This window comes from Equus przewalskii, chromosome 12, assembly GCF_037783145.1.
Source record: "Equus przewalskii isolate Varuska chromosome 12, EquPr2, whole genome shotgun sequence".
NCBI lineage: Eukaryota > Metazoa > Chordata > Mammalia > Perissodactyla > Equidae > Equus > Equus przewalskii.
This window is the reverse complement of record NC_091842.1, coordinates 33,751,262-33,892,387: the sequence shown is the minus strand read 5'-3', so window position 1 is coordinate 33,892,387 and position 141,126 is coordinate 33,751,262. Positions and strand designations below refer to the sequence as shown.

The 141,126-nt window shown below is 51.6% G+C and overlaps 3 protein-coding genes and 3 long non-coding RNA genes across 20 annotated transcripts; 3 read left to right on the top strand and 3 right to left on the bottom strand.

Moving 5' to 3' along the window:
* Positions 1–14,061: 14,061 nt before the first annotated feature.
* LOC139074774 (uncharacterized) lies at positions 14,062–19,079 on the bottom strand. The gene is made up of 2 exons (XR_011524519.1): positions 18,818–19,079; positions 14,062–16,339 (listed from the first exon to the last, which is right to left on the bottom strand). It is a non-coding gene; the product is annotated as an uncharacterized lncRNA (long non-coding RNA).
* A 610-nt stretch (positions 19,080–19,689) lies between these two features.
* Positions 19,690–23,790, top strand: LOC139074773 (uncharacterized). Its single transcript, XR_011524518.1, has 4 exons — positions 19,690–19,978; positions 20,906–21,000; positions 23,261–23,324; positions 23,558–23,790. It is a non-coding gene; the product is annotated as an uncharacterized lncRNA (long non-coding RNA).
* Positions 23,791–32,571: 8,781 nt separating this feature from the next.
* LOC139074771 (uncharacterized) lies at positions 32,572–42,779 on the top strand. Its single transcript, XR_011524517.1, has 4 exons — positions 32,572–32,687; positions 33,624–33,740; positions 34,214–38,388; positions 41,518–42,779. It is a non-coding gene; the product is annotated as an uncharacterized lncRNA (long non-coding RNA).
* On the bottom strand, positions 35,913–89,735 carry TEKT5 (tektin 5). Of its 6 annotated transcripts, XM_070566771.1 has the most exons (10): positions 89,419–89,713; positions 77,474–77,586; positions 77,251–77,319; positions 71,290–74,648; positions 68,478–68,561; positions 67,794–67,864; positions 65,749–65,892; positions 61,677–61,899; positions 40,361–40,515; positions 35,913–36,297 (listed from the first exon to the last, which is right to left on the bottom strand). In XM_070566771.1, the coding sequence occupies exons 4-10, from the start codon at positions 71,863–71,865 to the stop codon at positions 36,081–36,083; spliced, it is 1,470 nt and encodes a 489-aa protein (XP_070422872.1). In that variant the 5' UTR covers positions 71,866–74,648; positions 77,251–77,319; positions 77,474–77,586; positions 89,419–89,713; the 3' UTR covers positions 35,913–36,080. The 6 variants fall into 6 exon arrangements, with proteins under 6 accessions (XP_070422872.1, XP_070422871.1, XP_070422873.1 ...); XM_070566770.1 differs by lacking the exon at positions 77,251–77,319 and having other exon boundaries at positions 89,419–89,716; XM_070566772.1 differs by lacking the exons at positions 77,251–77,319; positions 77,474–77,586 and having other exon boundaries at positions 89,419–89,735.
* On the top strand, positions 88,778–108,104 carry NUBP1 (NUBP iron-sulfur cluster assembly factor 1, cytosolic). 2 transcript variants are annotated; one of them, XM_070566776.1, is made up of 12 exons: positions 88,778–88,922; positions 89,288–89,528; positions 89,607–89,711; positions 91,180–91,313; positions 97,351–97,419; positions 99,515–99,547; positions 100,160–100,250; positions 100,889–101,043; positions 104,016–104,126; positions 104,393–104,495; positions 106,974–107,057; positions 107,804–108,104. In XM_070566776.1, exons 2-12 carry the CDS (start codon positions 89,510–89,512, stop codon positions 107,860–107,862), a joined length of 963 nt encoding a protein of 320 aa, XP_070422877.1. In that variant the 5' UTR covers positions 88,778–88,922; positions 89,288–89,509; the 3' UTR covers positions 107,863–108,104. The 2 variants fall into 2 exon arrangements, with proteins under 2 accessions (XP_070422877.1, XP_008505979.1); XM_008507757.2 differs by having other exon boundaries at positions 88,785–89,114.
* TVP23A (trans-golgi network vesicle protein 23 homolog A) lies at positions 99,648–138,712 on the bottom strand. 9 transcript variants are annotated; one of them, XR_011524513.1, is made up of 10 exons: positions 138,167–138,570; positions 137,835–137,914; positions 137,162–137,245; positions 111,801–111,945; positions 111,180–111,269; positions 110,814–110,942; positions 109,667–109,795; positions 108,936–108,992; positions 106,702–108,203; positions 99,648–102,139 (listed from the first exon to the last, which is right to left on the bottom strand). XR_011524513.1 is itself a non-coding variant. In XM_070566778.1 (9 exons), the coding sequence occupies exons 1-8, from the start codon at positions 138,173–138,175 to the stop codon at positions 108,936–108,938; spliced, it is 723 nt and encodes a 240-aa protein (XP_070422879.1). In that variant the 5' UTR covers positions 138,176–138,570; the 3' UTR covers positions 99,648–102,139. The 9 variants fall into 9 exon arrangements, 6 of the variants coding, with proteins under 6 accessions (XP_070422879.1, XP_070422880.1, XP_070422882.1 ...); XR_011524514.1 differs by lacking the exon at positions 137,162–137,245 and having other exon boundaries at positions 106,702–108,693; positions 138,167–138,712; XR_011524516.1 differs by lacking the exon at positions 137,162–137,245 and having other exon boundaries at positions 138,167–138,712.
* Positions 138,713–141,126: the final 2,414 nt, after the last annotated feature.

Sequence of the window (141,126 nt, the reverse complement as noted above, 5' to 3'; positions counted from 1 at the left end):
TTCAGTTGGGTCACGTACCCACCCCGGGGCCAGGGGAAGGCAGAGCACCCTGTTGGACAGCACCCCCCACCCCAGTTCTGCATGAGATGGCGGGGGATAGGACCCAAAGGAGAGTGGCCTGCTGCTGGCTGGGGGTGGGGGAGCCTGGACGCTGTGCCAGCAAAACCGCGGGTGGCACTCCACCCCATGCCGCCTCCAGTGCTGACCTACGTCCTCAGGCCTGTCCCTGCTGTCTGAGCCCCACGCGCTGTCATCTCCCTGGCCCCCTTCCCCAGGGTTTGAGTGACATCGGTTGCTGGCACTCACTTGTCACCTAGGGAGAAATGCCCAGACCGTCCCATGCCCTGTGAACTTTGGAAATGGGGAAACTGAGTCTGGGGGGGCAGGAGGCAGTGTGGTTTCCAATTTACCTCACTGTGGGATTCGGCTGCTGCCTTTTAGGGTTCGTGAGGGAATCCCCGGTTCCCGGGCCCCTGCCCTCTGCAGCCCTGTTACAGGTTACCTGTGGGGTCGGCCAGCACGGAATGAAATGACTTCTCTCTGCCTTGTGCAACCCAGCTAGCTGAGCGGTTTGCATCACCCCTCATGTTTCCCAACAGACGGTGCAGCATGGGGAGCTGGCTATGCCTGGGCTTGACCAGCTGTGTGACATTGACCAGGTCACTTAACCTCTCTGTGCCTTCGTTTTCTCCTCTGTAAAATGTGAATACTACTACTGCCACCTTCCTCACAGGGTTGTTGGAAGATTAAGTGAGTTCGTATATTTAAAATACTTAGAACAATCCTTGGCGTGTGTTCCGTTTGGGATGGCGACGTATGCGTTTCTGAACCCCTACAGTTCCTTGCACACTACGTACTCTGTAACTCTTTGTCGACATTTTTTTTTTCATTCATTCAGCCAACGCTTCCTGAGCATTTGCCAGGCCCAGGAACTCACAGCCAACAGGCCAGCAACGTCCCCACCCTCGAGGAGTTTACTGTCCAGGCCTAGAGATAGACCATAGAGAAAAAACCCAAATCAATAAACGAGACACTTTTAATAGTGATGTGTTGGGAAGAAACAAACCGGAGTGGCAGAGACAGTGCTGGGAGCGCTGTTTTAGGCAGGGGGATCTGGGAAGGTCTCTCGGGAGGGTGACAGGTGAAACAGAAGATGGCCAGCCACGGGGAGAGTATTTCATGTAGTGGGAATAAACAGCCAGTGCCAAGGCCCTGGGGTAGGAAGGAGCTGAGTGTGTTTGAGGACAAGGAGGACCACAGTGAGCAAGAGGGAGAGGAGAAATCAGAGAGGCAGGCGGGGACTACGTTAAGCAGCTCTCAGAGGCCGTGGTGGGAGTTTGAATTTCATCTTCAGGGCGATAGGAAGCCCGTGAACAGATTAAGCAGCGGAGTGATGGAACCAACTCATGTTTTCCAAAGGTCACTCTGGCTGCTGTGAGGAAACTAAATTGAAGGGGACAAGACTGGACGGCGAGGGACCAGCTGGGAAGCTCTTGAGAAATGGTGAGAATGGAGACACCCGTCCTTGTCCCTGCAGAGCATTCAGGCAGGCAGCTGGGCGACCTCAGTGGAAGCGCGCGGCTCACTGGCCAGCAGGCTGCTCCTTGTCTGCAAAGCTACGTTATTCCAAGCGGGAAAGAGGGGAACTCGCTCCGTGCCGGGTGCCGCGTGCCGGGGCGGACAGCGAGAGTCGAAGCAGCCCTGCCTGGTGCTCTCGGCCAGGATCAGCCCGTGGTCAGCCAGGCCCCCATCCTCCGGCCCTTCCCACCCCCTGGGAGGGCCGGGGGCAGAAATCAGGCCCACCTACCCTGGGCTGCGCTCTGATACCCTCTCCGCAGGGAAAGCCCTTTGTTTGGAAGGAAATGGTGCTGAGTGAGGCAGTGGCCATGCTGAATATCGGGCTGGGGCCCGTTTCCAGAGCCGAGAAATCGGAGGCCTTCCGGGGCTGCGGAGGTCTCATTCAGTCCGGCACCGGCTCCCCCTTGCCCCAGGAGGCTTCTGGGAGTTTTGGTTTAATGTCATTTTGGGGACGTTGTGCTGAGCAATCAGGGACCTGATGGCTTTTAACCCTGCGTCCTGTGAAGTGGGCTCTGGAGGATGACAGACTCCCACGGAGGGGTCTCCAGGGCGGACCCAGAAGGCAGGCTTCCCTCCCTGGCCCTGCCTCCTCCTTCCATCTGGAATTTTCTTGCCCCCACCCCACCCCACCCCGTGTAAGAGAGGCGAGAACAGGATGTTGGGAATTACGATCGCCTGACTGCACGTTGGCAACCCCCGGGGAGATTTTAAAAGATGCTGCTGCCATGACCTCGCCGCCGACCGACTCGGTGAGGCTCAGGGGTGGGGCCGGGGCACCGGTCATTAAAACAGTCTCCCGGGAGATCCTTCTGTGCAGCCAGGGTTGAGAACCTCGGCTCTAGGAAGTTTCCAGTTCTGTGCTTCTCAGCCCTGAATACTCGTCTCAATCTCCTGGGCAGGTTTTTAAATAAACCCATGTCTGGGCCGGGGCCAGGACCGCTGAGGACGGGGTGCAGGCGCTGTATTTTTTAAAAGCTGCCTCAGGTGACTCCAAAGGGCAGTCAGGGTGGAGAGCCTCTGAGAGTCCAATCTCCCGGATGTACAGATAGGGACACTGAGGCCCAGAGAGAGGCAACTGGCCCAAGGTCATGCAGCCAGCTGGTGGCAAAGGCAGAGCTGAAAGCTGAGACCCCAGATTCCCAGGCTGGCACAGCGTCCCCCAACCGGAGAGGTCTCAGCTGAGGTCCGTGGGGCACTTCAGGGCCAGCTTGCCGAGGTGGGCAGATGGTCCCCGGTGACGCTTGCCCTTGTCTAATCCCCCCATCTAGGTGTGGGGGAACCTGTGACTATGATGAGCTGTCACTCCCATGGTTCCGTTACCTTCCACGGCAAAAAGGATTTATCAACTGACTGAGTTCTTCAAAAGGGAGATTGTCCAGGTGGGCCTGGTCTCATCACATGAGCCCTTCAAAAGCAGGGAGTTTTGGGGGCCGGCCGGTGGCGTAGTGAAGTTCGCTTGTTCTGCTTCCGTGGCCCGGGGTTCTCGGGTTCAGATCCTGGGTGTGGACCTACATGCCGCTCATCAAGCTGTGCTGTGGCAACATCCCACATACAAAATTGAGGAAGATTGGTGCAGATGTTAGCTCAGGGCCAATCTTCCTCACCAAAAAAGAAAAAAAAAAAAGCAGAGTTCTCTCTGGCTGGTGGCAGAAGAACAAATCAGAGACACGAGTGAGCACTGAGAAGGACTCACTGTGTGGTTGCGAGCTTTGAAAATGGGGCCTGTGAGAAGGAATGTTGTGGTCTCTAGGAACAGAGGGTGGCCCCACTGACAGCCACAAGAGCATGGGGACCTTGGACCACAACCACAAGGAACCGAGTTCTTTGTGAGGCTGGAAACAGATTCTCCTCCAGAACTTCCAGATAAAAGCTGACACCCCGATTCCAGCCTCATGAGCCCCAGTGTGGAGAATCCAGCCCCGCCGGGCCTGGACTTCAGGCCTATAGAACCAGGAGCCGATAAACGCATGCTGTTTTCTGCTTCAGAGCTTGGGGGGCTTGTTACGCAGCCGTAGGAAACCAGTACACTTGCTGTAGCTCAAGACGCAGCTGCGAAGCCCTGACCCTCAGCCCTCGAATCCAGGCTCCCCCAGAGCACCGGGAAAGGAGGGGGATGCCAGGAAGAGAGCGTGAGCACGAGGTTGGAGGCCAGTTGGCAAAGAGGCCAGGCAGGCAGAGCAGCCGAGGGGACGGGCGAGAACAGCTGGGCAGGGCGCACCGCTGGGGCCCCCTCCCCGTTTCAGAGCATCTCAGAATGCACGTGGCACGTGGCACGGAGAAGGAGTCCATGAATGCCACGATCTGCATACAGGAGGGGATGGTGAGGGCAGGAGTTTGGGACACCCAAGACAGACCAGTACCACTCCACGGACCCCCCTGCACGCCAGGGGCGAGATCTGGGGGCCCGGGAACGTGAGCCCTGCGGGCAGGCCGTCGCCCCCTCCTGCACCTGGGTGTGGGAGCGGGTCGGAGGGGACGCCCTCTTCCTGCCCGCTGCTCTCCTCACAGAGGCGCTGGCCCTCCAAGTGTGAGCATGCAGAGAGGCCGGGCCGACCTTGACCTTGACCTTGGGTGGGGCAGAGCCCCCTGCACCGTGGTTTCTTCACCGTTCTCTTCTCCTCTTCATCCTCCTCCTTTCTGTCCTGGAGGGTTTCTAGGATGACTCCCTGTGCCCTGTTGCCTACAATCCCACCACCCTTTCCCATGGGTGGCATGTTGCCCCCATGGAAGCTACTGCACCCGCCAAGCCCACCCCATCGCTCCCCATCACACCGTCCTGTTTTATTTCCACGTGAACCCTTCTGGTTCATCTACGGTAGGTTCACCATCTGCGATGCCAACGCCTCCCCAGCTGTGAGAATGTCTGTGCCACATCTGCTCCACGAGGGCACGAGCCTTATCAATGTGGTGCCTAACGCAGTGAATGACAGAGCCACAGGGAGAGCCCCATGCTCCAGAGGGAGGGGAGGGGCAGCTGGTAAAGAGGGCCCCCTCGGCATCCCGCCCCGGGGCTCAGATGATGGATGCCCGGGTCCCCCAGACTTCAGCCGAGCCGTGCCCACTCTCTGACCCTCGGGGATGCTCTGGCAGGTCCCTGATGCTCCCCAGGATCTGAGCTGAGAGGGACAAAGGGAAGGAGAGCGAGGCTGGTGGCCCTGACAGATGCCGGGGAAACTTACCTGCCCTGCATTTCCGTGGCTGAGCCCCCAGCTTGTCAAACCACCTGCGGGGAAGGACCAGTTTGTTGGCTGGCTCTTGATTGCCAGTTCATCCTGAACCAACACTTTCATAACCTACAATAAGACCGTCGGGTGCCTGCACTTCGCAGCGATGGCTGACTGCTACCGAGCTTTCCAGACCCTTACTCTCCAGCTTGTGCTCAGCTCTTCGTGGACGGGCAGCAGTTTGCAGACCACACTGAGTGGACCACACTTTGTCTGGAGACACCGACGATGGGATGGGTGGGTGGGTGGGTGTCAGCTGCTACAGGGCCCCACATACCCCCCCAGAGGCTGGGTATCAGATTGATGGGGGACCTGCGAGGGGTGCCCTGGTGCCCACAATGTGTGTCCCCAAAAGACAAGAGCCAGGGGTGGGAATTAGGAGAAGCTGCAGACACGGGCCTGCGGGGGTGGGGTGGGGTGGGGGTGACTCCCCTACCTGAGAATCTATCTCCTGGGCCCTCCCACGCTTCAGGGGGCCTTCTTCAGGGGAGGGAGCTGTTATGCCTTACTCTGCGCTTGTCACCACCATGCCACTTTGGCCTGAAGTCCTTAAACTTCTCTCAAGAGGTTTGTCTTATCCTTCTGGCTCAGATTCCAGTCCAAGAGGAATTTGTACTAATGGTATGAAAGCAGGCTTGGAGGACCTTGCCGCTCGGGGCCCAGCCTGGGGACAGCTGGCCTCAGTCCCCAGGCATCAGGCCTGCTGACAGGGGTGGGGTGGCAATACCGTCCTGGCCCATGTTCACGGAGATGGCAGCTCAGATTGCTCCACCCTGCCCCTCCCCAAGCACTCAAGGAGCCAGAGAGGCGAGGACGAAACTCTCCTCACTCCTTCAAGAGGGGGCTGAGCCTGCACCCTGATGGCTGGCTGCCGGGGTTTCTGGGCAGGGAGCTTAGGAATGCCTCCCCGCCACGTCTTGCACACAGTAGGCACTTGGAGTATTTGCCGAGGCCACACGCAAGCTGCCCCTGGGGCTGGATGGAACTCCGCCCAGCCCAGTGTCCCCTCCCCAGCCCTCAGCCCATGGTAGCACATTGTTCCCATTCCTCCAGGTTTGGAATGTCTGTTTGCCGTCAATGTCAACCTGACTCGGAGAACATCCAGCTCGGAGAGGCCTGCTGGGTCTGGCAGGGGACACGGGGCTGAGCGATGGGAGCAGGCCACACATGGAGCCCCCAGCCCCTTTCACAGTCCTCTGTGTTGGAGACCCCAACCCAGGCACGTGGCCACACTGGGCCCTGGCATCAAGTACTAGATGGGTGTCAGGCCGCTGAGGTCCGTGGGTCCTCTGGAGCTCTCGGCCCAGGCTCCCTGCCCCTCCCTCCTGCCCTTTCCTTTGGCAGGATATGAGGAACCCTGGGCCCTCCTCCAAGGAGCCGCCCCTTCTTTCTGGGCCTTTGATCACATAGGTCTCTCCACCTGACATGACCTCTCCCACCTCCCATCTCCACCCGTCCAAACCCTTCCCATCCATGGGAGATCTCAGCTCTGCAGCCAGATGGCTTAGATTTGCATCTAACCTCCGCCGTTTCTAGCTGTGTTGCCTCGGGAAAGTCACTCAATCTCCCTGTGCCTCTGTTTTCTCATCTGTAAAGTGGAATATTGGGGGGCGTTTCTCGTATTCGTGCTTGCCCATCGTCTTCGAATAGCCTTTCCGTCTCTAGGGAAATGCCCACGGTAGGGAGCCATACACACTGATGGAGAAGTCAGGACTCAATTTCACAGCCCCCTTGCATCCAGGATCCGAACTCAGATCCTAAATCAGAGGCAGCCACGTAAGAACTCCGTGAGAATGGGGGGCAGTCAACTGGGGCACCGTCTTTGCTTTTGGTGAACATGGCGGCAGAGGCAATCAGATCTTTGAGATGCAATTAGTTAGTAATCAAGATGAGGTCACACTGGACTAAGGTGGGTCCTAATCCAATGATTGGCATCCTTGTAAGAAAAGGGAAATGTGCACACAGACACACGGGGAAGGTCGTGCGATGACGAAAGCAGACTGGAGAGATGCGGCCGCGAGTCAAGGAGCACCGAGGACTACCGTCCACTACCAGCTACCAGAAACAGAACGTCCCCTGAGCCTCAGGAAAGACCAGGCCTCCAATACCCTGATTTTGGACTCCTGGCCTCCAGAACATGAGAGAACCAACTGTTGTTGTTTTCAGCCACCTAGATTGTGGTGACCCTGTTACAGCAGCCTGGGGCAGTGAGTACGGTCCCTTTGTTTATTAATATGGTTATGAACAGCAAAGAGAGGAAGCGAGGTAAAGGGAGAGTACTGGATATTTTTCTGACCTGGGCTCTGTCGGCAAATGAAGAAAGAGTCACCCATTTCTTTGAAAGGTGGCTGGAACAAGGCAGCTCAGGGGCCTTCCCGGAAGGAAGTGACAGACGCTGTCCAATAGAAATAAAATGAGTCATAGAGTATATTTTACATTTTCTAGTAGCCACGTTAAAAAATGGAGAAACAGGTGATATTAATTTTAATATATTTTCTTTAACCTAATATATGCCAAATATTATCATTACAGCATATCAATAAGATATTTTACATCCTGTTTTTGGCACGAAGTCTTCAAAGTCTGGTGTGTATTTAACAATCAGAGCACATCTCAGTTCACACCAGTCCCATATCAGCGGCTCAGTGCCACCTGGGGCTTGTGGCGCCCATATTGGGCAGCCCAGCTACCATCTTGGACAGTTAAGTCTTAATCTTTAAGGTTCGAAGCTACCCAAACCTGCTGGGACACGTTGGTTTGACCAGTGCTGGGCGTCAGGGGAGGAGAATAAGTCTCAGAAAACCTCACTGAGACATAAAAGAGTCTTCATTCCCCCAGTTCAAAAGCCGGCAGCCACCCTGTGTAGGGCCTCTGATGAGCTGAGCGCGCCTTTCCTCATCTGCAGTCCTGCATCACGTAATGATGGGGACGCCTTGTGAGTCAGTTTTGTCATCGTGTGAACATCACAGAGTGTACTGAAGGGGAACAAAATTTGCCACCACAGGTGTGCGCCTTTAACATGAGGATTATTTTAGGCTGATTATTTTTAAGGAACAACGTTTTCCTTGTTACTTCCCCCTTGGCTGCCTGAAAGAATTCAGATAAAGAAACCTGTCTCAGGAAGCGGCATGAACCTTAGCATGGCATGAACTGGGTGGCAGACGGGGAGGAACCTGGAGAAGCCTGTTTGTTGGGCTCCCCTCTGTGTTCTTCTGTTTCTGTGAAGCCAAACACTTGTTTTCCAAACGTTTGCTCCTCTTCCCTTCCCTGTGAGTTGCCTTCCTTCCCTTTGAGTCCCTGACTCTCCCCACCCCCGACATCTTCTTTTGTTTTTAGCTGAGGATGGTGTTTAAGGTAGGGCTTCAGCCATTTTGGCGAGTTACTTGGGTTTCTCCCATGTGTACATCTTATTAAACTTTTGTTTGTTTTTCTCCTGTTAATCTGTCTCATGTCAATTTAATTCTTAGATCAGCCAGAAGAACCTAGAAGGATAGAGGACAATTTCTTCCTCCCCTACAGGACTTACGCAAACCTCGATGGTTTAACCTACTGCACACCTGGGCTGTATGGTACTAACCTTAGGGGACCACCATTACATACGCAGTCCTACATGGGGTCCATCATTGACAAACACATCATTATGCCGAGCATGCCTGTATCAGAGGGGGTTCATTGTAGTCTCTCTCTCCGGATGTTTTTGCAAGGATGAGGATTAGGCATGACATGGGTGTGCGAGCATTGAAGAGCAGAACCAAGGTAATTTATTTGTGGTGGGGTTTATGCCTGAGCATAAAGACCAGCCAGAACAAGAGAAGGGTTGAGGAGGCTGTCCCTGTGACATCTTCAGTTCTCCTCCCCAGCTGGTGCCCAAGTCCTGTCCCCAGGCAAGCAGTCCTCACCAACAGAGGCTTTTCTCCTGGTGACAGATGGTGATCACACGTGGGAACCTTGATGCCAATGGCTAATTTGGCTCCAGGGAGCAGAGTGTGTGCAAGAGGCCTGCCTCACCCCTCAGGGAGCTGACAATCGGGGATCCCTCCACTCGCACACCCGATTTGATTCCTTATTGTAAACATAGTGTGTGCTGTCCCAGGGTGAGTGGGACAACTCTCTTTCCACACTTGTCTACGCGATCACCCCAGCCGCCAGCGGGACAGGCTGGTAAGTCTGACCGCTTATCTGCAAGCTTTGGTACATGATGACACACAAGCCCTTTGTGTCCTAAGAGGTTGGAGTGGGCTGTACCCAGGTTCCCTCCTCTAAAACCCATCCCCCTCTCAAATCTGTTTCATCCAAACCTGCATGACAAGTAGGGGAACAGGTTCCACACAGACCTGGCACCTTCGGCTGTAGGTGGGAGGTGGGGCAGGGAGAGAGGGTGTGGAAGGGGAGGGGCTGAGGAATCCTTAAAGCTTCAAGGCCCTGACGTGCAGGTATGTGAGCCTGGACCAGATGCTCTAGGAAGAGGAGCCCCAGGGGTGGCCTTGGTGTTAGAAGATATTTACATAGAGTAAGCTGCAGCCAGATCTGTCCATGGTCACTCAGGACCAAGGATAAAACCTGAGCCTTTGGACTTCTGGTCCGGGGCTGTTTGCTAGGGTGCCATCCAGTGATCCTGAGTGCCCAGGGACTAAAGCAACGTTCCTCCAAGTATGGTCCAAGGATCACCAGTGAGGGGATGCCCTGTGTGGTGGAGGACAGAGGAGGAAATGCTTCTTAGAACATAGATTCTGGACCTCAGGGAAGACTTACTGAATCAGAATCTCCGGGGATGGGGCCAAGGAATCTGCATTTAACTGCTTCCCCAAGTGGTTTTTAGAGACAATGACATTTCACATACGAAAATGCATAGATTTTGTGTAATTTGCTAAGTGACCATGGATGGTTGTCTCCCTGGGACTTAGTTTCCACGTATATAAAATAAAGGTGTCGAAGTCAATTTCTAAAGGACTTTGTAATACTACTTTCTATGTGTGTGTATCCAGCAGGGGGGCAAACTCGATGCCCCCCTCTCACCCCGGGGCAGGCAGCCACCACCAGTGTGGGACAGAGGTGGTGTGTAGCCAGTAGGGGTAAATGTACCCCCCACCCCAGCAGCCGTTCTGTCTGGACAGCTGCTGCCTTGTGAGAACGTGGGCCCAGGGTACCAACACTTCCAATTTTCCAAGAGGGAGCCAGTTTTTAAAATAAATCTCTCAATTTAAACATTGCATCTAATTTCTAAATTTTAAAGCTTTGTCTGGAACAACTGGAGATGCCAGTTTGCACCCTCTAATTTTTATGAAGCAGTTGGCCAAAAACTGATGGTATAACCATTTCGAAGCCATAGGTAGCTTTCCTCGTCTATACTCAGCAAAAGGCTCTCCTTCTCCTTTATTGGAGCAGTTCAACCAGTGATCCTGGGTAAGTGACTTCTCTCTTGTGCCTCAGTTTCCCCACCTGTAAAACAGAGATAATAGTAGTTCCTACCTCACAGGCTTGCTGTGAAGATTCAATGAATTAATTTTGTAAAGTGTGCTTGGAGTAAGTGCGTGGTAAACATTCGCTCTGTTGTTGTTGTGATTATGATTATTACCACAGTATCTTGAAGGGGGGATGTTCTGTGTCACAGGATGCACGTCACTTAGCCCACTCTGAGTCTCTGGACTCTCCGCCTCCCTCTGGAGGCTCAGCCAGAGGAGACCCTTCCTCCTGACCCACCCCACCAGTGTGGGGAGCTCAGCAAGGCCAGTGCAGGCCTTGTAAAGACGGACATGACATGGGCCAGCTCCAGTGGCCTAGTGGTTAAGTTTGGCACACTCCACCTCGGCGAGCCCGGTTTGGTTCCCAGGTGCGGACCTACAGCACCTGTCTGTCAGTAGCCATGCTGTGGCAGCGGCTCAAAAAGGATGGAGATGACATCCTGCTTTCTGTGTGGTCAGGACACAGCCTTCCCAGGCTCTGTGCGCACAGGCTGTGTTTGCAAAGCGATTGCTCAGGACTAGTGGTGGGGAGGCTGAACAGTTCAGGGTGGTCCTGGTTCAACAGTAGATAAAAGGGGCCCCTGGCTGCCAGAGGAAGGGGAAGAAAGAGCGGTGAGTGAGTTAAAGGTGTGGCCAGGACTGGAGAGTGGGCAGAGATGGTGGGGGTGGGGAGAGTGACAGCTCAGCGGGCGGCCAGCCCACCCGCCACGTCGGTGGACACGGTGACAGCCTTGTTCCACCCCCTCGCTTGACATCATTCAACAGCTCCTGGATTTCTCAGGTGAAGTCCATGTTCCTTAGCATTCAGGACCTTCCTGGACTGCCTCCCCCTTTCTCTTGCCACTTCCGTCCCCCCGGCTTTGAACTTGATGCTGGAGCCCCCTTCACAAGATGCCCTCTCCCAAGGCCACCAGCTCGCACCTGCTGTTCCCTCAGCTTGGAAAGCTCTTCCTCAGCCTCTCACCTGGCTGAGATTCTTGTCCTCCTTCTGGTGCCCCCTCCAGGAAGCCTTCCTGGACCTCTCCAACAGGGCCAGCACCCTTCTGTGACGATGGGGAAATTCCTGTTCACTTGGCCATTTCACCCAACTGGGCTGTCAGCCCCACACAGACTGTCAGGGTGGACCTGGAGGATGCTGAGGGCGCACTTGCCAGCCCCTACCCTCCAGTCATCTCCCTTCCCCATCCCCTCCAACCTTGATTTTCAACAGATCCTCTGAGGATCTCTGTTGTGGGTTCAGCCCATGAGGAATACAGGGGAAAGAGGCTCTCCTGGCCTTTGAGGGTCATTAGGAGCTGAATGGTGGCCCCCAAAATTCATGTGTTGAAGTCCTAACCCCCAGGACCTCAGAACGTGACTGTACTTGTCTTACCAATTGAACTCTTCCCCAAATGGGGAGAGACCTGAGGAAGGGTCTCCAGCCCTTCCTCTTGGTGTTCTTCCTCTTTTTGGTGTCACAACTTTCAAAGGAGATGAAGGCTGAGCGTTCAACAGCACAAGCTTTATTCAATGGCCAAAGAATGGAGAAGCAGGAACAAAGTCCACAGATCAACATCTCAGCTCCTGGGGCGATGGAGCAGCTGTTATAAGGGGCCTACGTAATGGAAGGGAGGAATGTTCATAGTTATTTGGGGGAAATGGGCAGGTTTTTCTGGGGAGCAAGGGGGCCACGTCTTTTCTTTCCTTATTTGGTTATATCCCACTGTTGCCATGGCAATTGTAAACTATCATGGCACCAGTGGGTGTGTTCTGTAATATGGTAATGCATTACAATGATCATATGATGAGCTGTGGGGTCTATGTCAGGTCAAGTCAGACTGCCACGTTGCCTTCAACTGTTTTGACTGGTTTTGTTCAGTATCTTCTCCTTCCTTTCTTTGTGGTTTCCTGCAAGCTAAAGATAACGTGTTAGGCTTGTCCTGAGCGGGGTTGTGGTTAATGTCTTATGGGGTCAGTGGGCCAGATAACAAATCCCACCTCTCCTGTGTACCACTCCTCATTCTTTTTTTTTTTTTTTTTTGCTGGGAAAGATTTGCCCAGAGCCAACATCTGTTGCCAATCTTCCTCTTTTTTTCCTTCCCCAAAACCCCAGCACACACTTGTGTATTCTAGTTGTAGGTCCTTTCAGTTCTTCTATGTGAGCCGCTGCCACAGCATGGCTACTGACAGACGCGTGGTGTGGTTCCGTGCCCGGCAACCAAACCCCCAGCCGCCAAAGCGAAGTGTGCCAAACTTTAACCACTAGGCCATCAGGGCTGGCTCTGCTCCTCATTCTTGAGGGATGCGGAGGACGGAAATCAGACTTCTCTTTGAAGAGGTGACGGAGTTAAAACGAGGTCGTGAGAGTGGTCCAACAGGACTGGAGTCCTTATGGGAAGAGGAAGGCTGGACATGGACTCAGAGGGGGACCATGTGAGGACATGGAGAAGGCGGCCGTCCACAAGCCCAGGAGAGAGGCCTCGGAAGAGACCCACCCTGCCCACACCTGGATCTTGGCCTTGATCTTGGCCTTCCAGCCTCCAGGACTGTGAGAAAATCAATTTCTGTTGTATAAGTCACCCCGTCTGTGGGATTTTATCACGGCAGCCAGGGCAGACTCGCACGAGGGGCTCACAGACCTCCGTTTCTGCCTTCGTAAAACGGAGAGAATAACAGACCCTATCTCACGAGGGGGTGGGGAGGACTGAATAAGGTGGATGCACGTAAAACGGAAATCAACAAATGCCAGCTGCTGTTTATCATTACTACGATCGTCATCGTCCTCCAGTTGGGATGGACAAGACGTACCAATGAGAAATAGGATGCGACAGACAGGTGCTATGAGGAGCAGATGTTGCTGAGTGATCTCTGAATTTCTGAACTGGAAAGGCCCCTGGTGTCCCCGTCCCTTGTTTGAGGAATAAGGACACTGAGGCCTGGGGACGGGGTGGGGAGACTCGCCCAATGTCTTGTGGTCATGGGAGAACTCCAGGGGTGGAACAGAGTTTCCAGGCTCAGGGCCCCGGCCACACTATCCTGCTGGTTGTGGGTTTCAGCTATTAAGCAAAATCCACGCGAGTTCTTAGTTTCCCGGCTTGCATCAGGCAAGCCCACTCTCGGGGTACGGGCTTTCTTGATGAGACACAGGCTGCCAGGAGGAAGCTGTCTGGCGACCGGGGTGGCGGAAACGGCAGCTCCCGGCTTCGAATCTAAGATACTTACTCCACACGTCCTGGCACCAAGTGCTTCCTCCTGTGGGAGCTTTGCCCAGCATCTGGGGCTGAGCAGAGAACGATGGGGGGCCCGCCTTCTAGACACCATCTTGGGAGCAGGAGGGAATGGAGACCTCACGGAGCTGACCCTGCAGCTGTCTAAGCCACAGGGACACAGAAGGCAGGCATGGCCCCGTCCTCCTCTGGCCAGTAGCTGCCGCCTGAGCCAACAGTCCAGTCATGCTGGACTCCTGTTTGGAAGAGCTGAGTGCTGCTGTCGGGGAGTGAGCACCGCTTTTTAGGCCACTTCCAGGCAGACGGTCAGCTGCCTTCCAGCCACGCGCTGAGCTGTGGCCCCAGAAGCCCGTGCATGGCTAGGAGACCCGGACTGAAGAAACCCACAAATCCCCAACTCTGAAGTCATCGTGCACCATCCCTACTTCCCAGTCATCCATCCTCAGCTTGAATCACTCCCAGAATGGGGAACTCACTACTCCACAAAGCAGTCTATCCCATTCCTGCAGAGTTCTACATCAGTGCTCTCCAACAGAAATATAAGGCAAATACATTCATGTTTTTTTAAAAAGTAGAAAGAAAGAAGTGAAATGAATTTTAATAGTATATTTTCTTTAACCTGATGTATCCAAAATGTGATCATTTCAGCATGCAATCAACATGAAAACACTTAGCGAGATGTTTTATATTCTATCTTTTGCACGAAGCTTGGAAATCTGATGTGGATTTTACACTTCAGCATTTCTCTGTCCGACTATTGACACTGGCGCTTCACAGCCACGTGGGGCCGGCAGCCACAGCATTGGAAAGTGAGATTTTTCTTATGCTGAATTAAAATCTAACGCCCCGCCGTTTTTATATGTTGGTCTTTGTCTTGTCCACTGTGCTTACGGACTTACCAGCTATTTGGGTAATAATTAGTAACTGCAAATAAACAGCTGGTCTGCTCTTAACTCTGTGGCAGCTGGTGAGCTGAATGCTGTATGTGGATTCCATTTAAAACCCACACGGCCCTCTGGTGCCGTTTTTCAAATGAAGACATGGAAAATCCAAAAGGTCACATGGCTAGCAAATGAGAAAGCCAGGACACGGCCCCAGGTCTGTGGTCCATTCTCTCATCTTCTAACACTGTTCTGCCCCATATGGGAGCCAGCAACCATTTACGACTGTCGAGCACTCGAAACATGGCTGGCCCGAATTGAGGTGTGTCGAAAAATACACACCAGATTTCCAAGACGTAGCCCCAAAAGCCAATAAATAATTTTACATTGATTAATGTTGAAATGACACTATATCGGTTAAATAAAAAATATTATGAAGGGGCCGGCCCGGTGGCGCAGCGGTTAAGTTTGCCACGTTCCACTTTGGCAGTCCAGGGTTCGCTGGTTCCGATCTCGGGTGCGGACATGGCATCACTTGGCAAGCCATGCTGTGGCAGGTGTCCCACATATAAAGTGGAGGAAGATGGGCATGGATATTAGCTCAGGGCCAGTCTTCCTCAGCAAAAAGAGGGGGATTGGCAGCGGATGTTAGCTCAGGGCTAATCTTCCTCAAAAAAAAATTAGGAAAATCAATTTCATCCGTTTCTTTTTGCTTTGTTTTTTAAGTGGCTATTAGAAAATGTAAAATTGCGTATGTGGCTGGCATGATGTTTCACTGGGCAGTGCTGCTCTGATCTGTTTCCTTCTAGGCTTGATGTTCTCCACTCCTTCAACAGTCTGTGCCTGACATCATTTCCAATCCCGTCCCTGAGGTGGCCTTTTGAGCAGTGCTTCAAAGGGTGAACAATGGTCTGGCTGACCATTCTTCCTTTCATGTCCTTTGCACAATTTGGGTTTAAGTGGCTTTTCTTTTTGTCCTATTGATTGTCAGACCTCTTTGTAACTAGGGGTATTTACATCTGTCCGTTGCAATGTTGCAAACACCTTCTCCCAGTTGTCGTCAGCCTTTCTACAGTATCTTTGGTTATGCAGGTTTTTCCTATGGTATCTTTGGCTACATGATTTTCTCTTTTTTTTCTTTCCTTCTTTCTTTTTTTTTTTTCTTTTTTTGGTGAGGAAGATTGGCCCTGAGTTAACATCTGTTGCCAATCTTCCACTTTTTGCTTGAGGAAGATTGTCACCGAGCTAACATCTATGCCAATCTTCCCCTATTTTGTATGTTAGATGCCACCAGAGCGTGGCTAGATGACCGGTGCATAGGTCTGTGCCCGGGATCTGAACCCACAAACCCCGAGCCACCGAAGCGGAGCATGTGAACTTAACCACAACATGCCACAGGGCCGGCCCCTGGTTTTCTATTTTTACGCAGGCAATCTGCAAATAGTTTTTTTGTGGCTTCTGGATTTCATGTCATGCTAAGGAAGATTTTGCCCATTCCCAAATTTATGAATAAGTAGTAACCTGCATTTTCTTCCACTATCTTCACATTTTAATCCTTTTTTCTTTCATCCGACTGGAATCTATTTCTGTTTGTGATATGAGGAAGAGATCTGACTTAATTTTCCCCTAAACGTGTAGCCAATTGTCCCTTTTAGTGAATAACTCATTCTGTCCTCACTAATTTGAAATGCCACTTTGAAAATCATCTTTAGGCTCTGTTTTCCCTCTGTTGGCAGGCAAGTTGGCCGCCAGCAGCTCCGAGTTGACACCTGACCAGCTCAACAAGCACGGCAAATAGAGGAATTCTCTTCTCAGCAGTCCCTGCCCAAGCCCCAGGGCTGGCTCTCATGGACAGCTTGGACCACCATGGCGGCTGGGATGGAGTACGCTGGCTGGCCAGGTCTGACTGACCGGTCTCCCTCTGGAGCGGAAGGGCGAGGTCGCTTGAGAAAGGGGAGAGAGTGGCTCCTCAAAGGGAAATTGGGATGCTGGAGAGAGAAGGAAGAACAGATGCTGGTCAGATAAAAAGATGCCTACCAGAGTGCATACCCTCCTGGCCTGTCACTGGATGTTCCACAACCCCAGCTCTGTAGGCATTTGGTGGGGGGGTCCTCAGGTTCCCTCTGTCCTAGCCTGGCTCCTCCCTCAAAGGTCAGCTAGGGTTGTGTCTGGCCCACGAATTCGGGATCCCCACTGGCCTGGAAAATCAGCCCAGTGAGCTTGGGAAGGACTGTCCTGCCCACTCTTGCCCCAGGACCCTTGGCCAGGTTCCTCGTCCTGCTGAAGGAGGCAGAGCTCGGGGCAAGGGGAGGAAGGAAGGATGCCAGGAGGGCATGGCCGCTGTTTACAAACAGAGAGTGGCTCCTTCCTGCCGCCCCTGAGAATGGTGCTGCCCCAGCTGGCTCAGGAAGTCTGGCTCCTGCAGGGAGGGGCCCCAGACGTCGTCTTCTGGCGTCCCTCCAAGGCCCACGTGCAACCCCTGGGCCACCAGCGAACAGCCTGAGAATCCAGAGACCAGGCTCTTCTGCAGAAAGGCTTGTCGACGCAGGCCCGAGTGTTGATCTCGGGGAGCAATCGCCTGTGTTTCTACGTAGGATGCTCCAGCCCTTGGCACCTCACGCCACAAGGCCGTCCCTGCAAGTCCCTCCCGCTCACTCTTAAGCTTTCAGAGGAGCAGAGTGTGATTTGGGGAGGAGTCAACTGATGAGGCCAGAACCCAGATTCTCTCTTGATGCCTGCCTCTCTCCATCGGCCCCTACGAAGCCCCCCATCATGATAATACATGGACCGAAACAACAGTCAATGAAAATACCGTAGGAAACAAGAATAAAAGTCTCTTTAGAAACTTTGCTCCGTTGGATGACAAGGAACGTTTCAACTAAACAAAAGCAGGTGGCTTGCCACACGGAGGGAGGACGGGTGGGTTCAGAGCTCAGCTCTGCCGCTCGCTGCCTGTGACCTGGGCAACGTGTTAAACATTTGTGGCTTTGCAGATGCCCCAGTAAAACGAGGTGAGGCCAGCCCCCACCCCATCTCATAAGGTCGTTGCGAGAATTCAAGAAACGAGTAACTGCAATAAATGACTGATAACTGCAACGGCATGTTGGATGATGGTGACACACGGAGGAGTGAAACGGATGAAAGCCATGTGGTGGTCGGGGGGAAGATTGCGAAAACTCTGTGAAGCAGTCTGGTGTTATTTAAAAGTGGACTTAGATTAGTTGTAAATGTATATTGTGAAACCTTGAGGGCAATCGCCAACAAATTTTTTAAAGCAAGCATAATTGTTAGGCTAAGAGAAGAGAAAAATGGAATCCTATGAAACACTCAATTAAAAACATAGAAGGCAGAAAAAGAGGGAAGGATTAAAAAAAAAAGGAAGAAAAAGTCCACTGAATACAGTTACATACATGGTAGACATTAATCCAATTATATCATTACATTAAATGTGAATGGTCTAAATACAGCAATTAAAAAAGAACGACTGTCGGGGCTGGCCCCGTGGCCGAGTGGTTAAGTTTGCGCGCTTCGCTGCAGGCGGCCCAGTGTTTCGTTGGTTCGAATCCTGGGCGCGGACATGGCACTGCTCATCAAACCACGCTGAGGCAGCGTCCCACATACCACAACTAGAGGAACCCACAACGAGAAATATACAACTATGTACTGGGGGGCTTTGGGGAGAAAAAGGAAAAAATAAAATCTTTAAAAAAAAAAAAAAAAACGACTGTCAGAGTGAATTAATAAAATAAGTCCTAACTACGTGTTGTCTGCAAGAAACTCACTTTAAATATAAACGAATGGGAGCTCTAGCAGGTGAAGTTCTGTGGAGCGAAACTGCCCAAGAATCGACTGGGCCACTTTTTTTAAACCAAGCTGAGCTTCAGTTTCCTCTTCTGTAAAATGGGGATAGTAACAGTTCTGACTATATAGAGGCATCATGAGGATTAAATTAATTCATGTAAAGCATTTAAAATAGTGACTGGCGCATAGTAAACGCTGTAAAAATACGTTGTTTTCATTATTGTTGTTGTCCAAGTACAGCTTCGGGACAAGCTGCCCCACTCTCACTTCCAATTAGCTTTCACTTCAAGCTTCACCTAACAGAGTCCCCTAAATTCAATCTCTAAATAGAATCTCTAAAGCCACCACTTTTTCTCTGAGTTTTAAGATCAGGATAAGCTACACAATTTTCAGGATCTAGGGCAAACCGGAAATGCAGGGCCCCTTGTTCAAAGTTATTAAGAATTTCGTTAAGCCAAGTGCAGGGCCCTTCTGAACTCGGGGGCCCCATGACTGCACACACAGGTTGCATGCCCAGGGAGCAGGCTCTGCTTAAGATCCACAGACCAGGAGCAAAGTCAGAATCCAGGATGCCAATCACCCCACCCTTCTCCCTCCCCCATCCAGCTTCTCCACCCCACCTGGGTCAGGGACACGGTGACCTCCTGGCTGTGAACACAGCTCACCTCTCTGGACCCACGGAACACCAGCCCAGATGTGCTCCTTGCCAAAGTAATGCTTTGCTGCCAACTTCTGGACCCAGGACTTCCAGGGCACTTCCGTTCGGCGCTCACTGAAGCTGGGGGCCAGGATTGGAAAGGGGCCAGGCTGATCTGGGAGCCTGGCTCAAGGGTGGGCTGAGAATTCCTGGTTTCAGGGGGATGTCTGCTCCAGGGAGCCCCAGGCAGCAACGAGTCCCGGCCTGTCCACCACTCTCCACCCTCGAGTGACCCGGTTGGCTGTGCACAACCCCCTCCCCCCCCCGCAAACACACACACTCTCTGGGAGGGGAGGAGGGTGCTGGCGCAGACGTCAGAGTTTTTACCTCTCGGCAGCTGTTTACCAGGCCTAGCAAAGTCCAGGGGCTCCGGTCCCTCTGGCCTCTCATGCCCTGCCCTGCCCCAAAGGTCACCACCCGGAGGCCCTTGCCCTTTGGGGTGCTGTCAGAGCTGCCCCCAGGGACGCAGGCAGGGAAGGGGGGCTGGGAGCCCAGAGCCACAGGCACTGGCGTAAGTGGCAGCCCCGGGGCGCCCAGCCACGCCGGCGATTCCCAGCGAGCGTGGGCGCCAGGCAGACAAGCCCTTAGTGTCAGCGCAGCCCACCCAGCTCTGAAACACGTCCCTCTGTCCCCTGGCGGGTGGGGACTGAGAGTAACCCCTCGCGGCCCGGTAACTGCAGGGCGACCCGCCCCTGTTTTGCATACCTATCCCTTCCCTCCCCATCAAGGGGCTGGGACTCCCCGCAGGCCTGGGCGTGGGCCAGCCGGATTTTGATCTCAAAGATACTGTCCCTCCCAGCCTGGGCAGGGCCCTGGGAAAGCCTGTCGCTCCTCCGCCCTCTCTTTCCACTCCCTGCCCCCTCGGAAACGCACGTCGCGGGCGGCGTCCTGCCAGGCGCAAAATCCTGAAATGCAAGCGGCGGCCTCGTGGGGGCCGGCGGCAGGGTGGGAAGCCAGCAGCGGGGAGAGCTGGGGGGGGGACCCTCTTCTGCTGCGCCCCAATCCCTCCTCCCCTCACCCCTACACCCTTGCATCAGACAGAGGGGCCGCTCCACCACCCCACGCCCCCACTCCAAGGCAGTGGCGATGTTTTCCGGACCCCAAATCAAGAGTCCGGTGTGAGAGGCAGGTGTGCGTGCATCCAAAGGCCGGGGCGGGGAGAGGGGCGCTGTTGGAAATCCGGGACCCCGCCGGGAGGAAGAGGGCTGGAGCTGTTCCGATTCAGAGCTGAACACCTGGCGGGAATTGAGGGGGAGGGAAGCGGCAGGAAGGGGGTGCGGGTCAGGAAATCGGGGTGCCATCGCTGCCCAAGCAGCTGGTAGGTTGCACCAGCTGACTGATGCCGTCTCAGGATGGGGCCTAGCATTATAAGGATGCCCAAAATGGGTGTCTTCACTACTGTTACTATTATTCTTGTTGTTGTTGTTACCCTGTCCTCTGTTTTCTCAGTTCCCCGTGGGTGTCAACATTTCTTCTGCCTCCACCTGTGTTGGGGGGAAGGTGCCTCCCCAGAGGAGGGGTGGGTTTATCTACCTCAGGATGGTCCCCGGGACACTTCTGTCCCCTCCTCGGGGGTTAACAGCACAGGCAGGGGCCCCTTCCCAAACCATCTCAGACCCCGGTTTGCGTTTTATTAATGTCCTGTGCACTCTCTCTGCTCCAATTTCTGGGGACACCTGAATCCACTTCGGGATTCTTCTGTGCTAGCCTTGTGTAGCCCGGGTGACAAACACTTGGAATTGAATTCAAGTTAGTCTATAGCACTAATCCCTCTCATTTGATAGTTATCCATGCTTGGAGCCCCCTCCTGTGCCAGCCGCTGTGCTGGAGGTGGGGTCGCGAGGATAAAGAAGAAGATGGTGTCCACCTTGTGGCACGCAGAGCCCAGCTGGGGCACAGACATCCATGAGACAGCCTCCCACAGGGATGGAGCGGCTCACCTGGGGCTCTTAACCAGAGCCCGGCCCCCTCTCCGGGAGGTTTTGACTCTGGGGCAAGGAAAGGGCCCAGGAATCTGCATTTTTAAAAAGTACTTCACATGATTCTTATTATCCAGGGTGTTTGGAAACATTACCAGAAGGAACAGGAATTATAAACAGAGCTCTGCACTGGGAAGGAAAGGAAGCCAAGAGGACCCATCTGAGAGATCAGGTACAGCTTTCCTGGGGAACGGACTGCGAGCTGAAGCACAAGGTGTTAACTGGGTGAAGAGGGAGGGATGCATGGTCCTGGAGCAGGAACAGCACGTGCAAGGGCCCTGGGGTGGGAAAGGGGGAAGAGCAGTGTGGCTGGAGCTCAGACGAAAGGAGGAGCTGGAGAGGCGCATCAGCATCAAAGTCGGGGTGGGGGGGACCCCAGGAGCCCTGGGGAGCCCTGGGAGGGTTTTGTGTGAGAGGGCTGATGTGACTGGGGCTTTGATTTTTCATTCAGTGGATATACACACTGAGCCTTACAGGCCCTGGGAGAGACTCTGGTAGAATCAGGCTTCTCTCCCAACTCTCCTTCTCGGGGGCCCTGGCATGGGGAGGAGGGGAGTGGGGGGGAGGCTGCAGGCCGAGGCCCAGCCCCTCTCGCGGCCTTGGCAGACAGGCGTTTCTGGACCGGGTCTCTGCTCCCACCAGCTGTGTCCGCTTTGCACCCCCTCAGGCCCAGCAGGCAGTGGGCGGGTCCAGAGGGAGTCCGTTTTCCAGTGCCACTGCCAAGATGCACCGCAGAAGGCAGTCCTAGGACCCCCGCTCCAACGTCCCGCCCACCTCCTCTGCCCTCTGGGGTCAGCTGTCAAGATGCTGACAGACAGGCACGGGGAATGCAGAAGAGCAGTCAGCCCCTGGGGGGACTCTCCTCCCCATCCCTGCCCACCTAGCCAGCTCTGCCAACACCACCCACGCCTGCAGTCTGGGATCCGCAGCCCCTCCGCAGGCCCGCAGAGGCTGGTGGGTAGGAGGAGGCAGTGGGGGAAGGTGGGCAGTGCGCTAGGAGGTTTGGGCTGCCAAGTGGGGTTGGCAGGGAAATGGCCTGGTGCCCCAGGTCCACTCAGGGGCCGGGGGCGGGGCTACAGAGGGCCTCATTTGCATACAACCAGGAGGGGCGGGGCCTGAGGGGTGGGGCCAGATCTCCAGCAAAATTCTTTCTTTTGTTGTTGAAGTCTCACTGGTTTATAACATTATATAAATTTCAGGTGTAGATCATTACATTTTGACTTCTGTACAGACTGCATCATGTTTACCAGCAAAAGTCTAGCTTCCATCCGTCACCACACACATGTGCCCTTTAACCCCTTTTGCCCTCCCCCCCCCTTCACCTCTGGTCACCACCAAGCTGTTCTCCTTAACCATGTGTTTGTTAGTTTATCTTCCACACATGAGTGAAATCATATAGTGTTTGTCTTTCTCTGTCTGACTTATTTCACTTGGCATAATACCCTCAAGGTCCATCCACGTTGTTGCAAATGGCACGATTTCATCTTTTTTATGGCTGAGTAGTATTCCATTATGTATGTATGTATATGTGTGTGTGTGTATGCCACATCTTCTTTATCCTTTCATCTGTTGATGGGCACTTAGGTTGTTTCCAGTTCTTGGCTATTGTGAATAATGCTTCAATGAACATAGGGGTGCATATATCTTTTTGAATTAGTGTTTTCATGTTCTTTGGATAAATACCCAGTAGTGGGATAGCTGGGTCATATGGTAGTTCTATTTCTAATTTTTTGAGAAATCTCCATATTGTTTCCGTAGTGGCTGCACCAGTTTGCACTCCCACCAGCAGTGGATGAGAGCAGTGTATCCTCTCCAACACTTGTTGTTTCTCATCTTTTTAATAACAGCCATTCTGACGGGTGTGAGGTGATAACTCATGGTGGTTTTGATTTGCATTTCCCTAATAGTTAGTGATGTTAAAGATCTTTTCATGTGCCCGTTGGCCATCTGTATATCTTCTTTCGAGAAATGTCTGTTCGTGTCCTCTGGCCATTTTGTGATCAGGTTGTTCTTTCGTTGTTGTTGAATTGTACGAATACTTTATATCTCCCCACCTCAACAGTAGCCAGGCCCACCGCCCCCATAACCTGGGGGACGCCTCTGCCCACCCACCCAGCATCTCTACCTCCTCTTCAACTAGATTTAAAGCTCCCGGAGCAGTTCCTAGAATCTGAGATACGTGGGGGGGAGGGGGAGAGCGGGGGGTGGAGAATGAGCCCCCAGCCTGCAAACTGATGAAAATGCTCCTGGGACCATTTCTGGGAAAAGCCAAGTCCTCTGGGGTTTATGAGAAACAGGATGGGGAGGTGGGATGGGCAGAGGGCCATAGCCCACCAGCGTTTTCCACATCCTTCCATTCCAGGGGTGGCTCACCCCCTTCATTACCCTCCTGGGGGCATCGAACTCTCGCCCCCTCCTCTTTCTTGTTCCAGGGGCAGTGGTGAGGACCCCGTCAGCAAGCTCTCTCCGCCACGTGCCGAACCCGTGTGTGGATCAGTGAGTTCTGGGCTGGCAAGGCCTCTGAAGAGTCTCCTGGGCTCGGAGCTCCCCTTGAGACAGCAGGGGTTGCTGACAGATACTGGGCCAGCAGGACTAGCCTAACAGTCACCTCCAGCTGGCGGGCCCCATGCTGTGTGTCGGCCTCTGTGGCCCACACTTCCCAGATGTCATCCCAAATGACTGGCTAAGCCCCGTGAGTAGAAACTATTATCCTTGTACCCCTTTTACAGGTGAGGAAACCGAGGCACAGAGAGGTTAAGTGAGTTGCCCACGGTCACCCAGAGAACGAGCCCCACGCAGTGCCTGCATTTAAACCCTCATGCTGACTCCAAGAGAAGGCGAAAGTCGTCCACCTCACCCGTACCGGAAGAGGAAAGGGGTGACAGGGGGCAGCAGCCCAGAGCACCTCGGGAAGTGACTGGGGGCAGGGCCGGGACCAGGTCAGGCAAGCAAGGAGCAGAAGGTAAGGAGGCTCTCAGGGTCCTGCGCGTGTGGCCCGAGCCCCAGGGTTTTCGTTTGTGTGTGTGCATCAATTTATTGTATAAATCTTCAAGATCTCTTCCAATTTTCCATCAATACATTTCCTGTATCTCGTGGAAATGGTCCGGGATCCACACAGGCGTTCACTGGGCAGGAGAACAAGGTTGGAAGAAGGGGGGAATGGACTGGGCTGCTCCAGCCATAGCTGATTTTCTCTTTTTTTAATTGAGGTGAAATTCACATAACATAAAATTAACCATTTTAAGTGTACATTTCAGCGGTGTTTAGTCTATTCACACTGTTGTAACCATTGCCTTTATCTAGTTCCGAAACGTTTCCATCACCCCCAAGGAGACCTGTGCCCATTCAGCAGTCACTCCCCGCTCCTCCCTGCCCCCCCCCCCCCGCAGCTGCTGGGGCCTCAGGGTTCGCTGGCCTGCTCCTCAGTTCCTGCCCTGGGTGACCCCCCATTGGGACAGGAGGCCACACGTCCCTCGGGAGGGCCAGTCCTCTGAGTCGCATCCTCAGCTGGTGGCTTTCCCTCGCCTTCTGAGACGGCCTGGGGCTGAGCTGTGGGCAGCTGTGGACACTGTCTCCCAGGACACACACACACACACACTGCCAGGCCCACACCCGCTGGGCATGTGGCAGGGGACGGCTCGGGCCCCAGCTCCCCGCCCCAGAGGCCCTGGCTCTGCTCCCCATGGGTGCCCACACCCGCGCCTGCCCCCAGAGGAGCGCCAGGAATCCCAAGCAGCAGAGATGGGTGGGGAGGAGGGAGGGACCAGCTGTCTCGGGGACACAGAGAATTCCTCCGGGAGACAGTCTGCGGTCACATGAGCCTGGAGAAGGTGCAGCAAGGGGCTTACGGCCCAGCCCCAGTCCATATAGAGACCAAGAATGTTCTGAGTGTTTCTGGGGAGGAAGAGAACGACTCCACATAGTTCCTTAGGAATTTTAATTGTGTGCTTTGAATCTGCCTCCCATTCCTGCCTCCCCCTACCCCAGCCTGCTCGAGGGGACACTTGTCAGAGCGCCCCGGGACCCACGGAGCAAACAGCCAGGACTTTGTGTGATGGTGACGCACTGACATTTCTGGGCAAAGAAAAAATGCAGCCACCTCCTTCCCAGCGCCTTGTCGCCTGCCGCTGGCTGGGGGGTGGGGGTGGGGGGGTGCCCGGGGAGCCACCTGGGGGCCCGTGCCAGCTCATCCTCACTGCGTTACCGTGGGCAAGAGACCTAGCCTCTCTGTGCCTCAGCTTCCTCACCTGTAAAATGGGGCTGGTAACTTCAAAGGACGGGTGCGGGATGACCTGAGATGCAGGGTCAAGCAGTGGGCACGCCACAAGCATTCAGGATGTCATCTCCGATTAGTAGTATTATCGTCGCTTTTTGTTAGCAGAGAACGGAGAAATGCTGCTCCCCCAGCTCAGCCGCTTACTGAGTAAGGCTGTGGGGGCCTCTGTTCCTTTAGACCACCCTGCAGGGCTGCCCTTGCCAAGGGCCTTGCCAGACCCCTCTTGGACTCCAGGTCCACCCTAAATGATTGCTTTTCCTTTATTCGGGAGGCTGTTCAGACCCCGACATCACACAGCTGGGCTTAAAAGTCTTGCCTCAGTCATTTATTCGCTGTGTGACTACGGGCAATTTCCTTAACCTCTCTGGGCCTCCATTTCCACTCCCACAAAATGACATGACAAACAGAACCCATGTTGCAGGGCCGAGTGATGATTCAATGAGATAGTACTTTTTAAAATGGCCTGGGACAGAGTAAGCACTCAATAAATGTGAGGTATTTAATACGTACTAACGAATCCCCTTTATATGCAGAGTCATGCTTAGTCTTAACAACTACCCTTCAACAGGGTGTTTGGGTACCAAGAGTGGGAGAGCATCGTTGGCCCCGTTTTCTGGATGAGCAAACCGCGGCTCAGGATGGTTAAGCAGCTCTCCCCACAGCAGCACAGCTAGCAGGGAGCGGGGTCCAGGTTAGACCCCACGTCTAACTGGGAAGCCCCGCTTTTAACCACATCAGCCCTCTTAAACATTAACTAGGAGACCCCTTCCCCACATGAAAGAGTCCTTGTTTTCAGGATTTGTCAAGAAAAATCTGTAACGACAGAAGGCCAGTGTCAGTTCAATAATCTATCGGTTGACACAGTGGCGTCCACGGTCATTTAAATAGTCATGTAAATACTGCTTGAGATACGTCACGTATTTTGTCTCCCTGGGCTCAAGGCTCCCCTCCTGACGGTGCCAGGCTTCCCCGGGGATTCTCATGAGGGGGCACCATGAGACAGACACGGAGACGGACCCTCGCTGATGTTCCAGAACCTTCCCAGCTAGGTCTGTGTGACTCCAAAGTTACTCTTTTCTGAAACACCATGGGCTCCATCTGCCTGAGTGTCCGTCGTGTCTGGTGTTCAGGCCTTTCTCTTCTTGTGGCACCTGTCAGCACCCTGGGGCCATGGTCTGGGGGACTCCTGTTCACCCCCAGCGTACCTGTCCCCCAGGTGAGAGAAGATGGCCGCTGGTCCAGGATGGTAATGGAGAAGGTGGCAGCGGTCACGTTCAGGAGCGACTGCGAAGGCAGAGCTCCCAGGGCCCGCTGATGGATTGATGGCGGGTGTGAGAGAAGGAGGGGCAGCAAAGGACTCCCGGGCGGGGCGGGGTGGGGGGCGGGTGTGTACTGAGGGAGGGGCGGGTGGCGGCACTGGTCCGGGCAGGTGGAGCTGGAGATGTTGTCGGGAGGCGGTACAGGAGGCTGGGGGTAGGAGCCAGGAATCTGGGAGGCAGAGCGGGGTGAACAGGATCAAGAGGGACAGGGCGAGGTCGCCCACAGAAGAGCCCAGAGGAGCCAGGAGGCTGCAGCACTGGGCCCGCTCACGGTGGAGGCTGTGGGGGGCGGCCAGACAGACTCGAACTGTCTGGGGTCCCTGTTTCGGAGGCTTTTCATGTTGACTGAGGCCCGTGTGGGCCCCGAGGTGGGCGTCATCAAACCTAGGATGGAGGGAGAGTGTGGAGGAGGAGACGGGGCGAGGGTCCAGAGAAGGGGATGCTGGGGGCTCAAGGGCTCATTTCCAGGATCATCTGGATGGAGCGAAGCCGGGCCCTCTGAGTATAAAACGGCCAGCCGTGGGCGTGACTAAGCCCTGGGGCTGGGTGCCGGCCTGCACAGGGTTCTCGCCTTCAGTCACTGCTTCTCGAAGTGGGAATTCAAATGCACTAGTTGGCTCATGTCTGGACATCTTTCTAGATGTCCTGAGGTTTCCTCCAGCTCTGTCATTGATGGATGATTCCGTCGTCGTCTTATTAAGAGTGTGTGCCAGAGTTTTTAAGCTGCACCTAAGCATCATGACGGAAATGGGTTGTCATGGGTTGTTCATAGTGGCATTCATTCATTCATCCTGCTCTTACGAAGCTCACGCACTGGTGGAAAGATGCACAATAAATGCATGACGTGAAGTCAGGGGGTTGTAAGTGCTGTGAAGTATGTAAAACAAAGTAATGGGGCAGTCACAGAGGTAGGAGGTGAGGTAGAGTGGGCAGGGAAGGCTTCACTGAGGAGGTGATATTTGAGCTGAGACCTGACAAGCTGGAGCCATACATGTGAAGAGCATTCCAGGAAGCAGAGATGGCAAGTGCAAAGGCCCTGGGGCAGGCATAAGGTGGGCGTGTTGAGGGATGGAGAAAAAGAGAGTGTGGCTGGCGTGAAGTGAGTGGGGAGATGAGTAGGAGCAGAGTGGGGAGGGCAGGGCGCAGATCATGCAGGCTCACGGAACGCAGAGGCCTGGGTTTACTCAAATCACAATGGGAAAGACAGTGGACTACTCAACAATAAAAAGAAGTAACTCCTGCATGCAACGACAAGGAGGAGTCGCAAAACAGTTATGCTGAGTGCAAGAAGACAAAAAAGAGTACATAGTGTATGACCCCATTTATACAGAATTCTAGAAACCACAAACTCATCTGTAGCGAGAGAGCAAATCATCGATCACTGGGTTGAGGGACAGATTACAAAGGGTAAGGACAAAACTTTTGGAGGTGATGGATTCATTTGCTATCTTGATGGTGTCTATGGTTTCTGGGGCGAATATGTATGTTAACACTGACCCTGTTGTACTCCTTACACGTGTGCAGCCTGCACTACGTCACTGACACTTCAGTGAAGATGGAAGAGACGGCAGGGGGAAGCGTCTGGGGGATTTCAGTGGTGAAGGCACATGGTGTGGGTTCAATGAACAGATCCGGGGCAGAGCCTGGGTTCAGGCAGGGCCTGGAGATGTTCCCAGGCAGCGGGCAGGGAGGACGGGTCTGTGTGGAGCTGGCGGAGCTCAGCTTCCGCAAATTTGAGACCCAGCTGCCTCTTCTGACCCGGCTGTTGAGTAAGAGGAGGCCCTGCAAATTCACCTTTCAGGGAAACGGAGTTGTTTCCCCTGGGACCTCGGACAGACAGCTGTGGCCGTGAACGCCACGGAGGCGGGACTTGGCCTGGCGTACGCCCCACTGGGGCTGCAGTGCCCAGCACAGGGGCTGGCACGTGCCAGGTGCTGGGTGAGGATTTCAAATGAAGACAGGAATGAATGAATGAATGAAATGAACGGAAACCACCTCATCTGGAGCAACGCCGTTGCCAAGGGCAGCCCTCCTGTGCATCCTGATCTACAGCCACCTTCATTCCCAGACCAGAGGGTGCAACTCTGGGGCCTTTGAGGTCACGCTCAGCACACGCAGACTCAGTCTGACCCCTCAGCTCTCCTAACCCGGGGTGAAAAAGTGGACTGACACTCTCGCAAGGATCTCCTGCAGCAGCCCTGGGAGCCCTGAAGGGGACGGAGACTCCTGGCTCCACCTCTGACTTGCTGTGTGACCATGAGCAAGTCACTATGCCTCTCTGGGTGGGCCTTTCTTTTCTGAAAGATGAGGGCTTGAAAGTGTCACCTCTTGAGACCCTCACTGGCTCCGTCTACTCATTCATCCATTCACTCAAGAAACAGCCTGTGGTTCTAAAGGTTAAAACCAAAAAAAAAGGGGCCTTCTGGATCAATTTTCTTAACCAGAAAATGAAAAATCCCCAGGACTTTTGCATTCCTAGAGCATTGCTATTGAGGTTTTCCTACACTTTTCCTGGACTCGGTTCTGCTGAATTAGTGAAATGGAATTGGGAAAGAGAAGTGTTCAAGTTGTTAAGTGTCCTGGCCCCCAAGAACTCCAGCCTTTATGTCTCAGACCCCATGCCCCTTCTTTTCATGCACCCCAACTGGGAAGCGGACTGCAAGGATAGAAAGTCACTTTTGGTGTCTGGCACAATAATAAATTCTGAACAGTTCACACAGGAAGAAGCATGGTGTCACAGGAAGTCAACTGGACAGGAGCAAAGTGACCTCGTCCTTACCCCAAATCTGCCACCTCTGTAGTTGGATGACCCCATTTGAAGTACCTTCTGCTCTCTACCCCCTGGGCCTCAATTTTCTAGGCTGAATCAAATGGTCTTTCAAGGAGCCCAAACAGGGGGACTGATGAAATCAGTTGCCGAAAGGGTCAGCAGGCAACATATGTGGGTAAAGCAGGACTGGTGCATGGCAATAGGGAGTGGTGGGGGCTGTGGCCAAATGACTGTGGCAAGCTCAGCATATCAGCTACACAGGGGAATGTGGGCGCAAGGGGAGCCAGATGATCCCATCTTTGATGCAGGATTTATTTAAATGTTGGTAATTAATTCAATATAGTCATGCGCCACATAATGACGTTTTGGTCAATGACGGACCGCATATACCATGGTGGTCCCATAAGATTAGTACCATAAAGCCTAGGCATGTAGTAGGCTATGCCATCTAGGTTTGTGTAAGTACACTCTGTGACGTTTGCACAACGACAAAGTCACCTGACGACATATTTCTCAGAACGTGTCCCTGTTGTTAAGCGATGTCTGACTACATTTTTGAAGTCTTTCTACAACTTGAGACTCAGGTCCATGCCTGTCAACCTGTCAGTCCCGACATCTTCAACTCCATCTCCTTTCTTGTGGTTTCTCATTTTTTCTCTGAAGCCTGCTGGATTTCTAGCACACGTCTGGTCTTCTGAAAAACGCTAAAATGTTGCATTAGGCCATGGAGGCAGGAAAAGGCTGGGAGCATGAGCACGTGCTTGTGCATGCACGCACACACACACACACACACTGCTCGGGGAGTGCTGCGTTCCCCGAAGCCAGCTGGACGGCCTCCCTCCTGAGCCAACAGGGCGAACGAGTGGACCGGACGTGCCCCAAGGTCTTCAGATTGGGTCTCAGGCCTGGCAGGGAGCCACACTCGGGTCATTTCTAGGATTTCCTGCCCGGCTGCAGCGGGGGAGCCACCCCGCGAGGCTACGGTCAGCGTGCCAGCTCCTGAGAGCCCCAGGGGGATCCCACAGCACTGGTCCCTCAGTCGTAAACAGCACATGGGTTGGGAGGCCTACCGCCTCACATCCAAAGGCAACCCGCTCTTTTCCTCCTAGTGCTCAGAAATAACCCACTGGTCCAAGATGGATACACGTGCATTGGTATATACTTGTTTGGCCATTTACTATTCGCTCAATAAAGTATTTATGGGACACCCACTGTGTGCAGGCTGAGCGTACACAGGTGACTAAAACCTCAGGGCGTCCCCATTCCTCCACTTCACCTCCTATGCTGTTACCCGCAAAACCACCTCCTACAGCTCATCCAGAGCCTCCTGGGCACCTCAACTTTTTTCTTACTAAAAAGTGTTCTTAAAAATGAGCAAACCCAACATCACTAATTATCAGGAGAATGCAAATCAAAACTACAAGGAGGTATCTCCTCACTCCCGTTGGAAAGGCTGCTGTCGAAAAACCAGGAAATAAGTGTTGACAAGGATGCGGAGAAACCAGTACCCTTGTTGGTGGGAATTCCTCAAAATTAAAAATAGAATTACCAGGCCGGTCCAGTGGCACAGTGGTTAAGTGCGCACGTTCCAATTTTGCGGCTGGGGTTCACCGGTTCGGATCCCGGGTGCGGACATGGCACCGCTTGGCAAGCCATGCTGTGGTAGGCGTCCCACATATAAAGTAGAGGAAGATGGGCACGGATGTTAGCTCAGGGCCAGTCTTCCTCAGCAAAAAGAGGAGGATTGGCAGCAGTTAGCTCAGGGCTAATCTTCCTCAAAAAAAAAAAAAATGATTAAGACGGTAAATGTTGCTATGTGCCTCTTACTAAAATAAGAAAAATTGAAAAAAAAACTTAACAATGAGCACACCTAGCACCCAGACCTTGGTTTCTAAATACTATTCTCCAAGAAAAGGAACCAGGGCTTCTTAGAGAAATGGCTGATCCTAGGGCTGGAGCAGAAAAAAAATTCAAGATGAGCCTGGAGCATCTTGTAGGGCCAGAAAGTAAAGACGTGCTCAAAAAACGAAAGGATGGGTGCGTATCAAAGGAACAGAGGAACCAACCTAAATGAGCCCCCAATGCCCAAAGCTGGCAGGATTTGAGCAGTGTAATAAGTAACATAGTGTCAGACCATAACCCTAAGTATAAAACAAACGGCCATGCATGCATATTGATACAAATAGAGGACAGAACAAATAAGGGTGAGGGGATACACTTCTTAGAGAAGAATTACAAATAATCTATGTAAATACTCCCCTTCCAGGAGATGGAGCTTAACCCTCCCTGCCCTTGCGTGTGGGCTGGACTCAGTGACTTGGGTCTAAAGAATAGAATATGGAGGGGCTGGCCCCGTGGCCGAGTGGTTAAGTTCGCGCCCTCCGCTGCTGGCGGCCCAGTGTTTCGTTGGTTCGAATCCTGGGCGCGGACATGGCACTGCTCATCAAACCACGCTGAGGCAGCGTCCCACATGCCACAACTAGAAGGACCCACAACGAAGAATATACAACTATGTGCTGGGGGGCTTTGGGGAGAAAAAGGAAAAATAAAATCTTTAAAAAAAAAAAAAAAAAGAATAGAATATGGAAACAGCAAAGCAGTAGCTGCACAGTGGAGAAGGCTGCCAGACACCTCCGTAACCAAGTGATCCGGTTCACATCCGTCACCAGGACATCATGCTGATGTCGGGAACACCCCCACGGACGTCATGTAGATCTCATGAACGTCCTCAGGGGGGGTCACGTGGACGTCATGAACATCCCCAGGGACGTCATGGGGATGTCGTGAACTCCCTGATCAGAAGGGATGAGAGGGCACTTCATCTCCCATCCCATTCCCCCAAGACCTGTAACCCCAGACTAATCATGAGAAAAACACCAGACAAACCCACATCCAGGGACGTTTGACAAATACCTTCGGGGACCTACAAATACAAGGACTCTTCAACACTGTCAAGGTCATGAAAAATAAGGAAAGACTGAGAAATGGCCATAGACAGAGGAGACTCATAACTGAATGCAATGTGGCCCCCTGAACTGGATCTTAGAACGGAAAAAGGATAAACAGTGGAAAAAACAAATTCTGGAGTTTAGTTAATAGTCATGCTCCCCTGTTAATTTCGTAGTTTTGACAAAGGTACCACAGCAAACAGTTGTATAAGATATTAACATCGGGGAAGGTGGGGGAAAGGCACACAGGAACTCTCCGTGTCGTCTTTGCAACTTTTCTATAAATCTAAAACTACGGCAAAATGAAAAGTCTATTTAGAAAAGCATTTCCTCCTAATTAATAAAGGAACACATGTTCACCATAGATAATTCATAATATAAACAAATAAGAAACCGGCAGTTGCTTACGTCGACTCTGTTAACATTCCAGGGCATTTCAATGCAGTCTTTTTTCCTGTGCACGTTTGGAACAATTGAGAACAGGTTCTAATCACCATTTTGTACTCTGCTGGGTACGAGCACACTCCTTCAGCATGCAAGGATTTGGTGAGTGTCATTTTCGCAGCTACTCCAAATTCCATGACTTGGTGGTGCTACATTTTACTTAGCTGCTCTCTGCTGTTGGACATAACTTCCAGAGGTTTCCTATGATAAATAATTCTTGAACGCATACATCTGAGTCTGCGTTTGGGATAGTTTTCTAACAAGAGAGTCTTAAGACAGACCTTCACACATGGAAGGCTGTGGATATTTCTAAGGCTCTTGACACACAGTGCCAATTTGCTCTCCCCAAGCGTACGCCAGTGGGTCCCCAGGTCAATGGTGAAGGGGTTCAGAACAGGCCTCCCCAAGACGTGCCACTTTGGCATGTGGGATATTTTGAGCTAAAGGTAATCGAGACCTTGCAAGCTCAAAAGAAACTTTTACCTCTCCCTTAAAGAATTTAAATTGGGGGCCTTGCCCATAATAAGAGTTATGACCAGAAATAAATTTTTATGACCGATCTGAATGGCAGGGCAAACCTCTTATTACTGAACATCTGCTCTTCTTATCGTCCTCTGAATTACCCTCCTCCCCTCTGAAGCGCCGGGCCCCTCTCCCTTTCCTTGGCTCAAGATGGCATAAATACCTCCCTTTACCTTCCTGTCTCTGACCCCCTCCTGTATGTGAGGTTCCCGTATGTATGGAATTAAATTAGATTTTCTCCTGTTAATCTGTCTCATGTCAATTTAATTTTTAGACCAGCCAGAAGCACCTAGAGGGTAGAGAAAAATTTCTTCCTCCCCTACAATGGTATTATTTAGGATGCCTGCTTCCAAGAGACTTTCTTTCTTCTTCATCTGAACATCCTCACTCTTGCAACTTTCTGCGGTCCCCTTGACGTTGCTTCTTCCAGCGTCTGTCTGCTTCTCTGTTCCCCTCTTGGTCCTCTGCCCTCCCCAGCATCACATCCCACCAGTGGACCTCTCTTTCACTCTTCAGGATCTCCGTGCACCAGCCCATCTGTTCCTGAGCCTTCGGTCATCTCCTGGATCCCCAGGCATAGCTTCTCCAGCCTCTCTCGTGAGCTCCATGACCACATTTCCACTTGCCTTTCAGGTATGTACGCCAGGACATCCCTGAGATGAGGATTCAAACACCACGTGTGAAAGAGAAGTTGTGGACTTCTCTTGGTCTCCATCTACTGCCCCCCTCACTCTCCTCCTCAAGGGCACAGCATCCCCAAGCACGAGCTGCCCAAGCCTGGCATCTCTGCCCCATCCACGTCTCCCATTTGCCCCTTACAATCCACACTCTTAGGATCTGGGCATCAGCCTCACAAATGTTCCCCACGCACCTGTCCTAATCCTGGCCCCCTGCATCTCGTGCCTCAAATTCTAACACCTTGGTCTCCCCAACTTCCTTCTCCTCTGCATAGAAGAATTATTTCTAAAACATTAATCTAGTCGCCTCAAATCCCCATCTTAAAAATCCTATGGGCTTCCTAGTGCCTGCAAGTGTGATGTGTTCAAGGCTTTAAATAGCATTGAAACTCATTTGTAGGAAAATGGACTTTTCTATCCTCTTTCAAGCAAACTCCCCTCAAGGACGGAGTCTCCAGTGGATGCTAAGAAGTCTTTAACGTCTCTTTAAGACTTGCGATCTCCCTTTCGAACAAAAGCAGAGAAGGCTTCAGACAATATGACCCAAGCAGACATCACTAGCAATATTTGTTGTTTGACACCGGGCACAGCAGGTTTCCTGTTTACAGTCACGCTATAAATTTGCCTTGAAAATAAGTTTTTGGTTTTTTTTAAGTGCAACAATCTAAAAGGTTGAGTGAATAATAGGAAAGGCAGTCCTTGGTTAAAGCAAAAGTTGTGGGAGTGATATTGGAATTCTTGCTACTCCAAGTGTGGCCCCTGGACTGTGAGCCTCACCCGGGAGCTCGGCAGGAACTCAACCTCAGGCTCCACCTCGGACCTGCTGGCTCAGAATCTGCACGTCACAAGGTCCCCGGGCGATGTGCGCAGGCACGTTAAACTTGGGGAGCGCTGACGTGAATGACGAAGTTTGGGAAACACCGACCTCAGGAAAAAAGTCTTAACTATTTGTCCTTCGTGATCTGGCCTCAGCCAACCCTTCCAGATGATTCACAAGCCTCTCCAAGGGCTTCTCCCTCCAGGACTGTGGCTCCCTGCCTTTATCCACGCTGTTCCTCTCACCGGAAACCCCACCCAACTGCCTCAACATCCTCGGCGTTCGAGACTCAGCTCAACAGCCCTTCTTTTTTCTCTTGAATAATTGAGGTGAATTTCACATAACATAAAATTAACCACTTACAGTGAACAATTCTATGGCATTTAGCACATTGACAATGTTGTGTAATCACCTCTGTCTAGTCCCAAAACATCTTCATTACTCCAAAAACCCCGCACCCACTAGGCAGTCACTTCCCATTCCCCTTTCCTGGAAACCATCAATCTGCTATTTCGATGGACTTGCCTAATCTGGACATTTCATATGAATGGATTCATACGTGGCCTTTTGTTCAATGCTTCATTCCTTTTTCATGGCTGAGTAATATTCCATTGCATGGGTGGACCACATCTTGTGTCTCATTCACTCTCTAATGGACATTTGGGTTGTTTCCACTTTTTGACTCTTGTGATCAGTGCTGCTATGAACAATTGTGTACAAGTATGTGTTTGAGAATCTGTTTCCAATGTTCTTGGTTATACACCCAGGAGCAGCATTGCTGGGTCGTATGGCAGCTCCATGCTTAACTTTGTGAAGCAATGTCACTTCTTCGCAGAACTTTCCCTCAACCCTTACCTGCTTCCTCCCGCCCCATCTACAGAATTGATTTTGCCTCCTTCTTCTCCCAGAGCAATTTCTAAGACACCTCATTTAGCAAAGCTGGATTCAAACCCAGGATTGCTGACTCCAAATCCTATTTTTGGACACTGCCCCACACGGCTGACAGTCACCTCCAGCTTGGACTGTCCTTATCTTATAGATGAGGATGCTCAGGTTGGGAGCTTGTTCAAGGCCACACAGCGCCTCAGTGACAGGTGGTCTCTGGACTCTCAGCTCCGGTGTCCTGTCTTTGGACGCCATGATCTATACTGTGCTCCTAAACGGACACACAGGTAAAAAAATAATGCTGCCTCTTCCATTCCTGGGGAAGCTGAGAACCTCGCAATGCTCCATCCCCAGGGAACCACAGTCTGTCTCCTCCTGGGATCTCTCACGAGGCTGGTTCTGCAGCAAGGAATGAGCCCCAGGATCTGTGGTTTGGGCACATTTATTTTGGCTCTTTATATATATATATTTTTTTCATGATAGGAGGAAAGGGAGAAAATGACACTTTCTTTTATTTAGTTTCTCTGCCTTTTCAAGTTTATGCTGCATCAGGGACCAGTGCAGAGCAGGATGCTGGGGGCCGGGGGCGGCGGCTCAGGTGTGGCCCACCAGGCGTGGGGTGCAGGGGAAAGTCTTGCGCATGCCCATGCACTTCTCCTTGTCGATGCAGAGCGTGTTGGCCTTGATGGCCAGCTCGTGCTCCAGCCGGCACTTGGTCATCACCAGCAGCTGCAGCGTGTCCTGGGTCTCCCGCAGCCTCAGCTTGAGGGTCTGCAGGGTGTCGTCGATGGTGAACACCTCGTTCACGAGCCTGGGGCGAGAGCAGAGGAGAAGGCACAGTTCATTCAGCTGTTCAACACAGGTGCACCTACTATGTGCCAGGAACTGTGCCAGGCGCCGGGAGACAGCGATGAGCCAGAGAGGCAAGGCTCAGCTGTCAGGGCAGACTGGGCAGAACAGGCAGATAGGTATGTACACAACAGAGCTACCCAGGGCGAGAAGTACAAAGGGAGAAACAGACAGGATGTTTAGGAAAACTCAGCAAGTTAAATATAGACCTACTATGTGACCCAGCAATTCTGCTCCTGAGTATAGACCCGTGAGAACTGAAAACAGATACTCAAACAAGACTCGTACAAATACTTGGGCAGCACTAACCTCAAGGGTCAAAGGTGGAAATACCTTTTTGGATGGACTCCAAAGGGCCATCGATGGAGGAATGGATAAACAAGAGGTGGTTTATCCATGCAACAGGATATTATTCAGCCAAAATAAAAAGGAATGAAGCCCTGACACCTGCAATGAGATGGATTAACCTTGAAGACGTGATGCTCAGTGAAAGAAGCCAGACACAAAAGGTTATACATATGATTCCATTTATATGAAATGTCCAGAATAGGCCAATCCACAGAGACAGAAAGTAGATGAGTGGGTGCCAGGGCTGGAGGGAGGGGTAGGGAGTCACTGCCCAATAGAGGATTTCCTTCTGGGTGAAATGAACGAAAATGTTCTGGTGGTGGTTACACAACACGGTGAATGTGCTAAATGTCTCTAATGGTACATTATGTATTTTATTACAATTTTTTTAAAACCCAGATAACAGGGCCAGCGTCATATAGATAAAATGGTCAGGTGTGGTGTCTGCTCTAGGGGCCCTGCTCAGGTCCCCCTTACTGGCTGGGGCACTTGTGTCCCAGATGCTGTGAGTGTTGGCTGCTGATGGCTCATAGGTCCACACTTCTCCAGAGAAGCCAACGGCTCACCAACATGGGGGCACGGAAGGCCGTCCCCTCCGTCAAGATGGGAGCAGCTCCATGTGTGGTGCAATTCATGCTCCGGAGCCCCTTGTGGGATCAGGCTGAGGCTGGGCTCCCCTCTCCTGCCTCTCTACTCCCTTTCTCTGAAGCTCTGCTTCTGTGGAAACTTCCAAAGGCACCAGGAAAGGTCCTTCTGAGGACGGAACTTTTGAGCTGAGAAAAAAGATGAGAACGAGCTGGCCATGGGAAGACCAAGAGAGAAGTATCCTATTTCTGTTCGCTGCCCAAGCGAACTCCATGTGACGCTGGAGATGGGCTCCATCTGTGCCGCCCGATACGGCGCCACTAGCCACACGGGGCTCAGCAACACGTGATGCGGCGAGATCAACAGAGGAACTGAATCTTTATTCGTATTTAGTTTTAAGTCATTTAAATGTAAATGGAAGGGCCACATGCAGCGGGTGGCTACTGACCTGGACAGCACAGTTCTAGAGAGCAGAGCATGTGCGAATCAAATGGTTTAGATTTTGTCCTGGATGCAGTGGGGGGCCATTGCGGGAGGGGGTTGGAATGGGGGGGATGACGTGCTGATTCATATTTTGGGATAACCTCCAGGCTGCTGTGGAAAGATGAGACCGGAAGAGGGCAGGAGTGGAGAGATCCAGATTGAGAGGGTTGAAGAGTGTCCCCCAAAAGATATGTCCAAGTCAGAAGCCCCCAGTGCCCGTCAAGGTGATGCTCTCCGGAGAGAGAGTCTCTGCAGATGTAATTATGCTACGGATCTGGAGATGAGATCATCCCGATTCAGGAGGGGCCCTAAGTCCCATGACTGGTCTCCTTATACGAGAGAGGAGGAGATCTGACACCCAGGGAGAGACACACAGGGCGGGAGGCCATGTGGAGACGGAGGCAGACACAGGGATGCGGCTACAAGCCAAGCAAGGCCAAGCATGCGCTGCAGCCCCTAGCAGCCAGGAGAGGCGGGCACTGATTCCCTCTCAGAGCCTCTGGAAGGAACCAACCCTGCTGGCACCTTGATTTCAGACATCTGGCCTCCAAAAGTGTGAGCGACTATATTTCCGCTGCCTGAAGTCAGCCCGTTTGCGGTGATTTGTTAGCGCAGCCCCAGGAAATGAACCCGCCAGGTGAGCGGCAAGGGGGGCCCGGTTGTGGGGCTGTGCCGTGGGTCCCACCTCTCAGGGGAAGCAACAGTGAAACTGTGCTCAGGGCTGGAGGATACGCTGCCAGAAGGCCTTGAGTCAGACATGAGGGTGGCGAGCCTGGGCTGGGGACAGGCGACAGAAGCAGCCTGGGACCCCTTCCCTCCTTGGGGACCGCTGGACCAGCGCTGTCCAACAGAACGTGGAAACGTTCTGTTCTGTGCTGTCCAATACGGTAGCCCCAGCCCCACGTGGCTACTGACCACTTGGAATGTGGTTTGTGCGAGTAAGGAACTGAGTTTTATATTTTATTTCACTTTAATTAATTTAAATTCAAATTTAAATGGGTGCTCATTCTGGGGAATGCGCATGGATGGGACCTGAGCGATTAGAGGGGGTCAGGAGAAGTGGGGCCACCTGTAGAAGGAAGAGGAAAAAGAAGGCCCAGAGGTGGTCACAGAGGGGTCGGAGGGTGGGGGGTAAGGATGGTAATGCATAGACCCGGGGCAATTCAGCTGCAGGAGAGACAGACGGCTTGAGTCTTGTTATCTGCTCAGTTCCCAACACAGTCATGCACACATCCATATACTCACATATATATACATACACACATGTACACAGAGCACAGAGAGAGAGAGCACACACACACACACACACACACACACTGCCTGGGGCTCCTGAGCCAAATGTGGCCCCATCCATGCTCCCTGTCTACCCCTCTCGATGGCACAGCTGGGGGACAAGGAGGCAGGGAGCTTGTCCCAGAGTGTTAGGTCCTCCAGGACGACATCTGGCCACTCCCGCAGAAGCCCTGTTCTGTGCAGGCCCCCTGGGGTGGACAAAGGGGTTTCAGAGCCCTCTGTCTCAGGGCGTGCTGCAGCCCAACCTGAGCGGCTAGGAAGCAGGGGTGAGTGGAGGAGGAATCAGGAGGGCCTGCCCCAGCCCTCGCCCAGGACCTGGACCCCTTCCAGCCCAGCTGGGCGGAACCCTGGCCACGCTGCGCCCACTTCTAGGGGTGAGGACCTCGCAGGCCAGCAGCAGGCTGAGGAGCAGGTGGTCAGGCCTCAAGTTCAAAGCCTGAGGTCGCTCTACCTGCCCACTCCCCCAGCACACACACCCAGCTTTTCCGTTTCCTAGGTGGTGACCTCAGGCAGAAGCCGAGGCTGTGCAATCATCCTCCCACGGAACCACCCGGCATTTCTCTCAGAATATTTTTCCTCCCTCTCTTCACTTCTCCAGCTTTGTTCTCCACCTCTCTCCCCATCCAGGCTTAGAAGGAGGACAAGCCCCAACTCAGTAGAATTTGTTACATAGCAATAGAGAACAGAGCAGCCAAGTGGCCTGCCCCAAGGCACACAGCACATTCACAGGAAAACAATCCCCGACGTCTGACGACCTGACTCTTCTATGCCTGCCCATCACCCCCTTTCAAACTCCCACCCAACGCTCACAGACCCTGACTCTGGGCCCATGGGAGCTTTGCGCCCCTCTGTGAGGGGCACTGTGTCAACAGGAGCAGCCCTTCCTTAGCTAAAGGGTCGGGCGGGATTAAGCTATTCCATGGCTCACAGGTGAGAACTTTACAAAGAGGGCGCCAGAGAATGAGTGTGTGTGAGCTGGAGCCAGGACAGAGAAAGGGTGGAGCCGCCAAGGGCACAGGCCCCGTCTCTGGCCTGGGAGGCTGCCGCTTGGGCTTTTAGGAGAAAGCTGGAGGGTTCCCAGAACATAGCTGAGCCACAAAACTATCCCTCGTCAGACAGGCGAGGAGGCTGCAGTGCGCAGGGCGGGCCTCCAGGGTGGCGAGGCTACCCAGGGCCCCCCCAGAACTCCACACCCCACCCAGGGCCCTGCTGAGATGTGGGAGTAGATGTCCTGATGGGTGGGTGTCCGTTTCTCAGGCCCGGGCTCCCCGGGGTCTCCCCAGACCCACCCTCCCCTTGGGGCCTCCAGCACTCACTTGAAATGCGGGATGTCTCTGCACAGCTCCACGTTGGGGCGTCGGGTCCGGCACTCCAGCCTCGTCTGCGCCACCTTCAGCGGGCACTCCTTGGCCGCGATGGCCCTTTCCAGCAGCATGATGGTGTTCTCTGCCTGGAAAATCTCCTGCAGAGTCTGCAGGGGACACGTGGGAGTCATGGAGGGAGCGTGGGGTCAGCTGGCGCAGCTTCCGGTCAGGTGCCTAAATGACTCCTTCCCCAACCCTGAACACCGGTGGGGGCAGGGACCTCGTTCTTCCCAGGACAACCTTGGGAAAGCAGCTTCGGGACACTGTGAATGCCGGGGAGGGGCAGGCGCCACGGCTGGTTTTGCTTCCAATCTCCAATATCCACTGGAGTTAGCTGCTCAGTGCTCAGGCCTTTGAGATGAACACAGAAAGGGGCCGGCCCGTGGTCGAGTGGTTAAGTTCGCATACTCCAGTTTAGCGGCCTCGGGTTCGCCGGTTCAGATCCTGGGCACAGACCTACACACCGCTCGTCAAGCCAGGCTATGGCGTCATCCCACAGAGAAGAACTAGAAGGACTTACAACTAGGATGTACAACTATGTACTGGGGCTTTGGGGAGAGAAAAAAAGAGGAAGATTGGCAACAGATGTTAGCTCAGGGCCAGTCTTCCTCACACATACACAAAAAAGATGAACACAGATAATCCCAAACAACAGCTAATCTCTAAATCCACTTTGATTTGAATTAATCTAGGTTGTTCTATATCTTTTTTTTTTTTTTTAAAGATTTTATTTTTTTCCTTTTTCTCCCTAAAGCACCCCCGGTACACAGTTGTATATTCTTCGTTGTGGGTCCTTCTAGTTGTGGCATGTGGGACACTGCCTCAGCGTGGCTTGATGAGCAATGCCATGTCCGTGCCCAGGATTCGAACCAACGAAACACTGGGCCGCCTGCAGCGGAGCGCGTGAACTTAAGCACTCAGCCATGGGGCCCCCCCTGTATCTTTTTTCTTTTTTAGGTTGTTCTATATCTTTTTACAATCCAGAGTTTACCTTCCTGATAACTAGGTCAGTAAATAAACTAGAAAGAAAGAAAGGAAGGAGAAAGAAAAGGGAGAGAGAGAGAGAGTCAAAATTTTCTATTTATCTGTAGAAATATTTCCCCCGACAGAATGCCACCACTGTGCCCTGCAACTGATGAAAGCACAGAGCCCAGGAAGGGCCAGGAGGGAGCCTGCTGGGGACCCTGAATGTTCCACATCTCGATCCAGGCAGAGGTTTCACAGGTGTAAACACAGGCAAAAAGTCATCCTCGAAATTCACCAAGCTGTGCATTTTACTGTAAGGCTGTCGTACCTCAATAGAGGATAAAGCAAAAATCAGAAAAAGGTCAACCACAAGAAAAGATCGGCAAAATGTTGATACTCATGTTGGGAACATGGGGGAGGGGAGTCTTTTATATGATTCTCTCCATTTCCGTGTGTTTGAAATTTTCCATAATAAAAAATAAAAGAAGAAGAGGACGGATAAAGAACGGGCACTCCGGCGCAGTCTATCCCAGGAGGAACCTGACCTTGCACTTAGCCAACCATAAAGACCCTGTCACCACACTGTGGCGGAAACATCCTTTCTGCTCCCTCCCACCCCAGGCAGCCTTTGATGTGTGAGCAGTTCTAGGTGTCATGGCGGCCCACTCCTACGAGAAGGCTCTTTTTTGGGTTAGGGAGACTGTGCTAACACCCCTCCCAGACTTGGCAGGGCTCAATGGCGAGGTGATGTGTGCTGTGTTCCTGACAAGCCTGGAAGTGGTACCCTGCCATGATGCCCTCCAACATGCTTCCTGCAGCATCTGTCCTGACAAGCCTGGAAGTGGTACCCTGCCATGATGCCCTCCAACATGCCTCCTGTAGCATCTGTCCTGATGAGCCTGGAAGTGGTACCCTGCCATGATGCCCTCCAACATGCCTCCTGTAGCATCTGTCCTGATGAGCCTGGAAGTGGTACCCTGCCATGACGCCCTCCAACATGCCTCCTGTAGCATCTGTCCTGACAAGCCTGGAAGTGGTACCCTGCCACGATGCCCTCCAACATCCTTCCTGCAGCATCTATTTGCGTGCCTGTCTTCCTCACTAGCATGTAAGCTCCTAGAAGTCAGGGGCTTGTTTTGTCCACGCTGTAGCTCCATCACCAGGAACAGTGTTCGGTGCAGACTGACAGCCGCCAGATGAAATATAGGACGGCCAGTTAAATGTAAATTTCAGGTCACAAGAAAGCATTTTTTAGCATACATTTCAACTATAGCATGAGACATACACTAAAACGTGATTCGTTGTTGATCTGAAATTCGAGTATATGGACAGCCTGCATTTTTATTTGTTAAATCTGGGAACTCAAAAAACATTTGTTGAATGAATAAAGGAGTAAATGAATGAATCACAGTGGGATCTGGAAATCTTGATTGTTAGCCAGCTCCCCGAGGGTCCTTATGCAAACTAAGGTTTGGGAACAGCATGCCCTAAGATTTGTACGGTCCCATCCATCTCAGATTTCGATATTGGGACAAGTGTTTGCACGTGAACACGCCCGTGCCCCTGAATGGGGTGGGGATTGCGAGTACAAGGCCCAGCGCCCGCCTTCGAGGACTTCACAATCATGCTGTTTCCCTCTTTTTTGTGAGCTAGGAAACAGTCACAAATCATAACCAGTCCTGAGATGACTATTTTAGCTAGGTTGGGCCCATATTCTATGGGCACCGAGAATTTGCTTACAAGACAAGTGTTTTCCAAACAATTGAAGTCCTGGTTTCCCTATGAGCTTAAGAAAAAAGCCTAGAGAGCATTTCGCTACTTCAAGACGATACGAGGATGCCAGTTTGCTGCTGGGGTTGAGATGGGCAGGAGTTACAGGAGGGCACGGGGCTGCTCTGCTCTTGAAAGGCTGCCGAGGAGGAAGGCCCGCCCCCTCGCCTGGTCCTCAGGGAGCCACCCAGAATCGGAGTGACGGGGACCACACGCTGGTTAAACATTATCCCAGTAAGAATGTTCTGGGCCGGCATGTAAACACTCCAGTCGGGGAGCACCTGTCTTAGAAGTCCTGGGGATTTTCCTGAGAAAGCTGCCACAGATCCGCACAGCTCAGACAGCCCCACCCGAGCCTGGTACAGAAGAAAATCGAGCCTTCTATAGACGAGCAACGCTTCTTGGCACCACACTGCCCAGCACGGGTGACAGCCCCTCACTCTACCATCCAGATGTCCCTGCTCGGGGGGGGAGCCTATTGGTGGGATGGGATGAGGGGGATGTTACAGAGGGTTTGGCTGCTGGTGGTACCCACCCGCCCCACCCCAGCTGTGAAAGCAGCTCCCAGGATGCTCCTCTGCCCTCAGTGAGGGCTTCGGCCCGGGGAACCCAGGCTGTACTTCTCCTGGCTTCTTTTGTGTGCTCGCTCCACCCTCTGGTCCCCAGCTCAGGGCTCGGCCAGCCACACTGGGGGCCTGAAAGTTTACAGAAGGCCTATCTCTTAAGTCCAGGGCAAGGGCCGACACTCATTCATGGGCTCAATCATTTCTTCATTCGCTCACTCATTAATTCACGGATTCACTGATTCACTCGTTGACTCAAGAAAGTTCACTGAGCAGCTACTAAGGGCCAAGCACTGTTCTGGGCAGTGGACGCAGCAGTGAACAGCACAGAGGGAAAACCTGCCTTTGTGGAGTTTATATTCTAACGGATTGTTCACTCGTTCATTTGCTCCTTCGTGCAACCAACGTCTATTAGGCACCGACAAGCACTCACTCCAATTTCGACGGCGTTTTCTACAGCCTCACAGAAGTTCAAGTTCCTTCCACCTCCTCTCTGCTAAAAACATGACTGGAAGCCTGTAGCGCACAGGGCATCGGTGGGGGAACATGGCCACAAAAGAGGCACCTGACACATGCTTATTTCAGTCCTGCGGGAACCCCTGCGTGAGCACAGCGGAGGGACAGGGACACAGCAAGACGATGAACAACGAATGGGAAATGCTGGAGAACCGAAACTTAGCAATGCTTTTTCAAGCCTGCTGACCACCTCCAGGATCCAGTCCCGGCGTGGTGCCAGCCTGCCTTGAGCACGGCCTCGCACACCTGCTCCCCTCCCTCGAGCGACAAACAGCAGCTGCCGAATCAAGAGGCTTCCGCAGGCAAGAGGCTCTGGCTACGTTTTATCAGGTCTGCTCCGCTTTCGTTATATACACCTTCCTAGCTACGCCCCATCTTTGCCAGGGCTGTTGGTTTTCCGCTTATAGAAGTGACATAAATATATTTTAAATGACTGTATTTTTAAGCATTTTTCAGTGACTCCATTTAAATAGTAATATAAAGTAAATAACAGCCCAGGTGGCACACGGATATGATAAAATTGGGAAGGTGGCCAGGACTGACTGAATTTGGGAAGCCCTGTGTCACACTGTGTGTCTCCCAGGTACACAGATACAGCAGGTGGGAGAATCCAGAGGGAGCTGGGGAGCTAAGCGGGCAGTGCCAGCTGGAACAAGGATGCTACAGGGATCCTTGGGCCACTGTGAAAAGTCCCCTCCCTCCCATCTCCTTGTTGGGGCTGGCGTCCACTGGTGTCAGGGGCAGCTGGAACCGACGGCTGCTTGGTTCTCCATGCCACCAGCCCCTGTCCCCACTGGCACTTCTTGCTTGGTCCTGCCCGTGGATTTTCCAGAACAGTAGGGGTTTTCCAGAAGTGGCCACTCTAGAGCCGATCAATGACTCACACGCAAAGCAGATCTGCCCAGGAGGGTGTGTTCCCTGCTAAAAATGTCCCCTGTAACCTAACTTCTCATCCAGCCTGTCACTCACAGCCAGGGTCATCTTCAAGAGAAGGGAGAAAAAAGACACACACACACAACTCTGTCTTGGGGTCAGCCCCTGCCGCCCACCCCAGTCCTGCCAGCCTGTGTACCTCCAGAAGCCCCGGGTGCAGTGACTCAGCCTCCCGAAGTTTGAGGAATGTGACCCCCAAGGCCAGGAGGCAGAGACCCCGTGGGCTGACCTGGGGCTGGAGCCGGACACAGAGCAGCCTTCACCCCCACGCTAAGGAGGAAACAGGATTTGCTCGGCGCCCGTGCAGGCTCCCCGTGCCAGCCTGGCCCAGCCTGGCTTTGACCTTGGCATCTGAGCTTTGAGCTCTAGGTCGGCCTGGTCCCTGGACCCCAAATTCCATGACGTCCCCTGGGAGAAGAGCCCCAAGTCTAAGAGGGTGACCCACATACCCCAGCACATCCACTCCTGGGTATAAACTGTAGGACATCTTCACCCAGGACCACAAGGAACTAATTTTTCATTAGCCAATTTGCAGGTGCTCAATGAGCATGCGCTCCCTGGATGGAGAAATACACACCATGGGTATGTGCTTAAGACAAGAGTACAGACCTTGGCATTAGACTGCTGGGTCTACCCAGACCCCAGACCCAGCCCGTCTAGGTTGGGTGAACTTAGGCAAGTGTCCTAAGCTCTCTGAGCCTTTCCAGTGACATGGTTGAACGGGCATCAGAATCATTCCCACTCACAGAGAAGAGGTGACAATCAGCACCGGGCCTGGGAGAAGGAACTCTCGGCAAGTGTGTAAACCCCTTCCCGCACTGCCCAGCACATGGCTGGCGAGACGCACCAGCTCTCCTGTGCGGTCCCACAGAGCAATGGTGCCGCCTCCCACTCTTGCCAAGGCAAGCATGTGCGTGTAGGTGTGCATGCACGTGCGTGTTTCTCCCACAAACACACCCTGGAAAGTGCCACAAGAAAAGTCATCATGCTCCGTCCCCCATTTTCCCTTGGCCAAGTAGAGTGATCTCTGTGTGTCTCTCTCTCCCCAGTGCCTGAGCCCTGAAGGGCTGCCCTGAGCCTCAGGAACCCCCACCCCGTTGGTCCCCAGGGATGTTAACCTTTCTGCTCCCACAAAGCGGAAGAAGTACGGAGAAAGAGGCTCCTTGGGGCACAGCCTGGCTCACCCGCAGCTGGGCGGGGTCGCTGGGGATTGGCCCAGGGGGTCACCCCATGGGAGGAGTCTCGTCCAGAGCTGGAACTCAGCTGAGAAGGGATGGCTGGGCTGCCTGCCAGTCAAGGCTTTAGACGGGGTTGGGGGTGGGGAGTCCTAAGCCCTGACACGCCCTGCCTGGAGGCCGGGGAGGGCCAGGTCACTTCAGCTCACTGAGCCCCTGTGCAAATCACACAGATCTAAGTTCAAATTCTAGCTCCTGCTCTTCCCCGCTGTGTGACCTTGAACGGCTCACTTAACCTCTCTGGGCTTCATGCAATCACGCATCCCACCCCACCCCCAGCCCCCATCCTGCAACGTTCAGTCTGTGATGAGATTTTCCTTTTGGGATCATGGGTCTTTTTTTTTTTTTTTTTAACGTAAGACAACAGAAAATTCAGATTCACTTGACAGAATTTGTCTTCGCAGGGAACATAAACTCCCTCAGACCCCCAGTCCAGGCCTTGGGCTTAACCTCCATCTACCCACTTATTTGGGTGTAAGGGGTCAAGGCAGGGGTCGCCTGTGCAATGGAGGAGGACGTCCTCGTTCTCAGCTTCTGGAATGTGGCTCAGAGAGGGAACCAGCTGAAGGCAGTTGGGGGCCCACATCCCCCCGCCGGGGAACCAGAGTTCTCTTTGTTAGCCAACCCCCCTCCTGGCAGACTCCCAGCCACAGGGGCCTCCACGCAGGGTGCCTCGGAGGTAGGAGCCCTGGGCAGGAAGTCAGGAGATCTGGGTTCCCATCCAAGTGCTAAAACAAACCAGCTGGGGAACTCACACCCCACTCAGAGCTGGAGCCGTGTGGGGCCCAGATCCCCTTAGCCAGCAAAGGGGAACTCGACGCCGTGCTGCCTCACTGGCTTGGGCGCTGCAGGCACTCCTGAACCAGGCAACATGCTCCACACAGGCCCCAGTCCACCATCAATCTCCCACATGTGCCCGGAGCCACCTCCTCCGACACCCAGCCTGGAATGGTTAGCTGCAGGTACGAGGTACAGCTCTGCGTGCGTGTGCGTGTGCGTGTGTTTGATCTTGTTTTTAACTCTTCAAGTCAGCTCCCTTCAGAGGGTTGGAAGTCCCAATACACAGCCTTCCGGAGCATCTTCAAGATGCTCTAGACAGTGGACACATTTTTCTGTAAATGTGCGGGTGGTAGATATTTCAGGATTTCTGGGCCATGGGGTTCTCTGTCACAACTACTCAACTCGGCCATTGTAGCGTCAAAGCGGCCACCATCAATATATATGTATGGGGGTGCCTGTGTTCCAATAAAACTTTATTTACAAAACCAGGTGAGGGGGCAAACTTGGCCCCAGGGCCAGGAGTCTGAGAGCCCTGCTCTAGCCCACCACGGAGGAAGTCCTGATCCGTCTAGGCAGCCCGCCTCCTACGCGGGTGCTGCTCCTCCGAGCCTGCCAGCGTTCAGAGAAGAGAATAATTTCTCCAGTGCCTTGCTGCTCAAAGTGTAGTCCATGGACCAGCATCGCTGGACTCTGAGCGCGTGGGAGACATGCAGAATCTCAGGCCCCACCCCAGACCTACTAAGAGAATCTGCACTTTAACAAAACCCTCCGGGGGCTCCCAGGCACACAAAGCTTTAAGGCTGGAGAAGGACACGGTCGGATTTGTAGTCCGAGGCAGGTCTCTCTGGCTGCTGTCTGGAGGGTGGACAGAGGGCACAGAGGCAGAGGGCAGGAGGCCAGTGGGGAACTGAGAGGCAGGAGGGCCACATCGAGGTGGGGTGGAGAGACGCAGAAGGAACGAGGCCACAGGAGTATACAAAAGGCAAAATGGGGAGCACCGGTAACTGATGGAGGGTGCCCAGTGAGGAGAGGCCTGATTTCACAGATTTCAGCCTGCCTGTTCCCTAAGATCAGGTGGAGCCTTCTAGAAGAGAGGCTTCGGAGCTGCCAGCCTGAGTCTAAGTGCCAGCACCACACTATCAAGCATATAGCCTTGGCAAATTGCCAAACTTCTCTGAGCCTGTTTCCCCATCCATGTAATGGAGGTAATAATAGTACCCCATGGGTCCCCAATAGGGCCCCCATGTTTAGCACTGTGGCTGGCACATAGCAAGCACTCTATAGACCTGGGTTTCTACCCATCCATCCATCCATGTGTCCATCTACCCATCCATTCAGCCAGCCACCCATGTATCCATCTACTCATCCATCCATCCAACCAGCCATCACATCCATCCATCCATCCATCCATCCATGTATCCATCCAGCCACCCATCCATCCATCCATCCATGTATCCATCTACTCATCCATCCATCCATCCATCCACCCATGTATCCATCTACCCTTCCAGCCAGCCAGCCACCCATCCATCCATCCATCCATCCATCGATCCATGTATCCATCCAGCCACCCATCCATCCATCCATCCATCCATCCATCCATGTATCCATCCAGCCACCCATCCATCCATCCATCCATCCATCCATCCATCCATGTATCCATCCAGCCACCCATCCATCCATCCATCCATGTATCCATCTACTCATCCATCCATCCATCCATCCACCCATGTATCCATCTACCCTTCCAGCCAGCCAGCCACCCATCCATCCATCCATCCATCCATCCATCCATCCATGTATCCATCCAGCCACCCATCCATCCATCCATCCATCCATCCATCCATGTATCCATCCAGCCACCCATCCATCCATCCATCCATCCATCCATCCATCCATGTATCCATCCAGCCACCCATCCATCCATCCATCCATGTATCCATCTACTCATCCATCCATCCATCCATCCATCCACCCATGTATCCATCTACCCTTCCAGCCAGCCAGCCACCCATCCATCCATCCATTTATCCATCCATCCATCCATCCATCTATTCATCCATGTATCCATCTACCCATCCAGCCAGGCAGCCACTCATCTGTTCACCCACCCACCCATCCATCTATCCATGTATCAATCTACCCATCCATCCATCCATGTATCCATCTACCCATCCCATCCATCCATCCATCCATCCATCCATCCATCCATCCATGTATCCACCCACCCATCCATCCATCCACATATCCATCTATCTACCTTTTTTCCTCTCTTCTTCTTTTTTTAAATCAAACCTTAATGCCAGGAGACCAGGGCTTCTCAGCCTCAGCATTATTGACAATGGGGGCTGGGTTTTGTTGTGGGGGACTGTTCTGTGAGCTGTAGGATGTTTGGCAGCATCCGTGGTTTCCACCACTACATGCCAGTAGCACCCCTCTGCCAAGCTGTACCAACGAAAATGTCTCCAGGCATTGTCAAATGTCCCCTGGGGTGCAAAACTGCCCCATTCGAGAGCCACCGATCTAGATGTTACCTGTTACTATTGTTCTTATAGGCTGTGCTGGGGGGAGTGAGGGGATGTTCACATTAACTTAAAGAATGAACTCTGGAGCAAGACACCTAGATTCAAATCCTGGCTCTGCCACTTACTAGCTGCAGGGACGGGCGTGGGGGTCACCCTTTTTTTCTCCTTCCTTCTGCGGCAGGATGGCAAACTAGATGGTGATCATCTATCCTCAGGCCTTTAGCGGACCAGCTGAGGGCAAACCCCTCGACCCCCTCCTGCCCCTGCCACCAGCATGAGGAAAGGGCGAGATCTGTGCTTTCTGGAAATGGTCTCTGGCCTTGTAGGGGGTGAAAGGCAATTGCCAGGTCTGCCTCAGATGAAACTGACCTCGGCTCAGCGGAAAAGCGGGCTGATATTCCTGGCTGCAACCAAAACCCACCCAAAGGCTTTGAAAGGCAGGATGGGTTTGGCAGGCCTGTCTGCCATGTAAGACTATCTGCCTGCGTCTTGTCTTGTGACAGCAGAGAAAGCCTCGAAGTCCAGGAAATTATTTTTGATGTGGAGGGAAAAAACGGATTTAGCAGTTCCAGCCGGCTGTAGGCTTCTGGGTGCTTTGTGCAACCTTTGCAAATTTATTGTTTTCCAAATTGCCTGAAGCCAAGGGGTTTCCAAGGAGATGCCTGGCTCAGCGCAGTTTTCTCAGCTCGGGAAGAGAGAAGCAGCTTGGAATCCTTTTTCTGGTCAAATGGTGGGAGATTTTTAAGCGTGGCAGCCCAGGAGCAAGGAGAGCGAGGTGGGGAACACTCTGGAGGGACCTCGCTGGAAATTCAGGACCTGGACGCTCCAGAGTCTCAAACTTGGCACTCTTGACTTTTGGGGACAGATGCTTCTCTGTCGCGGGGCTGTCCTGCGCCTCGGAGAGTGTCTAGCAGCATCCCCGGGTCCTACTCATTACCGTTAGTAGCCCCCCTTCTGAGTTGTGACAACCAAAATGTCTCCAGACATTGGTAAATGCCACTGGGGAGTGACTTCACCCCGGGGCGAGACCTCCTCCATGGGACAGATGTTGCATAAGTCCTGTTCACAGTTGCTTCTGTCCAGAGGTGGCCAGCTGCCTCAGACAAAGCCAGACCGACACAAATACCAGCCGCTGCGAGGCCGTCTGGGGTCAGGGGTCCTGCAAGTTCCAGAGGGGTTTACAAACCGGTGGGGGGGGGGCGGGGGGCGGGGCCCTGCTAGAGCAGATGCTTTTGTGATTCTGTGAAAATTTAGGGTGTCCACTCTCTCAGCCCTTTGAGCATCTCCTTCTTAACATCTACCACCATTTTTAATTAATTATGTGTTTACTTCTTTTTTCAATCAGTCTCCCCACTAGAACATAAGCCCCCTGAGGGCAGGGATCTTGTCCCAGTCCTGTTGTATCCTCAGCACCGAACTCAGAGTCTAGTACATGGGGTGGGGGGGGGGTAGTAAATAGTGGCTTGAGGGAGGGAGGGAGGGAGGGAGGGAATTGGCAAACATTTGTTGCACACTTGGAGGACTTGTTAAAACTCAGATGGCTGAGCCCCACGTTTTCTGATTCATTAAATCTGGGATGCAGCCCGGACATGTGCATTTCCACCAAGTTCCCAGGTGATGCTGATGCTGCGGGTCCAAGGACCACGTCTTGAGAACCAGTGGTCTGAACTCTGAACCTCTGGTTTTCAGTCTTGGCTGGGGAGGGTTTCAAAGGTGGGATGCTCACGCCACACCCCAAATAAATCAGAATCCCTGGAGAGGGGATTCTGGCATCTGGGTGATTCCAATGTGTAGCCGACGCTGAGAACTGCTCAGCTGTACCTTCTCACTTCATCCTCACAGCTAGCGGCATTAGTCCTTTCTTAGCGATCAGGAAACTGAGATTCCGCAGAACTGGTTACTTTCCCAAGATCCCTTAGCCCTACCAAAATCCAACCCTGGGCTTTTGATTCCAGATGCCATGTTCTTTCGCTTTGCCTGTCCCGCCGCTTCAGCAGGTCATAAATCAGACCATGGCTTTTTACCATTTTTACAGCTGACCTGACCTTGGTCACGTAGCCGGGAAGGGCCAGAGCCAGAACTGAACCCGGCCGTCTGCACCGCACTGCAGGGCTCACATGTGGGGATGACGGATGCCGAGATGGAAGGGGAATCTTTGTCCTTCCAGACAAAGGACGAGGCAAGTAGATGCGAAAGCTGGGAGTGTAGGCGAGGCTGGGCAGCAGGTCCCAAGCAGGCGAGCAGCCGAGGACCCAAAGGTGCACAAGCACAAGGTGGAAGAAATTAGGACACTGCTGGGACATATAAACACAGGGAGATGACAAGGCAACCCTGCGCGTCGGCCACGTTGCATCTTATATTCTGGTCTCAGCAGCAATCGATCCCAGCGACCGTCCTGCCCAGGGCTTCCAGTCAAAGCGTGTGATTGGCTGACACCCACTGAAGAGCGCAGGGGGAGGGGGGAAGTAATAGCTTCCATGAGCATCAGTGATGTTCACAAAATGAGCTCAAAACAGCCTCATTGGTACTGCCCCCCGCACCCCACCCCAGCCCGTGCCATCCTGACCCTTGCTCATTCTCTCCCCGCCTCGTCTGGTCCCTCCAACTTCCTGCATTTGCTGGCTACCTTCCCAGCTTGGAACTTTGGCTGTTTTCCTGATTCCAGCAGCTCCTCTCCCATTTGGCACAGTGTCACTGCGGGCAGATAACTGGTGACACAGCCCCCACCCTACCCCTGCCACCCCACCATTTGACACAGCCCTCAGAACCACCCATATCCGAGCTCTGAGGGACCCCTCATGCTGGGTGTCCGCAAGCACACACCACCTAGCTACCAGGATGAGACCTGAGCCCAGTGACTCTGGAGAGACTCTGGCTCCTCTCTGCTCAGGTGAGCATCCAGCAGAGACCTACCACATGTGGCCCCGAGAGTCAACATGCCATCGCCACATATCACCTGTACAAGTATGCAATATTTTCCTTCAAATCAACTCCCTTTTCAGCCTTTGACAAACGTATCTGAAATGGAATCTTTGTATTATTGCCACAGCAGAAAACTAGTGTCCCTTGCCATTAATAGAGAGTATAACAAAGAGAAAATAGAAAAAAAGAAATTAATTCTAAGTTCTGTTGCCTTTCAAAGGTTCAAAGTTGGCCTGAGGCTTGACACCTTGTTATAAAGGGAGATGGCCGGGCTGGCCTGGTTGCATAGTGGTTAAGTTCGCACACTTTACTTCAGCAGCCTGGGGTTTGCTGGTTCAGATCCCAGGCACGGACCTACACACTGATCATCAAGCCATGCTGTGGTGGCATCCCACATATAAAATAGAGGAGGATTGGCACAGATATTAGTTCAGCAACAACCTTCCTCAAGCAAAAAGAGGAAGATTGGCAATAGATGTTAGCTCAGGGCCAATCTTCCTCAGCAAAAAAAAAAAAAAGAAGAAGAAGAAGAAGAAAAAGAAAGGGAGAAGGCAAATGAAAGAGATGTTAAAGACAAATGAGCATCGCATGAGCCTTGCTCCTTGACACCAGCAGAAGGAGGGATGGAGAGAACTTGAAAAGAGAACTTTCTCTCCAAGACGCAGTGTCCTTCACAGCCTGGCCCCTGCCTCTCCTCACCAGACTGTCCACGGCTCCACTTCCCCTGGGCTGGGCCAGTTTTAGAAACGAGAGCGTCAGTATTTGGCTGCGGGCACCGGGGCTGGAAGGGATCCGGCTGCTTGCAAAGCACAAAAGCATTTCCCACTCCACAATGGGTTCCAGACCTCCTTGGACAAACACAGGGGCAGGCAGCAGGCGCTGGGGCTTCAGATCGCCGGCTGTGGGCCCTCGCCCCTCAGACGCTGTGCCTTCCTGTCCTGCACCACCTCCCACTACCTCCAGGTGTCAGTGACCACCGGGAGGTCAAAACCCCAAAGAAGCTTCAGAGCGAAAGCAAGGCTTCCAAGGTGAAAACTCAGAGCCCCTCTGTGTTCTGTGAAGCCTTCCCACACCTCAGGGCTGCTTTCTCCATCTGCCTTTCCTGCCCTTCCTCTGAGGAGGCGCAGAGCACAGCGTCCCCGTGGATACGCCTCCTGGGACCAGGCCAGCAGCGCCATGAGGGGAGTGGGCCCTGACGGAGGGCGGCGGGGACTGAGGCACCTGGAGAGCCCGGCCCGGTCCCAAGAGATGCACTCTGCCCACTGCTCCCCTGGAGAAATGTGGGCGCAGAGTTGCTAGAGCTACCAATTTTGCAGGAGATTCTGGAAATCTGAACTTTGATGTGAAATCTCCATTTTTAACCAAAATATTAAAAAACTCTAGGAAAGTGCATACAAACGTCTTGGTAAGAGCAAAAATTGGAAACAGCCCTAATGTCCAACAACAGGTGGCTGGATAAACAAATTGTGGTATATGGATACAATGTACACGAGGGGTACAGCCACGCGACGCGATGTCAGTGATAGGAAGGGATAAACTAGGAATCGTGATTATGCTGACAGCAAGAAGCCAAAGAAAAAAAAGAGTGCACAGGATATGTCCCTGTTTATATATTCCAGAAAATGCAAGGTAATCTGTAGACAGAAAGCAGGGCAGTGGTTGTGCTGGGAATGGGGAGGGAGGGACACGGCAGAGCGATGACAAAGGGGCACAAGGAAACTTTCCATGTGTTGACTACTGGATTGAGGTGGTGGCTTCCTGACACACAGACATCAAACCTTCTCAGATTGGACACTTGGCATACGTGCAGATAATTATGTGTCAAGTATAAACAAAGCTATTATAAGAAAACTGTGAGGGGTCAAATAATACGTGGGCCAAGTTCAAGCCATGGACTGCTAGTGTTTATCCTGTGATAAAAACCACTTGGTCTACACCGCCTTAGAATTCACGTGCACCGTGCATTTTGGGAGGTGCTACGGTTGCAAAGGTGAGGGATGCTGGGAGATCTCACGCCAGCAGTGGTGCAGCCCGGCCTACCCAAGGGGAAGATGGGGACCCATGGACACCGGCAGGTGTTACCCAGAGAGAGCCTGTCGCCTACGCTCTCCGGCTAAACTCTCGGGCAGTGAAAAATCGAAAGCAGTTGAACTTGTTTTCTCTGTAGATCGAGTTAGCCCACTCAAGGACCGGATACCCTGTCCGCTGGCTGCCAGCTAACCAGTTGGCCATAGCAAAAGCAAACAGAGCGGTTAGGTGGTCACAGTGGTCATCTGGGCAAGAGGTGGTGGCCCGGGTCAGGGCGGAAGCAGAGGAAGGAGTGAGAAGTGATAAGAATCTCAAAGTAGAAGGAACTGATTTGCTGACGGAATGGATGTGGGGTGGGAGAGAGAGAGGCGTCCAGGAGGACACCAAGATTTGGGACTGAGCATCTAGGAGGTGGGACTGCTGGAAGCCCCTGGAAGCAGCTGGAAGCAGCTGGAAGCATCAGAGCCACCCACCGAGATGCGAGGACTCCAGGCAGATCAGGCAGGAGGCTGAATGTTCTGGGGGTCAAAGTCCACTGCCTCTGACCACAAGGAAGCCCACGCATGTGCCTGCCGGTGAGAGCTCAAGAGGAAGCAGAGAAACCAACTAATCTCTGACAACCTGATCGAGGCCGTGCTTCGGGCTCGTCCCCATCCCCCAGCTCCTAACGTCATTTGCTCGGGCCATATTAATAACCAAGACGGGAAAGTGAGATTTTGACTCAAGGGCAGGCATTGCTGGGGGGTGGCAGGAACCCCAGAGAGGTGTCTGGGTCTGCACAAATTGGGCACGATCTGTGTGATGGGGTGAGCTGACCTGATCCCCGAGGGAGGAGTGACCTGGCTCAGCTTGGAAGCTTGGGAGCAAATTGCAATTAGAGACAATCTGATTAGAATCGGGTGACCGACGCTTGCCTTTTGAAGGCTTTGGTTCCCAGAACATTCTGAATCCGGAAGAGAGAGAGAGAGGAGGGAGAGGGAGGGAGGAGCAGCTGCTTATCCAGATGTTTGTCAAAGTCAACGTGCTCTGCGACCTACGCTCTGTTACTTCCTACCGGCAGCGCTGGGGTCCCGCCTTCCCCCCGACCAGCCTGTTCAAAATGCAGATTCCCAGGCCCGATCCCAGACTTGCTCCATCAGAATGTGCATTTGGATGCCACCCCCAGGTAATGCTGATGTTTGCTGCACACGCAGTAAAATCTGAGATACACAGGTCTACACTGGACGGTCTACTTTTCCAACACTCAGGTTTTCATTACCATCCTTACCAATTCTGCCATATCCTCTCATATCGCTTATAACGTGAGTAACAATCTTTTCCACAGATCAAATCACTTAAAAAAAAAAATCTTGAATGTATTTATTTAAAAATAAAACTTGAGGGGCCAGCCCTGTGGCTGAGTGGTTAAGTTCGCACGCTCCAGTTCGGTGGCCCAGGGTTTCTCCGGTTCGGATCCTGGGCGCGGACATGGCACCGCTCATCAGGCCACGCTGAGGCGGCGTCCCGCATGCCACAACTAGAAGGATCCACAACTGAAATAAACAACTATGTACTGGGGAGGCTTGGAGAAGAAGAAGGAAAATTAAAAAAAAAACCGTTTATATCACTATTATCAGTGGAAAATCAGTATCATTTGCCATAAATGGAAAGAACCATAAAAAGGCATGAAACAAGATGAAGGTAAAACTATATTATTTGACTCTGGCTGGATACTGCTGCCTGGCCCACGTTCTTAGCCCGAGGCTGGCGCTCTGTGTTTAAAAGGGAGACCAGCTGGTAAGAAAGAGGTGAGGAAGAAGATGTGTTGTGTACACACACACACACACACACATACACACTGGAATACTACTCAGCCACAAAAAAGGATGAAACCATGCCATTTGCGACAACACAGATGGACCTTGAGGGATTATGCTAAGTGAACTAAGTCAGATGGAGAAAGACAAATACCGTATGATCTCACTCATATGTGAAACACAAATAAACACACAGATACATTGAACAGATTGGTGGTTACTGGAGGGGAGGGGGTTGAGGGAGGAAGAAAAGAGTAAAGGGGCACGTGCGTATGGTGACAGACGGAAACTAGACTTTTGGTGACGAACACCATGCAGTCTATACAGAAGCCAAAATAGAATGACGTACACCTGAAACTGATATAACGTTATAAACCAACGTGAACTCAATTTCTAAAAAGAGGTGAGGAAGGCATTCTAGCATCCGATAAAGACTGTCCTCTTCAGATCATCACAAGGATTGGAAAAAGACGAAGAATGAATAACTTTCTCACTGTGTGGCTCAGTGATGTGAACGCTGCATCCATGTGACACGCCGACTAGCACTTCCCCGCCAGGGTCTAGTTGCCACAACTTCAGAAGAAGAGTTGTTTGACAGCAGTGTCCCTGCTCCATACCTCCGCTCCCCAGTCCTGGCATCATCTCCCCCACATGAAGAGTCGTCCCCCTAAAAGGCACATTCAGTTGGGTAACTGGATGCAGATGTGGTCTGATGTTGGGCTGGTGAACCCCCAGGGGCCCCAGCTCTCAGGAGGGATCGGTTCTCAAAGGCAGCAGCCTGTGGTCATCAACAGCTTCAGCCCAGAGAAGTCACCAGCCTCTCTCCCAGCAGTGGTCAACGTGACTGGGAGTCACCCCACAGCCCCAAAATGCAAGGAACCAGGGCAAGTTACGAGGTTTGGGGTGTGGCCTTGGGGATGGAACCCCAGGATCATGGTGAACAGCTAAGGCTGCCTACACAGCCCCAAACTACCAGGGGATTCAAAGTCTGCATGGGGAGCAGTGTAGACCTGGCCACTTTATATAATGTCATAAAGCGGATTATAAAGTGGAATTAATAAAGTGGAATCCACATTATAAAGTGGATTCCTAGGACGTCTTGGGCAATAACTGCGTTGCAGCACAGCAGAGAGTTTTCCAGAAATACCTCTTGCCAAGGGGAATCAGGCCAAGCTCAACAATGAACAGATAACATTTTAAAGGGAGCATTTCAAACCGTCCAGCTGAAGCAATCTGTTGAAAGGTGAAATGGTTGCTATACACTTATCTTCATTATATCAACTCCTTCTTTTATTGTCTCAGAGATAATAAAAACACCAGGTGAGATAGTCACCAACCAGAAGACAAGTCCTTGCTAAGGCAAACGTCAGCTGTATCATGCTGAGGTTTGGAGTGTTTCAAATGGGTGCTGGCTTAATTCACAGAGCAGCTGGTGATAAATAATGACTATTAATAAAAATCCACGTGCTTGCAAAAACTCTCCGATCAGCAATGAGGCTGTTAGTAATAATTCAAAACTTCCCTGGAGAAATTTGGGAAGGGAAAAGGTTTTGCTCCCTACCCCCACCCAAAAGACCCTTCTTCTCTACACTGACAACATTAATACTTACAGTTACCTCTTACTGAGTGTTTACTATGAGCCAAGTACTATTCTAAGAGACCAACTCATTAACCTCGCAATAACGTCATTGAGCAGGATTTCTCATTTCCTGCTTCACAGATGAGAAATCAGCCACCAAGACCCATCACAGGAGCCTTCCCAAGTCAGCTCCAGGCCTCAGACTTCATGCCACGAAACATGACAATGACCTGTATTTGATCCACCACGGGAAATGCCTCTTAGAAGAAAACGCTTGAATAAAAGCCAAAAGGTAGAAACAACCCAAGTAGTCATAGAAGGATGAATGGATACACAGTGTGTGCAGTCAATGGAATATTATCCAGCCTTACAAAGCAAGGAAATTCTGACACACGCTGCAACACGGATGAACCTTGAAGACCTTGGGCTAAGTGAAATAAGCCAGTCACAAAAGGACAAATACTGTGCGAGTCCACTAACAGGAAGTACCTAGAGTACTCGATGCACAGAGACGGAAAGGAGAGTAGCGGTTGCCAGGGGGAGAGGGGAATGAGGAATTGTTTAATGGGCCCGCCTGGAGTGTAAGCACGGAGTCCTTTCAGTTTGGGAAGATGAAAAACGTTGCAGAGGCAGATGGCGGCGATGGTCGCACAACAATGTGACAGTACTTAGCACGGGTGAACTGTACCCTTACTGGTTGCTATGGACTGAATATCTGTCTCTCCCCAAATTCGTATGTTGAAACCTAATCCCCATTGTGACACTATTAGAAGCTGGAGTCTTCTAGACGTGCTTAGGTCATCAGTGGCTCACGAATGGGATTAGCGCCTTTATAAGAGACCTCAGAGAGCTCCCTTGACTATTTCACCACGTGAGGACACAGCGAGAAGACAGCGCGCCTAGGAACCAGGAAGTGGGTCCCCACTAGACGCGGAATCTGCTGGTGCCTTGATACTGGACTTCCCAGTCTTCAGAACTGTGACAAATAAATTTCTCTTGCTCATAAGCCACTCAGCCTGTGGTATTTTTGTTGCAGCAGCTCAAAAGGACTAAGACAATGGTAAAGTTTTTATTATGTATATTTTCCCACAATAATCCCATAATTTTTCCCAAAAGAAAGAGAGAAAATATTTGGAATTAAAAGTATTCACTCATTCACCCATCATTCTTTAAAAAACATCAGTACAGGGGCTGGGCCTGTGGCCTAGTGGTTAAGTTCACGTGCTCCCCTTTGGTGGTCCAGGGTTTCGCTGGTTTGGATCCTGGGCGCAGACATGGCACTGCTCATCAGGCCGTGCTGAGGTGGCGTCCCACATAGCACAACTAGAAGGACCCACAACTTGAATATACAACTATGTACTGGGGGGCTTTGGCGAGAAAGAAAAAGAAAAAAGATTGGTAGCAGATGTTAGCTCAGGGCCAATCTTGAAAAAGAAAATCAGTAGAAAACTCCCCATTGTAGATTCCTTTCATTCACTGCACAGAGATTTCAGGACCGTCTACTGTGTGCCAGGCAGTATGCGAGGTGGTGGGGGAGCGCGGCTGAATCAGGAGTGATGCACGCAAGTAAACCAACTAACACAGCACAATCACAGCCACGGACACAGTGCTCACTGGGTACCAGGCACTCGTTCAGCTAGTTTACCGACATCAGCTCAGATAATCCTCCTGGCAGCCTTGAGGTTGGAAACATTATCATCCCCATTCTACAGATAAGGAAACTGACGCACAGAGAGGTTAAGGAAGTTGTCCGGGGTTACAGACATGGCGGAGCCAGGATTCACACCCAGGCAGTCATGCTCAGTCTGTGCCTCTAACACTATGGGGTGAAGGCAGTGATGATAAACTACGTAAAACTACATTTGTAGTCAGCAAACCACAGCCTGTGGGGCAAATCCGGCCCACTGCCTAGTTTTGTAAATAAAGTTTTATTGGAAGACAGCTGTGCTCATTTGTGTACGTACTGTCCGCGGCTGTCTCCATCAGCAGAACTGAGTAGTGTGACAGAAACAGCATGGCCTGCAGAGCTGGAAATACAATCTGGACCTTTATAGTAAAAAGTTCGTCAACCTTGCTCTGGGAGGATGCACAGGGAACACTCAGTGAAGGAGGGAGGGAAGGCAGAGATGTCAACTCTGCCTTCTCAAGACGTTTCCCATCTCTCCCCTCCTGCTCCCATCTGATGCTACCAGCTTAGCGCAGGCAGCTGTCCTCTCTCACTGGATGCCTTCCAGAGGCTCCCAACCCTCTCCCCGTGTCCACTCTTAACCTCTGCAACCCTTTCTCCATCCAGGAGTGAAAGAGATCCATCCAAGGCACATCCAGAGATTAGGACCCACCCATTGGGATCCAGAGATTAGCTCCCAATGCCTTCCACTTATTAAACCCTGCGAAGGCTCCCACTGTTCTCAGAGTAAAATGCAAACCCCTCACCAGGACCTCCCAGGACCCTTCCTCCAACCTCACCCCACACAGGTCCTTGCACTCACTGGCCTCTCTCAGGAATACTCTTCCCACCATCCTTCGGCTGCCTGACCCCCCAGTGATCTGCTCTTGAAGTAACTGTCACCGGCCTGTCTGCTCCACCCCGTGTAAGGTCCCCATGAGATCCTCTGCACATCTCCTTGCTGCTGCTCTCATGCCACTTATTACAACCTTGCGATTATTTCACAGAAACTTCTGTTTTATCTGCCTCCTTCATACCCCAGGCCAAAGGGTGGCATCGTGGGTGGGCTTACACTGCCCCTGAAATTTCCATTAAACCCTGGATGCAGCCCCCACTCCCCAACTATATATACAAAATGTATTTCTACAACCATGTTTGTGAATACAGGTTTCAAGGTTGGTCCCCTGCCTGCCAGTTCCTCCAATCAGATGGTCATCCCTAAGTCTTTCCCGTGTATAAATTTCACAGCCACCACTGCTCCCCAACCAGAAGGTAAGTCCCCCGAGGACAGGGACCAGGGGACCGTTTTTGTGGCTCCTTTTTTCATTCCGAGTGCCTGGCATAGCATCTGGCCCCCAGGAGGCACTCTAAATTTATGTGCAGCAGGAAGGATAAATTCCATGCAGAGAGGACGCCCCCAGAGCTGTGAAACAGCGTGACACATTCGAATAAGGAGTATAGAAAAAAAACCTGTGGGTGGGGGCGTAGAGGGGAGAGGGACAGGATTAGGCAGTCCTTCCGACTCCTCAGATCAAAAACCACCCCATCCCTCAGCAGGGCGCCCTGATGCTGCTGAAGCCTTTGAAGGTCAGAAGGTTACATTTCCAAAGATGCTGATGTAGACCGAGATGGTCTGCTCAGACTTGTCTCCTGGGGCCTCGATACCTATACCCACTCTCTCTGGTCATGCTCAGCCACATGGCCATCAGATGGAAGGAAGGGCCGTGGGGGCCATCAACAGCCTCTTGGACCAAGCTCCACCTCCATCGTCCGGTGAGCAAGGCAGGATTTACCCCAGATGCTCGAACCCCCCAGGAAGCTCACAGCCCACCTCCTTTTAGGGTGGACGAGCTCCTAGACCATGAGATGGGTGGGACCGTTTCAGCCCCTGGGGTGGGCAGGCCGCTTGGCCAGATGCTGCTGAGGCCCATGGGAGGAAGGCAAGGGTTCGGCAGAGTGGACAACGGTCCCAAGGCGCAGCTCGCTCACCTTCGCCAGCTGCGTCTGCAGCTTGTTCTTCACGTCTGTCACCTCGGAGACGCGGGCGTTGAAGGCCAGATTGGTGTTGGTGAACTGCTCCCACATCTGGTCCGACAGGGTCTCAAAGAGGCTCTCGGCCTCCTCCCGCAGCCGGATGGAGTTGGCCCTCATGTTCTGCGAGTGCCTGATGTTGTCGTTACTGAACTTGGTCCAGGTCTCGGGCACGGAGATCCTGCAAGAGGCGCAAGGACAAGTTGAACAGAGGCGAGGAATCGTGGGGTGGGGGTGAGGGCAGGCCCTGGAGAGCCCTGAATCCAGGGTGTCTCACCCTCGGGACTCTTGCCATTTGGGTCGGGATCATTCTCTGTCGTGGGGCTGTCCTGTGTGCTGTATGATGCATGGCAGCATCTCTGGCCTCTACACACTAGATGCCAGTAGCATCGCCCCTCTTGTTGTGACAACCAAAAATGCCTCCAGACATTGCCAAATGTCCCCTGGGGGAGAGGGCACAGTTGAGACCCACTGGGCCGACCCAGCCCCCTCATCTCACAGAGAAGGCGGCCGCAGCCTTGAGAGCAGCTGATCTCCCGAAGGGCACCGGGTGAATTCCAGGAGAAGAGGACTTTCTTCCCTGACACTGCCTCCCACTACCAGCACCAAAACCACAGAGACAGGCCAGGAGCGGGCTCCGGGCACGATGCTGGCTGCGGGTCCCTTCAGTGCAGCGATGAGCATGCAGCCATGCCACCTGCGCTGACTTATTTGTTTCACGAATGTCCTGTGAACACCTGGCACATGCCAAGCCTTGTTCTAGGCACCTGGGATGGAGCCATAACAAGAACGGGACATCCCTGTCCGCATGGTGGTGAATTTCCAGTGGAGGAACACTGGAAATAAACAACAAATAAAGAAGATAATTACACACGGCGTTACGTGCTATGAAGGCATCTAGGAGCAGGGTGATGAGCGGGAGACAAATGGAGTGGGGTCAGTCAAGGTTGTAAAAGGAAATAAATGGAATACTTGAGGGTGTCGATGTCCTCGTGGGCTAGCAAATGCAGGAAGCTGTCAGCACCCCAGCTGTGAAGGGCAAGAGGAGAGGGAGCGGTGGGACAGGAGGAGCGTGGAGGAGCACAAACCCGGGCAGGGAGGCAGCAGGACGAATAAATCCCCAGCATCTTTCTCCTCCCGCCCTCTGTCTCCTGCCGGTGTCCCTCCTATTGGCAGAACCCAGCTGGGAACCAGATGGCAAAGAGCCTCAGATGGCAGCCTCCTCTATGAGACTCACGCAGGGAGGCTGGAGAATGGAGACACAGGCTAATTAAAGAGGGCAGGCAGGGAAGGCTTCTCGGAGGTGGTGGCGCACAAGGGTCTCAGTTTAGACAAGAAAGCTCTTCCTGGCAGAGTATGTAAATCCTCGCCACAAGCAACCAACATATTGTATGGGGGTTTTCTGCTCTGGGAAGCCTTTGAGAAGCGGGGACGTGCATTTCTTTGAGCTGGCTTCAGTATCTAGCTCAGCAGATAACTTTTCAAGGTCTTTTTTAACCAGGAAGTCTGCAGTTTTTAAATAAAGCAGATTTTTATTCTCGGGCAGTAGGCAAAAAGAGACTCAATTTTCTGAAATAGAAGTCTCTTTCCAGCCATTTTAAAGCACGCTTAGATTGCACTGTGAATAGAAATATTTTAAAGAACATGTACAATATGGGGTTGTTTTGTCTGGCTTTTGCAGGAGTTAGCATCAAGAAATAAACAGGGGTCTCGGGCTCCTGGGAGAGGGCACTGTGTCTGATCCAGAGCTTTCATCCAGCAAAGACCCGAGGCTCAGAGAGGTGAAGTGTCTCTTCCAAGGTCACACAGCTATTCACCATTGAAGGCGGAAGGAGGAGGCAATAAGGACAGCAGATAGAGACCTGCAGATTGACTGTGCGTGGATCTCCTGCTGCTGGATGGGACGCTGTCAGTGTCACGAGCAGCGACCTCTAGCCCTTGCCCTCCTCTGGAGCAGACAGCTGAGCTCCCTATAGAATAACCTGTGGCCTCTAGAGATGGAGGAGACAGCAGGCTTTGCTGGGGAGGCAGGACGGGAGTGACACAGGTCTAGTGTTCAGTGAGGACTCAGATTGCGGCTCTGCCACTTGCTGTGTGACGTTGAGCCAGTCACTTCATCTCTCTGAGCCTTAGTCTCCTCATGGTAAAATGGGGATAATATTGGTGCCTACCCCCAGGGTTGCTGAGTGAGTACATGTGAAACCTCTATGATGGCACCTGACAATAGTGGGCGCTTGATAAATGTTTATTATCATGCGACACTGTGTCTAAAGCTCTCAGCACAGTGCCTAGCACACAGCAAACGTCAGGTAAAAGGCATCTATTATCATCATTATCATATTCGTCATCATCACCATCATCGGCTAATCCACTGCAATGAGAACAGCAGGGAACAGAGATCTTGCAATTCAGAGTCTCCAGATGTCCTTTAACCTGCCCACACACAGCCCTGCTTTAAGAAAACCCCAGGGACCGGCCCCATGGCCGAGTGGTTAAGTTAGCACACTCCACTTCGGTGGCCCAGAGTTTCACTGGTCTGAAACCTGGGCGTGGACCTAGCACTGCTCGTCAGGCCATGCTGAGGACCTACAACTACGTACTGGGGGACCTTCGGGAGGAGGAGGAAAAGAAAAAAAAATAAGATTGGCAACAGATGTTAGCTCAGGGCCAATCTTTAAAAAAAAAAAGAGAGAGAGAAAAGAAAACCCCAAATACGAAGCCCTGAGCTAGTACCTCTGGGGAGCCGTTAGTCCCCACCGATGGCGGCTCTCTCTTTCCAGCTGGGGTCGCTGCAAGAGGGACCTTAAACAGCGGACCCCTCCTGGGCATGGAAATCGAGTCTCTGCCAGCCGGCCTGGCTGCCCCGTTTTTGGGGAGGCCTCAGTTTGGGAAGAGAACCCTCCAGACCCCCTGGCCAGTTGGGCAGCTGTGGCTGAGGCCCCTGAAGGCCTGCTCACCTTATAGTGCTGTGGGGGAGTCAACCTTGTCAGGCAGATGAGGCGGCTCCCCAGGAGCTGGCACTGCCGGAAACCGCAAAGGGTCCTCTCATCCCTTCCATATTTACCATGATCCAGAAAGCGCCCCCGGGCGTGGGCCCAGGACGCTGCCAGAAAACGCCTTTCCTTCCTTCCTTCTCTCTTCCCTCCCTCTCTTCCCCCTTTCATTTGACAAATATTTACTGTACACCTACTATGTGCCAAGCACAATGCTACATGCGAGAGAATTTTTAAAAAGGGACCAAAACAGACGCCACTCTCGGCCTGCACCCAGAGCCCTCGTTACTGGACTGCCAACTGGGAAAGCACGCCTCAGTTCTGCAGGAGGTTCTGTGATGTGGCCCCGACAGGGCCGGGCGTGGAGAAGGCACCTACCTCACAGCTGTTGTGACGAGCAAATGAGGGCATACAGCAAGCACTCAGTAAACGTTAGCCATTGTCATACCACTACACCAGGCTCTGCGTTCAGCACTTCACACGCCAGGCAGCCTGGCTCCAGAAGCCTCTCTTAAACCACTTCCAGCGCTGGTGGGCGTCAGTTGGCTCTCCCTGCCGAGCCTGAATTCCCCCTCCTTCTCGTTACAGCCCTTTTGTTTTGGGATTGGTTTGGCGGAGCTGCCCATCGAGGTGCCCCAGCATGCCCTGGCCGAGTGGCAGTGGCCATGTGGCCCTCATTAAGCCAATCGCTTGCTCGCTCTTGCTGAAATCTGAATCTCGGGCAAAATGGGGCAAGATTGGAAAGACAGTGGTGCTCTGACAACATATCTGATCAGCTCCCACTCCCTGGCTCGTTCAAGCTGCCAGAACCTTCCCCTTGAGTCTGTGGCTCTCACAGCCTTCCTGCGAATTCCATCGTGTCTTAAGTTGCCAGAACTGGATACTGTGGCTTGTGACACAGGATCCCCATTCATCCACAGCGCCTCACACTGGCTGGCACACGATGCCTCTTTAAGGTTCCTTGGCAGCAGGAGACTCAGAAACCCTCGCTCCCCTCAGGCCCCACCAGGCATGGGGAGCGGGAGCCCAGTGCTTACGTGCCATCGACCTTCTCCACACCGTGGAAGAAGCTGATGCAGTCTGACGTGTTCCTCAGATTGAAGCACTTCTCATCGATAAACTGGGCCGTGCTTTTGTCCTCGAGGTCCCTCTCCAGGGCGTGCTGAGAATCTCGGTTATCCCTGGGGTAGGGGAGAAAGATTTGTCCCTGGATGGTGCACTTACCCAGAGTCCGTCACCCCAGGTCACACGGCAGGTGGGTGTAGAGCCACTGCTGAAAGTCAAGTCTTTGACTTCCAAGAGGGTGCTCTGTCCACCCCCAGTGGCTTCTCAGCCCTCCTCCCACTGTGATGCCCCCACCACTACCCAGGGCCTCCCCTGCCCCTATCCATGCAGACCTGTTGTCATTTAGAACGCGGGCAGGCAAACATTACTGTAAAAGGTCAAGTAGTAAATATCTGAGGTTTGTGGGTCATATGGTCTCTGTTGCAACTACTCAGCTATGCAAGAAAGCAGTCATAGATAATACGTGAATGAATGGGTGTGGCTTTGTCCCAATAAAACTTTATTTACACAAACAGGTGGTGGGCCAGTCCTGGCCCTCCCGCTGCAGTTTGCCAACCTGATTAAGAAGATATGAACTCACCCTCTGGACAAAATCAGTTCACAAATCATCGTGTCTGACCCTATGCCAGGCACAGAGTGGAAAAGACCTGGATAAGACCCAGTCACTACCCTCAGGTGGCTCACAGAGTTGCGTAAGTAAATACAGGAAAATTAAACACCGTACAGAATGGTAACAGCAACACAGAGGAGCAAGGCATTAATTCAGGGAGAGGGGGTGGTCAGGGAAGGCTTCCGAGGAGGCGTCGGAGCTGGATTTTCCTAACAAAAGCAGTAGACACTAGGGACAAAGTTGGGTGGGCGAATGAGAATTCCCAGCTGAGGACACTACACGCACAAGAGCAGAGAAGCTTGAGACTCCTAGGTGTTCAGGGACTGGCGACCTGCTCCTTAAGGATCATGGAGTCTGGGACTGGGCAGAGCCAAGGACTGGGCGGGGTCAGAGATTGGGCCCTTTGACCTGCACGTAGCTTGTCAACACTGCCCGGGATGCTATTCCATCCTGGGAGCTTCTGTCACAACCCTGCCACTCAGTTCTCACTGCCACAGTAGAGCTGAGGGGCTGCTGTGTGTGTGTGTGGAGGGGTGACTGCTATTTCTGGGGTACATCAAGCCAAGGCACCAAGCCCCCAGAGCCTATCTGCAAGCTGCCTGAGCCCTGAGCATCCTTACCGGGGCTGCCCACATGCCCCGCACTGCAGCAAGGGGCAGCCCCGGTAAGGTTTCCAGCCCGCCTCTTGCTGTCTCCGTCTGAGTGAGGGAGGAGGAGAAACCAGCCAAGCAGCGTGCCTTGCAAGCGTTAAAGGCAAGTGTCTAGCTCAAGGGCCAGGGAGGAAGGCGGCCTCTGGGGCAGCTGGGTGCCCAAGGCTTCACTGTGGGCCCCAAGCCCTTAAAACTCCAGCCTCCCTTTAATCCCAGTGGGAGCCTCCTGGCTCGTGAGGACACCAGTTACACAATCTTCCAAGAACAAGAAGCTGATTCCTTTGGAAGACTCTTGGTTCAAGGCATCCACCAGCCCCCCTGGAGAGGCCCCGGCCCGGCTTCTCACCTTGATGCCTAATGCCACCCACTCTCAGCCGATCCTGAAGTTCAGAACTGGCACAGGGAAGCCACGGGCTGAGCGGGGCCTCAGAGAGGCCCACTGCTTTTGCAAAGCCCTCACTGCAAACAAGAAGGACCAGTGATGTGCTGGCTCATGGAAATCAATGGCGCACATCTCAGGGTCCTCACTGGGGGAGACTGAAGTCAGCCCCAGAGGCAGCATTTACACCCCTGAAACTGGCAAATGCTACTACTCAGGAATTTTTTTTCTTTCCCGGAGAACTGGTTGTTAAACATTTAGCAGCACACCACTGAGCAAAAGAACCACTAAGAGACAGGGGGGTCCACCTGGCTTGCCCCCAGCAACCCCAGAGATCCAAAACAAAGTCCAAGAAGAGGGAGAGAGAACGGCTCTTACCGCATCTGGATATCAATTCTTTGAGCTAGTTTTCTCATCTGATCTTGGCAACATTTGAGCAAATCTACTTCCTGCAATGAAAAACATCAGAGAGAGCGGTCTCGCTTAGAAACTCACAGCATCCTGTCTGCCTGGCCAGTGCCCCCACCCCTCGCCTCTCACTGCCTCCCTGGACCTCGTGAGCTGAAGGGTCAGGGTGGGGTCCATTTCCTGCCTCAACCCGCACAATCACAGGGTCGGCCTGCCGTGGTCGACTGTCGAGGCTCCACACTCTTTCTCCTACTTTCCTTTCTTTTTATATACTTCCAGATTAAAAGAAAATTGAGCACCTACTGTGTGCCAAGTGCTCGCCTACAGATCATTTTATCATTAAATTAATGCATACAAGTTGGTACAACGGGTGACATACAGTCGGTGTTCAATAAATGCTGGCTTTAATTATTGTTATTTATTGGTATTATTACGAGGACGCCCATTTTGGAGATGAAAAGACTGAGGGTCACTGACCTCATTTCTCCCTGTTCCTAAACTGCACCTGAGGCCCCCACCCATGCTTTCGGAGCCCTAACTTTGCGTGGGGAGACTCATGTGGCCTCTGCTCCTGACGGGCAGCTCAGAAACCTCTCTGACCAGCTGGCCCTCCCTCCCTGCTCAGGGGGCTGGGCAGACCCAGTGGCACCTTACCCGGATAAGGTTTTTCTCCACGTTGTCATGGACCAAATCAATCCCTATCCTCTTCTCGCGATGGTACAGGCACTCGAGGGCCACCTGTAGGGAGCAGCGGGAAGCGTGTGTCCTTCCTGCAGCTGGATGCAGACCCTCAGCGGATGGGACGCACACCCACCATCGCCATGACCTGTTTCACGCCCAGAAACCTGGATGCTTCACGTGGTCTCATCACCACGCATCTGGGTGGGCGCTGTGGGGCCATGACTGCAGATGGGCGCAACACTGGTGCGTCTCTCACAGGTCTGCTGTACAGGTTAAGTCTGCTTGACAGGTGGAGAGCGCTCAGAATACTGTCAATAAATCTCGCTTGTGAATATACGTGAAAACCCTTTGGAAAGTGGCCAGGGCCAAGTGAGACCCAGGCAACCCTGCCGCATGGCCATGGACCTTATAACTGTCATGGAGACACGAGCAGAGTGGAACAGAAGACAGGAGAAGCCGCGACTCCGGGGAACAGGAGACTGAGGAAGAACGGTGATTGGGCCCCCAGCCTGTGACGTCACAAAGAGCAGCGGGGGTGCGAAGGAAGCAGGGGAGGGTGATGTCTTGGTGTCGGGATGCAAAGGCATCTGGGAACTCAGAAAGGAGGGGGATTCATTCGCTCCACAAAAATTTCCTGAGCCCCTTGTCTGTGTCCTTCTCGATCAAAGTTCTGGGGATACTGCAATGAACTCGATGGTCCCTGCTCTAATGGAGTTCTAACAGAGGGGCCAGAACACACACAATTAAACACATAAAGAAACTCGATCATTTCTGACGGTGATAAGGGCTGTCACGAAAATTGTCAGGGCGATGTGGGGGGCTGAGGAGGACTTCTCTAAGGAGGTGACAGAGTGAGACTTGAATCACTAGAAGCAGCAGAGATGAATGGGAATAATGCACCAGGAAGAGGGAACAGCAGGTGCAAAGGTCCTGAGGTAGGAGAAAGAGAAGACGGGAAGCCATTGGGACTGGAGTAGAGAAAGGAAGGCTGGAGCAGCGGGCAGAGGCTGGGCTGTGTGGAGGCTAGAGGCTATGACAAGGAATTTAGATGTTGACTACCGTGCATTAGGAAGCCACAAGGAGGTCTTAGCAGCAGAGTGTGGTGGTCTGGTTTAATATTTAAAATCACCCCTCTGGCTGCTATCTGGAAAATGGGTTGGAGGGGAAAAGTGGCGAGGCCAGGAAGGAGGCAGTCACACTGTCCAGTGAGAGGCCGCCTGCACTGAGGCCGTAATACTGGAGATGGAGAGAAGTCGATAAAGCCGAGATGCCTCTGGTCCCCGTGCCACCACGTGGCTGTCAGAGGTGGCCACGTGTGCTGGGGCAGAATTGGGTTTTCCAGCCAGGCTGGGAGAGCGAGAAGAGAGTGGGAGAGGAGAGCAAGAGATCTGGGATGCTGCTTTGGGTGCCTGAGCAGGGGAGAAATCTGGGGGTACAGGGAAACAGGAGGACACCCCCAGTGGTTGGAACCTGTGCCATGTCTCTGGGGGGATCTGGAGGCAGGACCTCTGCTACAGAAGTCCCCACCCCTGACACGCAGTGGAAACAGCCGCTCCAAGCAGGAGGCTCTGAGTCCCTACACGCTCCAGGGAGCAGCAGAACCTCATCCTGTGTGGCCAAGATGAGCTCCCACAGCACGAGACAGCACCGCTGGCTCCTCACCCAGTGTCCACGCCGGGACCGCGTGAAAACACTTACCCAGACTCCCCGGCAGCCAGGGAGCCCGTGCAAGTTCTGGCAAATGGGCTAAAAATGGACTCCCATGCTGGGCCTTCTGGAAAGCTGATACTCCCTGATAAACAGGGATGACACAACTGGCTCATTTGCTTTTGTCCTACCCGCATCTTCCTGCCCCAAACGAGAATACCAAAATGCTCCTTGCAAGCTGGACAAAAGCCATATGCTAAGGATGGGCAAACCAAAGAGAGGAGCCAGGGTCCCTTCTGGCATCCAGCGGAGGCTGCAGCAGCCTGATCAGTTTCCCTCTGGAATTCTCACCACGATAGAAAAATGGGTTCCTATTTGACCAAGTTGCTATAGCCGAGTGTCTGTTACATGCAGCTCAAGGCAAGCCAGCTGATCTGGGATCTGCCTGGAGACTGGAGACCAAGAAGCATCGAGAACGTCCACAGCCAGGCATTTATTCATTTATTCAACAAATACTTATCGAGTGCCTACTGTGTACCAACATTGTGTGAGGCTGGGGAGCCACTCAAAACACTGGTCTAGACAACAGGCAACCAGAACAGGCATACGGGGACATCACAAAGACTAACAGTCTTAAACACATTGGTGACAGAGCAGACAAAAATCCCTCCCTCACTGGGCCTGTATTTCCAGCAGGGAGAAAAACAATAAAGACAGAAATGCATAAATTACAGAGTATGTTAGCAGGTGCTAAGGGCTATGGAGAAAAATAAAGCAGTTACTGTGTTTCCTCTTAAGACCATCACACACACACACACGCATGCACACACACATGCAGGCACAGGCACGCACAGGCATGCATGTAATGTCTTGATGAAATCTCTGCAATTCTGACACAACTGTAGAATTCTCCCAAGGAGAAAAGGAAATTCGATCCAGTCCGAGGAGCCCTGATTTGACTGGGAGAATCCTGAATTGACTAAGATTCCATTTTTTACCTTAAAAACTGATCATAGATGATGACACAGCTTAAACGGACCTGCAAGGCTCCTGTCACCTTGATCTTCACTCAAGAGCAGTGGGGCGCGTGGGGCTGCGTCGCAGCGGCCTCCTTGCCCCCTCCCGGCCCGCCACTCACCTGCAGGGGACAGTTCACCTCCTCGGCCGCGCACTCCAACCGCCTCTTGACCTTCTCCATGCCGTGGTTCTCGTTCAGCAGCCTCTCCAGCTCATAGCTCAGCTCAGACTTCCAGAAGTTGATATCCGAGAGCCTCTGGCCCAGGTTCCGGCAGGTCCCCTCCTGCATCTGGCGTGTCAGCTGGTCCTTGTCCTGCATGAGCCGCATGGAGTCGCCCATCAGCCGGCCAGCCCACAGCCGTGAGGCCTCGGCCCCGCCGATCTGCAGCTGGTTGGTCTGGTCCCAGTCACAGGGGCTGTAGCGACAGAAGAGCGTGGAGTGGAGCACGGGCAGGATGGTGGGTGGCCTCAGGGGGCTTCTGCACGTGGTTCCCTCGTCTGGGCAGGTCTGGACATCAGACACCTTGCAGAGGAGGCTGGGTCTCCACGAGTTGAGGTAGCGATACCCAGGCAGGTAATAGGGCTGGTAACATTCCTGGACCACAGGAGCCTGCACAGCCGGAGGCAGCACACCAAAGCCAGAGGCTTTCCTGGGGCCACAATAACTGGCGGTCTGAGTGGTTCCAAGGAACTGCATCCTCCCCCTTCAGCCCCACTCGGGCAAAACTCTGCCCCAGGGGCCAGGGCGCCCAGGAAGGGGAAGAAGCTTCTCTCAGGGACAGGCAGGACCTCTGTGACTCGGCACTGTTGTCACAAAGCCTGGGGGAGCGGGGCTTTCCTGGGCCCTTCCTCACTTTCTGGCCAGCTGGCGCCTTATTGTCCCCAGCCGAGTGAACATGCGTTTCTCCGTCCACAGAGCTGGAGGTGCAGGCAACGGCATTTATCCATTTCACCGTAAGAATCGAACCTGCCCTTCCAGAACTAACCCCGCCTGTGGGAGAAAATTTAATGCGGTCCACTCCAGTCAGCTCCATCAGCTCAGGACCAACGCAGTCAAGGTTAGGTGCTTTTCTTCTCTCTTTGTCCCCAAGATGGCACCAAAGCAGTACATCCACAGCGTGGAATACTACTCAGCAGTGAAAACGGATGAACTGGACACACGGAACTGCACGAATGAATCTTGAATGTATTGCGAAGGGGAAGCAGCTAGACTCAAAGGCCACATCCTGTATGATCCCATTTAGAGGACATTCTGGAAAAGGCAGATCCGTAAAGAAGACAGAGCTGGGGGGAAGGCTGACCTCAAAGGAGCACGAGGAAGTCCGGGCACGGGGATAGCATGGTTCTCTGCCTTGACTGTGCTGGGGCTTACATGATTCCAGGTATTCATCAAAACCCATAAGGTGTCCACTAAAAGGGGTGAACTTACTGTATGTAAATTATACTTCAATAGACCCGACCTCAATAAAGGGGGGGTTGTGACCTCCAGGAGGTGGAGACCATGTCTCTGGCTCACCTGTAAGTCCAGCCCCCAGCATGCCATTGAATGAATGGATGAGACTTATTATTCCAGAAAAAGTATTCAACCCTCTATTCTATACCAATATTTTTATCCCTTCAAGAAACGCTCCCCCATCCTTGGCTGGTGGGAGTGGCAAGAAAATCTCCAGGTACAGAACAAGAGCAGTGCTTGACTTGTGGGGCCCTTCCCCCCTTTTGAAATGGGAAAGAGAAGAATACAGCCCAGAAATGGTCCCCGTGAGCGGAATGTGATGGTCAGTGGGAATTTTCTCTCCAGTTGCCTAAAACCAGGACTGAAAAACAGAGTGGGTATGAGCAGACTAAGGCAGAGAGAAATAACATCAATTCAGCACCTTCTGTATACCCGATGCTTTACCCGATGAAATAACATCAATTCAGCACCTTCTGTATACCCGATGCTTTACCTGATGCTTTATGGGTTAAGCAAATCCATAAAGAAAGCAGTGCCACTCCCATCTTGTAGGGGGTGGTAAGAAAACCAGGTGGGCTCTGGACCCCCTTTGTACCCACAAGGCTTACCTTGCACGATCTGTTAAGATGCGACATCGCACACAGGAAGAGCCTGTATATCAAGGGCAGTCAAGAAATGGACCAGAAAGATTCAGGGTATTTTTTGAGCACTAAATGTTCATGGTAAATTAATAACATGAGCAGTATCTAAGGGTATAAAGTAAAATTTAGATTTTTCTCATCACTCCTAGCTACTTCTCAAATACAACTACTATTATCAATTTTTTTTATTTTTCCAAAGATATTCTATGCATAGAAGCATATACAAATCTATATCCTTTTTTATGCAAATGGTAAATACCATATGCACCATTTTCCAGATAACTCTTGGTGATCATTTGATTTTGGTATACACACATCTCTCTTCCTTTTCGTAGCCGCGTAGTACTCCCTTATGTGGAGGTGCTATTTGTTACTGACCATTCTCTATGACTGCGTGTTTCAGCTGTTTCCTGTCTTTTGCTGTCACAAACATGGCTGCCATCAATGTCCTCCCACGTGCATTTCTTTAAGCCAGGTGTGGAGGCACAATCTTCACACAGTGGAATTCTCCCTCTCAGCACACGGTTTCATGAGTTCTGACAAAGGTGCACAGGCGCACCACCACTACCACCATCAAGACCATAACACCTCCGTCACCCAGGAAGTTCCTCTGTGCCCTACCCTCTGCCTCTGAGCCCGGCAACCACCAGTGGGCCCTGTCCCCACAGAACACCATATAAACGGGATCATGGAGCGCACAGTCCTCTGAGCCCAGCCTCTCTCCCTCAGCACAACGCCAAGTGCAATCAACATCCTTCCACATACATTTCTGGGCATGTCTGAGCATAACTTCCACAGGAAGTTACAGGCAGGGCACGTACATTTTTTACTTGGATATATACTGTCTTGAAGGTTTCCCCTCCTGTGGGCCTCTGGGTACCTACTTTATTACCATATATTTTTTGTGTGCACGTATCCTGTCCCAGAGCTTCTCCTATCCTGTGGGTCTCCGGGGAGAGCAGCCAGGGTTTCCTTGAACCCTGGCGATGGCTTCCGATCAGACACGAGGGACATGAGGCAGGCGTGGCGGCTCCTGACCGTTTGCCTTGGCACAAACGCCAAGGCCCCCCACGTGGCACCAGTCACATGGCTACTATGGAAAGGGGTGGGGCCTTAGGAGACGGGCCTTAGGAGATGGGCAGAAAAAGTCCCTTTGGTGACTTTTTCGGAGTCCCGGCGTGGACAGCTCGCTGCAGGCCAGAAGCGTCTGGGGCCTGGCTCACCCGGTCTCCAGGTGGCTTGCTGGAATGGTTGGGGGGGATGGGTGAGGACACACCCCACTGAGAGTCGGCCATCCACAGAGTGAAACTGTCACCAGAGAAACTCACTCATCGCCCACTCAGCCATCCGGGGCTCCAGCTTGATTTTCCTAAGCAAATGGGGCTCCTGGAAGAAAAGGATTGATCTCAAATTCTGATACTCAGCTTTGCACATACTATATATATATATAGAGAGAGAGAGACATATATATTACATATACATACCTACATGTATATATGTACATATATGTGTGTGTATATATATGTACACATGACTCGTGCATTTTTTCTGCTGTAAAAAGAGGGGAGAATCCACGTTGGGGGTGAGACGTTGGGGAGAGGCTAGATACAAACAGTCCGTTTTCTCAGACTTGTTAAGTATCTGGCCTTAACCTTCCCCTTCAGTCTGTTTACGCAAATGCCAATCACGGGCTCAGGGACTGCGGGCTGAGGAGCCCCTGGGCCAGGATGTGTGCACAGAGGGACCTGTCCTGGCAGAGGCGGCCTTTCCCTCCAGTGGCATCCCAGCGCCACCCCTTCTCCCGGCCTGGAAACTGACAGTCATTGTGCCTCCCTCGGACTGGAGATGTGAGAATCAAATAAGGGCAGAGCAAGGCACTTAGCAGAGTTGGCGCTCAACCATTGTTATTGGTATTGTTATTATTACACCACACTTGGCCACATCATTTCATTGATTCTTTTGATAAAGCTGGGAGGCGGGCATGATTCGCTCCCTCATTTGACAATTTGCGGGCAAACTAAGGCTCAGAGAGGTGAATTTGTTTGCCCAACGGCACACAGCAAGTCTCCGGAAATGGCTAGGGTAATGCCCTCCCTGTTTCCCCTGGGAAAAGAGAGCCAGATAAAAATCCTAGACGGACTTGCGATGGGGCAGGCAGGGGGCTCAGAGAACATCTCAGGAAAGTCGGGTTTCTGTTGTCTCCCCAACATTTTAGTATAAATATTCTTTTAAAAGCAGCGGCTTTCAAACACGTTCTCTGACGTGGGAGGTTGTGTTTAAATGAACTCTTGCAGAGAAGCAGGGCATGTGACACGAAGGGCGGTGAGGGGCTCTGGTTGGAGGGAGCAGGGGGGATCTTCCCCTGCAGCTACGGCTCCACAGAGCACAGAGGGAAGGCCCCGATTCAGTCCACGGCCCTCAGCACTTCACAAATGAAGGACCCAGCCAGGAAGTGGGGAAGCCAGACGCCATGTCCAGGTTGTCTGAAATCACACGGGTCATCTAGAGAAACAGCATGCTTCTCGCGAGAATCAAAGGCATTTTGTCAAATGTGGAGTCACGTTCTGGGCTGAGTGTGGGTCTGCTTGTTTCCATGTCACAAACCACCACAAAATTAGCGATTTAACGCAAATCTGTTCTCTTACAGCCCAGGAGGTCAGAAATCCAAAATGAGTCTCAAGGGGTTCAAATCAAGGTGTGTGCGGGCAGAGCTGGCTCCTTCTGGAGGTTCCAAGGCAGAGTCCCTCTCCCTGCTCTTTCCAGCTTCCAGAGGCTGCCCACATCCTGCGGCTGGAGGCCCCTCCTCCATCTTCAAAGCCAGCAGCGTCCGCAGCATCTTCTCTCCCCTCTGGAATTCCTGCCTGCCTTTTACTAGAACTCTTCTGCTCACATGAGACCCACCCAGATAAGCCAGGATAATGTCCCAGCTGGAGACCCCTAACTTAATCATACCCGCAAAGTCTCCTTTGCCACACAGGGCAACATAGTCACAGGCTCCGGGCCTTAGGACATGGCCATCTTGGGGGTGATTACTCTGTCCATCGCAGTGAACAATATAGAAGAATTCTGGGTGCCTGAAAGTCAGGCAAAAGTACTGTGCTGTGGACTGTCCAAAATGCGAAGAGACTCAGGCTGAGGGGTGAATGAGAGCATTTCCTAAGCCACTTTCCAAAGGTCTCCTTTATCGAGGATGCATTTAACTTCTAAAAAACAACACTCCGTCTCACCCACACCTAAGTTCCCATCTAGTCCTCGCGATCTGTGCTTCTCACAGTTAACAGGCCCACAAATGACCTGGGGATCCTGCTAAATGCAGATTCTGCTTGAGTAGGGCTGAGCAGGGCTGGAGATGCTGCAACACTTACAAGCTCCCACGTGAGGCTGGTCCAAGGACCACACTTGGAGGAGCGAGGCCCTGAAACAAGTTATATGAGGGCAAGGACCTTCACTGTATCCTTGGTACTTAGAATATCTGGAACATAGTAGATGCACAATTTGGGTTTGTTGAATGAATGACAAAATGGGTGGATGAAAAGATGATGGATGGATGGATGGATGGATGAAATGCCAGAACTTCAGATGCCATTAAATGAGAAAGAAAAATTGAAAACAGCCATGGCTCAACCAAAACTCACCAAAAAGGAACAGTAAAACTTGACGATTCAGTCCAAAAGACCCAAAGAATCAGCTTATAAAAATGTAGGAAGTAAAAATACTGAAAGTAAGGCCCTTGGAGCATGACTGTTAGGGAAGTCCTCAGCAGTGGCTAACCAAGGGAGGGGCAGTGGGGTTTTTCAAGGTTCATCCATATTGTAGTGGCTATCAGTATTTTATTCCTTTTTATGGCTGAATAATATTCCACTGCATGGACAGACCACTTGAGTTTATCTATTCATTTGTCGATGGATATGTGGGCTATTTCCACTTTATGGCTATTATGAAGAATGCTGCTATGAACACTCCTATATAAGTTTGAGAGTAGACTTACGTTTTCAATTCTCTTGAATATGCACCTAGGAGTGGAATTGCCAGGTCCTTGGTAATTCTGTTTAGGTTACTGTTGAATTTTAATCAAAAGTTTGTAAGTTTCACATCAGCACATTTTTATTACTTATTCTTTAATAAATAGTGTATTACAGGTAGATTCAGAGAAGCAATTCAGAGAACACCCAGCTACGCGGTCAGCCCGCACACACGCAGGCTCCACTCACGCGCGGGAAGATGAAGAAACTAGAACACAGGCTACTTCTGCTCTGTCCCTCTAAGCGACCACTTCGAGTTTTCACTTGTGTCCAGAATGCAGAACAGTGAAGCAGAGCGTGACCTGCAAGGCATAATAAAATTGTTTTGAAAATGGATATCTTAGTTCATACAGGAAATCTTCCCCTGAACTCACTATCTCTAAAATTGAAATGGAATCTTTGTGTTTGTCAATTGTACCAAAACTGAAAAACTAGCCAGGAGCATAATCATTACTGGAATATTGCTGTAGACAGGAGGAGAGCGTCAAATACACTAGGTGCCCCACTGCTTGGAGATCCCTCATCCACAGCTACGAGATTGTTTTCAATCTCCTTTAAACCACGCTCTTGGAAAACTCACTCTCTTTCTGATATCTCTGTGGCAGGTGGCGTAGGACGGGCTGAGGAGACGGGAGAGGGGAGACCTGAGTGGCCCCCCGTCCCAGCTCAGCCTCCCAGACTTTGGAGACTCCGGGCCCAGCACAGCACTGACGATTTCACTGCGGTCTCTGCCTGGCCCCTGCTGTATTGAGACAGCTGTCCGACCTCCGTGGGCTGTAAGGGGCTGGCTCCACGCCTGCGAATTTGATGCGAAACCTGTCCGTCCGCAGAAGGAAGGCATGGAGGCTGTCGCAGGTGACGGCCGGGGCAGCGTGTCCGACAGAACTTTCCACAGCATCCAATCAGCTCCCCGAGTCAGCAAGCATTCCTCGGGTGCCCCCTGTGGGCAGGCAGGAATCTCGTCACCTCTGCCTTCCTCGCAGCCAAAATTGGTGACTGCAGGTGCCTCCGAGGAGTGCTTAGAAACCAGCAAAACAGGGACGCACACAGGAAAGAGAGAGGAAATCCAGAAAGAAGCTGCTTTCAATTCGGCATCCATGTGAGTTTGTGTCATTCAAAAATAAAAACGGTATTTTACAATAAAACTTAGTTTTTTTCACTTTGAATTTCAGAAGGTCTCTTTTTGGTGCTTCGCGCACTGCCTCTGGCTGGTGTCCAACGACCCAGCAGTCTTTCTGGAAATGCCCCCCCACAGATACTCACGCACATGCGTGTTACACGCGTGCACATGTGTGTCCCCTGCTGCCTTGACGGTGAAACTGACCACGTGTCCCTCAGGACAGGAGGCGAGATACAACACGCAGCACCCCTTCCGTGGAACGCTCTGCAACGCAAAAGCAGCCAGACCTGTGTTTGCTGATAAGAGACTTCCAAGATGTAAGTGAAGAAAGCAAGGCAGAGAACCGTTTATACGGTACGATCCCACTTAAGGAGATACATATGTAGTTGTATACAAACGAACACTTCAGGAGAGATGCACAAGGACCCGTGCCAGCCAGAGCGGTCACCTCTGGGCGGGGGCAGGAGTAGACGGCGAGGGGCACAGAGAGAGACTCACTTTTTGATTAAGCCTTCCATACTGATTATATATATATATATGTATAATTTTATTTTAAAGTTTTAAAATTTCCAAAACTGTGTGAATAATATATATAGTATATAATACATACAGTATTATATGTAGTATATACCTTATACTACATATAATAACATATATAATATAATTTATATATTATATAATATATAACTATTACATAAGATTTGTTATATATTGTAGAGGGACAGTCCCATGGTGGAGTAGCTAAGTTCATGTGCTCTGCTTTGGTGGCCTGGGGTTCGCCAGTTCGGATCCTGGACACGGATCTACACACTGCTCATCAGGCCATGCTGTGGCGGCATCCCACATAGAAGAACTAGAAGGATTTACAAGTAGAATATACAACTATGCACTGGGGCTTTGGGGAGGAAAAAAAAAAAAGAGGAAGATTGGCAACAGATGTTAGCTCAGGGCCAATCTTCCTCAGCAAAAAGCATACTTAAAAAAAAAAGATTTGTATATATTGTTACTATTACTCTATCATATTTAAATATAAATTATATTAGATATTACTCTTATGTAAGGGTATACTGAAGGTAGTATATACGTAACATATCTAACATATATTACATATGTATCTAACCTAATAGGACTTCCACTTCTGGCCAAGATTGCGTAACAGGGATTGGCTATACCCTCCCATGTGAAACAACTCAAAAACATTCAAAATACATAAAACAATGACTTTTGGGACACTGGACGTCAGGCCCTGAAGGACAGTGGTCCCTGAGGGACGGAAAATCAATGAGGCGAGCCCCTCAGTGCCCCAGCCCACCGCCTGGAGAAGGGTTGCAGACCCTGGCCCGGGGAGGGGAAGCTCCTGAGAGGAGGCGTCAGAGCCAGGACAGACGGATGCCGACGTGGCTAGCGTCTGAACGACAGCTCCCCAGAGGACAGCGCTACCCACAGAGAGCTCCGGAGACGTGCAGAGGGCTCCCTGGTTCTTCAGCTGAGCACTTGCACTCACACGTGAGGAAAGAACCCCAGGCAGGGGACAGAACCACCCAAAAGGACTGGAGGGAGCAAGGCCCAGAGCTCCCACAAGGCTGGGGACAGTTCCAATGCCACCAACCACAGCAGAAACTTTCATAGTTTTTTAAATGGGCTTAAGATTTGAACAGGAACTTTGGCGAAGATACGCTGATGGCAAGTGAGCACATGAAAGGTGTTCAACCTAAGTATTCACTAGGGAAATGCAGATTAAAACCACAGTAAGACCCCACTCTGTGCCTATGAGAATGTGGAACCTTACCCACTGCTGGTGAGAATAGGGGCAACTGAGGTCTCTGAGGCCGCAGGGGGCGATCCACCACCGCCCGGGAAAGGAGCCTGGCAGTTTCCTCCCGCTCCAGTTTCCCTCCACTCCACTCCGAGAACTGAAGGTGCGTGTCATCACCAAGACTCGTACAACAACGCTCAGGACAGCTTTATGTGTAACAGCCGAAGAACTGGAAGCATCCAAATGTCCACCCACAGGTGAGTGGATAAACAAGCTGTGGGGTGAGCACGGAACACCACCAGCAACCTGAAGAAATGAACTTCATACACTCAACAACGTGGATGAATCCAGAACAAATACAGAGTGAAAGAAGCCAGATGAAAAAGGGCACATACATTCCATTTATATAAAATTCTAGAAAATTTCGATTCATCCATAGAGACAGGAAACAGATCAGGGATTGCCTGAGAACGGGGACAGGGGACGGTTTACCAAGAGACAGGAGGAAGCCTTGGGGATAGATCTCTGTGCTCACTGTCTTGATTGTGGCGATGGCTTCACAGATGAATACGAAAGTCAAAATGTATCACCCGCACACTTGAAACATATGCCGCTTACTGCCCATCAGTTACACCTCAATAAAGCTGTTTAAGAAATAAATTAATAATTGCTAACACCTATAAAAGGTTTAAACGTGTCAAGCACTTGTTTAAAACTGTTTCACTCATGTTAACTCATTTAATCCTCCCAACAGTAACCCTTTGAGGTAGTTAATATTATTATCGCCATTTTACAGAGGAAGAAACTGAGGCACGAAGGAAACACCCTAAATCTGGTGATTTGAAAACAGACACCCCTGTTCAAGAATCCATGTTCTTAACCAACACACGAGTCGACTTCTGTATACATAAGGATCTGAACCCCATTTTTTTAATATAATATATATAGATAAATTTTTTTAATTAAGGTTATAAAAGTTAACATCCTTGTGAAATTACAGTTGTACATCATTATTAGTCATGTTGTAGGTACACCACTTCACCCCTAGTGCCCTCCCCCCACCCCCCTTTCCCCTGGAACCACTTTTTAAAGAATTATTTGACTGAGGTCATATTGGCTTACGACATTGTGTAAATTTCAGGTGTATGTCACTGTATTTCAGTTTCTGTATAGTCTGCACCGTGTTCACCACCAACAGTCCAGTTTTTATCCATCACCATACGGGTGCCCTTTTGCCCTCCCCCAACTCCCTTCTCCTCTGGTCACCACTAGTCTTGAACCTTATTTTTTGACTCTATTATATGTTAGGTGCCTGCTGCGTATGTAGCCCTTTGTTAGATATTTTTGCTGGATCCAAGGGAAAAACGAAGAAAATTCTCTACTCCAAAACTTGAATTTTTTTTCCCAGTTCCCGACCACTTTGATCATAGATAGGGGAGGAGCGCCACTTATTGGCGAAACTCGGAACTGCAGGCACCTCCTGTGCATTTCACACGGTCGTGTTCTCACAACCTGCACGTGTTTAAAATGCGCCCGTTCTGTTAGATCTAGAGTTGTAACCAGTTTGATCCAGGTGCTAGTTTCATCCACTGACCTGCCACGTGATTTGGGGCAACTTTCCCTGTCTCGGCCTCCGTCCCCCATCTGTAAATAAGCGTGTAGGATCTGGTCTCTGCAACCCTCACCTACAACCCTAAGTTTACTGAAACACAAGCGTGTATTGGATCTTTGCTCTCTGCATGTTCTGTGCCTGGTGCTTTGTATGAATTAATTATTCTACCCCCACAGCAACCTCACAGGGCAAACGCTTTTAGTATCCCCATTTTACAGATGAGCAAACTGAGGCTGGAGGTATGAAGGGACTGACTCGCCTACTGATACTCCGTTCCTAGGGGGTGAGGCCGGGATGTGAACACATGTCATCGGACTTCAGAGCACGAGCTGTAAACCCATTTAATCCACCCTCATTCAGCTCACCCATCCCCAGCATGGAAGTCTGTGTGTCATCACTAGAAACCCCGAAGGTTTTAAAACACGCTGGGATACTGCGACTTATGGTAATAAGAAACACGTATTTGGTCTTCATCCCCATTTCTGGCACAGAGCTCCTAAAACCCTTGGAATTTCCGAAGTGATGAGAGCCATGAAGGCGTCTCTTGTTAACGAGGTGACTTTTGGACCACATCTAAGAATGGAGGCTGGTTGCCAGGGGAACCAACCCCCTACCCTGACCCAACTGGAAGGGGAAGACGGCCAATGATTTAAACGATGACTGTATGGAAGGCGCCATAAAACCCCAAAAGGACAGGGTTTGGAGAGCCTCTGGGCTGGTGACCACGTGGAGACGCGGGGAGAGGGGGCTGCCTGGAGGGGGCATAGAAGCTCTGCGCCCCTTCCCATAACCTCGCCAAAGTATGGCTTCCATCTGGCTGTTCCTGAATTATATCCTTTTATAGTAAACTTGTAATCTAGTAAGAAAATGCTTCTGAGTTCTGTGAGCTGCTCTAGCAAATTAATTGAACCAAAAGGGGGAGGATGTCCTGGGACCCTCTGATTTATAGCCAGTCGGTCAGACATACAGGGAACAACCCGGACTGGCGACTGGCATCTGACGTCCAAGGAGACGGCCATGAGAACCCCAACCTACGGCCAGTCAGAAGCACGAGTGACAACCCGGGTTTGTGACTGGCATCTGAAGTGGAGAGGGAGGCGTCTTGTAGACTGAGCCCGTAACTTGCAGAATCCGGTGCTCTCTCCGGGTAAATAGTCAGAATTGAGCTGAATTGTAGGACCCCCAGTTGGTGTCCAGAGCATTGTTGGTATGGGGGAACTCCCTCCCCACATGAGAACTTGGGTTCAGAACCTCTTCATACGCCCAGGCCCCATGCCCAAGATTCTGATTTAATCGGTGTGGGGGAAGAGAACCCAGGAATAAAATTCCCCAGGTGAGAACCCACTAGAGGAGGTATATACACAGGTGTCCCAACAGTCTTAGTGCAGACTGAAGCGCTAATTCTTTCATAAGTATACACAAACTTTACAAAAGATTAACCAAAAATTTTTTTTTTTTTTGGTGAGGAAGACTGTCGCTGAGCTAACATCTGCAGCAATCTTCCTCTATTTTGTATGTGAGACGCCTCCACAGCATGGCTTGATGAGCGGTGTGTGGGTCCAGGCACAGGATCTGAACCTGCAAACCCTGGGCCGCCAAAGCAGAGCGCACAAACTTAACCACTACACCAGTGGGCCAGCCCATAAGAGACTTTGTTTTTAGAGCAGTTTTCAGTATACAGAAAAAGCTATCAGAAAGTTCAGAGTTCGCACAAAGGCCCTCCACATCCCCTGCCCAGTTTCCCTGGTTATTAACATCTTGCATTGGCAAGGCACATTGCTATAATTGGTGAACCAAGAGTGATCCCTTATTAACTGAAGTCCATAGTCTACAGTAGGGTTCACTCTTGGTGGTAAACCTTCTACGAGATTTGACAAATGCATGTTGTCATGTGTCCACCGTGACAGCATCATACAGAGGAGCTTCGCTGCCGAGAAGTCCCCTGTGCTCCCTGGGCCCCTCCCCAAACCCTGGCAAACACTGATCCTTTTACCGTCTCTCTCACTTTACAAACATATTTTTTAAATCATTTTAAAATTTAGCTATTCAAATCTTGGGCACTTACTAAGTTTTCTACACTTAAAACAACAAATTAATTTTGTTTTAGTCATCATTGCCATCTTCAATCAGACGGACTGAAATAAAAACTTAAAATCTATTGTTTTAAACTCACAGAACTAAATAAATGCAAAGGAAATGTAAATAAACTTCCAAACGTGGATTTTTTCAGTTTTTAGCATTCAGATTTCCCAAGTTACTAAAACAGAAACCTGCGCTTAGACTTTGGGGCCACTCTGTATCCAGGAAAGGAGAATGTGGTCGGCTCCGCAGGCCGGAACGGCTTCCGTGAGAAGATGCTGCTGACAGCTGATATGTCACAGAGGACTGGGTCATGGCTGGACAGGCAAAGGCCAGGGGAGAGGACATTCCTGGCAAAAGGAACTGTGTGAGCAGCAGAGTAATGGACTGGAGTGCCCAGGGAAATGCCAACTGTTCAGTGGGTAGAGCTCAGCATTGACATTGGTGTACAGGAAGAAAGGAGAGTGGAAGGGTAAAATGGTCACAGAGGCCACTGAAAACCACGTGAAGATTGGGTGTTAGCCTTTGGGCCATAGGGAGCCATTGAAGGTTTATGAGTAGCAGAGTGATGCAGTCTGATACGTGTGGGGAAAGGACAGTAAGACCTGTGGCAGAGAAACACATGAGGAACTACAGGAGGGGGTCCCGTGCCCACTGCTATCTGGGTCTCCTCTACTCCCAGACACATAAAGCTGCATTCTCTACACCTTTTTTGGGTGTGGCCACGTGACTAATTCTCACCAATGGAAAGGGGGCAAATAGGTGTCATTTCTGAGCAGAAGCATTTAAGAAGCCCTGTAACAGCCAGATCTTAAGTTAGCATGAGGGAAGCCATCTCAGGGCAAAGCAGCAATATTGTAACTGTGACCCTCACTCACTGGTCTCTGTGAATACATTCTAGCCTGCACGTGGCCTCGATGATTAAGCACTTCTCGTTTTTACAAAATACATGAGCTGCTGGTTCTATGACTCTGGCTTACGTACATCTCCCAGCTGCGACAAGACAACTTTGTTCTCTGAGTTCCCCAAGAACATGAGGACCTCCAGAAAGAAAAGTTCTGCCTTGGTACCCATCTCGAATGGCAGAAGAAAGAGATAATGTGGTGCCTTGAAGTTCATCACCGTGGATAGTCGACATCCCTAACCCGCCTCCTTCCATGCCCATTTTCCCTATATAACTGCCTCAAGATTCTGTATGATTTTAAGATGGCTCTTCAGGACACTAGTCTGCCATCTTCCAATGATGCTAGCTAACCGTATAAATTTTCCTTTCTCAACCACTGGCTTGTGTGCAATTCTCTGGCACCCGATTGCGGCGAGCAGAACGAGCCCCTTTTTGCTCGGTTACAGCAGAGTACAATTCACCTTTGAAACCTTTTGTTCAGAGGGTGGCAACACAAGATGGCGGAGCTGCTGTTGTCTGCATCCCTGAGGAACCACAATGAGCAGGGGCCTCTGTCAATGAAGCTGTATATGGAGCAGGAGCAAAAAATTAACTTCGTTGCCTTGAGCTTCTGCAGTCTGGGGGATGTTTGTTCTGGCAGCACAGCCTAGCCCAGCTGACACAGAAATTATTGCAGGCCTAGAAGGATGAGGGCCTGAGCCAAGGCAGCAGGGATGATGGAAATTACAGAGTGCCAGTTGTCTCTTGCTGTCCCACACTCAGTGGCACAAAACAATAAATGTCTATTTAGCTCACGAGTCTGTGGGTCGGCCGAGTGGTTCTTCCAGACTTGGCTGGACTCACTCACGCATGTATGGTCCCTGTGGGTCTGGGCAGGTGGCTCTGCAGCTCTTGGCTGGACTCTCCCATATGTCTCAGGGTAACTGGTTTGGGATGGCCTTGGCTGGGACCACCGGGGTGACCCAGCTCAGCTCCGTACGTCTTACCTTCAGAGGCCAGAGATGTTCTGACAGCCACGGCACAGGAGCGGGAGAGGGAAGTGAACAAGACAAGCACTCTTACAAGGCTTACTTAGGTCCCATTGCTAACATGTCATTAGCAAAATACGTCACACGCCTGAGCCCAGAGTCAAAGGGTAGCGCAGAATGCCTGCCCACAATGGGAGGGCACTGCAAAGTTAGGGAGCAGAGGGCACAGATCAAGCGAGAGGTGAAGAATTGGGGTTCTTTGTGAAACCAGGCCACCACCCCCCCAGAAGTGAAGCCACAGGACTTGATGCCTGGTTGGACAGAGAGGGAGACATCATGGATGTCTTCAACAATGGCACGACACTTACCCCCATGTCTATGCACGCCTGCCACTCTATCCATCAAGACATCTGGTGATACCCGTTTCCCCACCCCTTGAACCTGGGCTGCCCTTGTGACTTGTTTTGACCAACAGAATGTGAGAAAGTGACCCTGTGCCAGTTCCCAGCTTTGTCCGGCTCAGGTTAGACCACTGAACGATAAGAGACCATGTGGGGTGGGGGGAAAGGCCATGTGGAGGGATACTGAGGCAGACATGAGAATAAGAACCTTGGACCCTCTAGTCAACTCCCTCCTGAATGAAGCCGCATGAGTGAGTCCAGATAAGGCCAGAAGAATCATGAGAAATAAACCATTGTTGTTTTAACCACTATACATTGGGGTGATTTGTTACACAGCAAGTGATAACTGATACAGGGGAGATGAGAGAACTAAGCAAGGCTGATGCTCAGATTTATGACTTGAGTTCTTAGGCCAGTGGTGGTGCCACTCTCTGAGATTAGAGCTCCAGAAGCAGGAACTGGTTGGAGAAAAGCTGTGGACCTAAGTTCGTTCCACTTGCGGGACATCCATGCAGTAAACCCAAGAGGCATCGATTAGGATACACGTGTCTGATCTTAGCGAGAAACAGGGGCTGGAGCTGGAGTCTGGGAAATGTTTCATGTCGGATAGTGGAGATAGTGGGTGATACCATGGACATTAAGCTGCTCCCCTAACTGGTCCCTGTGGCAAGTTCAACCAGAAGTGGGCCACGAACAGAGTCTCGAGGCGACTCATCTTAAGAAGCCGTTCTCAAACTTTAGTGGCTGTAACTACTATCCTGTGGGAGTGTAAACGTGCAGAGTCCCCAGCCCAGCCCCCGAGCTGCTGATTCAGGAGGTCAGCGATGGGCCTGGGAATCCACTTTGCAAGCTAGTTCCTGCCCTTCTGCTCCCACGACAACAGATGGAAAACTCCATCCCAGGTGAGAGAGGAATTTGGCTGGGGAGCGTAGGAGAGAGACCTGGAGCAAAGTCAAGAGGTTTGATTTTATTTTATTTTCGGGTGTGGAACACGATCATTTTTATAGCCTGTGGGGAGAGTGAGTAGCGAGGGAAAGACGGGAAAACAAGAGACATTTTCTCCCTGCCAGTGAGCAAGGACTGGCTGAGTGGGAGGGCCCCCGGGTAATGAGGACAAAAGAGAGATGTGAAGTGGCAACGCTGCTGGAAACAGCTGGGAGGACCATGCAGGAAACGTTTTGGGGGACATCAGCAAGGAAGATCTGAGTGCAGTGGGCCAGCCTCAGGCCTCTGCAGCATGGCTAGGGCAAAAGAAGCCTGCGGTCAGAAGAGTTCAGGGGAGCCTGCTGGCTGTGAGACCCTGAGCAAGTCACTTAATCTCTCTGAGCTTCACTTTCCTCAGTAGAAGAATAATTTGCATCATGCCTCCCAATGTAGGATATAGTGGTTAAGGGCCCAGGCCCAAGAGCCGACTTCCCAGCTCCACCGCTTACTGGCTCTAAGACCTTGGGCAAGGCACTCTCTGTGACCCTGTCTTCTCACCTGCAAAATGGAGATAACAGCAGTCCCCACCTTACAAGGGAATTCCTCTCTGACCTCCCGGCCTTGCTCATGCTGTTTATTCAGTTTCAAACACTATGTGCCACCCATCCCCCACCCTGTCCCAGTCTGGGTGACTCCCGAAGGGCTTTCAGGAATTCTTCCCTGACCCCTGCCACCCTGGTCCTCTTGTCAGAGCACTTATCACACTGTAATTACATCTTCATTATCTGGTGTCCCAACCAGGCTGGGCTCCACGTCCCTCGGCATCACTGGCACCTAGCACAGAGTTGCCTGGCATCCCATGTTACAGATGACAGTGTGGGCTCTGGGGCCAGTCAGAATGGGTTCACCACTCTGGCTGCCTCACTATTAGCTGTGTGACCTTAGGAAAGTAGTTTAACCATTTTGAACATCAGTTTTCTCATCCAAAAACGGAGATAGTAGGACCTCAAGGAAAGGACTATTGAAGGGCATCAATTAGGTAATTCACATAAAGCACTAGATAATAGCTGGCCAATAGTAAGCAGTCAACAAATGCTAGCTATAACTGGTGGCAGTAATACGCAACTGATACACATTACTGTTTAATGAAAGAGTTTCTACATCCTCAGTGCCCGAGGCCAGGTAAAGGTTGTTCACTCATTAACATTTGTGCCAAACCTGTAAGCAACGATACTCCAGTAGCAATGAGCACACTTAGCATCCAGATCTTGGTTTCTAAACACCATTCTCCAGGAAAAGCCACCAGCGCTCCTTGGAGGAATGGCTACAGCAGAAGAGGAACCTGGACCATCTCAGGGTGTCAGAAAGCATGAAAGTGCTCAGAGAAGAAGGTGGACTGGTGTTCAAAACACAGCAGTTGGCTTGAAGAGGCTTCACTGGCCAAATTTGGAGGGGAAACTGACCAGAAAGAATAATGATAATGTATTGTAAAACATAGAAGTCAAAAAACCACGAGTCCATAGTGATCCTCAAAAAAGAGGGGGAACCTCTTATTTACAGAGTAATGCCAGTTAATAAACAAAGATTGGATAATGATGGAGTTTGGGGAAAAGGCACAATTTTGAAAACATCAATACAATTGATTCAGGCAAGAATGATGCTAAAACCACGGTGTGAAGGGCTGATGAACAGGATATTCACATGATCTCAACGAATCACCCCAGTCTTTACGAATTACAAATGGAAAAGTGTTCCATCCACTGCAGAAGGAGGGCAGATCCCATCTTTTCCAAGTGATCCAGTTTCACATGACCAACAACGGGGACCACGGGCATCATGCGCCTCCCGCGGTGATACAAGAGCACATTACTCAAGTGTGTTCTCCCAAAAACTTTTAACCTGAATCTAATCATGGGGGCAGGGGTGGGGGTAGAATCGGACAAATCAAAATTATGGGATATTCTATAAGACAACTGGCTCAGGCTACTCAAATTTATCAGTGTTATGAACGACAGAAAAGGGCGCGGGCTGTTCTGGATTAAGAGCCTAAAGAGATGGAACAAGAGGTAAGATGCGACTCTCGACTGGATTCAGGATGGGGGAGTGGGAGAGTCTTATTTGGGACAATTGAGTAAATTTGAATATAATGTGTATATTAGCTAATAATTTTACATCACTGTTAACCTTCTTGGGTATGAAAATGGTATTGAGGTCATGTAAGACAAGCCTTTATTCCTAGGAGACACGTGCCGAAGTACTTATGATAGATACTTGCAGCTCAGCTTAAAAGTGAACAGAAATAAACCACCACCTCCAAGCTCCCGACAGAAGGTTTGCGCGCGCGCACAGCCCTCTCTCTCCGAGACTTACTTCGCGCGGCTGGAGAGTCAGATTGTGCACCACGAAGCGGAAATACGCAACGGCGGCTTCCGGTGACCACGTAAGGGTCCAGGGCGGCAGAATGGAGGAGGTGCCTCACGGTGAGCGCACGGAGGGGGCGTGGGTGGCGGGGCGGAAGGGACAGGAGCTACTCTAACTGTGATCTTGTCTCCGCGCAGACTGTCCTGGGGCCGGCAGCGCCCAGGCGGGCCGAGGGACCTCATGCCAAGGGTGCCCCAACCAGCGACTCTGCGCGTCCGGAGCCGGCGCCACGCCTGACCCGGGTGAGGAAGGGGCAAGGCCTGGACGGGAAGTGGAAGGCGCGGGCCCGGAAGAGGCGGGACGACGGGGGAAAGTGGGCGGTGAACCTGAAGGATGAGTGACAGGGGCGGTGCCAGGAGGCCTATTAGGAGGACGGGCCCAGAAGAGGCGGGCAGAGGGGGCGGGGCTTGAGGGATGAGTGACGGGCGGGGCACAGAGGGGCAGGGCCTTTAAAAGGAGAGGAGCGGAGGAAGGGGGCGGGATGCGGGCGGAGCCTGAAGCATCAGTGACCGGTGTGAGGTCAAAAGGAGTTCTAAGAGGGCCGGGCCTGGGAGAAAGTCGGCCAGGGTGAGGGGTGGGGCCGGAGGCTTGAGTGACAGTAATGACAGGGATGGGAGGGCGCCCTCAGCAGAGGGCAGAGGGTGGAGTCGGAGCTCAGGCTCAGATCCTGCCTCCGTCAGTTACTTTCTTAGGACAGAATTTTCTTCCTTTGGAGGAACGATTGTCCTATTCATCCAACAGAAATATATATTAATCACCTCCTAGGCATAGTGTCTGTCCTGGGAGTACAGCTTGAATGCGACAGACAGGTCCCTGCCCTAGTGGATGTTAGGTTAATAAGGGGGACTCCCAATAAACCAGTAAGCAAGCAAATAAGCCGTCACTGCAGTAAGTACCATGAGGACAAACTGGAGGGTGGCAAGGACTCTGGGGTCCTCCTGAAAGGATCTTAAAGAGAAGGAGGCTGGGAGGAGAATTTTGAAAAAGTTCAAAGAGAGACTTGGGTTTGATTCATGGGTCCCACAAGCACTGTGACCTTGAGCAAGAGTCTTAACCTCTCTGAGCCTCCGTTTGCTCATCAGAAGTGGGGAGCAAAATGGTGACCTCCCCGTGTTGTTTTCAGGCTTTCAAATCTGGTGAAATATTGAATGCAAAATAAATACAAGTATGATAAGTGATAGTTGTCAGTACAGGTACTTCTTAAGCGCCTGCTGTTTGTAAGGTTTCTCAGCCTCCGCCCTCCTGACATCGGGAGCTGGGTCGTTCTTTGTCGTGGGGCTGTCCTGAGCTTTGTTGGATGTTTGGCAGAATCCCTGGCCTGTACCCTCTGCATGCCAGTAGCGCTCCTTCCTTGTGACAACCGGGAATGCCCCCAGACATGGCCGAATGTCCCCTGGCGGGTTTTGCCCCCAGCTCGGGGACCATTACTATATGTGAAGCTCTGATCTGGAGCTGGGGATACAGCGCTGAACACTTCAGAGTCTCCTCTCTCATGAGATAAACAAGTAAACCAATAAGTAAAGAAATGTCAGATATGACAATGGCTGTATTTTCTTTGTAGCGCTTGGTACAGTGCTACCATTGACTAGCTGGTACTTCACACATGGTCCCTTGAATCAGCCCCGAGGACTTGTCTCCTTCTAGGCCGTTGGAAGAGTGACATTCGAGATTTAATCAGGGACTTCGTCACCTGAATTGCTTTCTTTGCAGCCATAGAGGAAATCAAAGAGAAAATGAAGACGGTGAAACACAAGATCTTGGTGTTGTCTGGGAAAGGCGGCGTTGGGAAAAGCACGTTCAGCGCCCACCTCGCCCACGGCCTGGCGGAGGATGAAAACACGCAGGTGGGACTTGGGGAGAACTGGGAGGGTGAACTGAGGGTCAACGATGGCTTGTGGGGAACTGATTCCCTGGACCAGGTGGAACTGGCCCCTTTGGAATCCAGACCTCTGCAGAGGGAGCAGCGAGGAGATGCGTACCAGGCAGGCAGTGAAATGAGCATTTCGTTGATTCTCCCGCCGCGAACGTGGAGAGTGGGCGTCTGTCTCTCCTGCGTGCTGATTATTTCCTGCGTGAATTCAGACTTCTTTCTCTTTGTTCATCCCTTTCTGCCTTTGTCTAGGCCAGGGTCTGCAGACCATAGCCCATGGCCAGATCCAGCCCAACTGTCTTTTTATGGCCTGTAAGCTAAGAACGATGCTTACTTTTATAAATGGTTGCTTTAAAATTGTTACACAGGTCCCTACAGAGCGCCCTAGATTTTGCCCACAAAGCCTAAAACATTTAGCATTTAGCTCTTGAAGGAAATGTTTGCCTCCTCCTGCCCTAGGCCGTTCCCTTCTGCGCAGGGACCCAGACGAGCATGAGAACTCGGATCACCCAGCGCTGCTCTCTGGATCACAGCTCCAATAGGAGGGACAGGGTGAGGAAGAAAAAGGCACTTTTTACCAAAAAGGTCAGATGGAAATTTGCAGTACCCGTGATTTTAAAAATACGTTGGGGCTCATCGTAATTTTGCTTTAACCGTAGAAAATGATCCCAATATTCACTGCGATTACCCTTTATACCTAATAAAACCATGAATATTGCAGTTTTCAATGTTTGTTTTAACACAGAACACATTCGATCTTTTTATTTTTTACAAAATGAAATTTTGCTCAAAATTCCAATAAAAAAATAGACACACCTCAGAACTGTTAGAGCCGCGTGGGTGCCTCTTAAGACCCCACTGCCCAAGACGTTGACCCCTGAAACGAGAGACCTCGCCGAGGACTTGTGTGGCGGCGCTGTGTGTGCACACGTGGTGAGGGAGCCTGCTGTTCACTCTATTTGAATTGCCAGCTAAAGGCTCTTTTCCATCAGAGCACTGTTGGGGGCCTGCCGAGGAGTTCTGTGCAACATAGAATCAATTTCATTTTATTTTGTTCATGTGAAAAGCCATTCCTTACCCCTCCAGTTCTTTCCATGGCCTCTGTGTGTGCCTTCTTTCGTACACTGATTTATTTCTGAAAATTAGTTTTCTCTTTGTGCATTTGGAATATTGGAAGTTATTTTTATATATAAGGACTGACTTTCAGTTCAAGTTTCTTTCTACTCTCTGACAAATGGCCCTTCACTTTGGTTTGACTTTTTTTAAAAAGATAGTGCTAGAATGGACTAAGCTACGTTTAATTTAATACTGAAATTTCAAAACTGCCACATATTGCCTGTTATATTTTCAAACTCTAAATCTGGATAAATTTCAATACCTTCTACTTATATGAGATAAACCATCCATTTCAGTGTGAAATAGCACCCTAAGATCTTAATAGAATAAAGACTGTTTGCTTCATAAAAAAACCGGCTACAGTGGGCAGAGGGATCCAGCCCACCATGCTGACATGCCCTCGATACACACTCATGCACACACACACACACACACACACCACCGAGACACCTCACTAGTATCCAAGGACTCCAGGAATATATTTTTAAATCATTGGATTAAGAAATTAGAGTTTGCTTCTGGGGTTGGCAAACGTTTTATGTAAAGAGCCAGATGGGAAATATTTTAGGCTTTGCAGGCCATACAATTTCTGTAGCAACTATTCAGTTCCGCCCTGAAACATGAAAGCAGCCATTTGTTACAGTCTGTAAACCAATGAGCATGGCCATGTTCTAATAAAACTTTATTGTCACTGAAATTTGAATTTCATATAATTTCCACATCATGCAACACAGGTATTCTTTCGACTTTGTTTCCGCCCCCAGCCCTGTGAAAATGTAATAACCGTTCTTAGCTTGTGGGCTGTACAAAAACAGGTGGTGGGCTGGCTAACCCCCAGGTTATGGTTTGCTGGCCCCTGGTTTGGTTTGTGGCCCCAGAAGCGCTGGTGCTGGCTGGGGAACAGCATCTCTGGAGGAGGGTGGAAACCTTGGGCAAGCCACAGCCTTCAGGACAGGGAAGGAGCTGGGCAAGGTGATCGGTGAAGCCTGGTGTTTCTCCCACTCACTAGAACTCACTCTGAATTCTGCCCTGTCCCTCATTTCTCTTCTGATCATTTGTAACGCCTGGAGCTGCTCTCGCTGCCTGTGGGTGGCTGAGCTGGGCTTCTCTAGACTCTGGTACCCACCATCCATGGTCGCGGGGGATTGGGGAGAAGGGAGAGATGACTGGGGAGACCCCTGGGCTGGGAGAAGGCGGCCCCTGGACTGTGGTGGGACTAATGGAATGTGGGAGTCGGGGGAGAGTGGAGGCAGAGGCACAGAGGTGGGACGGCCTGGGCAGACTTGGAGGGCAGGCAGGCTGGTGGCACTGCTGCCGCGCAGGCAGCTGAGGCTGAGGCTGAGCCGGCCACGGGGGCGTTGAATGCCCCCGTGAGATGTTTGGACAGGAGAGAGGCAGGATGTGAGTGTTGCTTTAGGAGCGTTGCTGTGACAGCCAGCCCGGTGCATGATTGAGTATCCGCAGAGGGTGATGGAGCCAGCCAGGAGGTGCTGCTTGTGTCTCCATGAGAGGCCACAAGGGTCTACACTAGAGCTGTGGGTGGAACAAACGAAGGCAAAGTCGGGGAGCTAGAAGAGGCCGGGCCACATGACTCACGGAGAAGACAGAGGAGCCAGAGGTCTCAGTGAGCACTGGGGCAGGATGGCAGGTGCAGTCCAGCATGGTGGCCGAGGACACGGGCTTGGGGTCGGACTGCCCAGTTCACATCCCAGCTCCACCCACCACTGCTGGGGCCCTGGGCAGGCTGGCAGCTCTCTCTGCCTCGCTTTCCTCAACTGCGAAACGAGAGTCGGGACTGAGTAAATGCAAGTGCTCAGCACGGGGCCTGACTGTCGTAAGTACTCGGTCAGTGTCCACATAGCAGTCGTTCCTATTACTTTATTCCACTCTCGGGGATGTGGAGGGCCGAGGAGGGTTTCTCCTTCAGCGGTAATGAGTGTGTAGCCACACAGAGGATAGTGCTGAGTGGGTTCACAATGTACCTGTCCGTTCATTCCTCCGTCAGTCAACAGTCTCCTGGCATTCGAGGGTCGAATTTGTATTGGCCAGTTGCCTGGCCAAGAAGTCTGTTTTCTCAGATTATCTGTAATACCCAGAATAATCTTTGCTTTTAGAAGCTGCCAGGCATATTCTTAAACAGCTCCCTGGAAATGGGCTTTAACCAGGCCAGTTGCAAGTAACCACTTGTGCATAGACAGCTGTTTACATGTAATTCGCTTCCATATAATTACATGTGGAAGTCCCAGCTGCACACACGTCTAGACTTTGCAGAATACCGTCCACACCATCCAGTTGGTGAACTATGGCGCGATAAGATGGATTTCTTTGTGCGATGGTGGGTTAGCCCTCAGGAAAGTATATTTCTCCCGCAGACCGACTCGTGACTGAAACCATCACTGTCACCAAAGGGTGCACCGTGTTAGCATGTCGTCAAGTCTGAGTATGTCTCACCGGGTCTAGTCAAGTAGCACACATCCCGCCCAGCCCTGAATTCAGCAGGACGGTGGGGAACGCCCTCCGCCTCTTGCGCCTGCCTAGTGGAGGAAGCACAGTACAAACAGCAAGGCTGTTCCACCTGAGCGCCCGAGCCAGGCGGGTGCCTGACAGCTCGTTTGCAAAGGGCCTTGAACTGGAGGGAGCGGATTGGGAAACGCCCGCGACTAATTGCAGGCAGGCTGGGGAGCGTGTGAGTTGTGAAGGGAGGCGGGGAGCCATTACAGGGCAAGCCTGAGCTGAGACAGCAAGGAAGCACAGGTGGGGCTGGCCCCGGGACTGCATGGTTAAGTTCACACGCTCCGCCTCGCTGGGCCAGGGTTTCGCTGGTTCGGATCCTGGGCGCAGACATGGCACTGCTCATCAGGCCGTGCTGAGGCGGCGTCCCACATACCACAACTAGAAGGACCCACAACTGAAAATATACAACTATGTACTGGGGGGCTTTGGGGAGAAGAAGAAAAACAAAGAAGAAGATTGGCAACAGATGTGAGCTCAGGTGCCAATCTTTAAAAAAAAAACCACACGCCACCTTTCCACTGCGAAAGTCGCCATCTCCCGTTAATTACCAGTTTATCATCTTGCCTTGTGATCTGCAAGGCGAACTGTTTCATTGGAAGGTCCACGCTGGGCGCTGCAGTGTTCAAGGCCCGTTTCAGGGTTATGGACTCTAGAGCTGGAAGGGGCCTGACCGTCTCCCGGAACACTTGTTCCCCGGAGCAGAAGCTCAGACAGATGGGTTCAGGGAGGAGAAGCAACCTGTGCGAGGTGACACAGCCCCACAGTGCCAGGGCTTAGGACTGGAGCCCACTGCCCATGACCTTTCTTAAGGGGAAGTTCGGGGTGCTGGGTGCGGGAGAGCTTTGGATCCCGACAGCCCTGCAGCACCCCTGCTCCACCACGTTCTGGCTGGGAGCAGTGCTGGCAAGGTCAGGCTTCTAGCACCTTCCACAGAGGCCTTGGTGAGGACTGACACAGGCACATTTCTCTCAGCTAGGGTTCTCTGGCTCAACTCGAGCCGAAAGGGAATTAATTGGCTGGTTATTGGGGTGGTGACGGCATCCACAGGAAGTCTGGAAGGGACAGGACAGAGGGCCGCTCCCGAGATCTGATGGCAGGAGCACGTCCCGGCCTTCTCAGGCGCCACCGCAGGAGTGAGTGCACGCGATCTCTTTCTTGCATCCTTGCATCACTTCACTCAAGATTCACCCCCTTTGTTGTGGGGAGTAAAATTCCTCAAAAGGAAACTGATTATTAAATTGTTCCCGAGAGAAAGGGCACGAGACTGAGTGGCTTAGAAAGCGAGTGCTGATGGAAGTCTCTCTTGGGGCTGGAGGGAGGGTATAATTTCCCGAGTTGTGGGGCTCTTTTGTAAAATGCCTGTGGATCGTCAACACACGGCAGCCCCAAGATCGAGAAGGCGGGGCGGGTTGTGAGGCTGAGCTGCGCTCCTCGCGCGGCCCAGCAGAGGGCATGCAGCAGACGGCCAGCCTGGCGTCCGACCCACTTTCCTGACCATGGTGCGAGTCCTTGTGAGGAAGTAGGAGGCTGGGGTTTGTTGCGAGGGTAGAAGCGAGAAGCAAATCTGGGGCAAGTTAAAAAGTTGCCCAGAGGGGCTGCACCTTGGATCCGAGACATCAGAGCTTTCAAGACGAGTGCTGGCCCTGCTCTGCAGAGGGCTCCTGAAGGCACCTGGGCCCTTCTCATCTTCAGACGGGGAGAGCAGGCTGTTTGGGGTGGAAGGAGTTGTCCCAAGCTGCACTTGACACTGGCAAAGAGCTTGTCTAGATTTCCTTCTCATTTTCAGTTTCTGTTTTAGAAGTTGAGCCCTTTAAGCCGTCCTTAAGCTTCAGGATCACAGGAGAACGGGGTTCAGTCAGAGCTCAGCTAGAAGGTCCTCTCTGGCCCTCCTCGCCAGGCCCCGTGAGAGAGTGGCAAGAGCCCTGGCATCGAAGTCGGGAGACTTCAGTTTATGTCCCAGCTCTGCGCCTTGCTCTCTGAACGAGTCACTGGGCCTCTCTGAACCTCAGTTTCGTCTTCCGTAAAGCAGAGATAACAATACCCACCCCCCAGGCACGTGGTAGGGCCGAGTAAACAGTGTCTGGACTTGAATCTCCCAGGGACCTGACACCCAGGTCTGTAAGACCACCCTGGAGCTGGGCCAGACTTGGGGCGGGGGGCAGTGTCGGCACTGATGACTTTACCAAGTTCTCTTTAGGAGTCTCAGACTGGGTCTTTGTGGCCTGGAGCGTAAACATTGTAACTCTGCCCCATGAGACTCCACTGGGCCATATTTGACCCAGTTTCCGTCTTTGCCCCTCACTGCTTTTCCCCAGACCCGCCCCCCTCCCTGCTGTGCACATGCGCGTCCATCACTGCTCTGCTCTCTCCTCGTTCCCCAGGTTGCTCTTCTAGACATCGATATATGCGGGCCGTCGATTCCCAAGATCATGGGATTGGAAGGAGAGCAGGTAATGGCTGCCTGACGGAGCGCAGGGGACCCTCACGGTTTTACGTGACACGATGGGGTCCGGTAGATGGCCACTCGTCTGTCCGTCTGTCTGCTTTCACAACGGCTGTGAATTTTGGGGGGCAGGCTTATATCTAAAGTTCATCCAGAGCCTTTGAGAAGCATTAGTTTCGATGCCTTCTCAGAGGGGAAGGGAAACAGCAAGTGAAATGCAGAAGTGAGACGTGGAAACGTAGCTCTGGCTGGGAAAGCTAGGCCAGGGTTTGCTGGGGTCTGTACGCTGGAAGCTAGGGAACGTTGCTGCCCTCGTGGCCACCCCTGGGGAAGTGAGACTGCAGGCCGGCCAGCAAGGCAGGGCGGGGCAGGGCGCCGCAGCTGCAGGTGCTGGTCTCTCCTCCAGGGGGACCCGAGCAGTCGGAGAAGGGGTCCCCAGGACGGGGCATTGGAGCTGGGCTGGAGGGGCGGGTGGCTCCAGCGGGGTCCAGTCTGGTTCTCCCTTTACTGAAGGGCCGGCGCCCATCCTGGTGCTGGGGTGCCGTGCGGACAAGGCGAATAAAGACCCCGGCCCTCGGGGGAGGGAGCAGATGGTAGATAATAGAAAACTGAAGCAGGGTAAGGGGACAGGGACAGACAGGCCGGTGGGCAGGGGAGCTGCTCTTTGCGAGGGGGCGGTCAGGGTCACCCCACTGCGGAGAGCTGGGGAAGAGCCTTCGACGCTGGGGGAACAAGTGCAGGAGTGTCCTCATGTCCTCAGCAGAGTGGCCACGGGGCTGGGGCAGAGTGACAAGGGGAGGGTGGCTGGAGGGTCGCCAGAGGCTGCACACGGCTTGGGGTTTGCTCTGAGGGAGCTGGGAAGGGGCGTGAGGCCCTCGGGGGCTGAGGCGGAGCAGCGGATCCCCTGTCTGCGATCACACACCCACGGGCAACAGGCTTTGAGCTCTCGCCCGAGTGTGGGGGACATTGTTTACTCATATGTCAGTGCAGAAGTCAAGATCGAAATTGTTAAATGGAGAGAGGAAACAGAAGTTCCACCGTTTTCTTCTCCTGTAGTCTTGGGTCATCAAGGTTACCCCTTTCAAGACCGCTGACTTAGAGAACGAGTGTAAATAGGAATGAATGGGTTTTGTTAAAAAGTGAGACCTCAAAGCCAGTCACCAAAGACCACATATGATGTGACTGCATTTCTATGAAATGTCCAGGACAGGCACCCCTCTAGAGACAGAAATAGATCGTGGTCCCCTAGGCCTGGGGGGAAGTGTAGGGAGTGGGGGTGACAATTGAGGGTGCAGGGTGTCTTCCTGGAGTAATGGAAACGTTCTCAAGTCAGTTGTGGTGAGGGATGTCCAACCTTAGGGATAGCCTGAAAGGCACCAAATCCTATACTTTAAAGGAGTGAATTGTGCGGTATGTAAATTATATCAGAACAGAGCTGTTTAAAAAAGTGAGACTTCATCAGAAGAGACTTTCTGATTTGGCTCCCACGTTGCTCTAAAGCCCCATTTCTCACATTGATGTGTAATGTGTGAAGTTGCGTAAGTTCTAGTTTCCTAAGAAAGAGGTGGTGCAGAGTTGAACCCTGGCTGTGGGTGAACACCTGCTGCAGGAACCCCAGTGGGCTTCCCACGGACACCCCGCCCCCCAGCCCTTGCCCCCACGGGGGCAGCAGGTCAGAGGTGAAGCTCAGGCCACTGATGGGCAGGCTCTCTGTCACTAAAGGTACCTCCCTCACTCCTGGACTTTCACGGGGGCAACCTGGGTGCTCCACAGTTACCTGCATTTTTCTCAGCGAGCCCCACTGAGTTCTGGCCCACTGTGAAGATCCCTCAGACCCGAAAGTATATTTGCACTCCGGTAACTTCAGTCCCTTGACTAGGTGTCCAAGCAGAGTTTCAAAACAACCCAACCTGGGAGGGCAAGGTATTGAATGATACCGTCCGTTCCTTGCCACCAGCTCTTCCCTCCCTCTTAGGAATTCAGTGGTAGCACATAAGAGGATGAATGGCAATTTATAAAACTATATTCTTAGTGTGTAAAATTTGCCTGTGCGTGAAGTGTGAGTAACTTACAAATGAACATCCACGCCCGTGTTCACGCAGGTTCACCAGAGCGGCTCGGGCTGGTCTCCTGTGGTGAGTTTTCACCTCTTTGCCTTATTTTCAAGGTCGTTTGTGGGTCACACGCACCTAATGGATGTGTGGTGGGTTGGCAACATTTTTCTCAGTCCGCCTGTTTATCAGTCAACAAACATTTATTGAGGCACTTTTCTCGGCACAGGGAATACAGTGAATACCAGGGACTGGCTGACTTTTTCCATAAAGGGTCATCAGTAAATAGTTTTAGTTCGTGGGCTGCAGTCTCCGTGGGTGTAGCTCACAGTGGTACTGGGTAAATAAACGACCGTGGCTGCGTCCCAGGACAATGTTAAGTACACAGACAGAAGGTGGCCAGATTTGGCCCTCCCCGCTTGAGACAGCTAAGGAGATGACACTCATTTCTTGCAGCCGAGTTTAGTGTCTTGGCAGCATAGGGCCATCAGTGCATCTTTCAAACCCCCCAGTGTGCTAACCTCTTTTTTTCTTTTTCAAAAACGATTTGAGGATTCCAAGAGTGAATATATTCATAGATCCTATGGTAATTTTGTCCTTAAAATGTTTTTTCAGCCAGAGTTCAGATAGAAGACAAAGGGAAGTGCCTTGCGCTGTGGTTTTAAGTAAAAATGTTTCTTGCTTCATCCTCTCCAGTTCCTGGAAGACAATCTGGGGGTGATGTCGGTGGGTTTCTTGCTCAGCAGTCCCGACGACGCTGTTATCTGGAGGGGACCAAAGAAAAACGGTTTGCCGCCCTGCCTTTATCGCATTCTCCCGAGGGCACAGTTGCTCCGGGTTCTGTGCATGCTGTCCTGTCAGGATGGCAACAGCTGCCTGCTGGGCTTGTGGCCTGTTAATTTTAAGCATCCACTTGCCTCTATCTTCACTGGCTGAAGAGAGCTAATAGAAATATCAGTTTTTATTTTGTCATTTTTAATATCTAGTATGGGTTTCTCTCTCCTTAAAACCTATGTGACCCTGAAATTACTCTTATTGTGGTTTGGGAGTGGCATCTTTGTGTCAGGGAGAGAAGTGTGTGAGGCAGATGGACACCAGGTTGACTGGACACTGAGGCTCAAGGTAACAATGCGAGCGTCAGCCTTGGTGCTTGTGACATTTGGGGCCAGATGAGTCTTCATTAGGGGACGGTGGACTGTGCTCTGCATCGCAGGGCGTTAGCAGCAGCCCGGCCTCAAGGCACTAAATGCCGTCAGGTCCCCTACCCTAGTTGTGACAACTGAAATGTCTCGAGGCATTGCCGAATACCATGGATTTAGAGCACAGACCCAGTGCACAGAGAGACCACCAACTGTGTTTCTGTAAAGAGTTGCCAGGACAGAACAGGGACGAGAGAAGGGGCATCCCTGAGGATTTCTCTTCCAGGCATGATCAAGCAGTTCCTTCGCGACGTGGACTGGGGAGAGGTCGACTACCTCGTCGTGGACACGCCGCCCGGGACGTCGGACGAACACCTGTCAATTGTCCAGTACCTGGCCGCCACACGCATCGACGGGGCAGTGATAATCACCACGCCTCAGGTGAGCGATGCCCGGTGGGGCTGGGCCCAGAATGTGCCACGACCGCAGGGTTCTTGCTCCTACGGCCCCGAGATCCTGGTCTCGAAGCGGCTCCTTAGAACGCGTGCTCCGCAGTGGAAACCTTTATTTATCGTTGGTCCAGGCATTTGCAGTTGGCACATAAGCATCCCACCTTTTTGGTTTTTAGTCCACCGATTAAACAATAGTGGTTCAAAACTGCTGTTTAAATTTCCCTTCCCGAAGCCAGTGAGCCTACTGGTGCTGTAACAATTCAGATCGTCCCTCATGGCCACATCTCCCTTCTGTGTCATACATCAAGCCCCCACAGTCTGTGGGGCCTCTTCCATTCACACTTCAGAACCCTTAGGAAATCACCCTAGTTTTCCACAGAACAGGGCTGGGGCATGGACAGGGACTTCTGGATAAGCGGCTGTGGTCCTTGTCCCTTCCTCGGCAGTGCCCAGCTCCTTCTCCAGCAGTCCCACGGAGGCCATGTGGAACCCAGAATGGGAAGGGAGCAGTGGGCAGTCCCGTCTTGAGGAGATCCAGCAGGCAGCTCTCTGCTGCGCTTCAGTGTTATCGCCGTCGATCCTAAGGGATCCCGAGAAACCCACAGACTCTTCCTTCAGTTGAACTGCTCCTTGTGGTATTCGTCTCCACTCCTAAGGAAGCACAACAGAGGGGGCGTGTTGGTCTGTCTGATTCAGCCAGGACCACCCTTTACTGAGCACCTGCTAAGGGCAGGCCCTGGCCAGGCCCCAGGGCAATACAACAGCCCAGGCCGCCCTCACGGTGACACGTGGGCACACATGTGATGCTGTGTCGACGGCGTGACAGGTGCAGCGTGTGAGGGTGCCTGGGGCAGGGAGCGGTGTGACGGGTTCAGAGCACTCTGGGGCCCTGTGGAGGGGGATCTTGGCGTGTGGCGAGCAGGACACTGCTCGGGTGGCTGGAGGGTGGAGGGACCTGGCCCGGGGATGGTGGTGGAAAGCAGATGGGTGCGTCCTTAGGAATGGTTTCTGTCGAATTTTTAAAAAGCGGTTGGGGTCCACCCTTGACCAGCAGTACTGTCGAGAGTAGGTCCCAGAGAAGTTACCTAAAAAGAAAACAGCCTCGTCAGAATGTACCACCCTGATGCGGGATGTTGATAGTGGGGAAGGTTTTTTGTGTGGGGACAAGGGACATATGGGAACTCTTTGTACTTTCTGCTCAGTTTTACCGTGAACCTAAAACTGCTCTAAAAATAATGTCTATTAAGAAACCAAGGGGCTGGCCCCATGGCCAAGTGGTTAAGTTCACGCGCTCCGCTGCAGGTGGCCCAGTGTTTTGTTGGTTCGAATCATGGGCGCAGACATGGCACTGCTCATCAAACCACGCTGAGGCAGCGTCCCACATGCCACAACTAGAAGGACCCACAACAAAGAATGTACAACTATGTACCGAGGGGCTTGGGGAGGAAAAGGAAAAAATAAAATCTTAAAAAAAAAAAGAAACCAAAACAACAACAAAATGTCGCTGACACAAAGATAGCTTCTCCAATACCACATTTATTGTGAGAGAAAACATGAGGTCCCCCTGGGCTTCAAGAAGAAGGGACAGACAGAGCAGATGCTGGCCCTTCTCCAGGAAGCCCCGGGACAGTGCTCCTTTGTGTGTAACTTCTCTGGAAAGTGTGACTTCACACGAGGACACCCACTGTCTCAGAGCCCTTCACAGCCAGCACCAGCACAGGCAAGTGGCTTTCTTTCGGGGTCATTTTTGACAAAGCTGCAGGGCTTTTATTTACAGGACACCAAGGAGAGAACCTCAGAGGTGCAGAGACTAGTTAAGACCCGGGTGCCTTTCTAGCCTCCTTGTCTGTACCAGCCTCAAAGAGGCAGGAGCCAGATGTGTGTGTCAGGGGAGGCAGAGATGACTCGGAGCCGTGAGCCCTGGGAGCCCTTGACGGTTTAAGCCACAGCAGCCAAGGAGTAACCACACTAGACAACAGCGGGCCAGACCGGTCCTTGGGCACACGTGTCTGCCATGACATTACACGGGGGAGCAGGGAGGGTGCGAAGCGACGATCATCCACAGTACGCATGCTGTAGAAAGCAGAGCTCAGAAGTGAATTAGAATTTGAATTTGTGCATGAAGTTGTTTGTGTTCATAATCATCGAGATCAGAGGTCAGCAAACTTTAATGGGCCAGAGAGTAAATATTCTGGGCTTCGCGGTCATACGGTCCCTTTCACAACCACTCAGCTGTACCACTGTAGGACCAAGCTGGAGACACTGTGTAAAGGGCCAGAGGGTTGTGCTCCAGAAGAACTTTATTCACAAATCAGGCAGCCAGCCAGAAGGAGGCTGCAGGCCGGCGTTCACCACCCCCAACCTAGGAAGCAGTGCACCCTGGCTCAGCTGATGAGAAAGTAGAACACGGAGAGATGTTGAAAGGTCACTTTTTGGGGCTGGCCCAGTGGTTAAATTCACGTGCTCCGCTTTGGCGGCCCGGGGTTCATCAGTTCAGACCCTGGGCGCAGACCTGCACACTGCTCATCAGGCCATGCTGTGGCAGCGTCCCACACAGAAGAACTAGAAGGACTTACAACTAGAATATGCAACTATGCACTGGGGCTTTGGGGAGGAAAAAATAAAAAAGAGGAAGATTGACAGCAGATGTTAGCTCAGGGCCAATCTTCCTCACCAAAAAGCATACCTTTAAAAAAAAAGGTCACTTTTCTGTAGATTCATTGGGCGTGTGCTATCTGGCTGTTCAGGTTTATCCTTTCAGGGTTTTGTGGGAAATCAATAGCACCTAGAACAGGGCTTGGCACATGGTTGCACTAAATAAATCCTTACTGAATCAATGGCACAAATCTCTAAGGCCTTATAACAGGAAGCCTGCTGCACTGCAGCCGCCCCCTCGACTGCACGCGCCTTCTCTTTCTGACACTTTGACTTTGAAATAACCAGTCTTTTGACCCTTGGTAGGAGGTGTCGCTGCAGGATGTCCGGAAGGAAATCAGCTTCTGCCGCAAGGTGAAGCTGCCCATCATCGGGGTGGTGGAGAACATGAGCAGCTTCGTCTGCCCCAACTGTAAGGTGAGGGCCGCCAGCTCGCCCCGCCCGTCCCTCGTCCGCGTTGAGGGCGTAACAGGGATGGTTCCCCGGAAACTGTTTCCGCTTTCCGCACCATTTGCAGAAGGGAACTCACACTTAAAATCTTCCGTTGCTGATGTTAAGGAAAATCCTTTTGGTAGTGCTTCACAATCAAAATAGCCATTTTTTTAAAGTTTTTAAAAACGTGGTCCATTCTTATGATTCTGAAAGAAAATCATGGTTCCTCCCCGCTTTGATTCACCTCACAGAAAGAGTCTCAGATATTCCCGCCAACGACCGGGGGCGCCGAGGTCATGTGCCAGGACCTGAAGACCCCGCTTCTTGGCAGAGTGCCTCTGGACCCACACATAGGTGGGTGAGTTCAGCGCCCCAATGCGCCGCTCTGTCACTGAGTGGGGCCTCACACCCTGCTCAGTGTCCGGGCACAAATCAGGGCGGTGGGCCCTTGGACCCAGAGCCCACCCTCCAGCTGAGTGAAGCTGTGAGGCACACAGTCATGTGGCCAAGGGGGCCGGCAGAGCCCAGAGGAGGGCGTGCTTGGGCTGGAACTGGAAGAGCGGAGCAGAGATGGGTCAGGGAGATGCTGGGGGGACGGGGGGCACTAGGAAAGGAATGGGCCAAGGAGAGGCGACAGAAGGGGAGTGACCGGAGGAGGCTGCCAGTGGTGTGCAGTGGAGCTCCGCCTCACAGGAGTCAGGTCCTGAGGGGAAGGTGTGAACAGAACTAGCCTTGAAAACCCCTTAGGAGACGCCCCCCACATCCTGCCTCCTTCTGTGGGCAGCCCAGCACGGCCCCCTCTGTGTCCAGTGCTGATGGCCCTGTTTTTTCTCAGTGAGCTGTAGATGAAGTCAGGGCCATGTGGCAGGAAGAACGCTCCTCTTTAAGTCCCAGAGTCCCCAGGGCCCTCGAGACACTAGCTCTGTGGGCAGCACCGGGCCTGAGGGTGGCTGACCCTGTCGCCATCCCATCCACACTCCTTAAATTCCAGCCCACCTCCAAAGTTTTGTTTGCCTGAGGTAACAGAGTTGACCTTGCCCAAGGTAGAGGGGCCTGCGCCATGACCCCGACCATGAGGAGGTGGGCAGTTAGGTTTGGCAGAGGTGCCTGGGCCCGAAGGGAGTCGAGAGCGAGAAGCCTGACAGGGAGTATGGAGCCCAGCTGTGGACGGCTTTGCAGCCAGGCCTCGGAGCCTGGACCGCATTCGTTAGGAATCAGGAGACTTCGAGACTTCTGCGCGTGGGCGCAGGTGTGTGCTTAGAGAAGGAGCCTGTGGGCCGAGCAGTGGGTGGAGGGAGGTGAGGACTTGCCCAGGGCACAGGCGCTGGCACGGAGAGGAAGGGACATACACAGAAGGAACGTGACAGGACTGGACAGTTGGGGAGGAAGAGGTGTCCCAGATGTCCTGCTGTCCAGCCTGAGGCATCTGGAAGACGGGGATGTCACTCAGAAACCATGAGTGCGGGAGGCGCGTCGAGGGAAGAGCCGAGTTTGCCCTTGGCGCTGGGTGTAGAGGTGGGAGGCCTCCCGTCTGTCAGCAGCTCGGGAGAGCCATCAGGAGTGGACGAGCCCGTCCAGGCGAGCTGGCGGGAGGCAGGGGGCCGAGAGCGCAGCCTGGGGGAGGCCTGCCTGGAGGAAGTGGGGAAGGGGTTGAGAGGGCACCACACCAACATGGGATGACCTTCTAGATGAAATTACACATGGAAAAAGCAATGGGCAGAATGGGTACTGTGTGCTCCCATTCATTCTTGTGTGTTGTGTGTGAGTGTGTCTGTGCCACATTTATATGCAGATATTTCTAGAAAGACATCTGAACACTGATAGCTTCTTTTGGACTCACTTTTCATGGTATAACCTTTTGTATTCCATATTCCTGTGTGTGTGTGCTCATGTGCATGGGTGCTGGGAAAGATTCTCCCTGAGCCAACATCTGGTGCCAATCTTCCTCTTTTTTTTTCCCTCCGCAAAGCCCCAGTGCATAGTTGTATATCCTGCTTGTAAGTCCTTCTAGTTCTTCTGTGTGAGCCACTGCCACAGCATGGCTACTGACAGACGGGTGGTGTGGGTCTGTGCCCAGGAGCCAAACCTGGGGTGCTGAAGCAGAGCGTGCAGACTTTAACACTAGGCCATCAGGGGTTGGCTCCCATACTTTAATTATTTTTATTTTATTTTATTTATTTTGGTGAGGAACATTAGCCTGAGCTCCCATCTGTTGCCAATCTTCCTCTTTTTTTTTTTGCTTGAGGAAGATTAGCCTGAGCTAACATCTGTGCCAGTCCTCCTCTATTTTGTGTGTGGGACACCACCACAGCCTGGCTGGTGAGTGGAGTAGGTCTGCACCCAGGATCTGAACCCATGATCCCAGGCCACCGAAGCGGAGTGCATGAAACTTTAACCACTCGCCCACAGGGCTGGCCCCCTCCCATACTTTTTTTTACCATGTGCATTCATTATTTTTTTACTCAAAGGACTAAGTAATTTAAAGTACAGCTGTCTAGGCCCACCCAGGAGCTGCTGAATCGTTCTTTTGGGGCCCCTGGAACCTGCATTTGCCACCCACCTGCCAGGTGATTTGCAGGCACACACACTAAAGACCGTCAGCCAGGTGTGGGTCAGAGCTGTGCTGAGGTGCTAGCCAGGGTCCCTGCTGGATGGAGGGGGCAGGTGCCATCTGAGAGACCCCTGACTTCTTTCTCAGCTTTGTTCTTCATTGCGAGTGACGTAACCACCAGCCAGATCTTCATAATGTCACGGGCACAGAAGGAGCTCCAAGTTCACGTTGCCACCGTGTTTTCCTCATGGATTTGATTTTCTGTCATTTGTTTCTTTAAGGTAAGAGTTGCGACAGAGGACAGTCTTTTATGATCGACGCGCCGGATTCACCAGCCACTTTAGCCTACAGAAGTATAATTCAAAGTAAGTGTTTCTGTGAGTCTTGTGAATTCAGATGGCGACGGGGCCAGAAAGTGACATAAATGAGTGAAGTGGGCTGGGTGTAAGAAGATCCCATTTAGGATCATAATTGGTCACTGCCACGCAGCCTCAGGTGGGGACAGAAGGGGTAGTGGGGTCTGGGATGACCCCCTTAGCCCAGGAAGCCAGGAGTCTGAGAAATCTTCCCGTACATCAATGTTGTGAACCGAGTTGTCATTTAAAAAGCCCAGTGAGGGTGAATTTTACGGTACAGGAAATACATCTCAGGAAAGCCATAAAAGGAAATTGTTAATTAAAAACAACAACAGCAAAGCAGAGTGAGCCAAACCAAACCCATGTGCAGGCCCGATTCAGCCAGTGGGCAGTCATCAGGGCCTCGAACGTGAGGCAGAGGCAGCGGTAGTTAACGCTTGGTTTGTGGCTGAGTTCTTTTTACCTAGTAAAATGGTGCCGAAGTAACAAAGGTAAGTAACGTCGTTCCCAGGATTCTCGATCTGTCGAATGGGCCGATGTAAGGCCTCCAGTCTGTGCTCAGAACCACAGATGGGCAGCAGGCAGTATTCAGGTCACTTTTGAAGCTTCGGGTCATGGGCAGAAACGGGGCTTTTGGGGAATGAAGCCGTCTGGGGACTCTGCCCCGTCTAGACTCGGCCTCCCCAGCACAGGGCAGGGCTGCCTGGGGGGCTGACGCGACGTCAGGGCTCCTGAGCACACCACTTGTTTTCCAGGAATCCGAGAGTTCTGTCGTCTCCATCAGCCCAAAGAAGAGCAGCTCGTTGGCTCCTGAGACCCCGGAGGACAGCGAGGAGGCACAGCACACGGTCCAGCCTGACCCGCTGGGCGACAGAGTGGGAGCCCCGGGCGGAGAGGGAACAGACTCGGGCGTGGGGTGAAGTCACAGTTCCAGAGACACTTGAGTCATCTAAGATTTGTACACTTCTCTCTAGAACATACGTAAAGGGCGTTCCTTACATTCCTGCCATTTCACAAATAAAAACGTCTCAGGCCTCGCCCCCAAGGCCCACTTCACGTGAAAAACCAGGTGCTGTGGGTGCGGCGTTCTCCTCTGGGGAAGCTTGTAAGGTGCCAGCAGCTGCCCCTGACGCCACTGCTGCCACCAAGACGAGCCTGAAAAGACCCAAAGGGAGGGCCGTGCGGCTCCACCGCACACAGTCCTGGATTCACTTACCCTCCAGAGCGAGGAACAGTTAACACCAGCAGGCCCTCGCACCAGGGCGTGCTCTGAGGGCAAGCATCCGATGCAGCTGGGTGTGGCCAAACAGCCTCGAAAAGCCCTTAAATCACCCACGTAAACAGAATTGGGGTCTGTACCCTGCACGGTAGTCTGTGTACCCTATATCCAGTAATTTTAGCTTCACATCAGATAGCTCACAGTGTGATTTTAATTACATAAAAAGGAGAGACATGTAAACTCTAGAATTATCCACAGTGCTGTGAGATGCTTGCTGTGTGTGAGAGATGCACAGGAACCGAGACCAGCGAGGGGAAGAGCAAATTCCTGTTTTCCATCCTCCTCCGGGCGTGTAAGTGGAAGGGTGGACCAGCCCCCGTGTTCTTTCCCTCCATCTCTCCTTTCGCTTCCACCTCTCCTTCATGCCTGCACATGGGCGAATTTGCACATGCTCAGGTGGGGAAGCTGGGACCCTTCTAAAGGGTGAGGAGGCTGCATAGCCCCCGGAAGGCTCAGAGCACAGGCTGGTCCCGCCAGCTACGCACCGGCTGCTCAGGGCAGTGGGGGACGCCTCTGGACCGCAGGCACAGCCGAGCCAGCCAGGGAGCTGCAGGTTCACAAGCCCCCAGCCCCAGCCGCCCAGATGCCGCCTCCATCCCACCTCTTACCTAATGCTGGTGGATCTCCAGCCCCTCGAGGCCAGGCTTCTGGAAGTCGCTGCAGGCCTGCAAGGGGAAGAGTTGACATGGCTTTCTGTCCTCACACGTGAGTGGCCTGATTCTGCTGACTCAAGGCCAGAGCCAACCCACAATGTGCCGACCACACAGAGCTGTTGCCCAATATCCCGCCAAAGCAGCACGGTTCAGATTTAAGATGGCACAGACCACTTCAGCATGAGCACGGTCAAATCTAAAAGACTATTTCTCACTTCTGGAAATATGCGCTAGGTTAAAAGAAAAAATTTTTGTGGTTCTTAATAGTATAGTTTTAAAAAATCACCTAAAACTAACAGTGGCAGTCCCAAAAGGACAAATAGTATGATTCCACTTATGCAAGGTCCCTGGAGTAGTCACATTCACAGGGACAGGAAGGAGATGCTGGCTACCCGGAGCTGGGAGGAGGGCACGAGCTTCAGTTTGGGAAGATGGAAGTGTCCTGGAGAGGGATGGTGGTGACGGTTGCATGACAGTGTGAATGTCCTTCATGCGCTGAACTGTTCACTTAAAAATGGTTAAAATGGTAAATTTATGTTATGTATATTTTACCACGATAGAGAAAAACCAAACAGTGGCAGGCTGGCTGCTACTGGGAAACATTAAAAGCAGCAGTTGCCAACAGGCCTGCCTAACTTTGAGCGTCTGGAGAGCAGAGGTCCAGGAGTCAGACTTCAGTAACTCACCGTCTGGAACACCGTCTGGGACAGGAAACTGGCCGTCACTTTGCTGATGTCACTCTCGCCACCCATCTTACAAAGGATGTAGCCGTACAGGTTAGCGGCTTGGAGAGAAATCCCAGCTATCACGAGGGCCTGTACTCAGAGTAAAGGGGGTTCTTCTCAGGGCATGTGTGGAAACGCCCGTCCCACACCAAGTCAAAGGGGCTCTGGCCTACACCGAGTAGTAACAGCCGACCTTTATCGAGCGCCTACAGTACTCGTGGACACTTCATAATTGTCAACAACACGAGAGTCTGGTGCCATGACCATCCCGTTCGACAGGGAGGAAACTGAAGCACAGAGAAACCAAAGTTGCTAGGTCACGGAGCTGATGCGTGGTCCAGCCAGAATCCAAACCGCAGAGCCCACACTTAATGATGCTGTTGTTTCTATACTGTCTGTGGATATTCTGTTTTCTCATTGAATGAACCAGATCATGGCAATGAAATATGATTCTGAGATAAAACTTCAGAACTCCAAGGCTAGGGTTCCCTGGGAGGGGCTCCCTGTCCAAGGTAGGATGCCATACGCTTTTTCTAGAAACCCTCTCGTAGCAGCATGAGTCAGACGAGCCAAAAGGTGGAAACAGCCCAAATGTCCATTAGCAGATGAGTGGCTAAACTCAATGTGGCATATCCATCCAATGGAATAGTATTCAGCCATAAAAAAGAATTATGATACCTGCTACGACACAGATGAACCTCGAAAACATTATGTTAAGGGAAAGAAGTCAGCTACAAAAGACCATATGTTGTATGATTCCATATATAGGAAATGCCCAGAATAGGCAAATCTATAGAAACAGAAAGATTAGTGGGAACAAGGGGAACAGAGGCATGGCGGGGGGAATGGGGGATGGCTCAAGGGTACAGGGTTTCTTTTTGCAGTGATGAAAATATCCTAAAATTGATTGTGGTGATAGTTGTACAACTCTGAATATTCTAGAAGCCATTGAATTATACACACTAGATGGGTGAACTGCCTACTATGTGAATTATATCTCAATAAAGCTGTTTCCATCATCAATTAATTGATCAATAAAAACCCACTCCTGCCACCAGTGGTTCTGTGCAGATGTCACAGCAACGTCAAAGTCAAGGTGTTGCCTTACCAGCCACTTTAGCTTCAAGGAAAATAAGGTGCTAAAAAAGAACACGATCCAAATCATCGGGCAGATAACGAGGCCAAGCCAGAAGATTCGCGCCTCAGCTTCCGTGGCAGCCATGTTATTTGGAGTGACCTGTGGCAGGAAAGAGATTCCGTTTTCAAAACCGTGAAAATGGTCGCAAAGGAGCATGCTGCCACTTTCGTGTATTTCACATGGGCTTCTGCTCCCACGCGACTCTGAACGGAGCGCCAGCAGCGATGGGCGTTGCGTAGGGCGGGAATCAGATCAGCACGAAGCCCAAGCGGAACCCACGGCAACTTCCCACAGCCGTGTTCCGGTTCTAGTTCGATGACTCGTAACGGACAATACCTTTCTGGCTTCAAAAATCCAGTGGCTTTTCCCGTCTTCATCTATCTGGTTCCACCAGCAAAGGCCGACCATGAGTCTTCCGGTTACATTCTGAGGAAGGTGGACAAAATGACTGTAAGCGTGCCACAGGCAAGGAGAGCGTCGTCATCTTTTCATCGAAGAATAAGATGAAGTCACCGATTCATGTTGAACTTGGACTGGGAGCAGGAGGAGGGCGGGACTGACCTGTGTGGCTCCCCAAAATCAGTTTCAAGGCTTCTAATTTTTAACTAAGCTTACCTTGAAAAGTGACAGGATCCCCCCTACCACCAAATATATGTTTTAAATATATTATATGTAAATTTTACCAAAAAATCCAAAGCCCTATGGAATTCTCACCCTCATCTGGTACACATTTGCAACCATGACAATTCATACTCAGAAGCCATTTTTTCAACACTAAATAATGTGTTTTTTCTCTAATTTAAAGTGATGCTGGCTCAGTATTCTTAAGTGTGTGTCAGCAATTTAAACCAAAGTACCTCTTGGCCCAAATCAGCCGCATGCATCAGCAGTGTCACCACCCGGAAACGCAGCCCACGTGTTTGGGGAGCAACGGTGTCACAGGCAAGGGGGCCTTACCTTCACAGACCAGAAGTCGAAGGACAGAAGGAGAAGCACAGTGACAAAACAGCCCACAAAGCTTCTGCTGAACCAGTCACAGCACACGTAGGTGACAGTGGCACTCACTCGGAAAAACAGGTGGAAAAAAGTGGCCAAGGGGTGCCTAGGAAAGAACCCAGACGCCCCCTCAGTCCAGGGCCAAAGGGCAGTCGCTGAAGCCATGGTTTCTGACTTTCCATGTTCCCCCCAGTGCACTTCAAGCCCAAACTCAGTGGGGCCGTAGCCCTGAGGACACATCACTAAATAAGAAGGGCCACACCAGTCATCATTACACTAGCAGTTTCTTCTCTCCCTCTCGAAGAATCCAGTACTTTCCCCTGCCTCGATCCCAAATATCACTTGCCCTCTCCGAAACTCAGTCACCTTTGAAATGAAACGTGACCAGGGTCACACCTTCCCACCTTGCAGCGAGAATGACCAGTTCCCTAAAGGTTAAGGTCGGGTTATTCCGCCAGTAACTGGGCGCCGAATCCACATGCACCCACGGGTGCAGAGTCTCATGTCATCGGGGAATGCGTGTTCCTGGACAGAGGGAAGTGATCATGACGTGAAGGCGGCGGGTCTAACTCATAGCTGCTCATAGTGAGTGGCACCTGAATGATGAAATTTACCCTAGAGGAAGATGGTTCTTATTCACTCTGCCTGTAGACACGGAAGAAGAGAGAACCAAGGGGAATACACTCATCCTACATCAATTGCTTTTTTTAAGAAAAAAAGAGTCTGAAAGACAGGAGCCCAAGGGAAGGTCATTAACAAGGGTCATGCATGTTTCTAGAACAGATAGCGAATACCTACAGGGGTCACGCAGGTGACGGCGGTGGGTGACATGGGCCAGGCAGAAGACACTCATAGCTTTCTATTTCTTTCTTTGGAATCCACCTCGGGAGAGTACAGGTATCCAAAAACACTTAACTGCAAGAAAGCAACAGAGCAAGCCCGAGGATAGATGGCCATCGAAGTGCCACCCAGTGTAGGGAGGAAGGGGAGGCGACGCTACTCAGCATACCTCACCCTGTAATGCCGACCTGATATTTGCACAAGAAGCCAGAAATCCAGACTTGGGATGGGAAATCAGATTTTTAAATAATGGCGACTAATTATGTTAATAAAATATTGCAGGCTGTTTTATGCCAGTCCTTGAGCCGCCAGCTTGCAAACTCTGGGATGATCAGAGGGAACCCGCAGGCCTGCAGCGGGGAGGAGCTGCTTGTGAGGTCATAGTACGCAGCGTCAGCTCCTAGAGAACCGTGCGTTTCTGACTCCCGAGGGATTGTGAACGAAGGCTCAGAAACACAATTTATAGTGACGTCTGCATCTTCCAAAGGCAGAGAGCCCCAAACACTGGCCATTCACCAGAACGTTTCTCATCCGTGCTTTTCGGAGGCTGAGCTCTCCTGGCAGCCTGGAGGAAGAGCCAGCCTGGGAGGTGTAGCCGGCATTTAAGAATTAGACGTGATCATGTAGAACTTCCAAATCTGGAATGTTCCAGAAGATAAGACTCTTGGGAGTCTCTTATACCCTTTTTGCCTTAAATCTTATTGAGGCTCTTTCAACTAACTGACTCGATACAATTTGGCCCCTTCACCCTGAAGATGAGTCCTCTTGCGAGGACTGAAAATTGTTTGAGGGCAGAAACCACATTTTAGATAATTTTATATCCCCGATAGCGCCCGGCATTTAAGATTCTTGGCAAATGTCTGTCATGTCAAACCCTGTAATCAGTCCGTTAAGGATCACGGGGAACATCTGTTGTCTTTGTAGAACAAGACAGACTTAAAAGATGTCCGAGAGACCCGACTACACTGATCCAGGGTCAAACCTGGAAGTTAATGCATTCGAATAAATCCCCTGCCCGCCCGCTTTTTCTTTTTTTGGCTGTGGTTTCCTGAAATAAAATGCAGAAAAAATTCCAGTTGCTGGAAGGTTCTGCTTAATTGGGTCCTGGAAACTGACTGTTCCCTTAACTTGTAATGGAAAGCATTATTATTATTATTATTTGATTCAAACAAAGCCCAAAGCAAGTAGAGAAGGATGCCAATTGCGCTTTCAAATACGGCTCTAATCCTGTTTTATGCAGGGTGCTCCCCAGGCAGCCGTGCGAGGCCTCCCTCGGCCCCCCGCAGCTCGCACCCCCTGTGTCCCCAGCTACACTAATGCGGTCTTGCGTCAGTTTTCCAGTCTCAAGAGTTGTGAAGGGCGTGGCTTAAGCCCGTCCACCCTCCCCTGCCATGGGGTCCTTCGTCCTCCCAGCGTTCTCTCCGGCCACCTCCGCAGCCGCAGAGCACACACAGACACGGTGACATCACCTCCATCTCTCAAAGCCACTGGCTTCCAACTCCACCCTCCCAGGCACCCACCTGGTCCCCCCTCGGGAGGTAAACCGTGCAGAGGTGCCAGGCTGCCAGGCTTCACGTCCTCTGAGAAGCTCCATGGCCCTTCCCTATGCTATGTAACCTCTCGACACCTCAGTCTCTGCTCCTGTAAAATGGGAATGCCAACAGGCGCCACTTCCAACGACATTAAGGAGATGAAGTGAAGGTGGGACGCATAATGTGCTTGAAACCCGGACCAGGCTCAGTAACTGTGAACAGCTGTTGGTACCTCAGCCCTCAAGTCACTCGAAACTGTCCCACCTCCAAGGAGCCAAACAGTAGAATTCCCCTCTGACCACAGCTTTCTCTGTCTGATTCCCCAGGGGCGGACTGTGATGTCTGCAGGGATGCCCCCAGACCCCTGATGGTCCAGATCCGCGCCTCCCTCCGCTCTCACTGAAGAACCTACATCCCTCGACTTTAACAGGTAGCATCTTCCACTCGGTACCCAAGGCTCTCCTCCACCGGCCAGGGAGAAGTCTGTGACCTCAAGGAGTGGAGGAAGAAAGACAGATGGAGAAAGGTGGAAATGAGATTTCTTAAAGTGTGGCCAAGGTGGGGAGAGTCTTGATGCGCTTTGGTTCAAGTTTAACCCACTTTCCCAGTTCTGAGCCCCAGCACACCTATTGGCTTCCTCCTCGCAAGGAAACGCAGAAGCTCCTCAGCCTGGAATGTGCACGAAAGGCCCCTGAGGAGGCCTCAAAATGTGCCCAAGGCTGCCCCTGTCCCCGGACACGCGGGCACAGATTTGGAGTGGCGCCTGGACGTGAATCTGACCAAGGACAAGCGCCGCCCTATACTGGATTCACAAACTCCCCCCAAGAGCCGACTGTGGCCCACTTCCTGGTCCTGTGAATAAAGTTATATTGGCACGCTGCCACGCTCACTCATTCGCTGGCCTGCAAAGCCGAAAATATTGACCCAGAACGTGTGCCAACCCCTGCTCCAGGCTGGCAGGAACAATCTGGTGATGAAATTAGTCTCCATTCAAAACAAAACAAAACGAAGCAGACTGCCACTCCTGGTCCCTTCCCCTGAAAAAACAAATCTGCTCTGAGAAGCTGCAGAGCCAACGGATTGGCTAGAAATCAGGGCAGCGTCATCTCTGGGGATGGGTGAGGGGGTGGTGACCCGGAAGGTGCACAGGGCGCCGTCTGGGGGCTGGAGATGATCCACGTCTTGATCTCGTGTGTACACGTGTGTAACTAATCATTGAACCGTACACTTAAGATGAGTGCACTTTACCGTATGCACAGTACATCGCGATAAAAAAAAATTCTGATTAAGTCCCTGACCAAAATGTTTGCAAGTTACCCTAAAAATTCTACATGGTACACATCCAGTAATCACGCTCCTCAGTATTTACCCAAATGAGCTGGAAACTTAGATCTGCCCAAAAAACAGCACACAGATGTTTACAGCAACTTTACCCGTTATGGCCCCAAATTGGAAGCTCCTCAGAAGTGTCGGAATAGGTGAATGGGTAAACTGTGGTCCATCCACACAATGGGATATTACTCAGCGCTAAAAAGCAATGAGCAACCGAGTCATGAAAAGACAGGAAGGAACCTGAAATACATGTTACAAAGTGAAAGAAGCCAGTCTGGACAGGCCGTGTGCTGTATGATTCCAGCTGCAGGCACGCGTTGCTTAACAACGGGGCACGTTCTGAGAAATGCGTCGTTAGGCGATTTCATCGTTGTGCGAACATCACAGAGTGTGCTCACACACACCTAGATGGCACAGCCCACCACACACCTAGGCCCTATGGTACTGATCTTACGGGACCACCGTCATATGTGCGGTCCGTTGTTGACCGAAACATCGTGATGTGGCGCATGACTGTATATGACATTCTGGCAAAGGCCAAGCTATGGAGTCAGTAGAAAGATCCGTGGTGGCCAGGGGTTGGCGGGATGGAGGATGAAATGGCGGAGCACAGGGGATTTTTAGGGCAGTGAATCCACTCTGTACGATGCTGTGATGGTGGACATTTGTCACACATTTGTCAAAACCCATAGAACTGCACAGCACCAAGCAAGAACCCTGATGTAAACGCTGGACTTGAGTTAATAATAACATACTGGTTCCTCAACTTTAACAGACGTACGACACTAACACAAGATGTTAACAACAGGGGGAACTTTGGAGTGAGAAGGGGCTTATGGGAACTCTCTGGACTTTTTGCGCAATTTTTCTGTAAATCTAAAACCACTCTAAAAAATGGACACAGCCCGGGGGCGTGCTCTGCCTGGACAGAGTAAATACAGTAAAACTGGGGAAAGTGAGTGTCCCATGGGCCCCCATCTCGCCTTTCCCACAGACTTCCAAGAGAGGTTGATTTTGGGGGAAAAATTGATTCAATCCTAAATTTAGCAGTCATCCAACGGTATCCTTAAAAGTCGCCCTTTATTTGTTTAAATTACTTTGAAAACCATACTCTGGTTTTTTATGACTGTCTCCAGCTTGAATTCCTCCTCAAACATCCTATTTTAAATTCTCAGCCATCTGTCTGACACTCTGGGAAGCTGTCTGCTTTTCCCTGTGGCAAAGGTCGGAGGAAAGACAGCATCTTTCCTGCTTGGTTTACTTTGCCACTAAAAGAAAGCATCTGAGATGATGTCTAGAATTTGCTTCAAAATAACCCGGGGGTGGGGGGTGGCTGGGGGTGAAGATGACGTGGGCAGGCCATGTGCTGATCACAGCTGAAGTTGGGCAATGGGAACACCAGCTTCATTGTTCTCTGTACTTTTATGTAAATTTGCATTAAAAAAATAGAAATATAGAGAAATCACATTTGCACTGAGGCAAGACACCTTTCAGAATAAACCAAGCCCATGGGCTGATATTCTGGGGGCCATCTGTGGTGAAAAAAAAAAAAAAATTCAGACCTAAAAATCCCCAGTTGAGTAATTGGTCATTACAGTTGGACACACGAGATGCATGAGAAAAATCACAGAAAGCAGGTCCTTTCTTCTGGGCTTACCAGTCCCTCTGCAAAAAAAAAAAAAAAACGCCACCCCTATATGGAGTACAAATGCCCACCTGGCCCCCAGCCTGGCCCCAACCTGGACAGGGGGCACAGTGAAAGCCAGAGGGCCTGGCTCCCCATTCGTGCTCCATCGTTGCTGAGTCCACGGCCAGGGACAAGGACTAAAGGGCTCAGAGCCTTTGTTTACTCATCTGTGAAACAGGACAACAACATTTACCCCAGACATCTGAGGCTTCCGGGAGATAAGACACCTCGGATGCGACATTAGAGGGGGCCTCTGGGGGCTGTGGCTAATATCACTCATTTATCATTTGACTCATTAATGGTCAAGACTTTTGTGAACGGGAGAAAGTGAGAAAAAGCCCTGAGCAGTGATGCTCTTTCTGGATGGCCTCTCCTAGACAGATGTTTTTCCCCATTGTTAAAAATGAGCAGGGTGCTGCCATTTATTTCTGCGGCACTGACGCCCACTTAAGAGTCATTTCTGCTAACAGCAGCGTGCTGCTGTGAAGACGGGGGAGGAAGGGGGCCGCCCCGGTGCAAGGGGGAACAGCTAAGAGGACGTCCACCCGTCCCTTGGCCGCTTCTCCCTGCCACCAGCACCCCACATGCCCTGGGAGCTTGTTAGAAATGCAGGATGGGTGGCCCCAACCCAGCCCACCCCCCTGAGCCCGAATCTTCATTTGCACAAGACCCCAGATGATTCACATGCTCGAATACGAGTTACTCAGTCTCAGGAACAAAGCAGAAAGGGACTGAAGGAACCCACCTCTGAAAAAGCAGAGACCCCTACAAGCCCTTCAGAACCTGGGGGCCCTGGCTAAGGCAGGGGATGAATTGTCTGGGTGGAATCTGATCTTCTCTAGAATGTTCCAGAAGCAATGTCAGCTCCACCGTCCTTCAGACTCCAGTTTCTTGCTTCGAACGACACCACGCCTTCCTCCTCCCGGGACACCTGAGCCCAGGATGGGCAGGTTTTGGGACTGTTGGCATGTCTGGGCAGATGCTGGCTGCTGAGTCCTCACAGCTTTGAGGCAAAGGTCAGCACATGTGCAAGGGAATAAAAGCACCGACTTCCCTCTGCTCGCCACGATTTTCCCTCTTGTTTCTGTTCTTTCTTTTTAAAGACACATCCCAACTTCAGAGGCTGGCTGTGCTCAACAGCCAAATGACAGTGAAGCCCCAGGGACAAGTCCGTGGCCCCTGGGGGCTCAGCCCAGGCTGGGCCCTGCCAGGGGGTGCTTGCTGCTCTCCCTGGGGCATCCCGGTGGATTCCCTCCCACACAGCCACAGCCCACTGCCTCCTGCTGCTGCCGGAATCAAGGGCCAGATTTCTTAGCTAAAGACCCAGAGTTTTCCAAGGAAAGGAGAGCCCCAAAGAGCTAAAACAGGACTTCAAAGAAAAACCTGTACACGCGTGCTCACAGCAGCAACATTTAGCATCACCAAAAGCTGGAGACAGCCCAAATGTCTGTGAACGGAGGAGTGGATGAACACAACGTGGCCTACCCAACACCAGGAGATGATCCAGCCAGAGAAACGAGCGAAGCGCGGACACACGCTACAACGTGGACGGACCTCGAAAACATTCGGTTAAGGGAAAGAAGCCAGACACAAAAGCACAGATATCGTGTGATTCCACTCACTCAAGTATCTAGAATAGGCAAATTCACAGAGAAAGAAAGCAGAATAGAGGTTACCAGGGGCTGGGGAGGAGGAATGGGCAGTTCTTGCTTAGTGTACACAGGGCTGCAGCTCGGGAAGATGAAAAAGTTCAGGAGATGGATGGCGGTGATGCTTACACAGCAACGTGAATGCATTTAATGCCACCGAACTTACACTTGAAAATGGTTAAAAGGGTAAATTTTATGTTATGCATATTTAACCACAATAAAAAAAATACATGAACAAAAAGGAATGAAGTTCTGACGCCTGCTACGATGTGGAGGAACCTTGAAAACATGATGCTCAGTGAGAGAAGCCACACAAAAGGCCACGTATTGTAGGATTCCATCCATATGAAATGTCCAGAATAGGCAAATCTATAGAGACAGAAAGCAGATTAGAGGTTGCTGGGGGCTGGGAGGATGGGGGAATGGGGAGTGATTGCTAATGGGTCCGGGGTTTCCTTTTGGGGTGGTGAAAATGTTCTGGAACTAGACAGTGATGATGGTTGCATGACAGCATGAATGTACTAAATGCCGCTGAACTGTTCATTTTAAAATGGTTGAAACAGTCAACTTTACACTTTGTGTATTTTACCACAATTTAAAAGAGAGAGAGAGAGAAAAGAAATGGGGGGAAAGGAGAGACGCTGGCTTCACCGACTCTCCTTTAGAAAGAGTGCGGTGGGGGGCACTGAGCAGAGGGTCGTAGGGCCAAGTTCGGACGCAAATTATCACATGCCCGGATTCAGATCCCCGCTCCTCCATGAAGAACTGTGTGACCCTGAGCGAGTGACTTCTCTCCGTGTGTCCTCATCTGTAAAATGGGATGATGAGAGTTGGGCTGCTGCGCTGCACACCACCAGGGGGCACCACTCAATCACGGGCCCTGTGGATCGTGCTCCCTGGAGTCGCGCACGGCACACCCGTGTGGCCGTGCGCACCGATAACAGTACCCTCGGCATGGGGCTGCTGGGAAGATTACAAAAGAATAACAATGCAGGTAAAAGGCTTAGGCTATGGCCTGGTGGGCAGCAAATGCCAGCTATTATGAGAAATAACAGTGCCTTTGTGCTGCGGAGTAACCAGCTTTTGTAGGACGCGTATGAATCACCACATACGAATTACCCGGGTCTGTGGTTAAAATGAAGATTCTGGGGACGTCTGGGTGGGACCTGAGAGTCTGTATTACTAATGCACAGTCGGGTGATACCGATACTGCTGGAAATAGAGGAAAGCCGTCACCTGCTGTGGGAATTTCCCAGGTGTGCTGTGACACAGCACCACAAACCGGGTGACTGAAACCAACAGAAACTTATCCCTCAGAGTCTGGAGGCCAGAAGTCCAAAGTCACGTCTCTACAGGGCTCCTTTGGAGGGAGAAGCTATCCCAGGCCCCTTTCCTCCCTTCTGATGACAGCTGGCATCCTTGGCGTTCCTTGCCTTGTAGCTGCGTCGCTCCAGTCTCTGCCTCCATTGTCACATGGTGTTCTCCACATGTCCGTCTTCACGTGGCCGGCTTCTTATAAGGACACAAGTCATATTGGATTGAGGCCACCCCACTCCAGTATGACCTCATCTTAATAATTACACTTGCCAAGACCCGACTTCCAAGAAAGGCCACGTTTTGAGGCGCTGGAGGTTAGGACTCCAATATATCTTTGTGGGAGAGGATACAAGTCAACTCATAACATCTGCCTTGGGACAAATGAGCCCAAAGAAAAGAAGCAAGATAAGAAGGGGACAGAGAGCCACTTTGCAGATGAGAACACAGATGCTCAGAGAGATGAAGTGAAGAGCCCCAGGGTCGGAGCAAAGAAGCAGTTAGGAAGCTGCTGCTGTGCTGGATTCGGGTGCTCTGCACTCCACTCTCCAGCTGCACGCCCTGGAGGGAACTGCATCTGTCCAAGCAAAGGTCAGCTTTTCTAGTTTGCACGAAAGCATCTTTTTTTTTTTTCTGAGGAAGATTAGCCCTCAGCTAACTACTGCCAGTCCTCCTCTTTTTGCTAAGGAAGCCTGGCTCTGAGCTAACATCCGTGCCCATCTTCCTCTACTTTATACGTGGGACGCCTACCACAGCATGGCTGCCAAGCGGTGCCATGTCCGCACCTGGGATCCGAACGAGCGAACCCCAGACCGCCGAGAAGCGGAACGTGCGAACTTAACTGCTGCGCCACCTGGCCGGCCCCTGCACGAAAGCATCTTACGGGCTAGCAGCTGCGCTGAGTGGCAGACTGGCCACCAGCACCAATGTCCTCACTCATCCTCCGCCCGGAGTTTCATAGCTGCCCCACCTGTCAGCTGTCCCCTGATGAACCATAGGTCAACTGAAAGGGACATGAGCTTGGTGACTCCCTAAAACATGTCCTCTGGGAGATGATAATCAGGCTTGATACACTCCTAGCCACAGAGCCTGAGAGCTGATGCTGGAGACGAACCCAGACTGTGGCCTCTAAACTCCATTCTCCAAAGGAATCAGGGCTCCCGGAGAAATAGCGATTGCAGGCACAGACGGAGAAACGCACACGATGAGGCTGGGACGTCGGAACAGCCCCAGGTAGCAAGGAAGCTGTCAAAGGCCACGAGAGTCAGGTCAAAAAGACTCAGAAGCCAACTGGAAGAGGCTCCCACTGGCCAATGGTGGGACAATTGGAGTAGCCATGAGAACAGGTCTTTGTCCATGAGTTGTGTGATACTTAGACCCTTCAGTGGTGGCCTATGGGGGATGCTGGGAATGAACTCAGTATCTGAGAAGGGGAAAGTGAAGGGCAAGGATCAAGCATTTACGATGCCGCTTCTCTATAAAGTGTATCCTGCAACGACTAAACACTTGAAGAAGGGGAGTATCTCTGTCTAGGTCACTTCGGCTCACAAATGATCGAATGACACAACAGGAATGTCACCATGCCACAATCCCCGCATAATTCAAGAGAAGCAGCTGAGGACAACCAGGCATCAGGAGCCCCTGATGGAAGAACAAACCCCTGCCAGCACCAAAAAAAAAAACCCCACACCTGAATCTCATCAAGGCTTGAATGCTAAGTAATTTACAAGAAATATAGGGGACAAAGGAAAATACTAAAGGACACTACAGGCATGCAATCAGCAAAACTGACCCCGTGAGCAGCTCTACGGAACAACGAATCAATTACAAGGGGGGGGGGGGGAACGAGCAAGAAGCGAATACTTATAGATCAAAGGGGATCTTGAAGAAATACAGCAACTGATTGCAATATGTGGAAGTTATTCAATTGTGGTTCAAACAAATAATAAATAAAATTATGAGACAATCAAGGACATTTGGACATTGGCTGGATATTCGGTGATATTTGGGAACTGCTAATTATTTTAAAGTGAGAAAATGCTATTGGGGCTTTGTTTTTTAAAAATGAATTCTTGTCTTTTATTTTATTTATTTATTTATTTTTTTGGTGAGGAAGATCGGCCCTGAGCCTGTTGCCAATCTTCCTCTTTTTGCTCAAGGAAGATTGTCGCTGAGCGAACCTCTGTGCTCATCTTCCTCTATTTTATGTGGGATGCTGCCACAGCGTGGCTTGGCCAGTGGCGTGAGGTCCACGCCCAGGATCCGAACCTGCAAACCCCAGGCCGCCAAAGCAGAGCGCACAAACTTAACCACGACGCCACCAGGCTGGCCCCCTTGTCTTTTAGAGAGAACATATCAAAATATTTATGTTTGAAGTGATGTGATATGCTGTCTGGGGTTTGCTTCAAAATAATCAGGGGAGGATGAAGACGGAGGGTCTAAAAGGAAGAAGACTGGTCACGAGTTGATACTTGCTGAAGCTGAGCGAGGGGTACATGGGATTCACTATATTATTCTCTTGGGCATATGTTCGGAACTCTATAATAACTTTTTTTCAAGTAGCCACAGAAGCAGACTACTGCCTTTCAAATTCCAGCTCTGCCATTTACTGTGTGCCTTTAAACAAGGGACTCAACCTTTCTGGTCCAGCTTCCTCACCTGAGAGATGGGGATAATCACCTCTACCTACTCTCAGGGCTTAGAGCACAGTGGACGCTCAGTAGACACACGTGCATTTGTTCCTTTGGGCTGGGATCTGTGAGAAGCCAGCCTCTGAGATGGCCCCCAGTGATCCCAACCTCCTGGTATTCACAGTCTTGTGTAGTCCCACAGTGAACCACCAGGGCCGGTCTGCGTGACTGACAGAATACATCAGAAGTGACTGTATGACACTTCTGAGACTAGGTTATAAGAGACTCTGTGGGTTCCGTCTTGCTCACTCTCTCTTGCTCTCTCCCTCACCATCCCTGGGGGAAGCCAGCTGCCATGTTGGGAGCAGCCCTATGGAGAGGCCCACACGGGAAGGAACTGAGGCCTCCTGCCAACAGCCACGTGAGGGAGCCATCTTGGATGAGGCTCCTCCCCCCCAGTCGAGCCTTCATATGTCTGTAACCTCACGGAACCCTGAGCCAGAACCACCCAGCTCAGCTGCTCCCAGATTCCTGACCTTCAGCGACAGCAGGAGACAATAAATGTTGGTTGTCTGAAGGCACTAAGTTTGGGGGGTAATTTGTTATGCAGCAATAGCTAACTAATACAGCCTCTAAGGTTGAAGAGTTTTAACTCTGTCTAATCCACTTTATGTTTTGTGAGGTCGTTTCAAAGGGCAGGAAGGACAAGAACATCAGGTTCCTCTAAGAACCCAGGTGGTAAAATGAAGGCCCCCAGTCTTACCTGAAGGCAGCTGGGGGTGGGGGAGCACATGAGGGCAGCTGCGCGTCTTTTAAACAGGAGACTCAGGGGTACTAACTTAGGGAGAGAAAAAAGCACAGAGGCCAAGGACTGACTTTCCAGAAGCCTGGAGCGGAAATGAGCCAGCAGGAAGGCGCTCGGAGCAGGTGGCGCCCTGGAGAGGTTGAAGAAGGTCGGGAACCGTATTCCTGTTTGTTTCCACCCTCACTCAGAGCGGGTGCTTTTTTTTTTTTGGCACTGGAAGGAGAAAGTAGAATTCACCCACTCACGTGCTCTCATTTCTAAAGAGCCACTGGATTCTGCTAGAAAGTGGGCAGGACTTGAAGGCACCCCATGTTCACTCTTGTGTGAGTTTGGGTTGTAACCTGGCTCTTAGGAGCTTCCGTTTCCTCATCTGCAAAATGGGGAGAATCCTGTCTTTACTCACATTTTTATTTTTGACCATTTTAATGTGTCTAGAATCAGGATGCACCCATGAATGCTGGCAAATATTAATACGGTATTTATTTACCACCCCCAAGAGCCAGAACTGAGCCACTGTGCTTTAAAATGATAGCATCTTAGAAACAAAGAGGCTAACTTATGGGTTATTTAATGGGAGAACTGAGTGAAATCATATTAATTCATTCAGCAAATACTGCATCACTACCACAGGCTGGCCTGTGGGATCCCCATTAAACTAGTTTCTTTCTTCTTTAAGAACAGCCTGTGACATTGTTAAAACTATTTGTGCCTTCCGGCAACAAAAGGATGTCCCAGGTCTAGTCGGACTGGTTTCTGCCTCAAGATTTGCAACCCACTTCTCTGTAAGGAGCCCTGGGTTCTGTGAATGGCGAGGGGAATCAAACACCAAAATCTGGGGGCTGGGGTGCAGGGAAGGGGTAGTGGAGGGCAAAAAAGTGCCACTTCTGGGCCACCTTTAGTAGTGACAGGGCTTGGGAAAAAATGTCCTTTTAGAACACAGCATTTCTGCAGTATTTCTGCCAAAAATCATAACCTGGATCAAATCATGCGTAACACCAGACAGACCCAAGTTCAGGTACGTTCCTCAAAATTGCCGGCCTTTATTCTTCAAAACTGTCCATGTCATGAAAGATCAAGAAAGGCTGAGAATTGCTCCAGGATGACTAAATGTGATGGGCTATCCTGGATCGGATCTTGAACGGGGAAAAAAAAGTTGCTATAAAGGACGCTGGAATATGGACTGTAGATTACATAAGGTTTTTAGTTTTAGTCATTGCGCTCTGCTTATATAAGAGAATAACCTGTTCTTAGAGGGCAAGGGAGCACGATGTGTGCAACTTACTCTCGAACACTTCAGAAAACACACACACACACACACGGCAGTGCTAACAATTGGTGAATCAACGTAAAAGCTATGTATCGGCTCCTTGTACTGTTCTCGCTGCTTTCCTGTACATTTGAAATTATTTCACAGTAAAAAGTTATTTTAAGTCCTTTTAAGGACATTCATTCAAAATATTATTTTCCAACCTAACGTATTTTGTTGCTGTATTTTACGATTCTTTCATGTGGGGTTTCATCAACCACTGACACGCCCCATCGCACTGAAAGCAGCAGGTCTTGTAACCGCCGTGGATGTGCATTTACTGTCTGCAGGGTAACCTGGTATTCAGAACAAGGACCAATGCTAAAATCGAAATCGTAGTTGAAACTGAACCAGGACATGGAACTGAATTTGCAATCAACATATCGGTGGTTTAAACTGATTTTCAAGATTGTTCAGGAAAGAAGGGACTTTGATAAACTGGGCTTAAAGCCACGACCCTACATTTTTTGACCACCTACAATTTACCAGGCGCCATGCTAGATCTGGGAGAATGCAGGGAACAAAATGGACAGGGTCCTGCCTTCGCGGACATCACCAGTCTCCAGGGCAGGGGGGGAGGCAAAGAAGCTAACGGGCAGTTTCAACCCAGATCCCACAGGCCATAAGTGGGAGAAGCAGGGTCACCATCAAAATATTCAACAAGTGACACAGCAGGGCCTCTGTCCAAGCAGAATGGACAATGGCGCAGGGTCCGGCCAGCTGCCCCTGCTGCTGTTCCAGGTGCTAATTCAGAGCTGGTCCCGGGGCAGGGCATCCAGGAGGCTCTTGGCTATTTACTGACATTTTAACAAACCCAAGAGGTGGACCCAACAGCTGGCCATCAGACCTGGGATGGACACGGGGGCTGTGGGGCTGCAAGGAGGGGCACCGAGCTCAGTGGGGGCTGCTGCTTAGCAGTGATGAGAACGGATATCTAAACGACACAGACTTTCTTTGGGGGGGCAATGAACACATTCCAGAATGAGCTAACGATCGTGGTTGCACAACCTTCGGAATATACCACTGAGTTATATACTTTAAAGGGTGAATTTTATGCTGCGTAAATTATATCGCAATTAAAAAACAGATGAATTTTTAAAAATATTTGAAGATCTAAAGGATACATTTGGCAGCAGAGAGCGAAGCATTTACAAATGCCGAGGGAGGAGCAGGAACACGGAGACTCAGGGTAAGCAGCCTCGGATGGCCACACACAGCCTGCCTCCCCCCCCGCCCCGGGAGGCTGGGCTATGGCAAACAGGCCCGTCAAGCACCTGGCAGTGGCTTCAAGAGGTTTGGGGAGAAAACCGCAGCATTACAGAGCAATTCCAACTCAAAGCCTCATGTACCCTGGAAAGCGCAGAAACGCTGTTGTCGGACTAACATTTGCTCCCCACTGTCCTTGAGGGGGGGTGATGAGGGGCTGCAAATTCAGGTGCTTACAGGGCTGGGCTGGGCTGGGCTGGTAAATAAGTCAACTGGTTGGGTGATGGGCCCACCCAGAAGGGGCAGGTCCCCAACTCAACTCGGCCCACCCATCCAACTCTAACAGCTTCTCAAAAGAAGTCAGCGATCCAGATTTTTTTAAAAAAAGATTTAATTGCATATTATTAAATGGAAGAAGCCAGTCTGAAAATGCTTCATACTGTATGATACACACTCCTTCCAACTATACAACATTCTGGAAAAGACAAAACTATGGGGACAGTAAAAAGATCAGTTGCCAGGGGCAACTTAGGGGGGAAAGGAGTGGCCAGGTGGAGCACAGAGGATTCTGGGGGCAGCGAAACCACTCCGTATGAGCCCGTAATGGTGGGTACACATCCAAACCCTTTGCATGCACAACACCAAGAGCAAATCCTGATGTAAGCCATGGACTTTGGGTGATTATGCTGTGTCAATATAGGTTCACCAATTATAACCAACAGCTCATCTGGTGGGGGGTGTTGATGCATGGGAGCGTGCAGGGGATCTATGGGAAATCTCTGTACCTTCCCCTTAATTTTGTTGTGAACCTAAAACTGCTTTAAAAGTCTAAAAAATAAAAATAATACAACAGAAGAGGCTGCTCATGGCCGAGTGGTTAAGTTCGCGTGCTCCGCTGCAGGCGGCCCAGTGTTTCGTTGGTTGGAATCCTGGGCGCGGACATGGCACTGCTCATCACACCACGCTGAGGCAGCGTCCCACATGCCACAACTAGAAGAACCCACAACGAAGAATACACAACTATGTACCAGGGGGCTTTGGGGAGAAAAAGGAAAAAATAAAATCTAAAAAAAAAAAAAATACAACAGAAGAGTTTATGAGGTGAAATTCACATCATACAAAATTACTCGTTTTAAAGGGGACAATTCAGTGGCATTTAACACTTCCCACTGTTGTTTAGAAACCTTTCCATCATTCCAAAGTAAGCCTCCACACCCATCGGGCAGTGTCTCCCCATTTTTCCCTCCCTGCAGCCCCTGGTAACCCCCAACCTCCCTTCTGTCTCTGTGGTTCATCTACTCTGAGCAAGTCAGGTTTCTAACGTGACCTGCTGCAATTTTCACAGAATATGTCTGAGGCTGGGAGTCAGTCGCCTCCCAGTTCCTGTGCACTGTCTAGTCTAAAGTATTTTAGCATCCAGGAGAGAGAAGCACATTAAAACGTGAAGGCCCATTAACACCATTTGTGGCTGTTTCTGAGTCATTCTGGAAGCTTCCTTGGTCGTGTAATGAGTAAGGAATGAGTAAGTGGCCATGGGATACCCAGGGCAGAGCCCCTGCGTGCAGAGGATTTCCTTAGGGCTGGGGAAGGGGCGGTCCCAGGGCCTTTCCCCTTGGATTCCAAGCCGAATTTATTGAGTTGGTCTTTAATAAGGAAATGTCACTGCATCACCTGCCAGAATATACGGCTAAGCCTTGTATCAACACCTATCCCCATCCCAATGAAGGTGAACACACACACACACACACACACACACACACGACCCAGGGTAAGCATTCCCTACTTATCCAGAAATACACAACCTGGAAAAATACGCCAAGTCGCTCGGACTACAGCAGCATCACATTCAGGCGCCTTTCACGCCCGTCTCAACACCTACCGAGTCAGCATCTTCCGGGAGAGGCAACCCGAAGTTCTGGCCGTTCCTTGGGGGGTCCCTGGGGATGCTGATGAAGTTGAGATCTCCAGGGAACACAGACCCCGCACCCGGCATCGGGGACCCTCTGCCTTCAACCGTCTCTCTGGAATCTCAGAAGTCCCAGACTGGCAGCTGGCAGAATCTGGACAAAGTCAATTTGAGCCAAGTGTGTCCCTGGAGTTCCGCCAACCCAGCCACCGGCATCCTCCACCCTGGGCCCTTCACCAGCCTCCTCACAGATCTCACCTCTTCCATTCTTGCACCCCAGGCCACACGGCAGTCACAGGCAGCCTTCTCGGGTGTCAAGCAGATCAGACCTCTCCCCTATCAAATCTCTTCAGAGACTGCCCATCAAAAGCAGACAAAATTCCAGATTCCCTGTGGGAATCTTGGAAGCCTCCCACATCCTTTCCTCCAAATCTCCAACTGTGCCTCCACCTCCCACTCTCTCACTTTCTACTGCCTGGCCTGGTTCTGACAATCCCTAGAATATACCTTCCACCTCAGGGCCTTTGCACTTGCTGTTTCCTCTGCCAGAACTCTCTTCTCTGCAGATCTTCCCATGCCTGGCTCCTCCTCTGCATTCGGGTCTCAGTCCCAGTGCTCCTCCTCAGGCGTCCTCCGAGCCCTCCTTGATCTAAAGGAGTCCTGGCCCTGGGCCCCCTTTTTCTCACACTCCCCTTCGTGGCACTTGCCCCTCTCTGAAGTTACTTTGTTTAGATACTCGCTCATATGGTCACTGTCTTCTCCCTAATTAAAATGTCACCTTCACGAGGGCAGGGACCAGGCCTGTCTGGCTTTCTCTGTGTCCCCCAGAACCGTGTTTGGTACACAAAGGTCCCTGAACATTTTTGTTCATTTAATGAATAAGCGAGTGAGCAAAAGAAAAAACCAGTGGTTCTCAAAAATAAGGTCATTTGGGGGCCCCCAGCAATGTCTGGAGACATGTTTGCTTGTCACAACTGGGGGATTGCTACTGGCATCTAGTGGGTGAGACCAGGGATGCTGCTAAACATCCTACAGCGCCCGGGACAGCCGCACGATAGAGAATGCCCAGCCCCAAATGTCAACAGCATCAACCCTGAAATAAACAAATGAGAGAGTTAAAGGCCACAGGTCCGCACAGTCAAGCTGCCGTCCAACATCAAACATCAAGGAGCCTGATCAACGTCCCCTCCTGGTCTCCAAACGCCTTCCCCAATGATGCGGGTCACAGTTCAGCAGAAATCTCCCGAGTGATTTTATTATTGGCACGGCTTATGCAATCAATTTCACGTTAACAAGAAATATGAATAAGAGGAAGTCCAGCTGCTGGAGATGCCGGGAGTTAATTTCAAAATATGTAATTCTGCACCCTAATCAAAGAGAACTGAAATTTCTCTAGTTCCCTGATTCTGTGGGTTATTTTCCTTGGTAATCGTGGACCTTCCTTAAAATTAAACAATCAGCTCTCGGTGTGACCTGCTCATGGGTCATATTTCTATATTTTTTAAATAGATTTTAGAGTGAAGAGGGGGCAGCGTGACTTGTTCCCCAGAGTCACTGGGGACGGGGGTCTGGGCCCACTTACTGAGGTGAACAGACTTCTTGGAGTAACGACAAAGAAAAACCAAAGTTCTTCTCCTCTGTATGTTGGAGCATGATGTGTGTGTGTGTGTGTGTGTGTGTGTGCTGCGCGCGCGTGTACGCGATTGTGTGTGTATGTATGTGTGTGTGTGATTGTGTGTGTGTATGTGTGTGTGTATGTGTGTGTGTGATTGTATGTGTGTGGATTGTATGTGTGTGTGCGATTGTGTGTGTGTGTGATTGTGTGTGTATGTGCGATTGTGTATGTGTGTGTGTATGTGTGTGTGCGCGCGATTGTGTGTGTATGTGTGTGTGATTGTGTGTGCGATTGTGTGTGTATGGGTGTGTGATTGTGTGTGTATGTATGTGTGTGTGCGCGATTGTGTGTGTGTGTATGTGTGTGTGTGTGTGCGATTTGTGTGTGTGATTGTGTGCGTGATTGTGTATGTGTGTGATTGTGTGTGTGCGATTGTGTGTGTGATTGTGTGTATGTGTGTATGTGTGTGTGTGATTGTGTGTATGTGTATGTGTGATTGTGTGTGTGTGATTGTGTGTGTGCGATTGTGTGTGTATGTGTGTGTGATTGTGTGTGTGTGCGATTGTGTGTGTGATTGTGTGTGTATGTATGTGTGTGTAATTGTGTGTGTGTGTGAGATTGTGTGTGTGTGCGATTGTGTGTGTGTGCGCGATTGTGTGTGTGTGTATGTGTGTGTGTGTGTGTGCGTGGCAAAGAGGCCTGTGCCTGTGTTGATTTCTCAGAGTAACAGGCAGCCACCGAGCCTCCATCTGCACCACAACCTGCACCGCTCCTTTCTTGCCCCCCGCCCCACCAGCTTCCCTTGGGTCAATGGCAAACACAGAGGTGTCAGGAACGCTCTGAGTCCCCCCAGATGCAAATTCAGCTTATCCAAACCCAAATCCCAGACAGATAGAGAGAGAGAATAACCTAAATCAGGGCTCTCAACTGGGGGTGATTTGCCCCCGGGAAGCATCTGGCCATGTCTGGAGTCACTTTTGGTTGTCACAACTGGGGGTGGGGTGCTACTGATGCGAAAATCCTACAACGCACGGGACAGCCCCAGCACAAAGAATTCTCCAGCCCAAAATACCAGCAATGCCAAGGTTAAAAAAGCCGGTTCTAAATAGTGGGGGTGGTTCTGCACTGTCATTTACTCAAGGAAAATATAAAGTGACTCCTCAGAGTAAGCACAAGCTGGAAGCCCGGAAAACACCAATCCCCTGGCAGAGCTCATCGCGTCTCGCTGTGCGAGCATCTGGTCCCCTAAACACAGCGTAATATAAGATGCAGACCCTAGAGCCAGACTCTGAGGGTCCAAGTCCTCACCCCGCACCTCAAGAGCTGTGTGATGTTCAGCAAGTCACTCAACTCTCCTCCCGTCAATTTCTTTCATCCCGAAACTGATAAAGATCACAGTGTCTACTTCACAGGTTGGTAACACAGATTAGACGAATTATTATAAGTAAACACTCAGACTGGTGCCTGCCTGTAGTAAATGCAAGGTAAGTGTCTGCTACCATTATTTTTCCCGCGCTATAACTTCCCCTAAAAAACCAGCCGACAATTTCGTCTGCGGCTCATTTTGAGGAACAGCTTTTGCATCCAACATGGGAAGATAAATTGACGGTGAAGACTTCTTGAAAGGCAAAGCATTACTTCACTTGATGGGCTAGTTACAGATTGACAGGGGTAGTTTTGATTCCACGTGACTTTTGCCTTGGGACCTGGCCCCCACTGACATGAACTCCCTGTGGTGTCTGGGACCAGAGGACAGTGTCCTTCTCAATTTGATGCCCCCTGGGCTGAATGAGGACTAGCTAGGAAACACTGACCAAACCCCACCAACAAACCAGCCCTGACAATTGAAACCATAATCAGATGCAAGAAATCTGCCAGGGGCAAGAGGAGATCATCCGGCTTTGGGTGGGAATCCATTGGAATCCATGAGCTTTGGGTCCCGATGAACTTTGTGGAGACAGTGCCTTGAAAGCATAAACACAACTTTCCATGGCAGGCAGTCTCCAGCTCCTGGGACAACCCCAGTGTGACATCCTGTTCCAACCAAGGACGTGCCTCCACCCAGCCCTACCCACAGGGACAGGACACGCAAGTTACATTTGCAGGCAGATAACAGATCCATTCTTGAAGCCCAGAGGAGGTGTTGGGGTCCCCACAGGCTCATTACATCCATTCATCACCTCGTTCAGTTCTCTTTACAGAACCCTGTGAAGAAGCTAACATCACCCCCATCTTACACACGAGAAAACGGTGGGTCCAGAAGACGCCCTGACTTGTTCAAGGTCACTGTGAGTAAAGGGTTAACATCAGGCCTGCCTGGGAATGACCTGGGTCTCCCATGGCAGGGTCGGAGCTGCCAGCTTGTAGCGTGGAACCACGCCTGGGTTGGAGGAACCGAGCTGTCAAGCAGGCCTTGGACGTTGGTGATCAGAATCACAGAAGAGGTTGGCGGGAAATAGGGGCTGAAGCTTCTACGCTTCAAGGTGACTCCTGGCATTCTGGCTCTTGCCCCTGGCAGCCCAGCACGCCCGTGTAGCTGACAGAGCAAAAGGAGCTGTGTGTGTGGGCGGTGGTGGGTCTCCAAAGAGACAAAGATGCAGTGTCATCACCCTGAATCCTTCTAGAAGCTGAGTCAACACAGTTTTATATAAAGGCCTGTCTGTGTCTTGCGAGGTTGTCCGCCAAGGGGAACCCATAAGTGCAATTAGTTGCGTGGGGAATGGGGGAATCAAGGTCTAAAGCTGCGTCTGCCTGACCCAGAGTCCAGGCTCCTCCTACTCCCCAAGGCAGCTGGAAGCCCAGAGAACTCACTAAAAGTCGGTGTGCAACACAGCATGGCTAAAATCGTTACCGCATAGCCTAGCAATGCCACTTCTCGGTTTATGCCCAAGAGAAGTGAGATCATGTGTTCACAGAAAAACTTGTACACAGATGTCCACAGCAGCATTATTCATAAAAACCAAAAAAGCAGAAACAACGCGAATGTCCACCAACTGATGAATGCATAAGCAAAATGTGCTCCATCCACACAGTGAAATATTATTCAGCCAAAAAAAAGGAAGGAAGAAATGCCAAGACATGGACAAACCTTGAAAACACGACGCTAAGTGACAGAAGCCAGATAAAAGGCCTCATGTTGTAGGATTCCACTCATATGAAATGTCCAGAATAGGCAAATCCATAGAGACAAAAGGCAGATTAGTGGTTGTCAGCGGCTGGAGGGAGGGGGGACATGGAAGTGACCGCTTAATGGGCACAGAGTTTCCATTTGGGGTAATGAAAAAATCCTGGAACTAGACAGTGATGATGATTCTATGATCTTGTGAATATACTAAAAACTACACTGCATTGTATACTTTAAAAGGGTGAATTTATGATACGTGAATTAAATTCCAATTTAGAACACACATAATATGACACCAACAGCTAATGCAACAGAAGTAAAAGTAGATGAATAAAACTACATCAAACTAATAAACTTTTGTGCATCAAACGCCACAATCCATAGAGTGAAAAGGCAACCTATGGAACGGGAGAAAATATTGCAAATCACATATCTCATAAGAGGCTAATATCCAGAATATATAAAGAACTACAAGTCAACGACAAAAAAATCCAATAACCCGATTAAAAAAATGGGCAAAGGACTTGGAAAGACATTTCTCCAAAGAAGATGTACAAATGGCCAACAAGCCCATGAGAAGATGCTGATCATTGCTAATCATTAGGGACGTGTCAGTCAAAACCACCATGAGGGACCACCTCACATCCGTCAGGACGGGTGATGAAAAAACAGAAAACAACAAGTGTTGGTGAGGATGTAGGGAAATTAGAACCCTCTGCATTGCTGGTAGGATTGTAAAACGGTGCAACTGTTATGGAAAATAGCATGGAAGTTCCTCAAAAAATTTAACAAAGAATTACCATAGACCCAGCAATTCCACTGCGGGGTATATATCAAGAAGAATTGAAAGCAGGGTCCTGAAGAGAGAGCCGCCCATCCATGTTCACTGCAGGACTATTCATAACAGCTAAAACATAGAAGGTGCCCAAGTGTCCGTTGACAGATGAAGGGATGAACAAGATGTGGCATGCACACACAGTGGAATATTATTCAGCCTTAAAAAGGAAAGAAATTCTGACGCCTGCTACAACATGGATGGACCTTGCGGACATTATGTTAAGTAAAATAAGCCAGTCACAACAAGACAAACACTATATGATTCCGCTTACATGAGGTATCTAAAGTTGTCAAATTCATAGAGACAGAAAGAAGAACGATGGATACCAGAGGCCGGGGGGAGGGGAAACGGGGAGTTGCTATTCAATGGGTACAGAGTTTCAGATTTGCAAGATGGAAAAAATTCTGGAGATCGTTTTCACAACAACATGAATATACTTAACACGACTGAACTGTACACTTAAAAATGGTTAAGATGGTAAATTTTATGTTGTGGGGTTTGTTTTCACAATACAAAAAAGTGAAAAAAAAAAAAGTGGTCCACTGGGGAAAACACACACACACAGAGCACAGCCGACATTTCCTCTACCTGCCCAGGTGTAACGCATCCTCTGCTGATGCTGCCAGGCGCCCCCCACCACAGGAGCCCCCACTGCAACACTGCACCTCACTGACCTGGAACCACGCCAGGACGGGCAGGGACCAGGCCTCGATCCCCAGGGCTTAGCCGGGCACCTGCTTCACAGACAATGGATAAATTATCGACTGAACAACTTGTTTAGCGACCACGTGGTGAGGTCAGGCTGTTACAATTATCCCCATTTCACAGACGGGTTAACGGAGGCTCATCAAGGCAAGGTGACCTGCCCCAAAATCACAAAGCCAGCAAGTGGTACGGGAAGAAGTGGCCCCGAAATCCCAGACTCCTGTTATAGGGCCCCTTCCACAGTATCACCTCCCTCAGGGTCAACCTGGCCTCCATTTCAACACGGAATTTACAAATAACCATTCCCACTCTCTCCTGGTGATTCTTCACTGTTGGATCACTGGCGAATCCAATAAAAATCTGAGCCCTTTTCCTAAAGCAGCATACATATGAAACTCAGATAATAGTTTCTAGAGGGTTCCAGGACCCCCTGAAGCCCATCCATGGGCCTCAGTTAAGAACCCCTTTCCACCCTGCTATCTGGGTGGGTTCATTTATTCTTAGGGTTTTAGAGTCATCTCTATATTCTTGAGCATCAGAATCAATGAGAGATGCTATTTTAAACTCACATTACCAGGCCCATCCCCTGTGAATCTGGTTATGCAGGGCCAGGGCTGGGCCCAGAAATCTGCATTGGGCACACCAGAGGATTCTGGGATTGGTGGCTCTCAGACGCAGATGGGCCCATGAGCTGCCGCCTCCCAGATCTCTGAATGCAGCCCAGATGATCCCCAGAGAGACCAGCCTCTCTTCCCAGCTGCCCACCAAACCTGGCCATTAGAACATTCCACCACAACCGAATGAGGACCACCCTGGGCCCAACATCTTTGACTCTATCAGTGCTCCTTTGCCTGGATCACTAGGCCAGAAGCCTGGGCATCACTCTTGACTGCCCCTGTCACCACCCCACATCTTGACATCACCAAGGCCAGCTGATTCTGCCTCCTGTGTTGCTCTGGGCCCCTCCACTTCCTTCCATCGTCCCGGCCAGGGCCCTGGTCCAAGCTCCCAGCTTCTGCTCCCGGCTTCCATCTGCCCCTACAACCCTTCCTGCATCCTGCAGCTCTGATCACGCCACTGCCTCGTGGAAAGCCCTTCGGTGGTGACGAAACTCTACAAGTGCATTGTCCAATATGGTGCTCAACAGTCACAGGGGGCTGGTGGCCACCATATTGGATAGCACAAACATAGCACACTCTCATCCTCATAGAAAGTTCCAGTGACAGCGCGGCTCTAGAACTTTACTTATAAGCCCTCAGGGTCTGGCCCCAGCCTCTGTACAGACCACTCCCCAGGATCCCTGGGGATCCTTGAGCCACAGTGACACCCCTCCCCTCCTCCCCTGCTTAGCCAACTCCTGCCTGTCGTCTGGGTTTCAGCTTAGCTGTCACCTCTCCCCTGCCTAGGACAAGCGCCAAGCTTTTGCCTATCACAGCATTTAAAACACTGAGTCGTAACAGCCATGGGCATGCCTATGCCCTGCACCTCCACACCAACAGTTTTCAGCCAGGGGCAGGTCTGTCCCCCAGGGGACAATCGGCAGTGTCTGGAGACATTATTGATGGGGTGCTACTGGCATTGGTGAGTAGAGGCCAGAGATGCTGCTAAACATCCTACAGTGCACAGGACAGCCCCCACGGCAAAGTATCTGGCCCAAAATGTCAACAGTGTCAAGGTTAGCCATCCCTGCTCTAGACCGGTGGACTCCATAAAGGCAGGGCTGTATCCTGTATACCAGGCACCCCCAGACACCAGCCCAGAGTTGGGCATACAGGAGGTGCTCAATAAAGACTGAATGTATAAGGAGTTTCGATGTTCTGTAAGATTCTTTCCCCAGGATTCCAATTCCCTTACAGTGTCTTTCCTTAAAGATAACCACTGATCATTATGGTGGGCTGAATAATGGCCCCCCAAAACATCCAGGTCTTAATCCCTGGACCTTGTGGACGCTCCCTTCTATGGCAAAAAGGACTTGGCAGACGGGATTAAGTCAAGGATCTCCAGATGGGGGGATTATCCAGCGGGCCCTACATGCAGTCACAAGTCACCATATAAGAGGAGGCAGAGGGAGACGGAACACAGAGGGAAAGGCAATGTGGGAACGGAGCAGAGAGAGATGGGAAGATGCTACCCTGCTGGCTTGAAGAGGGAGGGAGGGGCCCCAAGCCAGCCGCCGCCAGAAGCTGGAAAAGGCAGGGAACAGATTCTCCCCCAGGGCCTCTGGAGAAAGTGTGGCCCTGCCAGCAGCCTGGTTTCAGCCCTGGGAAACTGATCTTGGACTTCTTTTTTTATTTTTTTTTAAAGATTGACACCTAAGTTAACAACTGTTGCCAATCTTTTTTCTTCTTCTTCTTTTTCCCTTTTTTTTCCCCTGCTTTTTCTCTCAAGTTCCCCCCAGTACACAGTTGTATATTTCAGTTGTGGGTCCTTCCAGTTGTGGCATGTGGGACGCCGCCTCAGCATGGCCCAACGAGCAGCGCCATGTCCGCGCCCAGGATCTGAACCAGTGAAACCCTGGGCTGCCGAAGCGGAACGCGTGAACTCAACCACTCGGCCACGGGGCCGGCCCCTGATCTTGGACTTCTAGCCTCCAAAACTGTTGTTTTAAGCCAACAAGTTTATGGTCATTTCTTACAGTGGCCCTGGGACACTAATACCATCCTATTCCTTCCTGCGGTTTACTGGATTCGAATCACAGAATTTAAGCACCAGGTGCCAGGCCCCCACGCCCGCTGGCTCTGATGGCTGGAAAGAGAGATGGGGCAGAAGTAAGGGAGCCACAGGGGTTTCTAGATGTTGCAGCTGTCTGGGTCATCAGTGTCACACCTCCCACCTTACTCCTGCCGCCTTCTGGGATGCCGAAGGTCTCAGGCAGGCAAGTGACTTGACCCAGGACACTATGTCTGCCTGGCTGGAGCTGAAACAAGAATTAGAATAAAAATTCAATCCCTTGTCCACTTCTCCAGCCTCCTGACGACCCCTCTCTCCTCTCCCACCACCCTCCAGACACAGTGGCCTTTCTCTGACCTTCCAACACAGCCTCGCCTCAGGGCCTTTGCACCTGCTGTTCCTTCCATTTGGAATACCCTTCCTCCAGAGTCTCCCACAGCTGGCAGCTTCTCATCATTCAGGTCTCAGCTCAAATGTTGCCTCCTCAGAGAGGCCCTCCCTGATTGCACTAGGGCAAAGAGCCTTCCCCTGTTACTTTCTATTTCATCACCCTGTTGATTTTCTTCCCAAGACTTCTCACACTCTGTAATTATCTTGTTAACATCTCTGTTGGCCTGTGCAATGTTAATCCCCTCCCCCCGCAGACTGCAGGCTCCACGAACCTCGTCTGATCTGTCCAGGGTGTGTCCCTAGCCCATGCCAGGCACACACTTGGTGCTCGATACATTATGAATGAATGAATGAATGAATGAACGGATGGATGAGTGGGTGAGCGAATGGGAGTGAATGAATTTGCAGCTTTGGGCGATACTTGCCCAAAGCCAGTCCCAACATACCTGATCTTGGCTTTCCGAAAGGCCAGCTCCTCTTCGTTGCCAAAATCCAGGGACACATCCTCAGTATCGTCCACCAGGGCCTGGGGGTACACCAAAGGCTGGTGGCGGGCCAGCCCTCCCGCGCATCCCCACCTCCACCCTCTCTGCTGGCGGCGCCCCTCCCCTGTGGCTGCCGACGGAGGCCTCCTCCACTCTCCTGCCCATTTGGGGTCCGGCCCAGGCCCAGGCCCCAGACTCGTGCATCCCTAATCCTCCCGGCTCCTCCCAGCGCTCCCGCAGCCTCCTCCCGTCCTCACCACCATCCTCCCACCCCAGCGTCCCCGCGGCCATACCTGCTTCATCCTCCCCAGAGCCACCTGGAGCCCACGCCCCAGGCTCCGGCTCCGCCTCCCGCCGCCGAGGTGCTAGGATGCGCGGCCTGTGGTGAGCGGTGGGGTCGGAGCCTGCGCCCCGCGGTGCCGCCTCCGCGCAGGTCGCCGGGTGGGGGCGGGGCGCGCGGGGCCCAGAGCGCAGTCGCGGGCTGGGGAGGTGGGCTCGACCGCCAGGGCGGGGGCGGGGCTTGGGAGGGTCCCAGGGCCCAGGGAGACAAAGAGCCGACGCCCAGAGTGGAGGGATTCAGGGCGAAGCCAGAGCGGCGGTGGGGAGGAGATGGTTCGGGCCGAGAGGCGGACTTGGGGACCGTGAATGACCCCGGGCGGAATAGAGCGGGTGGGTCAGTGAAGGAAGTGGATATTCCCTAAAGGTGGAATGAGCGGGTGGGTGAATGAATGTCAGCGTCGGGCAGCCTCATTCGGGGCTTGGGGAAGGTGGGTGTTTCCCCAAAGTCTCTGATCCCAAGAATTCCCCAGGGCCCTGATTCAAAGCACGTTCCCAGGCCTGGCCCTGGAGGTTCAGGAGGCCTGGAGTGCGCCCCGGAATCTGCCTTTAGCAGGTGAATGTGCTGCAGCCACAGGCTGGGAATTACTGCTGCCGCAGTGACCTCTACTCGCATCCGGGTACCGGACACGTGCTGAGCGCCAAATAACCATTAACAGCATCGGTAGTGTTTCTGGACGTCCAGGCCTGCCCAGGGACCTCCCAGGAGAGAAGTCTTGCCACCTGAAAGTCTTTCCTGGCCCAGATAAGGTCACCCCCGACCCCTCTTTCTGCCCTCTCTCCTGACCCCCCACTCAGGGGCAGTGGGCTGAGAGTCAAGATGCCAAATGGGGCTGGCCCCGTGGCTGAGTGGTTAAGTTCGCGCGCTCCGCTGCAGGCGGCCCAGTGTTTCGTTGGTTCGAATCCTGGGCGCGGACATGGCACTGCTCATCAAACCACGCTGAGGCAGCGTCCCACATGCCACAATTAGAAGGACCCACAACAAAGAATATACAACTATGTACTGGGGGGCTTTGGGGAGAAAAAGAAAAAAATAAAAAATCTTTAAAAAAAAAAAAAAAAGATGCCAAGGCCGCTGATCCTGCCCTTTGCCCTCCTGCCATGGGCAGTAGGGGCCCATCCCGCAACCCTGGTGACCTAGAAAAGGGCTGCTGATCCATAAGCTCCTGACACAACTCACCCACTGCTGGTCCCTGCAGGGGCGACCTCTCTGGGGTGTGCCCAGGAGGAGGGGCAGGATGCAGAGCTGGGGAGCTGCCTGAGGTCTGATGCCTGGGCTGGCACCCCCTCCATTCCCTAAACTGACCCCACAAAGGGCCTGCCAGGTATGTGTGGAGGGAGGGTGCTTTCTCCTGGGGACAGAATGCCATCTTCAGGAGTCAGGGCTCTGCATCTCTGACCAGCTCCCAGGTGATGCTGATGCTCTGGGCCTCTGGACCACGCTTTGAACGGTAAGGATCTAAACCACCAAAGCCCAGTTTTCTAGAAAGGCCTGTTGGCTCTTCCAGCCCCAAACCAGCTCCAGGCACAGCAGAGTGTCATATTGAGAGACTGGGGTGCCCTAAGCTTCCCCTCCACCACTGGGCCACAGCAGGTGGAGGTGAGAAGCGGTTGTAGGACATTTAGGGGTTTTTCCTCCAACCGTGGGAATCACCAGCTGTTGGTGTCTGTTAAGTTGGGGCTCAGAGAGTCCTCAAGGGGGCGAGGAGGTAGGAAAGCCCCCTTGGAAGCCCCATTTGGGGACAAACTGTCATTCTCAGCCATCAGGTTGGGGTTGTGGAAGTCGCCCCCAAACAGGTGGCCCCCTCCCACTCCTGACTTGTCCACATGGGGGCACAGGCTGAGGATGCAGATGCTGGGGCTGGACTTGGGTCTCTGGCATCCGCCTCCACAGAAGAAAGTGCCTCCCTGAACACGCACCCAGATGGCCTTCTGCGGGGTCGGCCTGCGGAATGTGGGGGTTGAGCCAGGAGCCCAAGGGGTCTGCGGAGAACTCATCACTGGCTTTGAAACTGGCTGAGTGGATTCACCTGGGGTTGCTGGTTAAACGGCAGAGCCCAGGGCGCACTCCAGGCCTCCTGAACCTCCAGGGCCAGGCCTGGGAATCTGCTTTGAATCAGGGCCCTGGGGAATTCTTGGGAACAGAGACTTCTGGGAAACCCTGACATTCTCCCCTCACGCTGGTACCACGGACTATGGCCACCAGGATCCTGACACTAGCCACCGTCCGCTGGTCTTGGCCCGGAGGGGCTTGGGGAGCAGAGCTGCAAGAAGTTCCATCTCTGGAGCCAGGACACCCTGGGGGAAGGGGCTGCAGGCTCAGGCAGCCACTGGCCTCTGGATGGCCCTAGGAGGCCAACACTTGGAGTTGGGCAGGCCTGACGGGGAATTTGGCTCCACCACTCCCTGACCGAGTGGCCTTGGGCAAGGAACTTCACCTCTCTGGCGTCAGTCTCCACATCTATAAAATGGGTCCACACCTTCCCCCCCAACAGGGGTGATGCAAGGACTAGAGAAAACACCTGTGAAACGCCCTCCTCGGAGTAGGGGCTCAGGAAACAGCAGCCCTGGTGACAGTGATTTGTGGTCACCAGCAGAGGGGCCTGGGGTCCAAGGAACCCCCGTGGGCCCGGCAGCACACAGGACGTGAGCCTCGTGCTAGAGTCACTCCTTCCGCTGAGGGGCGTCTGTCTTAAGGGGGGGAACAGGGGCTGCACTCAGGTGGCCATTTCCCCGAACACCTACTGTGGGACCCATGCTGTGTGTCCGTGGGACAAATGGCAGCCAGGACTGAGGACCGGGAACAGCGCTTCCCCAAGATGGGACCCCAGGAACCCTGGACCAGAAGGCATGAGCTGTCGTGGCGGAAGGCTGAAGCCCGGGGCCCTGCGCCCATCCTCCCTCGGGCAGGTGGAAA

Bases quoted from the DNA above. Each gene is read 5' to 3' on its own strand.
- TVP23A (XM_070566778.1), bottom strand. The intron at 111,946-137,161 runs GTGGGAGGTGTG...GTTCTTTCCTAG, and splicing joins CAGAAGGCGGCAGGAGTAAG to GCACCCCTTGGCCACTTTTT. The intron at 110,943-111,179 runs GTATTGTCCGTT...TTCCTGCCACAG, and splicing joins GGATTTTTGAAGCCAGAAAG to GTCACTCCAAATAACATGGC.
- NUBP1 (XM_070566776.1), top strand. The intron at 89,712-91,179 runs GTGAGGAAGGGG...CTTTCTTTGCAG, and splicing joins CGGCGCCACGCCTGACCCGG to CCATAGAGGAAATCAAAGAG. The intron at 107,058-107,803 runs GTAAGTGTTTCT...CTTGTTTTCCAG, and splicing joins CTACAGAAGTATAATTCAAA to GAATCCGAGAGTTCTGTCGT.
- TEKT5 (XM_070566772.1), bottom strand. From the start codon at position 71,865: ATGCAGTTCCTTGGAACCACTCAGACCGCCAGTTATTGTGGCCCCAGG. The intron at 68,562-71,289 runs GTGAGTGGCGGG...TGCTCCCTACAG, and splicing joins AGGTGAACTGTCCCCTGCAG to GTGGCCCTCGAGTGCCTGTA. The intron at 40,516-61,676 runs GTGAGCGAGCTG...TGTCCCCTGCAG, and splicing joins TGCAGACGCAGCTGGCGAAG to ACTCTGCAGGAGATTTTCCA.